The sequence below is a fragment of the Chelonoidis abingdonii genome, chromosome 2 (genome assembly GCF_003597395.2).
Source record: "Chelonoidis abingdonii isolate Lonesome George chromosome 2, CheloAbing_2.0, whole genome shotgun sequence".
In the NCBI taxonomy this organism is placed as follows: domain Eukaryota; kingdom Metazoa; phylum Chordata; order Testudines; family Testudinidae; genus Chelonoidis; species Chelonoidis abingdonii.
Window position 1 is genome coordinate 142,041,839 of NC_133770.1, and position 144,179 is coordinate 142,186,017.

General features: G+C 42.0%; 1 protein-coding gene across 1 annotated transcript; it reads left to right on the forward strand.

Moving 5' to 3' along the window:
- Nucleotides 1-45,071: 45,071 nt before the first annotated feature.
- Nucleotides 45,072-114,597, forward strand: BASP1 (brain abundant membrane attached signal protein 1). The gene is made up of 2 exons (XM_032789755.2): nucleotides 45,072-45,273; nucleotides 112,973-114,597. Exon 2 carries the CDS (start codon nucleotides 112,983-112,985, stop codon nucleotides 113,718-113,720), a length of 738 nt encoding a protein of 245 aa, XP_032645646.1. The 5' UTR covers nucleotides 45,072-45,273; nucleotides 112,973-112,982; the 3' UTR covers nucleotides 113,721-114,597.
- The last annotated feature ends 29,582 nt before the right edge of the window (nucleotides 114,598-144,179 follow it).

Here is a 144,179-nt window from a genome sequence, read left to right on the forward strand (position 1 = left end):
TGCTATCCAGACTGGGAAACTTGAGAAGTGTGCTGCTTGCTCGGAGATAGAATTCAGGATGTGTAGGAGTGTCTGCCGAAACAGACCAAGCCTCGGACCACTACCCCTTCCAACTTCTCCACGTGAACACCAATGATACTGCCAAGAATGCCCTTGAGCAGGTCACTGCAGACTATGTGGCTCTGGGAAGAAGGATACAGGAGTTTGAAGCGCAAGTCATGTTCTTATTCATCCTCCATTTTGAAGGAAAAGGCCCAGGTAGGGACCATCGAATTGTGGAGGTAAATGTGTGGTTATGCAGGAGGTATCAGAGAGAGGGCTTTGGATTCTTTGACTATAGGACGTTGTTCCAAGAAGAAGGATTGCTAGGAAGATATGGAATCCACCTAACAAAGAGAGGGAAGAGCATCTTCGCAGATAGGTTTGCTAACCTAGTGAGGAGGGCTTTAAACTACGTTTGACAGGAGATGGAGACCTAAGCCCTGAGGTAAGTGGGGAAGTGGGATACCGAGAGGAAACACAAGGAGGAGGGTGCAACAGGGGAGGCCTCCTGATTCATACTGAGAAAGCAGGGCAATTGGCTCGTTATCTTAGATGCCTGTACACAAACGCAAGAAGCCCGGGAAACAAGCAGGAAGAATTGGAAGTCCTGGCACAGTCAAGGAACTATGATGTGATTTGGAATAACAGAGACTTGGTAGGATAACTCACCGTGACTGCACGTGAAGAAGTGGGTTTTTTACCCATGAAAGCTTATGCCCAAATAAATCTATTAGACTTTAAGGTGCCACCGGAATCCTCATTGTTTTTGTGGATACAGACTAACATGGCTACCCCTCTGATAACTGATAAGGATTGGAGGCGTTGGCAGATAGCCAATTGAACATAAGCACCCCATAAAATACTGTAGCTAAAAAGGACAACATGACCTTGGATATATAAAACCTCCTGCTTATGAGTGATGAGATGTAAGAGTTTGGAGGGGATATTACCCCAGCATGCATGAGTAATGAGATGCATGAGATACCGTGTCCAGTTCTTGCATCCACACTTTTAAAAGGATGTGGATAAATTGGAAAGGGTTCAGGAAAGAGTGACAAGAATTATTTGAAGTCTGGGAAAGCCACTTCTTGGCCTGCTCTGAGGGTTTTTTCTGGTTCCACCCCTATGACTTTACTTCCACCGTTAGGTTCTTTCATCATCCATAACACTTTATCTGTCTGGGAATTACTGACTCCTTCACTCCCATAGTCACATCTCTTCTAATCTCAACTGCAAATTTACCTCCATTTTAACTAGTAGTATAACTCAACCCCACCACAATCTTTCTCACACATTCTTGCATTCTTCCCTTCCTAACTCATTGTAACAGGGTCTGACCCAAAGCCAACTGAAGTCAGTGGAAAAACTTCCATTGGGCTCTATGGATTTTAGAACAGCCTTACAGTGTGCAGTTGTTCATTTATTCACATTAATAATACTTCAATTACAGCTTCTCTCTTAGAGGTGTTCTACACTACCACGGTAAATCGATCTAAGTTATGCTAATTCAGTTACATGAATAACATAGCTGAAGTCGACGCAGCTAGATCCATTTAGTGTGATGTCTACACCATGCTGTATTGACAGGAGATGCTCTCCTTCTCACTTCCTTACACTTCTCGCGGAGGTGGACACTCTCCCATCAATTTAATGTGTCTTCACCAGACATGATAAATTGACACCACTGCATTGATCACAGCAGTGCCGATTTAGCTGGTAGTGTAGACATGGCCTTATTCTGCTCCTTGTCCATATGGCCTTCATCATGCTCAATGTATGAGTTGAACCTTTTCTTTAAATAACGTTCTCTTCTTACTTTGGTGAAATTACTATTGACTGACACTAGTGCAGGGGTTCTCAAACTGCATTGCACCATGACCCCATTCTGACAACAAAAATTACTACATGACCCCTGAAAGGAGGACCAAAGCCTGAGCCCAGCTGAGGTCTGCCACCCTGGCTGGGGATGAAGTTGAAGTCTGATCCCCGTTGTCCCAGGTTTGGGGTGGGGGACAAAGCCCAAGCCCCGCTACCCCAGATGGTGGGACTTGGGCTTCAACTTTGGCCCTTAGCCTCAGCAAGTTTAAGGTAAGCTATGGCAGCTCCATTAATATGGGATTGTGACCCACTTTGGGGTCCCGACCCACAGTTTGAGAACCGCGACACTAGTATATGCGGGAAATCTGTTTCTGAAACTTAGCAGCATCTATATCCTCAGCCTCATCTAAAGAAAAATCTTGCTCTGTTTGGTTTGGGAAACATAAACTTTGACATCTTTGTAAGTGGTGCTTGTAAATTTCTTGGAATAAGATAGACTTATTATATCTAATTCTATTTAAGCATTTGATTGTGCTCCCAATGAAGTCCATAGCAACACAATGAGGCTCTTACTTAGGGTTACCAGACAGCAATTGTGAAAAAACGGGACAGGGGGTGGGGAGTAATAGGCGCCTATATAAGAAAAAGTCCCAAAAAAACGGACTGTCCCTTTAAAAATGGGACATCTGGTCACTCGACTCTTACTAAGCGTGTGGAACTTGTATGTTTTGTCAGTGGAATAGGAAATCTATAACTGAGTTTCCTTCTTTCATGAATCCTGAAAATGTGTTTTTATAAAATATTGAAAAATTCTAATTTAGATGAAGGAAACTTTAAAAATCATCAACCAGTTTTATTCAATGAGCTCTACAAAAACAAAAAAACAAACAACTCCCCCCTTCCCGCAATAAACCACAGCCTGCTGTTTAAAATGTCTCTCTCCTTTTATTTTTGTGTTATTTCAGCACAACATTTCTGGTCAGAGCATATGGGGAGTATATATTTTCCACACCTGAATAATTTAAAAATAGCTCAACAGATTTTGCTCAAAATTTCTAAAAAAGAATCACTTTTGGCTGATCATGGAAAATTGAAGCCCCAAAGGAGTTTGAGTTATAAGCAATGCAAAAAAGGGGGGATAGGATAGCAGCTGAATTTCAACATTAACTACCCATACTTACTATCATAAGATATTGTTCTTAATTATAATATTTGAACTTCCAAATAATATCCATTCAGAATATAAAAACAAATGCGAATAAGTGACATACTATCCCTAAATGTGGGTAAATGGTTGAAATTTTCAAAGACACAGATGGGCATATCCTCCAAATAGCACAGTACATTATGCTGCACTAAATTGGCGATGGAAGAGTAAACTGTAGCTGGGGAAAAAATGAAAGGAAAACCAAGCCCTTTGAGAAGCTAGATTTTACAAGATGCATCTGTAGAAAGTTTGACTATCACAAGAATTGGAACTATGGTGCTGTCCAGCTGGCTCCAGTTAACTACGACTGCTTAGCAAAGCCTGCTGGCAGTGGGAGGGGCATGGAGTCCTGTATAATACAAGCCCAGCTCAGTCCAAGGATGACAGGAGGACAGGCAGTACAGGAGAAGGATCGGATACTGAGTGAATGCTAGGAGGAAACAGCTCCAAAGAGGAGAGATAGTATTTGATTAGTGTCCAAGGAGAAACGAGGACTTAGAAAAGAAGTTACTAGATTTGGAAGACTCTGGGCTTCCCAGCATGGGGGAAAAATTTGAATGCACTTTGGGCATACAGAACATGGAGAACCTATGAGAAATGTGGGACTAAAAGTAAAGAACTGTAGACGGTGATAAAATGAAGGAGTGGAGAGGGGGCAGGGCCTGGGGCTGAGCAGGGGGTTTGGGGGTCTCCAAAAATTTTTAAAATGAAAATGGGGGTCCTTGTTGCTCAAGTTTGATAACTGCTGACTTAGGAAATATAGTGCAAAGCTTATCAGAGTCCAGGGACTAAGGGGGCAGTATTGTATTTGCCACTGAGACCAGAGAGCTTCAGAAAATCCTACTCCTCTTCATGCTGTGATCTAGGATCTCAGCTGTGCCCTGTATCCCCTGAGAATAGCCAGTGCAGGTCTGGAAAGGAGGCCATTGTGGCTGTGGGATCTGCTGCAGCTATGGTATAGCTACACTGCATTTTAAAACCCACAGCAGCAAGACTCAGAGTCTGGGTGTACAGACATGGGCTTGCACTACGGTGCTAAAACCAGCTGTGTAGAGGTTGAGCTTGGGCTCTGAAGGCTGGTGAGAGGGGTATGTTTCAGAGCCTGAGCCACAACATTTACGCTGCTGTTTTTAGCTCTGTAGCATTAGCCTGAGTCTGTAGACCTGGGCTGTGAGACTCGCTGCCCCGGGTTTAAAACACAGTGTAGGCACACAAGGCAGTTGGCTATGGCCTCAATGGGCTATCCAGCTGAGGACTGCTGGAGCACAGTTGCCCTCTGGCCATTCATTCTCCTGCACCCAACTTGTCCCTTATGCCAAGCTGTGTGTGTGGTGGGATGAGGCTGGGGGAAGGTGAAATAGGAATAACTGGTTTATCCAGCTCTGCACCAGCTGAAGAGAAGAAAGGAGCCGGATTCAACAGGAGATTCTGGCTATATGAATATTTAGCCATAAGTTCATAAGACAAAAATAACAGGAAATTTGATACAGTATTTCTACTGACATCAATATATGTTTCACAGTGATCAAAGTCTGATGTTTTTGTTTTACTCTGTTGTTTCTTTCTCTCTACTCTCAGTCTCTCAAACTGAACAACCAAATGCTCATTGTACATGATTACAAACTGGGCATTCTTGTAGGGGAAATGTCACAATAAATTGAACATACACCCAACTTGCAACTGATTAGCATTCCATATGCGAAATTATTTTCTTTTAACCCATAAAGATTTGTTTTGTGTACGTTAACATTCCTTAGTACATTACCAAGTACAAACTTCCTTTGGTTATTCTAGTGGTGGTAGTGGGGGGAGTTGGAAGAAATGCAAAAGTAAGCCAAACTCCATTGTTAGACCAGTGTAAATGCAGAATAACTCTATTGAAGTCAAGAGTAAATGTAACCTTCAGAGTAAATATTGGAATTTGGACCATCATGTTTAATAAAAAACATGACTTAAGTCCAGACTGGTTGAAGTCCAGCTGCATTCTTTATCATTTGGATCTTAAAGATCTTTTGGTTTTAAAATAATCACTCCTGACTTCCTGTGGAAAGCATTGTTTACTAAATCTATAGTGTTTTTGGATTAAGATTCTGTGAATGCCAGGCTACTTATAGGCTTTTTTCCACCAGGAGGAATTCAGGGCTCTCATGTTTCTTTGTTCAGCTACAAATAGAACATATAGATCCCACAGTAATTTATCCTATTTTTGCGTGTTGAATCTGTCACTCTCTACAGCTGACTCTCCTGTTGAGTTCTCTGGTGCCTGGGATCTGTACTGCAGAGCGAGCTCTATTGCATATTTTGGACATCCCCACCAGAATTTTTACTGCCAACAATGAGTTTCACGATGATGTGTGTGGATTAAGCAATGGAGATCCCCACTGTGTATTACCAAGAACAGAATTTTTATACTGAATTCAGTGTGGGGCTAAGAGGCAGATGGCCTGGGGTATTTCCAAAATTGCCACTGACTCACCAGGTCAGATCCTCAGCAGATATAAATCATCATAGCTCTTGACTTCAGTGGAGTTTTGCTAAGTGCTCCCATTGAGGATGTGGTCCACTGTGTGATCCTGGAAAGTCACTTATCCTCTCAGGGTTTGTCTACACTGCATCCGGGAGCAAGCCTCCTAACTTGGATAGACAGATGTGCGCTAGCAGGGCTTGAGCTAGCACGCTATTTTTAGCAGTGTGGATGTTGCGGCACTGGTAGAGACACAGACAAACCAGCCAAACTCATTCCCAGTTGCAATGTAGGGCCTGATTTTTAAAAGTATTTAGGTATCTAGGCACCTTTGAAAATGCCACTAGGAATCCACTGCATCTTTAGGGGCCTAAGTACAGTTAAAAATCTGGTCTTCTATGCCTCACTTTCCCCACCTATAAAATAGGAATAATATCCATCTCTTCATAGCACTGTGAGCTCTACAAATAAAGTGATATAGTCTTACTAACTCATCATAACTACAGTACATAACTGGCAACAAATTTCTGTTCTTGATGCTTCACTGGTAAGATTACTTTAAATGCAATTAAAATGTATTGAGCCAACAGACCTGAAACTGAGGAACTCTACTGAATGGCATAAGGTAACATTAAAGGATCATTGTGTTAGAATTTTTTGGTAGTCTATTGGAATGAGTTATGGAAGTTATAGGCCATAGTGTAGTACTAATGTTTGAGCAGAAATCACTGTTAATATCCCTGGGGATTTCTACTTTAACACTGGTGACAAGGTCTGGCCTCCCATTTGTAATAGTCCACTTAAAATCAATATTGCAAAATTGGCTGTTTCTTACGCATTTCAGAGTGCCTACAGCTTGAGATTTTTGTGGTGAAAGCATAACCTTTCAAATACATTCCTGTTTCATAAACAACTGGCAGACTTCTGTCCTTTTCAGAAGCACATGAGATTTACACATATCTATAAAAGTTGCCCTCAAAGCATTTCCTTTGGGTGAGTATGGAATGCTGACTATTCACTAAACCAGTAGTTGTCTACAGTAGCTTCTTGCCCCCCTGATCTGCTAAAGTTTTTGGCATGAACAGCTGCTTATCTCATGAATGGAATTTCCTGTTAGTATACTTGCAGCCTAACTGTTCACCGAAAGCACAGCAAATGTCAACAGATATAAATGTATTAGGCCCTAATTTCTTAAAGACAGTGGAGAAGTCGTATATGCTTCACTCTCTCTCTTTTTTTTTTAATTGTAGTTGTAGTAATGCACATGCTCTCATTTTTTTTGTCACAACCCATTCTTACGGCCTGCCTCTGATCTCGTTTACTTTGGTGACTCCATCAGTTTAAATAAAATCAGGCCCTTTGTGCCTTTGCAATGTTGTTTCCTGATATTGGATAATATACAGAACCCTTTAAGAATGAAAGCTGAAATAACCAGGTTTATTGTTACAAAAAATGATGCTGCTCTTGCCAAATGACTGAGCCAAATTCTGCATAGGTTATACTGTAGTAAACCCACAATAACACCTCTGCTTGCTTCAGGTGAGTTAATCTGAATTTGCACTGGAATAAATGGCCCATTAGCTTTTCAGTCAGGAAACTTGTCTGTGCTTGGTGCAGCCCCTCAGCTGATGGACTTGATGTAGGTGCCAATAGAATCAAGGGGTGAAGTTGATGACACCAGTTGAGGAAAAGCCCCTGAAGTGCTGTTAACTCTTGGCGGCTGTTTAATGGCACCTGGAATCATTACATAACAGTTTAAAAACAGGAAATAGAGAATATCAGATCCATATAGAAGGGAGTTGTTAGGACTTCAGTTTGATGTCCCCTTCAAAAAAAGGCTACCAGCACTGTGCTAGGACTCTGTTTCAGTAACTAAGGGTGGTCTACACTACAGCTGTAAGTTGACCTAAGTTATGCGACCTAAGTCAACGTAGCATGTCTACACCATGCTGTGTTGACAGGAGACACTCTCCTGTTGACTTGCCTTCCACCTCTCAGGGAAGTGGAGTAAAGATGTCCATGGGAGATCATTCTGCCATCAATTTAGCTTGTCTTCACCAGACCAGCTAAATCGACACCACTGCATTGATCACAGCAGTGCTGATCTAGCTGTAAGTATAGACCTGGCCTAAGTCAGAGTGTAGAGTGCCACTTTCTGAATCACTGACATTATATTCAGCAGCACCTGACTTTTTCTTGGTAGTGTTGAATGGAAGGACTTTCCTCTCCTGACAATGCTTAGCTTACTAGATGGAGAACAAACACACAACTGATGTTAGTCACATTGCTTAATGCACTGCTGGAAGATGCTCAGACACTACAGTGATGAATGTAGTATAAAAATCTTTATAGGACAGTATAGATCTGTCAAGGCCATGCACAGCCCATGGCAATATGGGTGTAGGCTGTGGATACCTTTGACATATTCCAGTTATACGTCCCTCAAATCTCCTACATTAAATATCAGTAGCAAAAAATGAGAACTGTTTAGAAATACAATATTAATGATAAGCTTTGCAGTGATATTTGGGAATGATCACTCAGCACTAGCTTTGACATGTTTATAATTTAAAAATATCTCTCTCAAGCAGAAGAGATAGTGATGTATGTGGATTCCTTTATACCCAGTTTTCTGTCTGGCAGTGCTGCTGAGAGAGTCCAACAGTCAGTATTTCCCAGTTGGAAGCCTTGTATTCTCTTTTCTGTCCTTTCAGTGGATAGAGCATAAGTGTTGGCACTAGCCTTTCCTGTACCCTGGAGGACAAGTGACAGTTGTCTTTCCTTGTCCCCGATATTATTGCGTGAGCATGTCATCTCAGAAACCTGCAAAATATGTATCCCCCACTATGACTATACATCTCTCTAAGGCTAAGAATAGACTGGCATACTCACGCTAGCTTTAATCTAGCTTGTTATGCTAAATTTAGTATTGAAGATACGGTGATATGGACTTCAGTGCAGGCTTGCAATGTGAGTGCATACTTAGGGTCTGCCTGTACAGTGCACGCTAAAACTTGTGTTATCATGGTGGATGAAATCTCTCAAGTCTCAATGTGGTCTCCTCCCCTTCTGGAGAGGACACTCCTAACCTAACACCACATTGTGACAACGCCAGAGGGTAAGCCAGAATCATTGGCCCCTGCTGAGAAAGATGTGGGAAATGTTCCACAAAGAACTACAAGTTCTGCTAATGCTGGGAATCATCAAGGAGTCCCACAGTGAATGGAGGAGTCTGATTGTGCTGGTACCAAAAGTCTTCCCTACCCCCTTTGGACTATACCAGTTTGTGACTATGTCATTTGGCCTCCTTGGAATGGTAGCCACCTTTCAGTGCCTGATTGACAGTGTTGCGATTCTACAACCAGTCCGCAGCTGCCTATATTGATGACAGTCATCTGTAGCTACAGCTGGAAAGCCCACTTAAAGTATGTCACAACGGTCTTTCTGGCCCTCGAGAAGGCAGGGCTTAAAGCAAACCCAGGCAACTACCACCTAGGACAGAGGGTGGTGACATATCTTGGATACACTGTGGGATGGGGACGGCTTCACCTGCTGGTGGACGAAGTCCAGGCTCTGACAGATTGACAGATATCATCAACCAAAAAGCAGGTGCGATACTTCCTAGGTTTTACCATCTATTACAGGTGGTTTGTACCTGACCTCATCACAATAGCTGCCCCCTTTACTTATCTGGTGAAAGGCACTAGCCTCAAGAAGGTGCAGTGGACTAAGCCTTCAGGATCTTGTAAGACTGGCTAATCCAGAGGCCACCCCAGCTTTACAAAGCAATTCATTCTGCAAATGGATGTATCAAAAGTGGTCCTTGGGGCTGTGCTGTCGCAAGAAGTTAAGGGCAAAGAACAGCAGATCCTATACATAGCTGTTCCCTTGAGATGCGAACTACTTGATGATCAAAAAAAAAGCCCTGGCAGTGAAATGGGCCTTAGAGGCACTTGGATATTATCTCCTTAGGGAACTCCTTCCTACTCATCACAGATCACACACCCCTGTGGTGGCTAAACTCCATGAAAGACACCAACACCTGGTTCATGATATGGTACCTTTCCCTGGAACCCTATGACTTTCAGGTACTCCATCGCCCATGAGGTGCTCACAAAAATGCCAATTTTTTTTCTGAGGATGGAGGAAGGTGGCAGGAGGAAGATCCGCCCCTGGCTCTTAGCTTGAGGGGGAGGGTGTATAAGTCCCAAACCAGTAAACTAAGGTTTAGCAAGCATCTCTGGGCCCAGAAGTCCCCACCCAGCTACACCTTCTGGGCATGCTCACAATGGAGGTGGAGCTCAGTCCAGCTCAGTCAGGGCAAGCAGAGCAAGGGAGCAGTCTTATGCTTGTGGCTCCTTTAGAGAGGCTGTAGGAGCTCCACCCTACCTGGACCAATCCCCAGTGTAGAGCTGCCAAAGGCCTTGTGGAGACCACAGGTTAAGGAGAAGAGTCTCCAGATCAGTGAGAATTGATGTGAGTCCATAAGCTGATCCTTGTTGTGACTTTGGAGGGTGCTGCGAACACAACAGGAAATGATTGAGGGAAAAGGCATGGTGGTGTCTGCCCCCCCAGGCCACACATCTGACCATGGCCTGAGTTGGAACCCGGTGGACGTGAGGAGGGGCAGATTTCCTTACTGCTGGCCATAGAGACTTGCTGCTGGGCAATACTGCTGGGCTCGGACATGAAACTTCCCCAGGCTTATTAACAGGAGTGTCATGTAAGAGGGTAGGATAATTACCTCCTGTGTACTTGGACTGGTGAGGCTTCAGATGGAGTACTGAGTCCAATTCTTGGCACCACGCTTTAAGAAAGATGGATATAAATTGTTCAGGAAGGACAGGCAGGGCAGAAAAGGTGGGGGAGTTGCATTGTAGTAAGAGAGCACTATGACTGCTCAGAGCTCCGATATGAAACTGCAGAAAAATCTGAGTCTCTCTGGATTAAGTTTAGAAGTGCGAGCAACAAGGGTGATGTCGTGGTGGGAGTCTGCTATAGACCACCAGACCAGGGGGATGAGGTGGACAAGGCTTTCTTCCAGCAACTAATAGAAGTTACTAGATCAAAGTTCTCATGGGGGACTTCAATCACCCTGATATCTGCTGGGAGAGCAATACAGCGGTGCTCAGACCATCCAGGAAGTTTTTTAAAAGTGTAGGGGACAATTTCCTCGCACAAGTGCTGGAAGAACCAACTAGGGGTAGAGCTCTTCTTGACCTGCTGCTCACAAACTGGGAAGAATTAGTAGGGGAAGCAAAAGTGGATGGGAACCTGGGAGGCAGTGACCATGAGATGGCTGAGTTCAGGATCCTGACACAAGGAAGAAAGGAGAGCAGCAAAATAGAACCCTGGACTTCAGAAAAGCAGACTTTGACTCCCTCAGAGAACTGATGGGCAAGATCCCCTGGGAGAATAACATGAGGGGGAAAAGAGTCCGGGAGAGATGGCTGTATTTTAAAGAATCCTGATTGAGGTTGCAGGAACAAATCTTCCCCATGTGTAGAAAGAATAGTAAACATGACAGGTGATCAGCTTGGCTTACCATTGAAATCCTTCCTGACCTTAAACACAAAAAAGAAGCTTACAAGTAGTGGAAGATTGGACAAATGACCAGGGAGGAGTATAAAAATATTGTTTGGGCATGCAGGAGTAAAATCATGAAGGCCAAATCACACTTGGAGTTGCAGCTAGCAAGAGATGTTAAGAGTAACAAGAAGGGTTTCTTCAGGTATGTTAGCAAAAAGAAGAAAGTCAAGGAAAGTGTGGGCACCTTACTGAATGAGGGAGGCAACCTAGTGACAGAGGATGTGGAAAAAGCTAATGTACTCAATGCTTTTCTTTGCCTCTGTCTTCATGAACAAGGTCAGCTTTCAGACTACTGCACTGGGCAGCACTGCATGGGGAGGAGGTGACCAGCCCTCCGTGGAGAAAGAGGTGGTATGGGACTATTTAGAAAAGCTGGACAAGCAGAAGTCCATGGGGCTGGATGTGCTGCATCTGACGGTGCTAAAGGATGGCGTGAACTGCACTCTCAGCAATTTTGCAGATGACACTAAACTGGGAGCAGTGGTAGATATGTTGGAGGGTAGGGATAGGATACAGAGAGACCTAGACAAATTAGAGAATTTGGCCAGAAGAAATCTGATGAGGTTCAACAAGGACAAGTGCAGAGTCCTGCACTTAGGACAGAAGAATCCCATGCACTGCTACAGACTAGGGATCAAGCAGCAAAAAAATAAAATAAAATAAAATAAAATAAAAAAAACCCCATGATTGGTGGCACTTCAGCAGCAGCTCTACCGCCGCCGCTTCATTCCTCGGCGGCAATTCGGTGGCAGGTCCTTTCCTCCGAGAGGGACTGAGGGACTGACCACCAAATTGCCACCGAAGAGCCGGACGTGCCACCCCTTTCCATTGGCCGTCCCAAGCACCTGCTTGCTGCTCTGGTGCCTGGAGACAGCCCTGCTAGGGACCAAGTGGCTAGGCAGCAGTTCTGCAGGAAAGGACCTGGGGTTACAGTGGACGAGAAGCTGGACATGAATCAACAGTGTGCCCTTGTTGCCAAGAAAGCTAATGGCATTTTGGGCTGTAGAAGTAGGGGCATTGCCAGGAGATCAAGGAACGTAATCATCCCTTCCTATTTTGGCATTGGTGAGGCCTCATCTGGAGTACTGTGTCTAGTTTTGGGCCCCACACTACAGAAAGATATGGAAAAATTGGAAAGAGTCCAGCAGAGGCAACAAAATGATTAGGGGCTGGAGCACATGACTTATGAGGAGGGCTGAGGGAACTGGATTGTTTAGTCTGCAGAAGAGAAGAATGAGGTGGATTTGATAGCTGCTTTCACAATCTGAAAGGCGGTTCAAAGAAGATGGATCTAGGCTGTTCTCAGTGGTAGCAGATGACAGAACAAGGAGTAATGGTCTCAAGTTGCAGTGGGGGGTTTAGGTTGGATATTAGGAAAACTTGTTCACTAGGAGGGTGCTTAAGTACTGGAATGGATTACCTAGGGAGGTGGTGGAATCTCCTTCCTTAGAGGTTTTAAGGTCAGGCTTGATGAAGGCCTGGCTGGATGATTTAGTTGGGATTGGTCCTGCTTTGAGCGAGAGGTTGGACTAAATGACTCCTGAGGTCCTTCCAACCTTCATATTCTTGATTCTATGAAAGAAAAGAGGAGAGCAACGAGGTGATAAAAGGTTTAGAAAACCTTAATAATGAGGAAAGTTAAAAAAAAAGGGCATGTTTAGTGTTGAGAAAAGATGACTGCTGTGGGTACCTGATAACACACTTCACATATGTTAAGGGGTGTGTAAGAGGACGGTGATCAGTTGGTCTCCATATCTACTGATGGGTAGGACAGAAATAATAGCCTTAATCTGTAGCAAGGGAGATTTAGGTTAGATATCAGGTAAAGCTTTCTAACATAAGGATAGTTAAGCTCTGGAACTGGCTTCCAAGGAATACTATGAATACCCATTATTGGTGGTTTTTAAGAACAGGTTGAACAAACACCTGTCAGGGATGGTCCTGCCTCAAAACAAGGGGCTGGACTTGATAACTTCTCAAGGTCCCTTCCAGCTCTACATTGCTATGATTATATGATTTTATGAAAGGGAAAGGAGTAGCTGTCTCCCAGAAATGAAGGAAGATTTTTATTTTAAAGAAGAGGAAAAGAGAGGGAGAGACAAAGTAAGGAATGCAAACCAAACAGAAAGGAGGAAAACCAGATCTAGAGGCTGGATAAGACGAAGTGTGTGACGTTGCACTCTATATGATTTTATCAAAATATGCTACTGTAACTGGAATATGCTTTGTACAAAAGGTCTCTGGTAAGGTATCATTATAAAGCTTATATCTACGGAGTGTGATCATCCTATTTGTATAAATGTACCACTCTTGTACTGAAACTAGAGATATGAATATAACTCTGAGGGCCTGTTGTAATTATGCAAGTGTGGGCCATTAACGTGGTTTGGAATCTTGATGACTCCATTAACGAGGACAATTGACTGCAGATGGCTCTGACTTACTGTAAGTCTCCCTGTATACTTGTGTGCTGGCAGGAGCGGGCCGAGGGTTTTTGGCACCTAAGCTCGCTGATCCCGCGGCTCCGGTGAACTCCGCAGGCGTTCCTGCGGACGGTCGCGCTGGTCCCCCAGCTCCGGTGACCTGCCGCAGGCATGCCTGCGGATGCTCCACCGGAGCCGCTGGACCAGTGGACCGTCTGCAGGCACGCCTGTGGGAGGTCCACCGGAGCAGTCTGCCGCCCTTCCAAATCCTGGTGTCCTAGGCGACCGCCTAGGTTGCCTAAGTGGAAGTGCCGGCCCTGTGTGCTGGCAAGGGGTAATGAAGTCTTACAGTGACATGTGATCATGTCACCTGAATTGAAATCCATCTTTAACCTAGTGCTTCTCCATTGAGAAACGGCGTGGAGGTGGGAACCCAGAGGGACAAAGGATTTCCACCTTATGCAAAAGATATATAAATGGGTGGAACAGAGAAAAGAGGCAGCCGTCATGAGGAATCCCCTAGCTACCACCTGAGCTGGAACAAGGGCTGTACCAGGGGAAAGGACTGTGCCCAGACTAGAAAGGCGTCCAGTCTGTGAAAGAAACTTATTGAAACATCTCTCAGGATGAGATTTTATTTGTACTCAATTGTATTACTGTATTAGGTTTAGATTTGCTTGTTTTATTTTATTTTGCTTGGTAATTCACTTTGTTCTGTCTGTTACTACTTGCAACCACTTATATCCAACTTTCTGTATTTAATAAAATCACTTTTTACTTATTAATTAACTCAGAGTATGTGTTAATACCTGGGCAGGCAAACAACTGTGCATATCTCTCTATCAGTGTTAAAGAGGGCAAACAATTTTTGAGTTTACCCTGTATAAGCTTTATACAGGGTAAAACGGATTTATTTGGGTTTAGACCCCATTGGGATTTGGGCATCTGAGTGTTAAAGGCAAGAACGCTTCTGTAAGCTGCTTTCAGGTAAGCCTACAGCTGTTAGGGGAAGTGATTCAGACCTGGGTCTGGGTTTGCAGAAGGCCAGCGAGTCTGGTTCAAACCAGGCAGGGCACTGAAGTCCTAAGCCTATGGGGCAGGAAGGCAGGGGCAGAAGCATTCTTGACACATCAGGTGGCAGCTCCCAAGGGGTGGTTCTGTGATCCAACCCATCATAAGGTGGACAGAAGGGAATAAAGAACTATACATGTAAAATGAAAAAGCAAAGAAAGATGCTGGCAGCTTTTTAGGTTAGCATCATTTATTTGTATATCTTTTCCCTGGCAGGCATCCCGTGGGTCTGTACATTTTGGGGAAAAGGAATCCAAAATATCATTGGTATGGAGATTTGAATCTTACGGGGAAGCATGAACCAGTGGTTAGGGCATTAGCAAAGGACCTTGGAGACCTGGAATCACTGCTCTGCTACAGACTTCCTATGAGACCTTGAGAAAGACTCTTAAGTGACAAAGTCACTTTTGAAATGGAACCTAAGTCACGTAGGTCTTGTCTGCACTAGAAGGGTTTTGCTGGTACATTTATAACAATTTAGCTATACAACAAAACCCTGTAGCACGGATGAAGTTATAATGGTATACAAGTGTTTATATTGATTTGGCTTATGCTGGCTTGGGGAACCAGCATAAGGTATACCACTGTAACTACTTTTATACTAATGTAAATGCAGCCAATCTAGAGGGTTTTGCATGTATAGCTATGCTGGTAAAAATGATCACACCCTGAACAGACTTACATTTTACTGGAATAGTTAAGTGTAGACCAGGCTTTAGTCTCTCTCTCTGTGATCCTCAGTTCCCCATATGTTCAATGGGATAATAGTACTTCCCTACTCAAAAGGGATGTTGTGATGCACCCAGATACTACAGTAATGGGGGCCACATAAGCACCTTAGAGAGACTCATTCTGCTTTATAATAATTGTCGGAAATATAGCTATACAAACCTATGCTGCTGCAGGTGTGTGGCATTATAGGAGGGTGCCTCAAAATAGCTGGGGTTGATGTTGATTTGATTAGCAAGTGGCACTGCTGCCCTTCCTTTCTCCCCCAGTTGCAATAATTCTGACATACACCAGTTAGAAAAAATAATGCCCTGGATTTTTTTCTCTCTATTAATGTGACCAGAGGGAGGGGAAATGCCATTTAAAATGCCAGAGTTTATATGGCTGTGAGAGTGGGTGGAAAGCTAATTATATTCTAACAAGTAACTAGGTCCTGAATGCAGATTCCAGATACCCCTCTAGTACAATATGAGCCTCCCTCCAACCTATAGCTAAAAATCGACAAGCAGGTGCACTTTTTCTTGCATGTGTAGTGCACACCTCTAACTGGCTGATATAATGCTTATGGTTAGACTATGAAAGATTCCTAAACTTTAGTTGTGTCCTGAAAAGGAAAAATAGTTTGGCTTGTGCCTTCTTTGCTTCTTTATGATGGATAAAGAAGTGTGCAAGGTTTTTTCATTTTGTTTCATTTGTTTTGTATACAGGGGTGAGAGCAAAAGTGGGGAGGGGCTTAGAAAGGAAGTGTGTGTGTGTGCCTGTCTGTCTGTCTCTGTGTGTGTATGTAAGAGACAGAAATGATAGAATTTGAGGTCTTACATACCCTGAAAACTCTAGAGAATTAATCAATTGTTTATCGCTAGAGACTGACAGTTGAGCAGTTGAGAGGGAAAAGACTTTTAGTCAATATTTTTTTTTAACATCTACTTAACTCCAGTGCCCAAGTAACAGTGTGGAATAAAAATGGGCTTTGTTAAAATTTCAGCACCTTTTCTGTTAAGGTGTAAGCACTCACAATACACATCTCCTAAGGCTCTCAAGAGCACCTCCAGTAAAATAAAGGCTGACTGTATTTGTCTTTCTTGATATTTCTAAGGTGATAAAAATATTATGATTATTACTTATTTGTATTACTGTACCTCCTAGGGACCCAAAGATAAAACTATTTGTTTTGGGAAAACCTCTCTGCTTTTAACCATCATAAAAAAAAATCCAGACCCAACTTCTTAAACTCATTTGCAGATTGTCTTTAAAAGAACCTTGTGGGTCTGGATAGTTGAAAGGGGTGCTGGAGCAATTTTTATAAAGGTGGTGCTGAGAGCCATTGAACCAAACTGTAAACCCTGTAAATGGTTGAAACCACTTCAAGCCTGGAGGTGCTGCAGCACCCCCTGCACTCCTAGTTTCAGCATCTTTGCCCTCTAGTCTTCGGCATACAGTGACTGAGTGTTAAATACACGTAGTTGGCTGTGTAATGGCCTGAGGGAAATGAGTTGCCAGTCTCAGTCCAGTTCCTGGACAGTAGCCTACATCACCAATGGCAGTGTCAGCAGAAAGGCCAAAGATCAAATGGACAGTGGATACTAAAATTCTCTCACCTCTAGAAGTAATTCCTTTAAATTAAGGCCTCAAATACCCTTAAAAAATTAGATTGACCTAACTATGCTGCTCATGGGTTTGAACAATTTTGTGCCCTGAATGCTGTAGTTAGGTCGACCTAAACCCTGGTGTAGACACAGCTAGGTCATTGAAGAATTCACCTGTTGACCTAGCTACCATGTCTTGGAGAGGTAGATTAACTATAGCAACTGAAAAACCCTTTCCATCAATGTAGGAAACATCTACACTACCATGTAGCACTGTAGCTGTGCTACTGTGACAGCTGTAGTGTAGACTTGGCCTAAGGTCAAGGTACTTGACAGGGCAGTGTGGGGAAGTTTGTACTGCTGCCCCTGCTGTACTTGTTCTATGCTTAGATAGGGGATTTAACTTCCCAAGGCAGAAAAGGCCACTGCTGTCACAAGCATTAACGCCTCTCACCCCCAACCTGTAAATCCTATGTTGCCTCCTTCTTACAAACATGCTGCTTTTTACTCATGTACAAATAAAAGAAACACACAAAGCTGCACAAACTAGCACAAGCAGAGGAAGAAAATGAAATCCATGTGTCAGTAGATTGTACTGGGCTAGTCAATATTCCAACATGGTTTGCATTACAGTTTAGTGAAGATTAGACCCTCAAACCACAGAAACACCAGGGCTGAATTGCTCGATGATGAATCCACTGTGGCTATCCAGAATGACTTGGCATTTCTCAGCATTAACCATGTCTCACCTCTAGTGGCAGGGCATAGTGTTCACACACTGGAAACTTATACAGAGCATGTTGGAGCATTAAAGATTGTCCCCCATCCCTTACTACTGGAGGACTCTATGCAAAGGATGGGATCTAGTCGTGCTTCCCCAGGAGCAGACCAGGGACCAGACTGAGACTTGGAGTCACATTCTGATTCCTGGTTTCTCCCTTACTCCAAGGACAAAGTGACCTGTGCTAGCCCTATAGCTAATGAAGATTATTTCCCCCATCTGTACTAATTTGGCTGTGTTGAAGGTACAGCCAAGACTCCTCCCAGTACTCACCCATGTCCACCTGCTCCCTAGTCAATTTCACAGGATGGGGAGTAACAACCTGATGGAAACTCATGTCCCTGACTCACCATATGCTTCTATTGGTGATACAGGGAGCCCTATCATAAGCATAATTCCCAAATCTGGACCTTAGCGTCCAACAATCTGGGTGCCTGCATGAACCCTCTAAGCTAATTTACCAGCTTAGATCTGATCTCGCTGCCACCAGCCAAAAATTCCAGGGTTTTGGCTCCCTCTGGTCTCCCCAAAAGGAGACTCTGAGTCTCACAACAAAGGGAAATAACCCACTTCCCTTCCTGCTCTGTACTTTCTCCCAGATTTTCCCACCCTGAGTATACTAGGAGATTTCCCTGCTTCAATCCCTTGAAACACAAAACTGAGAGAACAATTTACCTTCCCCCTCCTTCTTTTCCCCCTCCCAGTCTTCCCCTAAGAGAGACAGTAATTCTGGCACAGAGATTCCTATCCCCTTGCCATAACTAGAAAAACAAAAGTCAACAAGTTTTAAAAAAAGAAAGCTTTATATAAAAAGAAAGAAAAAGACAAAAAAATTAATCTCTGTATCAAAATGACAATACAGGGCTATTGCTTAAAAGAAAAATATGAATAAACAGCCTTATTCAAAAAGCTATCCAATTTAAAACATTCCAGCAAACTACACATGTAAATACAAAAAAAACAATAGAAGCTTACTTTTTTTCTACCTTTGCACTCACAACTTTGAAACTGAAGATTAGAAGCTTGAAGATAGAAAAAGCCCCCTCTCATAGCTGAGAGCCAGACAAAAGACACAGACCCAAACATTCCCTCCCCTGAGCTTTGAAAAATCCGGTTTTTTGATTGGTCCTCTGGTCAGGTGTTTGGTTCCCTTTGTTAACCCTTTACAGGTGAAAGAAACATTAACCCTTAGCTATCTATTTATGACAAGCCCTTAGGCCCAGATCTCCAAAGGTATTTAGGTAGCTAAATTCCATTGAATTCAATAGAATTTAGCAGTCAAAATACCTTTGAGGATCTGGGCTTTTATGACCTCTTACTTTTCTGTGTGGTTGTGTAGTGAGGGTCATGCTCTTGCCTATTGTTTATTTAGTTCTGCTAGTGCCCACTGTGACATTGCACTCCATATGCTCTATGGAAATATGCTTATGAATATGACATAACTGGAATATGCTTTATGCTAAATACCCCTTGTATGGTGTCATTAGAAAGCTTGTAATCTACTAAGTGTGTTCTTCCTATTTGTTTGCGTGTATTATTTCTCTATCTGGAATTGGGAGAATAAGATATAAACTTGTATCACTGATATAAACATATTAAGTGGAGGCCATTAAGGGTGCTCCAGAAACAAACAGTTGTAAATGGACTTAGTTACTTCAAAGCCTTCCTGTGTATGTGGGGGCCAGCCCATGGAGAATGGTGACTAGGGAATCTTACAATGACATGTGACCATGTCACCTGATAATGGAATCCATCTTAAATCTGGTACTTTTCCTTTTAGAACAAGGGGTGAGGACCCAGAGAGACAAAAAATTCCTGCCTTATGCCAAAGCTATAAAAGAGGGTGGAGCAGGACAAAAGAGGCTGCCAGTCATAATAAAACCCCTGCTTACTACCTGAGATGTCTGCTGGAACTAACAAGGACTGTACCAGGGGAAAGGATTGGACCCAGACTAAGAAGGAGTCTAGTCTGTAAAAGAAGCTTATTGGAACATCTCTGAGGGCGAGATATTACCTGTAATAAGTTTCTTAATGTATTAGGCTTAGACTTGCATATTTTTACTTTACTTTGTTGGTGACTTACTTTGTTCTGTCTTATTACTTTAAACCACTTAAATCCTACTTTTTATACTTAATAAAATCACTTTTGTTTATTAATAAACCCAGAGTAAGTGATTAATATCTGGAGGAGCAAACAGCTGTGCATATCTCTCTATCAGCATTATAGAGAGCGGACAATTTAGGAATTTACCCTGTATAAGTTTTATTCAGAGTAAAATGGATTTATTTGGGGTTTGGATACCATTGGGAACTGGGTTCCTGGGTGCTGGAGAGGTTACCTGATGAGGTGTTTTTGGTTAAAGTCTACAGCTTTGGAGGCGTGGCCCAGACCTTGAGTCTGTGTTGCAGCAGGCTGGTGTGTCTGGCTCAACAAGACAGGAGTTCTGGAGTCCCAAGCTGTCAGGGAAAATGGGCTCAGAAGTAATTTCAGCACATCAGGTGACAGTCCCAAGGGGATCCCTGTGACCAAACCCATCACACCCACAGTGAGCCAAGTGCTGTATACGCATAAATGAATCCCCCGCCCCAAAGAGCTCACACTCTAGGAAGACAGCAGAGACAAAGGTGGAAAGTTGGGAAAGGGAACCAAAACAACAAAGTGGCCAGGTGGTGACTGGAGACATTTGTGTCTGTATTATTAATTGCAGACCTGGCCTCTCTGTAACCCAAGAATCTCTGGAAAGGAATCTCTTAAGCTTTTATTTATTAAACACTTTACGTTTCAGCAGATGTAGAGCCATTCTGGGTTATGTAATGCCAACTGGAAGGGAGCGTAGAGGGATTAAAGAAATATCCTGAGTCTGGTGTGTTCATTCTAGTTCACCAAATAATATCATATTAGGTATTAAATAAGTCTTTGTCATGCTGGTTATTGATAGAAGTGTGAAATGTTTGTACAGCCACTATTTAAAGAGTTATGTATATATACTAAAATATGTTCTTAGAATCTGTGTCTGGAGGGTTGGTCACCAGCAATGGTGAAAAACAGGTTTTCTATCAGACAAAGAGATGTTTATTCACCTGCTTGTTTGAATAAATTGAGTATTGTCTCATTCACAGTGGGTCTCCTATCACCAGTCTGAATTGAATGCAAATGAAAAATTGTGCGAACTTTAGAAAATCTTACAGGAAGAGAAAAACAGTAGGAGAGAGAAGGGAGAGAACCTTATCTTGAGGTGCACTCTAAAGGTTTCCTTGAGTATATCTGCGGGAAGGGGGAGAAGAGAGGACACCTGGGCATTCCCTGCCTCGGAGGTAAATGGATAGCAGACTTGCTTCATGAACGTGTGATCTCAGCCAGGCTTGGCTGAAAATGCTGAGACCTTTGGGTGAGAGAAGCTGCTTCAGCAGGAGAATAACTTGTTAGTTAAGTTTAGTCTCTAGAAAGCATGTTATGATTTTGTTTTATATGAAACCATTTGTTTCTAATATTCTCACTCACTATGACTTGAATCTCTGTTCTTTGATAATAGATAAACTTATTCTTATTTTCACTATAAATATATCTAAATGTTGTGTGTTCAGCAGGGCTGAGTTGTAGGTGTAACTAGTAAGCTGCAGTGTACTGTTCCTTCAGGAGCCTAGTAGTTCTGTGAGGGTTCAGCGGATAAGGGGGGGACACTACAGTGAATGCTCAGAGGACTCAGGGGTTGGTGTGTACCTATCACTACATGTACAGAGAAAGCGAGGCCTGCAGAGACCTAGAAGCAAGTGCTTGTGTTGCCAGAGGCTGGTGTTTTCAGGGAGCTGATCCACAACAGACACAAACAAGGCTGCTTCAGGCTAAAGGCGAGTGGCAGTGAAGTGCCTCACAACCCTGGGTACTCTCCCAGTATAATGCTGAAACACAATATAAACACATATGTATTACCAGTTTTGGGGATAAGAGCTTTGCTAACATAAAGGGAGTGAAGGAGAAAAATGATAAGGGAGGGAAGGGTAGACAATAGGAAGGAAGAGTGAGGGTGAAGGCAAAGGCCAAAGGAATCTTGTAAGCTTTTATTTATTAAACACTTTATGTTTCAGCAGATGTAGAGCCATTCTGGGTTATGTAGTTCTTCCCCCTTCTTTCACTTTAATTTGGAAAGTTTAATTAAAAATATTAGTATTGTGTAATAGCTGTTTGAGGGTACTTCCTGTTAACTCAGGAATAACCATATACTGTACTAACAAATTCCTTTGCTTTTAACTTTCAAATTGTTAACATAAACAGCTCAGCTTTAGGCTTTGAAGTTCATTCTGTGCAAAATACCATTATTATCTAATATAGACAAAGCATCTTTGAATTATAACTGTATTAACCTCATTTTACAGCTGGCTAAAGCAAGGCACAGACAATGACTTAATTGAGATTGTAGAACAAGTAGGGCTGGTTGAAAATTTGGATAGTATTGTCACAAACTGTCATGATGGTGACACTTTATCGTCCAAATCTGAAACTTGGGAAAATGTTCACCTGCTCTAACAGTGAGTCAGCATATAGAACAGGAGAACCCTAGACCCCTGAGCCTAAGCTCTTGCTCTCCCCAGCTGATGCCAGCTCCTCTGTGTGTAGCTCTCTGAAGAAGCAGAGAAGGGCTCACAATTAGCAATTTTAATACAGGCGTTGAGTGAACAGTCCAGTGACATTGAAACCTCGTCTCTACAGAATGTTGTTATTCACACTTTCTGTTCAAACAGAATGCTCCTTGAATGGGCTTTGCATCAGGCCTGAAAGATAAATGAGAAATCTTCCAGCGACTTCGGTGGATTTTGGATTAGGCCCTAATTTCTTAGTCCTGTATCCATAGTTTCATTGCCAGCATCTCTCCCTTAAACCAAATAAATGGAAACCTTTGCTGCCATTTTTCAAAATCAAGCTTGGATGGTCTTGGCAATCAAATGACCTTGCCTGAGGGACCTAGTGGTGTTGGCAGCTTGTGTCTGCCATGAAGGCTGTTACCTGTCTCTCCCTATAAGTCTATCCATGTCACTGGGCAAGCAAACATGTGCCTTTGTGATGCACAGGCATGCAGGTCAGCAAGTTCTAATCGCTCAAGCAGTAGATACTTAGTGGTCTCTTCACTGTAGCTGAGTGCATCATCTGTTTCTCTATCTCCACAGACACCACTGGCTTCTCTCTGATTTCCTTTCTGAAGTTTTGTAGTATAGCTCAGGATAGTCATTTCTAGTGTGTATATAATACAAACATCTAATACTGAAAACAGCATTGATCCTGCCATATGTTTTAGGCCTTCCCTATATGTTCATTCATTTGTGGCAACCACACAAGTCACCTAATATAGGCAAAAGGTATAGCAATTAGATCCTCACTCAGTCAGAGATAGACAGCTGGTAGTACACATCTTCAAGATTCTTTAAAGCTCAAGTTCTTTCTCCCTCCATGGTCACTAAACTTAGCACATAAACAGAGATGAAAATAAACATCTCAAATAAAATGGGGTAACATTCCAAAGCATGGCTCAGGAGACAGACAGCATGTCTCCCTATAACATAGACAAGAGTCCTGTGGCTAAATCCTTGGTGCACCGCTGTGGGAATGTATCCTACTTAATGGGAGATAGCAAATTAACTTGCATGCAACCACACCTTAATGACCAATGTCCCTGTTGAAACTCAAGTCTCTCATTTTGAAGGTCAGTAGAAGACAGTTATCTTCCGTGACCATTGTGCTATATACTCTTCAGAATCTTCTGCCAACATTTTCATTTAACAGAAGAGTCTCACAACTGTTGACTGTTAATTTGCCAAACGAGAATTCCATTGCCACATGGAAGCAATCTATCTTACAGAATAATGTATTTTCTGGACACAGTCTAATGGTTATAGCTGAGGACTGACAGTCAGCATTCTCTGCTTTGCCAGCTTCTATGTGACTTTGGGTGAATCACTTATGCCCAAATTTTAAAAATCTCTCCTTCAGTTTTAAATGCCTTCACTTTTGGGTGTTTAGCTTAATTTGATTGCTAGGGTTCAATTCCCAGCTGTGTCATGCTTATGCTTTAATCCATGGCCATCTGGGGTTTGAACAAGACCCTGATGGATGATAGACGAGCCACAGAGCTGTTCTAATTTATGCTGGTTAGACCTTTTCTTTAGGGACCATTCCACTGGGCAGAGGTCAGCAAAACACATCATACTCTAATTCCAGCCCTTCTGGCCTTTTTCAAACCCTCTTCCCTGTCCTCATGCTACCTCCAAAGCACCCTAAGTCAAGGGGTGGTGTAAGGAGAAGGTGATGTAAAGTGGCCATATTAGGGGAATTTTAGGGCAGTTTTAATGGTCCAAAATGACCATTTTGAGAACTGAGATTCAGGGCTGTAGGGCTTGGTTCTTCAGCACCTTGTACCTTATTTAGTCACTCACATCTGTGCAAAATGCAGTCAAATCAGAATTCTGCACTCACTTCAGTGGTAGTATTTTACATTAGCTTTACACTCAGTTTGCACAAGTAGAAATAATCATACCAGGTGCAAACGGAGAGAATCACACTCCTGAGTGTGGGGGAGAGGGGTCTTATTCCCAAATCCTTTCTGATTGCAAAGCACCTCTGGGGTGAAATCATGGCCCTATTGAGGTCAATGGGAGTTTTGCTTGGTGTCAATGGGGCCAGGTTTTCACCTTAGATATCTAAAGGTAGACACTGAAAAATGGAGGCACCCAAATTAGAGGTCATTTTTTGAAAAACTGATCTGAGTAGCATGTAAATTATATTTGGTAGATTTTATTATTAATACAGAACAGAACAGTCATGCCATCCACAAGGTAGCTATACAGGAAGGTCTTGATCCATCTGTCTTTGAAGTCAGTGGATCAAGCCATTGGATCAAGCTCTATGTGCAAAATCTACATTAAGAAAACAACATCAATGTTAACAAGATTTTGGACTATGGTTAAAATCTCATTAATGTTACTGGCATTTGTATTACATTGAGGGTACAGGTGTTCTAGCTGTGGGGGCTTTACTTTCTAGATAGGCAGGATGGTCCAAGTGGTTAAGGTCCTTGCCTAAGACTTTAATGAACAAGGGTTCAAGTCCATTCTCTATCACATGGTTCCTGTGTGACTTTGGACAAGTCATTTAGGCTCACATCTTCAAAGGTATTTACTCTCCTAACTTTGACTGAAATAAATTGAATTTAGGATCCTAAATATCTTTGAGCCTCTAGGCCCGAGTCTGCCTGCCTGAGTTCCCCATGTGTAAAAGGGGGATAATAGAATTTACCTACCTTACAGAAGTGTTATGAGGATAAATACATTAGAGATTGTGAGGTGCTCAGATGATGGGAGCCATATAAATACTTAAAGTAGATTTCATCCAATAAATCAATATGGAGCTGTGCCATTGAAATTCTTGGGACTGTTGCCATTGACGTTAGTGGGCACAGGATCAGGTCATGTATAATGTGGGGTTAGGATAAGGATTATGATCAATATCAGGATGTGATAATTCTTGAACTCTTAGCTGGAAGGAACTTTGTTGCCAAAGTGCCAAAGGCTGAAGCCCTTAATTCAGTTCTTCCTCAGGCAAAGGGTCCAAAAAAGACAAAACTAAGTGAAAATGGAATTAGGGCGTCAGCAGCTAGCCTCAATATTGGCAATGGAGAAGCTGCCACCACAAGAGCCAATTAACTGACAGGTGTTCAAAATGTGTGGACATATAGTTGTCTTTTTTCCAAATATGCAAAAGGAAGTTCCCTTCCTGTTCAGAAATGAAGAAAAATGTGGTCTTCTCTAAATGTGCTAAATAAATATAATGCAACTTTTATGAATTTTGCAAGTCCAAAAGGATTTGGTTAGTCATTTTTTCCCTGTTGCTGTTTGTTTTACCATGTACTATGGACTAAATAACTACATAGAAGCATAATATATTCAGAAATACCATAACACTTTGGGATCTAGATGTCAGTCACCACAATGTTCAAGGGTGTTTGGATCCAATTATTTTGTTCATACCACTGTGGAGCTAGGGACTCACTCCATTATTCGGATCAGAATTTGGCTTTGTATTCAGCACTGTTCCAATATGGTGGTTTGGTTCAGGTCCATCATCCGATTAGGTGTTATGGATTGTTTCTGCATGCGATGAATCAGTCATTTTTGTATACCTGAACGTAACCCAACCTACGCAGTTTTAGGATTTTTATTTACCCTCCCCACTACTCCTTAATAAGCTATTGAAAATAAAAACAAAACCAGACTCAAAATATATTGACCCTTAAAAAATGTGTAATCATATGTACATGCCTAGGGCATGAAAAATCTAGTCCCCTGAACACAGATTGCACTTTCAGATATAACAACATTGCTAGTAAACTGTAATAATTACCCTATAATAAACTCTGGAAAACAGAGACCCTATTCATAATTAATTTCATTTCAGGGGAGCTTATTTTTTTAGCAATTTTTGAGTTTTATGTGGAGGTCCATATAGCGAAGTGAAACTCACTGGTGCGGCACCTCTTGCTGGTGTCTTGGGAACTAGCTCCCCAGCACTTGGAGCACCTCCCGGTGGCCACTGTCTCGCCTGCTGCTGGCCCCTATGTCCCTCCCAGACCTTGGTGCCCTTTACCTCGGGGTTCTGTCCCAGCAGTACACCACCACGCTCTGGGTCTTCCCTCCCAGGGGAACTCCCAACCCTCTCGCCCACCTTGCTTCAGTGGCTACTGCCAGTCGTCATCAAGCTCCCCACTCACTGGGGCAAACTACAGTCTGTCATGGTCACTCATCATTGGCCCCAGTAACCCCAGACTGCACCTCTGTAGCCCCAGTACCTTCTTTAGGTCTTGCACAAGGCCTGCAGCCTGGGGAGTTGCCAGGATGGAGTTCCTCAGCTCCTCTTGCCTTTCCCCAGCACTGCTCTATCTCTGGTACCCTGCCCCCAGGCATCTAGGTCCTCCTCTGTCCACTGCTAGAGAGACTCCCACAGTGCCTCGCTCACAGCCCTTTTATAGGGCTGGCGTCTCCTAATTGGATGTGGCCCCAGCTGTGGCTGCCTTCCCAATCAGCCTTTTTTTATTGGCTCTCAGCCCCAGCCCTCACCAAGGGCTGGCTTTTAACCCTTCTGAGCCGGAGCAGAGTGACAGCCCTGCTACACCCCGCCCCCAAGATCATGACCTCTCGGGGTAGGGAGGTCTCCTAGCCTGGACCAGTTGCCCATGCACCTCCAGAGCCACTCGTTTCTTTTCTGACTCCTCCAGCTGTTTACGCAAGCGAGTCTCCTCCTGAAGGATGGCCACATACTTTTAGCAAGGTCCATGGTGCTTACTTCGGCCTCGTGGCGGGCCTGCTCTGCAGCCTCCAGCTGCGCATGGAGGCCAGAGTCCCCCAGGCCCTCCTCCTTCAGAGTCTGTGTTCCTACTGCGACCTACTCCACAATAGCCTGGGTCCCGGCCTCCTGCTGGGCCCAGTCTGTCCCAATCTCTTTGTCTGCCATCCCCTGTGGGTGGCTCTCGGGCAGATCTACTGCTATCTCTGCAGCAGTTACCTGGCTGGTCCTTGAGCTCTTTGGGTCCTCAGGCCCCTCCACCTGAGTTCACCCTCTTCCAAGGAGGCAGTTCCTCTCTATGTGGCCCCGTTTGTGGCAGCCAAAGCAGGCTCCCCATCCCTTTGCTGCCCTGGTCCCAGACTTCTTCCGTTAGTCCTCTGGGACAGCCCTCCCTGGGCTGCCCTGGGGTGTGCTCCTTGAGGCAGGGCACTCCCTCCATAGGTGCCCCCACTGCTCACAGGCCCAACACCTTCTTTGTCTCCTGACATCCCTTGCCAGGTGGCCTCTCGTAGGGGCTTGTCCCTTTTCCCTTTCTGGGTGAGGCTTCCTGTCCTCATCCCAGTAGGGACAATCCACCCTTACCTGTCCCTGCCTCCCACAGGTCTAACAAGCCCTGAACTCTGCCGCAGGCCTTCTGGCCCTGGTGCTCAGCTTCTCACGCCATTCTCCACAGTTCCTCCAAAACTCCTGTCTGAGGAGTTTTACCAGGTCCCTCTTTTCCCTTGCCAGCTGCCCCAACTGTTCCTGTAGGGCCCACTGTGCCTCACAATGCCTCTGCTGAGTCTCCCTGAGCTGTTGCACAAGTCTCTCAAGCCTCTCAGGCTGTCGGACTGCCCCTTTCCTCAGGAGACCAGACCCTGGAGCGCAGCCTGGAACGACGCAGGAACTCTCTGCAAAGAACACCTCCGTATACCTGGGATCCATCATCCCCTTTCTCCTCTGCCCAGAGGTCCAAAACACCTTTCAAGACCTCTCATTCGAAGGGTCTAGCCTCTTCTCGCACCAAACGGATGCCAGGTTACATAACCTTAAAAACTCCCAGGCAACCCTTAAGTCATTGGAGATGCACACCCTGGCGACGCAGAGGAAACCCTTCAAGCCCCAGCTGCTGCAACAAATGCAATACCAACGTCACCCTAGGCAGGAGCCATACCAAGGAGAGGCAGAGACAATAGGCATAGGCGGAACAACACGCCTAGCCAAGGCCAGGGCCGGGGCCAGCCACGACCCGGCAACAAACAAGGGTTTTGAAAGTGCGCTCGAGGACAGCGCACTGAACCAGTTACCAGATCCTTCCCTATGATTCCTGAACCACTTGTCCCGGTTCTGCTGTGCGTGGTCCCATATAACATCAGACCGTTGGGTTCTACACACAGTGAAAGTGGGATACATGCTTCAGTTCTCGTTCTCCCCTTCCTCCCACCCCCCTTCCCCGTCCCTCTTCAGGGAACCCTCTCACGAGCAACTCCTGATGTAGGAGGTTCAGGCACTTCTTGAGGCGAGGGCTGTGGAAGAGGTCTCTCGGGACCTAAGGGGAAAGGGGTTTTAAGCCTGTTATTTCCTTATCCCCAAAGCAAAGGGGGGTCTCAACAAATTCTTAGTCAAAGTCCGCTTCTGCATGGTCTCCCTTGGCTATATTATCCCGTCCCTGGATCCAGGGGATTGGTACGCTGCCCTTGATATGAAAGATGCGTACTTTCACGTCGCCATTCATCCCGCTCACCGGCGGTTCCTGCGATTCATCATAAACCAGCACCATTACCAGTTTACGGTCCTACCCGTCGGCCTGGCGACTGCTCCACGTGTGTTCACGAAATGCATGTCAGTCGTGGCAGCTTTTCTTCTCAAAAGTAAAATGCGGGTATACCCATATGTAACGAGTTGGGACTCACCGCCCGGCACCTCCTGCTGGTCACTCCTGGGAATTAGCTCATTTCCAGTGGAGCGCCCCCTCCTGGTGGTGTCCCGTCTGTTATTCTGCCCTCTGTCGGCGTCTCTGGACCCGCGTTGCTCCCTGCTCGGCAGCGTCCTCTTCGAGGCCACTGCCCTCCGGCAGTGCCCCTCAGTCCATCTGCATCCCCTTCCGGGGATCGATCGTCAGCAGTCTCACATTCCAGCCTTTATAAGCAACCACCCGCCCTCCAATTCTAATCCCTCTTGGCAGGGATCTGGCGTGGTCTCTACGGCTTGTGGCTGGATGTACTGCCAGGAGGCGGGGGGGGGGAAGGACCCAGGGACCCTCTGGCGTTAGCCTTGCTGTCCTCCTCCTTGTCCTCCTCCATCTGTTTCCCTGGGCCGCTTCCCCTATGGCCCCTTGCACCTGCTAGGCCCTTTCTTTCAAGGCCTGCAGCCTGGCGGCTAAGGGCTAGAGCCTTCTAGCCTCCTTGAGCCTGCCCAGCACTGCGCTGTCCACGGTGCTAGTCTCCCCCATGGAGACTGACCTTCTCCCTTCAAAGGCCTGGGACAGACTGACTGCTCCTGCTCTGGGCAGTCTTTATATACTCCTGAGCCTGGCCCTGATTGGCTGTCTACAATCTGGGCCCTGATTCGCTCTCTATAAGCCCTCTTTTAATTGGCTCCTGGGCTGCGCAGACTCCCTGGCCTGCCCCAGCCCACTCTCCCAAGGAGTGGGGCAATCCGCCCCACTACACCATACTTAGACTGGCTACTCACTGGTTGGTCCAAGGAGGAGGTCCGCTCCCACATGACGATGGCACTGGATGTATTCCTCTGATTAGGAGACCTAGCCTATGTGCACAAGTCCTCCCTGATACCCGCACAGAGGCTGGAGATCATTGGGGCAGTCCTGGACTCGGTACAGGCGCGAGCGAGCCTCACAGAATCCAGATTTCTGGCCATCCACCGTGCCATAGACTCAATGCTGAGTTTCCCCACAACCACGGCTAGATGCTGCCTGCAGCTTTTAGGACATATGGCGGCGTGCACTCATGTGGTCAAACACACTCGTTTGCGTCTCAGGACTTTGCAATTGTGGCTAGTCCAGTTGTATCGCCCCGGCACAGACCCCTTGGACTTTGTAGTGACAATCTCTGCCCAGGTATTGGACTCCCTGCGCTGGTGGCTCAATCAGCAGGTAATTTGCAAAGGGATCCCCTCCGCTGCACTGCAGCCCACTCTGACACTGGTAACAGACATGTTGGGGAGCACACTTGGGGGACCTACAGACGCAGGGTTTGTGGTCCAGGGACAAAATGTTGCTCCACATCAATGTAAAGGAGCTCAGGGTGGTTTGCCTAGCCTGCCAGACCTTTCACACTACTTTAGAAGGGCACAGTGTGAAAGTTCTGACAGACAACACCACCGCCATGTTCTATATAAACAAGCAGGGCAGAGCCTGTTCCTCTCCCCTCTGCTGAGAGACCCTTCTCCTATGTGACTTTTGTAAAGCCCGCTCAGTGCACCTTGTAGCGTCATACCTTCCGGGGGAATGAAATGAGCTGGCGGACCGCCTCAGCAGGTTGTGCCAAATGCACGAATGGATGATGAGATCAGATATCCAGCATTCAATCTTACAGAAGTGGGGATTTCCCCAAATGACCTCTTTGCGACCAAGGACAACAGTCAATGCCTGCAGTTTTGTTCTTCCAAAACCACAGTCCGGCTCGATCGCAGATGGCTTTGCGATCCCTTGGAGTGGGAGTCTGAAATATGCCTTTCCACCGCTTCTGCTCATCCACAGAGTCCTCCTCAAGGTTTGCAGGGACAAAGCGGCGATGATTCTCATCACACTGGCTTGGCCCCACCAACACTGGTTTATGACTTTGCTGGAACTGTCAGTGGCTGCCCTGATTGCCCTGCCCCTGCACCGAGATCTCATCATGAAGGACCGCGGGTGCCTTCTCCACCCGAACGTGGTATCGCTACATCTAATGGTGTGGAAACTCTGTGGTTGAACGCTATGGAGAGTCAGTGCTCCCTTCAGGTGCAACAAATTCTCCTCGGTAGTAGGAAGCCTTCCACTAGGGCAACATACCTTGCTAAGTGGAAGAGGTTCCCCTGCTGGTGTGAACCAAAGCACATACAGCCGCTACAGGCCTCTGTTCCAGTCATACTCGCTCCCTCCTCAATTAGAGTGCATCTGGCTGCAATTTCAGCATTCCATCCAGGGGAGTCTGGGCATTCGGTGTTTTCCAACCCCATGGTAGCCCGGTTCCTCAAGGGACTGGAGAGGGTGTTTCCTTATTCTTGTCCACCGGTCCCTCCCTGGAACCTTAACCTGGTCCTGACCAAACCCATGGGACCCCCTTTCGAGCCCCTAGCCTCTTGCTCTTTCACTCCCCTCTCCTGGAAGGTGGCCATTACATCCGCAAGGAGGGTGTCAGAACTGAGGGCCCTCACTTTGGAGCCCCCTTATACAGTTTTTTATAAGGACAAGGTGCAACTTAGGCCACCCCCTAAATTCCTCCCTAAAATAATTTTGCAATTTCATATGGAACAGGACATTTGTTTGCCAGTGTTCTTTCCAAAACCATACACAGACCTGAGTCACCGTAGCCTGCATACTCTACATGTCCGTAGGGCCCTGGCGTTCTATCTGGAGCGAACTAGACCTTTCCGCAAGTCGACACAGTTGTTCATTGCCATTGCGGAGAGAGTGAAAGGGCTTCCGGTCTTGGTGCAATGGATTTCTTCGTGGATTGCATCCGTGTGTGCTATGAGCTCGCCAAGGTGCCAGCCCCGGCGATCATGGCCCACTCGACTAGGGCTCAAGCATCCTTGACAGCTTTCCTGGCCCAAGTTCTGCTCCAGGAGATCTGTAGAGCAGCCACCTGGTCATCAGTGCACACATTCACAACCCACTATGCAGTCCATCAACAGGCCAGAGAGGACGCGGCGGTCGGCAGGGCTGTGCTTCAATCAATTGTTCCATGACTCCTACCCACCTACTATGGTAAGCCTGTGAGTCACCTAATGTGTAATGGACGTGAACAATCACTCGAAGAAGAAAAAACGGTTACCTACCTTTTCGTAACTATTGTTCTTTGAGATGTGTTGTTCACATCTATTACACTTCCCACCCTCCTTCCCCTCTGTCGGAGTCACCGACATGAAGGAACTGAGGGACGGTTGGGTCTGCAGGGGTATATATGCACCAGCATGAGGCGCCGCTTTGGTGGGAGCTCCTCTGCTGGCCCGACGGGAGCCACTAAGGGAAAAAGTTTCCAATGTTTGTGCACGCGGTGTGAGCACACTTAAGGTGTAATGGAGGTGAACAACACAGTTACAAAACAAAGAACAACAGTTACAAAAAGGTAGGTAACCATTTTTTACCACTGGTGGGGAAAGGCACTGGGTCATCAACCCGCACCAGCCCCTGCTCAGCTGGGGCCATCTCCTACCTGCATCTTGTGGGTGGGCAGGCAGAAGGCTTCATATCAGGCTGCATCTCCTGTCTCAGCCCTGGAGCAGAGGGAACCCAGCTGGAGGGAGGAGAAAAGGAGGTGGAGAGGATCCAGTGAGGAGGAAGGAGGGGGAGAGGAGCAAGTGATGGCGAAAGGGGGAGGAGTGAGTGGGGGCAGGGCCTAAAGGAATAGGTGGAACAGGGGGTGGGGCCTGGGGGAAGAGGTGGAGCAGGGGAGGTCCAGTTTTCAGAAAGTAAAGTTGGGAACCCTAACTATGGACCTAAATCTAGAGAGGTCACATCACTGAACATGGCAGCTGCCTGAATGGCACAAAGCCAATCTCTCTGGCAGAGCAGTCCACGGGAGCACGGAAGGAGGGGTTGGGAAGAAAGGGGATGGGCCTGTGCACACTATGCAGTAGTAACCACAGGGTGTCCACTATGGCAGACTGGGGCTGAGGATTGCCTTCTTCAGCGCCAAGTGCATGTGTTTTCTAAGCAGTTCACACATTCAGGTTGTGTGCTTTTTTTTCAGAATTTGGGATTTAGCCATATTGGAACAAGGATACTTGTATATGTAAACATTCTGGTTCCAGGAATGGAGCAGGCAAATAGGGCCAGGACCTGCAGACTTTTCTGATGTTATATTAATAAAAATCACATTCTTCTTCCTCCGACCTGTCAATCAATCATCAAGTATTTGTGCAATAAAGTGGAGAGATTTATGATGGAATTACTTAGATGTCAGATACTGCTCATGGGTGTGATATAAGAACCTAAATAGAATGGAATTTAGTGTATATATATACATATTGGAATAGTGCCCAATACGTGCTCAGCACTTACAAACATATAGAAAGGCAAAGGCCCACATCTTCAAAGGTATTGAAGCTCCTAACTTCAATTGAAGCTAGGAGCCCAAATACCCTTGAGGATCTGGGCAAAAGAACTTTTCACAGGAATTTCCAGGCAACAATCTTATAAGATCACATTGTGCTATGAGCTGTGTTGTTGTTATGCTAAGGCTGAGTCCCAGTGCCTTAGAAACAAGCCCCAGTAATGACTAAAAAACACAAAAGGTTTCAAATACAAAACTTGAAAAAATACCTCCCCCATACTTTAAGCTTTATGGGCCCCCACTCATCAGCGCCCTGAACGTGGGGTAGTTAGATATACTTGTGCAAAGTAGGTGTGCATGCAACCAGATTAGAATAGGGTTTTACTCCCAGTCTGCACAGATTATGCACTGGTGTAAATGACTGCATGAAGTGTAGGTCAACAGTGAATTGGACTTTTAATGCATTTTAAAATCTTCTTCATAAAATGGAGTGGCAGACTACTAGCAGTGGTGCATTGACCTTTGGAATCCCAACAGCAGTGCAGTGTTGATCATCATATGGAAAAGGACAAATGGTCATCATTACTTACGGAAATCTCTGCATGAGTGAAAATGGTACAAGAATTGACTGCCTTTGCTTCCTTGAAGCAAGAAGTAAAGGCTTCTGTCTGAAGCATGTGATGAACTGAAAGCACCCCCTTGTGGCCAATTCTTGGAAATACCTGTGCAAGTTGCTCAGAATGAAGGGAGGCAGATGGTGCCGTCAGAGTTGACAGATGCACAGTTTTGGCTTGCAATGGTGATCGGCCACTTCTTTTTTAGTTTTTATTTCTGATCACCCATAATCTAAATGGAAGGGAAGAAAGATTTTTTTCTCTTGCATGCTACCCTCTTTCCAACATCTGGAGGAGGGGCAACTGGACATTTGTTCATCTCTTCGTTCTTGCTGACCTCTGCCAACCATTTCTGCCCTTTCCCCAGAGGGTGAAACTGAGGAGGAAAAGGGAAGAAACCTTCACTGTTTGCAAGCTTCTGCCACTAATTGCCAGTACTGATCAAAGACCTGAGGAAACATTCACTGGAGAGGAGAGAAGGAAAAAAATGACTGGAGAGACAGGAAATAGGCAGACTGGGATGTGGAGGAGACCTCAGGGGACTTCAGTGGGGATGAAGATGGGCAATAAGGGGTCTCCTGAGAAACTGGCATGCGCTGCAATTCGAGGGAGGTGAGAGGAGAGGAAGGGCTCTGCCCAGAAGAGTTTACAGCCTAAGTATAAAATCAGAAACTTAAAGTGGCTACACTGAGAAGGGGGAGCAGAAGGTAACAAGGAGTTGGGTTTGTTCTCCAAAGGAGGAGCTAAAGATATAAAGGGGATGATGAATCCTGGAGGGAAGAGTTGAGGGGTTTGGGGTAAGTATGGGACTGCTGGACTTGGGTAGTGACCATGGTGTATAGGTTGGGGGAATGGGAGTGAGAAAGGACTGGCAAGGAGGTTTGGGGGATTCCATTGTGGCTGGGTTGGTGGGGGTTGGCTGGGGAGGACAGCTGCAAATTGGGTAGGATGTTTTGCAGAGGAAGGGGTCTTAGGCAGCAGGACAAATAGTGGAATTATAGGAAAGGATTTAGGAGAGGCCAGTGAGCTGCTGTGCAACAGATGGGCAGCAGAGGCAGAGCTCTCTTTTCCATTACAGGGCCTGCTGTCCCCCCTCACCCAGACATCTGTACCTCATAGCACTGCTGTTCATCTGTTTCAGGTAAGCTTGCTCATCAATGGTTCCTCAGCATGCAAGCTCCAGGAGGTGTATGCTGCAGACTGAGGCTGTAATCACTCCCACTTATGGTTAGGTAACAGTTGTATTTTCTTGGCATCTTCTTAAAGCTCCCAGGGGGCATTAAGCTGCCACCAGTGGCTTTTCAATGCAACTGAAGGCAAACCATGTAGCCTAAGGCTTCCTAATACTTCTGCTGACCCCTGCCTGTCCCTGCACACTTCCATTACTCGCAAGTAGAGTGTATGTGTAAACTTTGTGGAATCTTTGCAGATTAGGCTGTAGCAAAGAAAGTGTGTGGGGGCTATGAGCAAAGAAATCCCTGCGGTCCCAGCCCACGCCCAGCTGTGCTGATTATCAGAGGGTAGACTGTAGCAGGGTTACTGAGGGAAAAGTGGCATACCAAGTGTGGGTTTGTGTTTGGTTTGGCCAGGTGTCCTCAATTTGCATATCGTTCTATAAAGAAGATGGAGTGCTAATTGGTAAAGCACCTGCCTGGCATGCTTTCAGTTGTGCCCTCTAGCTAATTAGCTGAAAAAAGTCACTCTCTCAGGTGTGCTAAAGGAAAACAAGTAAAAAATATCCTGCAAAACCAGTAAAAAGGCAATTTTTGGCTCTGCCAGGCCTCTCCTTTGTCTTGCTTCCCTCCCTCCGTATACTCAGCACACGTTGGTTTTGAATTGTCCAGGTATGTTAGCTTCCATTTCACTCACTCTCCTTGCCCATTTTCCCCAAGATTATTCAACTGTGATTATTCAACCTATGAGATACCAGCTTTCCCTCCAACCAGTCGTGTTTTCTTCTATTACGAATAGGGCCCTATCCAGAGCTGGACTCTGAAGGTAGTGCAGCCACAGAGCTTCCTGCAGCTGGGGGAGGTACCCAGAGGTGGGTCTGATCTTCCCCCGAAGAGTGGCCATGCAGTGGAAGCTGAAGTCCCATCCTTCCCCAGCCCCAGAGACTAGCAGCTGGAGCCTGGTGAATGGTAGGAGCCCCCAGCTGGGGTGCCCCCAGCTGTGCTCCACTAATAGCTAGATTTCATGGGAGAGGTCTGATTTCATGGTCTGTGATTTGTTTTTCACAGCTGTGAATTTGGTAGGGCTCTAGTTTTGAAGTACAGGAAGGAGGAACAGATCCCTAAAGTTATTTGGTCTCCCCCCCCACCCGTGCTCCCTTTGCGCGACAGGCGTACTGATGTAGGACTATACTAGAATCCCTACTTCATTGTTACATTGTGTCACTCTCAGCATTATCTGCTGATTGTCTGAGTGCATCACACAAAATTAGCACTGTTCTTTGTCAGCAACTCTTGAGACACCTGATACATTCACTACCCCAACACATTGCTTTCATAGTATTTATCCAAACAGGATCCAGTGAGGTATCTAATAAAAGCTTATATCAGACTGTTCCTCAGAATCGTTGTGAGATGTATGCACAGATGATATTTAAGGAGTGATATGTAGGTACTGATAGATTTAGAAACTGTGTCCCAAGTAGAGCTGACAAACAAACAAAAGCTGAAGATAAGATGTATATCTCTGCCTGGTTGTAAGTCAATACAATGGAAGTTCCATCTGCATGTGGCTCCAACAAGGCGCTGTGGGGTAGTCTACATTGGCAATGTTAAAGTGCTGTTAATGTGGCTTGTGTAGTCATGGCTCTAAAATAACCACCTGCACGAGGGGTGTAGCTAGCAGTCCTGGGAGCACGGCTCTGAGCACTGGTGTGCTATCTACATTGAGGCTTTTCAGTGCTGAAGCTTGCAGGGTTCAGGGGGGTGTTTTTTCACACCTCTGAGCGAGAAAGTTGCAGTGCTGTAAAGTGCCGGTGTAGACAAGCCCCACAGGGAAACCAACAGGGAAGAGTTCGCCAAAGAACAAACAACAGGTTAGCACTTCAAAGATTTACTGACTGGGAGACAAGTAAGACATTTGTCATCCATTCATGGGGGAAACCCTTTGAAGGGTGTGAGGTGTTCAGTTCATGGAAGTTTGGATCCTGATTTTTGACTGGAAATCAACAGCTTTGTTGAGGACTGAATCCTTGGCAGAAAATCTCTGTTATTAATTAGGAAACATAATCATTAATAAGTGTAAAGCTAGGATTGCATTATATGTTTTGTTTTATATTTGTAGCCATTTCTGTTTCCACTTATTATCCTTACTCACTGTCTCTTAAAATTAAACCTTTGATAATAAACTTATGAGTATTCCATTAGAAATATATTTCAGTACTGTAATGTTATAAAAGACCTGATCCTGAGTAGTGCCAGTCATGTATTGTACACAGTCCCTCTGGAGACAGCTTACATGGTAATTTCTGTGAGCGGGTGATGGTCTGGATACGATAAGAGGACACTTTCAGAGGGGTTCAAGGAATGGGGGGCTCCATTGTTAACCTGCAAGGCAAGGTAAGGGCTGGCAGAGCTCTGTGGAGATTGTTTGGATGATTGACAGACTGCTAGCCTCAGGGAGCTAAGTGCAAACAAGTCCCCCTCTTGCTGAGACAGAGATAAAAAGGTCTCTCACAATTTGGGGCACCCCAAGACAGCATCTCACACACTCCTTGTGGGATTCTGAATTCAGATTGAAGAAAGGAACATCACTGACTTTCTGTGAGCCTAAACAGAGCTGCCAAACGCTAAGCTCAGGGCACCCTCTAGAGGCCTGTGCTGATAAACTTACAAATGTTTAACAATAGTGGGTTGATTAAAAATTAAAAGCCTGTGTTGGATGATTTATGTAATAAATCCAATAAAACTTGGTTACCTGAGTTGTACTGGGAGAACCAGTAGCATAATAGGGAGCCATAGAACAGGGGGATATCCTGGCAATTCCTTAGAAAAGGGAGGTATGGACAATCACGATTTTACTGTAGTTTCAGAGTATTAAATCATCTGTCTTTCAACTACAGCGATATCCTGAACTGCACACTTAAACATACTCTGTGAATAGAGCAACCTTGCAGTAAGAAGCAAGGGATTTAAGAGAAATTGACATACACTTTCAGTTTAAGCTCCTCTGAGAATGTCATTCTTATGTGGGGTACGCACTGTAGTTGTAGCAGTGTCAGTCCCAGGATATTAGAGACAAGGTGGGGGAGGTAATATCTTTAGATTGGATCAACTTCTGTTGAACTCCATGTGGCTTGAAAGCTTGTCTCTCTCTCACCAGCAGAAGTCTGTCCAATAAAAGATATTACCTCACCCACCTTATCATTCTTATTTGGAGCATTCATGGTCTCTGCTCTCTTCTGGATCACTCTGATATTGAACAACTCCCTCCTATATATTCTGCTTGATTTTGCCTTACTTAAGATTCTCACAATAGCAGTGGCAGGAGTCAAAGGAATGGCTAGAGTTTTAACTCCCTTGGAACAATAACATGCGTTTCTTAGGAGCTCTAGTTCCTATGATGCATACTGATTTTGTCTTTCAAAAGAAAATGGCATGTGTAGATAATAGCACACACTGACATTTATAAAATCCTCAGGAAACACAACCATTTGTTAAAATTCTGAAGTTCATAAAGAGTGCATTCTTATGAACTGTAGTATTTCTTCAAGCCTGGGAAAAATACCTAGCTTACTTTATCAGTGGGCTCTAGGACTGTAACAATGGCTACTGCTAGGCATCTGTCTTCTCTTTAAACGGTGTGATTTGGTAAATAATAAAGGCTATTGAATTATACTTGTTGGATGGCATATCATGTTTCACAATGCACCTGTTGTTTATTAATGAGAATGTTTTTGCAAGCGTATGAGAACCTGAAACCAAAATTGATTACGGACTGGCTACTCACTGGATTTAATTTTCCCAGGTGAAAAGTAAAGAACATCATTTTGTGAAACACAGGCCAAATGCATGTTTTGTGACTCCTTTAATGCATCTGACAAAGTGAGTATTCACCCATGAAAGCTTATGCTCCAATACATCTGTTAGTCTTAAAGGTGCCACAGGACACTCTGTTGCTTTTAATAACCTAGTCTCTCTTCTAAGTTAGGTAACTTGTTTTTTTTTTTAACTGAACAGTGCCCTCCTAAAGCATACAATTTATGAACCTAGTGATGGATGTAGGTTTCACATGGTGCAGAGGTGAAAGGGAAGTCATGATGACTCTTCCCAGGAAAGGCTGGATCGCAACAAAACCACGTTTCTCCCATCCTTTTAAAAAAACGGTAACTTTTCTCTGTTGTCAGTGCCATTAGTCGTTTCCTCTTTATGTGCTCTTTAAACCAGCTTGCTAAGTAAAATACACTGGGGAGAAGAAGAGAGAAATAAATATTTGAATACTAACAACTCTGGAGAAACTACTTCTATGTAACATATCAATTAAAGTATTCTACCCCCCAAATGGCATCCATTTGATTTGGAAAATGGAACTCCTTGCCAATAACTCACAACACAATTTTGACACCATATCAAGTAAGAGAGTTTAAATTTGATACCTTTCATAACTGATGAGAAATTTTCTTAAAAAAACTTTTTTCCTTAAATCCTTGGGGCCAAATCCCTCTCTAATGACCCAGGGATTGAAGAGGAAATTACACAAATTGTAACACAAGAGTCTGGAGTTCTAGTTCAAAATTCAGTACAGTATTTTGCTTTTTCTCCATATACCTAGTATCTCAGGCTGTTTATTAATAACTGTAAGGGCATTAATCACCCTGCTGATGTTGAGAGGTCCATGAGTCTGACATGACTTTGGCCACTTTAACACATTTTAGAGTAGGGTGACCAGATAGCAAGTGTGAAAAATCAGGATGGGGGTGGAGGGTAATAGGCACTTATATAAGACAAAGCCCTGAACATTGAGACTGTTCCTATAAAATCAGGATGTATGGTCACCTTATTTTAGAGTAAAACCACTCAACCCTCTTGGGGCTGCCAACTGATGTGCCAAGACTACTTCTGCCTCTGCTTTCCCTGCCAGTTTGGGATTCCAGAGCCCTGCCTTGTTGTGCCAGACATGCTTGCCGGCCACAAACACAGATCCAGGTCTGAAGCACTTCACACAAAGTGCAAGCTTAAGTGAAAGCAGCTTAAGAAGTGTTCCTGTCTAACACTCAGATGCCCAACTCCCAATGGGGTCCAAACTCCAGATAAATCCGTTTATACTGTATAAAGCTTATAGGGTAAACTCATAAATTGTTTGCTGTCTATAACACTAATAGAGAGATATGCACAGCTGTTCTCTCCCCGCCCCAGGTATTAATACATACTTTGGGTTAAATAATAAGTAAAAAGTGATTTTATTAAATGCAGAAAGTTAAGTGGTTCCAAATAGTAACCAACAGAACAAAGTGAATTACTAAGCAAAATAAAATAGAACATGCAATCTATGCCTAATATAGCAAGAAAACTGAATACCGATAAAACCTCACGCTCAGAAGTGTTCCAGTAAGCTTTCTTTTACAGACTAGTCTCCTTCTAGTCTGGGTCCAGCAATCACTCACACCCCCTGTGGTTACTGTCATTTGTTACAGTTTCTTTCAGGTATCCTTGGGGGTGGAGAGGCTATCTCTTGAGCCAGCTGAAAACAAAATGGAAGGGTCTCCCATGGGCTTAAATAAACTTTCTCTTGTGGGTGCAGACCTCCTCCTCTCTCCTATGCAAAGTCCAGCTCCAAGATGGAGTTTTGGAGTCACATGGGCAAGTCACATGTCCATGCACAACTGAGTTTTTAGAGGCAGCAGCCATTGCACACATGCTATCTTGAATGTCCCCAGGAATACTTCTCATGTGATTGGAGCCTTCCAAGATCCACTGTTCGTTAAGTGTTTCTTGATTGGGCACTTAATTTGCACATTCCTTTCTCAAGAAGCTGCCCAAATGCCTTACTAAGGCTATTTAAAATCAAACAAGTACACAGCCAATATTCATAACTTTGAATACAACAGTGACACATGCATACAAATAGGATGAATATATTCAGTAGATCCTAATCTTTACATAGATATGTTACATGGCATATGTAGCATAAAACATATTCCAGTTGTGTCATAGATACATTCATAAGCATATTTCCATAAAGCCTTATGGGGTGCACCGTCACACAGAGTGCATAGGCTTGTTAATGCATTTGCCTATGATACACTAAAAAGATTTTGGTGTGTAGGGCCATTGTGTGTGTGATACAGTACTTACAATATAAATATCAGCTGCATACATATCTGCACTAGCACACCAGTAATCTTCCTATAATAAGTAACTTCATTTCTGACTTCCATTTTCTCCTCTGTTCAGTATGCCTTTAGGAGGAATATTTTTGAAATACTTTGCACATTTACCTCATAACTGCATTTTCCTTTGGTATATCTGGTCGAATCCTGTTAACCTTACAAATCATGAGTAGATTCAGGACCATACACATGAATAAGCATGCATGTAAGAACTAGTGGCGCTCTGATTTGGTGAAGGCAGGAATCCCACCTACCAACCTTCAAATCACAGCCTGTTCAGAAGTTATGTACTCCTGTGGACATGGTATTTGTCCTACTGAAAAATAACTTGGAGAAATGAACACACACAGTGTAATGTCTGTGGGCTTGATTCTCCTCTTTCTTCTTGTGCAATCATTTATGCCTGTGCAAAGCCAATGTAAATTGCTACCACCATTCTAAGTGGACTACTCTGATTTGGCACTTTGCACAAGTATAACTGATGACACAAAATGGAGGGCAAAGGGGAATTGAACCCTATGTTTTGCCCATATATATAGATGAGTGTAAATGATGTGCAAGGATTGTAGCAAGGCACCGCAATTCTTCCTCAGTCTCCCCGCTTTATTTTTTCTGATCTCCATGTGAATAAGCATATCTGATCAAAGGTCTGTTATGAAACCCTGAGGGCCTAATCTCTTTCAGAAGAGGCTGTTTGAGTATTTTTAGTTCTGTAATTTTCACACTAAAACTAAGCAGTTCACTTTTGTTTCCCTGTCGATCTAATATACACTCCCTCCCGACCCCACTTCAAGATCAGATTTCTGCACACAGAATATCCTAAGCAGGTGTAGCAGCAGGGTAACTGTCTGATGCAAGCTTGTTTAATGTCACTCTCCACAGGGCAATAATGGTGAAACTGGTCAGGCTCAAGTCAGTTGCACTCTGTTTCAGGTGCCACAAGTGAACACGTAGGTGTGTGAGCACGAGCAGCAGTGGCTCTATACACCTAAAAGTGGACACCTTAAAATGTTTGAGAGTGAAGAAAAGCAACATTGGGCCCTGCAATCAGGCACCAAATTCAACTGTACTGTCTCACCCTCTTTCTTGACAAACTCTGCTGGGCCTTAGGAGAATATTAGTCTGCTTAGTCAACACAGCTGTTCCTGCAGTGTCATTGTACCAAACTCCAACCTAACTTATATTGGAACTGCTGCTTTAACTTGGTGGAAAATCCCTTCTAATTATTAAACATAACCCTAAATTTCAGCTCTGGTCACCAATTAACCAACCTCCTTTAACCAAACAGACTGGTTTCAAGGCTCTGCAGTCAATGAAATTAATGCAGTAAGGTGTCAAAAAGCCATTTTACATTACAGTATTTTGCCATTTCACCGTACCTAAATTGCAAATGATTGTGTGTGTGTGTGTGTGAGGTGTGTGTGAGAGAGAATATACTGTGATGTCTTCATACTGTCTGAAAAAGATTTAAAGGTTAGTAAGAAATCTTAACTGTACACATTGGAAGCTGTGTCAAAAGACATTTTTACAAGTATTGAATTATTCTTGGTTCACAGGCTTAAAGATATTAAGGGTGGCATTAGTTAAACACTGATTTATGGTAAGACTTTGAATATGGAGATTTGTTATGCTAATAAAACCATTTAATCAGTGCCTACGAAGAGAGCAGGATTTTTGATCTTGATAAGAACAGCTACTAGGAAACCACAAGCTGTATTCTTGTGAATGTGCAGCTCTTAATCCCGATGCAGACTCTCTCTCTAGTTTCTATGGTAACGTGTGGATCTATATTCCAATCGCGTTCTCTGGGGCTTGCTGTCCCCAGCATGAAAGTGAGCCAGCAACACCTTACGTGTGGGTTTCTTGACGCTTTCCATTTTTGGAAATGTATGGGCCTGGCATCAACTACTGCATACTGAAAGAGGCAGATTAGCTAGATTGAAAGGACAAATTTGAAAGCGGAAATGTGCATGTCGCACACAGACTGTTGTATTTAAATGTCTACAAAACCCTGGCTCGTCGTTACTCCTGAAATACAGACGATGTATTATGCATAATACTCGAGTGCTATCACTTTAGCGAGATCTTTGGCTTGTGCTCACTAACTCTCCCCGTCTAGTGTATTTCTATAATTCTTTGTATTACGAAGTGTCCATATCAGGAAAATGGGAACTGCATTACTTTGCTAGCTGTGCGCGCCTCGCTAAACAGTATGATCTGTTGATTTGTGTACGAGGTGTTTGGAGTGGGGCTGTATATACATAGAAGTAGAACCTTCTCACAGACGTCTTCCATTCAACTTGACAGTAAACTAATCGGAAGTTCCTAATAGCCACAGCTTGTACCCTGTGGTACCCAGAAACAATTCATTTTACTGCGTTATAAAACAAGTCCCGCTGTATTAGAGTTCACTAGAAGTAGGTCTCCTTGCATATAAAATCATACCCCTGCAGCAAACCTGCTAGTATAGTCTGGTGTACTCAGCTATTTATTCTCTTTGCCTCCACGTCTGATATATTAGAAGCTAGTATTTTGGTTTGCTGCCTTTTAAAGTACTGGCATACCTGTCAATTCCACTTCGTGACTATGAAGCAATCAGTCCCCCAGAGGAGATGCCACAGCCACTATTTTAAAATTCTGTTCAGTGAAACGGGTCCAGCTTTACGATGTCCGATTCTTCTTCCCTTTCACTAGATCGCAAGATATATTAATCAACGCTGTAGCTAATCCTATCCCGTTACTTGTGTTTACAAACTGTCCTGACCTCTTTTAAGGCGCAGAGGGCGTCAAAGTGCTGCAAATCAAAATATCAGGCGAATAGGGGTTTTTTTGGGTAGCAATTTCGTTGACATGTAGACCCTTAATCAAATAAACAGCTGAGTTAATTGCAAATAAAGTTGTTCCCCTAAACTCTGTGTTTGGGGAAACACCAAGATCCAGAACGCGTGTGGCATTCATTTTTCTGTGGGGTAAGGGGTACGATGCGAGTGCAGGATTGCCCTACGGTCTATGCAAGCTCTGAACATGACAAGAACTGCGGTGAGGTCAGACCTTACAGAAACTTGCGATCTCCAGGCTAGTTCGTCAACTGCGGGAGCGATCGAGTAAAATCCCCTCCGTTCTCTTGAGAAACGAGCGGCCTTCGCGGGTTTTAAAGGGCAGACCTGGTCCTGAGCTTGTTAACTGAATGCACGGCTGGTTAGAGCTTTCCTCATCTCCCCGTTATGCCCCTCGCACCGGGCTTCTCTAATCTCCTCCAGAAAAGGTGACCCTTGAGGCAGGCAGCCCAGCTTGCAGCTGAACGGACCCATCGCGGCTCCAACACCACAATGCAACCTTCTGCTAAGGTTTGCCGAGCTCCGCCTAACTTTAGGAGGCCGCTGATCTGCGTGTACTCCTGTGAGCTGCTGGCCGGTCTGCCGCACGAGTGCAGGGTGGAAGGCTCTTTTGCTGATGTCTCCAGACGCAAATCCTGTGTTGGAAGTGGCGTGGGAGCTGCTGCTGGTAAGGAACAGCTTCGCCTCGCAAAGGGCACCCGCCTGCCTCTCTCTGGAGAGAGAGACGGGCTGTCAGAGATCTCTTTGGGCAGGAGGAACGGTTCCTCGGATCCAAACAACCCACCGCCAGGATCCTTTCTGAGATCCTATAATTTTACACGAAAAAGAGGGTTATGCACCTTCCCAACAAACCCTCCTCTAGCGTGCAAGCCTATATTTAAAACCTTGGATCAGAGCGCCCCCTACGCGTGAGCGTGGGCAAGCACCTCGCCTGCCTACGAGCTTCTTAAATAAATAAATGAGTGAGGCTTTTGAACTGCCCACAGACTGTCACAGAGAGAGAGGGGGGTGGGGTGGGGTGGGGTGGGGGAGAGAGAGAGAGAGAGAACTGCAGAGGCAGCAGCAGTAGCAGCGGCGGCGGCATTGCTCCAACAAGCACTAGTCACTCCAGTCCCAGCAAGCGAGCAGGGGAGAGACACACACCAACTCAGTCCAAGCCAAGCGGGCGCTAGGCTACCTAGGACTCTCCCTGTGACACCAGAGCACACAAACACACAAAGGGGGAGAGAGGAAAATATAAAAAAGGTAAGAAGCAGAGTCTCACTTATGCCATTTCCGTGGCAGACACCACGAGCTTTGCATTTGATTCTTTTCTGTCTAGATCTGTCTCAAATGTGGGGAAAGGATTAATTTTTTTTAAACAGTTCTAGTGGAGAAAGAATAGCAGATTGGGAGGTGCTTTAACACCCGTCTCTCACCAGGCACGCTGTGAAGGGTTATATTCCTCGAAAGGGAGAGAACGTATGAATTCATGTGCGGCTCAAGAATGGATTAAAATCCAGTCCTTACATTTAAATGCCTGTTACCACGCTTTGGGGAGTGTGTGTGTGTGTGTGAGGGTGGGGGGAACAGTGTGTTTGTAATACTGCGTAATTTTTAGTGGTTTGAATTTTCTCAGGAAGGTTGCTTTAAACAACACACCTCCAAACCTACACAGGAAATGAAGCACATAGAGAAGAAAATGCATCCATGTTAAGAACATGGAGGGGAGGGAGGGAAGAGGCACCATAGCGAGATAACATATAGCTGATACAAGGGAAATGCGCTAGATTTGGAAGGATAGTTTTCTATTTTACCTGTGGGGCATTTTGGCTTTTGGAATAGGATGAGATAGGGAATGTGTTTTGATTAAAATATAAATCTTGACGCAAACCCTCACTAACTGGGAGCCAGATCCGTTTAAATGGAAGCTCAGCCAGTTAACCTATTGTGGCTTTTCACAATGTGATTGTTCTTGATTAGGCAATAAAAAAGCTTGCTTTTTGCTTTAACAATCACGGGTGTGTTGAAAATGACAGCATACGCGGCAACAATTTTAATCCCCAGACTTGTCAGTGCTTTATGCAAATTTTTGGAGGTTTAGCAGCGTTAGTTCTGTCTGGGCAGCAGCTAACAAACCAGACGTCCCACCAGAAAAAAAAAAAAAGAAAAAAAGACCATCTCCTCTTCTAATGCAGCCTGTATTTCAGTAAATGTGCATGACTCCTAAACGCATTTTTCCCATGGATATGCATCGAATGCTTTCTCTCTACTCCAACAGATCTTTTTTTCTCAGTCAAAGCTACATGTCCATGTAAATTTTTTTGCCTTATTTTCTCCCTTCATCAGCCCCTTATGCAGGGAAGGATAACCTCACCACACACACAATATCTATTTACAATGAGGGACTCTCTTGCAACTAACTTCCAGGTGTCTTTATTGTGTTTTTTAGTGACTAATACCAACACACACACATACACACAATCCGTCTGCCACATCTGGTGGGTGTGAATAAGCCCCATGGTATTGGTTCTCTTCGCTAACAGAGCAATACTGCAGTGAAAATGAATGAGACTGTACTGTAATTACCTATTCCTTTGTCTTTGCCTGACGCATGCGCTGGAGAGCAGGGTGTGGAGAGAGGGACAAGTCAGAAAGATCTCTCCATCATGAATCAAACTCATATCAGAGTCAATGGAACAAAGGCATCCAGAGATGTTGCAATATACACATGGAAGCCAGGATGTTTGTAGATTTTAATCTCCAGCACATTCCTCTCCCACGAGCTCAAATAATGTTTTAAAGAGCATACTATTTTGCTAGGATCTTAATTTTTTTTAGTGGAGAATTTAAAGAGTGAAAACATTACACACCCCTCCTATTCCATGTAATTTTTTTATCCCGATAACTACGCCATTGTTACACGAAGGAGAATTTTACTGGTTTGTTTTTTAATGGTACTACACCTGTGTTTTGGGCCGGGGCAACCTTCTTGCCTCCCAAATTTTGATCAAGAAAAAGGAACCATGAAAAATGAGGTTAGAGGTTTTGCAGAATTCGCTATCATTGCAATGTAAATCTTCTAGGAAAATGGCCTTTCAAGGTCTGTGCTGCAAATGGGGTAACCATGTTCGGCTGGCATGTCTCTCTATGTTCAGTTTCTTGTGGGAATTGCTGTCTGGCCAGCTCGCAGACAAAGGGGTATTATATAGCAACACTAATGAGGCAGATCCATTTGTGAGTCCTCGTGGCTGAAGACGATTAAGTGGGTTTAATTTATTTACTGCAGTTAAAATCCACGTTAACGATCTTGTTTTAAAAAAAGGGGGTGACATGCTGTGGGGGAGGGGGACACTTGCTGTGACAGATCCTACCGAGACTCCATCAAGAGGGAGACTCTCGTGGTTTTTAAGGCAGACTTCTAAAGCACGTCCCTCTTTTTTAGTGAGGTTTCCATGAGACATTTTCTCTCATTCAGATTGTCGCATCTTGACAGCTGATTTGGTATGTCTCTTTCCACTCTCCTCAGAACGCACCCTTGTCAAGGATTATGATGCAGGCTATGATTGTTTCCTGGTGGGAAACTCTTGAAGGTGGTGCAGATCTTGTTGGCTTTGTAAATTACGACTGTTTAGACTATGTGTTTACAGCTACAGAGCGAGTGGATCTGTATGATTAGCTTCTGCCAAAACGTGTTCTTTGTAGGCGATCTCCTCCTCCCCAAGCCGCAGTCATTCACCAGACCGATCTTGGCTGTGGATTTTATTACCTCTCCTCAAACCTCACTTCTAAGCACTGGCTGGAAATCTCACATTCCCAGGCCTTTTGTCCCCAGTGGATGATTACTTCGTACTCTTTATTATTGTCATTAAGGGCACTTGGGGGCTGGAGGAGGGGAGAGCAGACGCACTGTCCATTATCAGAGCCTTTGAATTTGACCGGAGCCTGTGTACGCCTTGGCGTACAGACGCATGCCAGACACAGTACCTGCAGGGCTGACCAGCCTTCAGACACGCAGACGATTTTTAGGCACAACTGCTTCCCCCCTCCCACCTCCTCCAACAAAAGCCTCACAGGAGAAGCAGCAGGAGGCTGGGGGCGTGGGTGGGGGGAGCTGCCAGTGAGGCTGCCGCGTCAGCTGCAGAGATGGAGTTTCCAATAGAAGTACCTCTATCAGTTGGTTCTGGTGCTTAATATAGAGTGGGAGAAGGAGGGAGGGAAATACAACAATAATGAATTAATACAACTGGCTTTAAAAGGAGGTGGGAGTAGGGAGGGAAAAAAGGAACAAAGGTTCTTGCATTTGCTGTGGCTCTATTGTTTCTTACAGGACAGGAACTTCCTATCAAGGAGATGCTTGACTTTATGGTCTTCCTCCCTGCTGGATTAGTGAATGAGCAGTCTGTGTATGTAGGGGTTTCAATTTCAGAGGGAGAATGTTAGCTACATTCCATGGTCTGGGGGAAAAAAAGAACCCAAAAAACCCATGCAGAGACAGGAAAAACATGGTGGTTCTTTCTCTTGGTGTGCCTTAATATATAAAACAGCTGATTGTGTAATTCAGGGAATTTGTTAGTACATAGCTGCTGGAACTGCACGCCACACAGCATTTTTGTATCTAACTGAACCGCTGAGAATATCATAATTGTATCCCATTAAAATAAAATCTAGCTTAAAATGTGACACTATTCAGTATTGGTTTTTGTGTGCAGTAATTTTTCTGCCTTTGCTTGTTTTTCTGTGGATTTAAACGTGTTTTGTTTAAACAGTGTGCCAGCAAGATAAGTTAAGAGAGATGTTATCCCTGTTAACTATTTCTGAAATGAAGATTTCAGTTTTTATCCTCCCACACACCTTGAAAATGTAACCCTGAAATTACATAAGGAGCATGATGTTATGAATTTTGAACCTTCCTAAATCTCCATGAAAATATTTGTGTATAATCACTTTTAAACATGAAGCCACTGGAATAAACTGTACTATCTAACTAATGCTTCATGTATTTGTCCTGTATTCCATTTGTGGATTTTCCCCAAATACAACTAGTCCTGAAAACCTGCAACAGAGTGTTCTGCATGCTAAACAACTTTTAGTCTGAAAAATACCGTTATGTGACTGTAAAAGAGCCATTTTTTTATTGGACACTTCTTTACTGAAAACACCAGTATTACAAAAACCTTTCCTGCAGAACTTCCCTATCTCAACTTATCTTTATCTCTTTAGCAAGATTACTTCTGGCTTAGTGACTAAATCAGCTGATGAGACAGTTATCAACTATTTATGCGGTTAAGACTAGCATACACTAATCAAACTTGCATTTCATAGGCCCAATGTAGATATGTAGGATATCTTTTGATCAGTGTAGTTTCATTGCTCTTTGGATGCTGAATCTTTTGACTTACCTAGAATATTTGTTCTTGTATCCAGTGTTATTACAGATGTATGAATTTATAGGTGTTAATACATATGAATTAGTAAATTAAATAACGTGAGAGAAGTAACATCTAAAAATGAGCTGCAGCACCAAATGACTTAGATTCTTTAATGTGCTGGAGACTACTCTGGTAACTGATGCAACGATCTTGGCTTTACTGGTCTTATCAGACAAAATTCCTTGGGATGTGCATAATGCTAGTTGCTCAGGTTTATTAGAAATCAGAAATGTCGGTGTTCATATTACATAATTAATCAGGAAAGCTATATTTTGAAGAAGAGTTAAGACAGGCTCCTAAATCCATACTCATTCTTGGGCATCCATTTGGCCTTGGGGAGCTGGATCTTGGTTTAGGTTTCCAGATACTACTGTAATTTCTTCTATACTTCCTAAATCTAAAGGCTAGATCTTAATTTCTCAAGCAGGAAAATGGGCAGTACTAATTGTTCCAATACAAAGAAGTGATATCTACTTAGCTTTGTCAAAATTATTCTCTCTCCCCTTCCTTGCACAAAGAAGAGAGAGAGGAGGGCCATAAAGGACCAAGACAGTTCCAAAGTGTAGATATGATGGAATAGTTTCTTCCTTGATCAGAATTTGAGAAACAGAATACTAAGGAAGAGACTCTGACAAGGAATAAGCCAAGAAATCAGTGTGAATAGGAGTGAGCCAACAACCAGAGAAGTCAAAGAAGTAATTGGTGAAAGCATTAAAGCCCTGAGAATAGAAACCATATGCAACATAATGGAAGCTTAATGAATTAGGAAATACTTTCAAGACAAAATATTTAAAAAGTTTCTTATGGAGAATGAAAAGAACTTAAGATTCATGTCTAGCCTACAGCATTTTAGCATCCTGCTAATCATAACTTTCTTGCTCAAAATAGTGATGCCAATTAAGCATCTTTTTTCAAAATGGAGAAATTTGGATAGTACAAACATGTACATGTTGGTTTTCTGATGTAAAACTCATAACAATTTTTAAAATTGAAACTGATTATATTTGGAGAAGTGTGTCACTATGCATATATGTAAAGGGATTTGTGTAATAATTGGTGATTCGGTAGATTTTGAGAATTGCCCTCTTCCCACAGGACGTCTATACATTTTTTTTTCAGCACATCAGTAGATATAAAGAGGACTAATTTTCAACCTGTGACATAGGCAGAATTTTCCTGAGAGCAAGATGTGTAGTAATTCCTACCTCAAATATGATTTAATGGACTTTAATTCTGGGGAAAGAGTTTTAATAACAAAATCCTTCTGATTTAGATTTGCCTTCTTATCTAAGTACTGTCTTCTGATCTGTTTGGTACACTGCTCTGCAAAATGGACTTAGCTAGCTTGCATACATATATTATCCAACTTTCTTCTAGGTTGCAGACTGCTGTGTATCTTCACCGTAACTGAAAGCCATATGGTACTGTCACTTACATGCTACATTGTTTGAATTTTAAGCTGGAACCATAAGTGTCACATGATTTGTGTGAGAATATTCTGCTGATCCCGGGATTTTTCATTTTAGTTGTGTCCACCACATAGGAAGTTGGATATCCTTTTGTAACTAAGTATATGTGAATTTCTCCTCTAGATATTCAGAGAACAGCACCCATTTGGTGCTGCGTACCATGGGCTCTGGCCAAGTGAGTTTCAGTATTAATTATTTATACGTATAGTCTCAAGGGACTCAGCACTAACACCGAAACTTTTAAATGTAATAAGATAATCAGATTTTCACCTCCCCTCTTCCCTCATTCTACAGGTATCTCCTTACAGAAGAATTACTGATAATGTGTTAGAATAACAACTATAGTGACTTTACTTGCTCTGAATAGGAGGTACTTTAATGCTCCACTGAAGCATAACTCTCAACTACTGGCAAAAGTCAAGTGGCTACAATATAAATCCTGTAAAGCTTCTTTAATGAGGATTAATTTTAATGGCAAAAACATGTGCCATCAGCACCAAGTGAAAAATAGAAGTTGCCTTATGTGAAAGTAGTAAATTCAGTGACTAATATCCAGGTTACATTTAAGTAAACCCTAAAATACTCAAAGGGAACACTCTTCTGGTTGCCTAAGGACTTATACCCTCACAGAAAGTTCAAAATTGACAGTTGTAACTCTTCCTTTTGACATGCCTCTGATGAAGCGGGTATTCACCCATGAAAGCTCATGCTCCAAAACGCCTGTTAGTCTATAAGGTGCCACAGGATTCTTTGCTGCTTTTACAGATCCATATTAACACGGCTACCCCTCTGATACTTTTCCTTTTATTTAATTGATGCCTTGATGGAAAAAAGTAGAAACAGGGGCCTATGTTCTACATTATATGTTGAAATTACTGACCAGTTTAGAATCAAATTAGTAGTCAAATAGCAAGGTGCAATATGTGATCACATTCTAGACAAAGCTAAAATGGCTACAGGGGCACAGAGAGCAAACAAAACAAATCTACAGACACAATAGACTAACAATAACAGGGCTGCTACACATCTCTCCTTACTATTGGACTACTTAGTAAATATGCAGAATGCGATCATCAACTGGGAGGTAGAAATGCAGAGCATTATGAATGGGTAGCCAGCATGCCAGAGACTGAAACCAAATCACAGCACCCTAATCCATCTCGTCTATCCCAGATACCCAAGAGTGCAAGAGATGTACTTCTTCAAACTCTCAGAAATAATAACACTTCCTCAAAGCAAAGAAGAGTATAATTGTGGGAGAAAGCACAATAGTATAGAGTAAATTGCTACTGAATGGGCAATGGACATTGACCAAAGAAGAGAGGACAAAGCCCAATTCGCTATTGTTATTAAGGGGTTTACTAGGCAGATGTCTGATGTACTGAGGAATTGCCCACAAATACCTCAAACAATTTTTTTTGTTTTTGTTTTGCTGACAGGAAAATGTATGCAACTATTGGCAGATGTGTGCGTTAGTTGATTATTGCTGTGAATGACTTATTTGCTCCATGCTTGTTCTGAGGGGAGCAAAATTACACTGGATAGGGAGGAAGGAGAGAATGGGCAGAGGGGAAAGCAATCCCTCTGGGATTCTCACCTTCTCCTAATGTGACTTAGGTAAATGGGGACGACCCAGTTAATAGCGGCTCTAACAGTATGGCTCTGTGTGCAGACTGAAGCTGGGAGGGTAGCGGCATCCTACTTAGAGCAGCATCAGTTAGTTCTGTGCATGCATTCAGATCAGAGCAGGCATGGCCCATGCTACCACTGCTGGGAATATGTGCCTGGCTGGGGCATGGGCTAGAGTTTCCTGTGGATCTCTGCTTTTTTTCTCTTTTTCTTCATGTCTGCCAGCTCACTGGGACGCATTTTCTGTTTTGCTTCAAAGACTGGAAATAAAGAGCCTGTCTCTTTACACAGCTACTTAGTCTCTGCCATAATCTAAGAGTGAGGATGAAGATGGGAGCATGCTGCTGACTAATCATTTGCAGTGTTCATGCAGTAACTCTGGCCGGGGCTGTTCTTTCAGAGGTTTCTTCACTACCGATGGTGAAAGGGTGGTGATGTGGTGTAGTGCTGCCTTACGGCATTCTCTCTTTCCCTGGCACATTGCAGAAGCCCTTCTATGATTCTGCACAGAAGCTGCTTGACTAGGTTTGTGGAGAGATGTCTTGGGGCAGTAAAGAGCAGGTCACTGGTCATATTCCACGTTCTCTGTGGACTGGCTAGATTTTGATGTCAGATTTAATGCAAATGTTAATGGCATTAACACTCTGTGTTCCCTCTGTAGTTTCTACTGAGCACCTCCAGGGGGCCTAGCCAATGGGACCATGGCACTTCCAGAGCCATGTTGCCAGAATGAAGAGCGTGCAGCTGAGCAGCTTGGAGATACAAGTCATCCATGTAAATGACTTATCTCTGTGGATTTGGTATTGTCCTTCCTGTGGATATGAGAGTCTGGGAGGCCTGGTCCCCTTCTCATGCCACATTCCTACTTCCAGAAAGATTTCTTCCTTATTAAAGGGGCAATTTACAGTTTAGAGACCTCAGTAGGATCACCCACAAACAACCTGGAATCTAGCTTGTGTGAATACATTACTTTACCTGTTTAATTCATTTGTATGTAGATGGCTTCCTATAAATGCTATCTCTTGCTTCTTAGGATGCTGGAGTTGAGGAACATCATATCATCTCAGAATAGAAAGCTGGAAGATCCAATTTTAAGCCCAGTTGCCCCACTTAATTGCACTGTCCCAATGAATAATATATTTTTCAGAACTGATGTCAGTAATTGCTGGCAGGCCCAGTCAAGTACTGTAGTTCACTAGAAGGTACTCAAGAGTTCTGTTAATAGAACATTGAATAAAGTCACTAGAATAGCTCCAGAAAATGAACAGCACAGTAGCTTTTTTTCATAGGCATTTGAGTAATTATTAGGTCATAGAAAGTTCAGCTGTCAATGCTCTTCTCTAGATGAGTCACTCACTGGCAAACAGGTATATAAACAAACTATTGATAGTTACAGAAAAAGAAGTGTGGAGTTCCTCATAGCAACTCAAACTTTGCTGAACAATGTACAGTATTGACAGAGTCCTTTAAGCTCTAAGCACTTGTGGTGACAGGTCGTTTCCCGCAGTTGGTAGCTTGTCTCCAAGTGCTCAAACTTCACGGCAGAACATTTAAAGGTATTTCTTTGTGTGAACTTCTCTTTTAACAGTACTGTCACCAAGCAATATAGCCAAGCACAAACATCTCCAGGTTAACAAATCACTAGACATTTTTGTAAGGTCTCTCTTGTATAGCTGCTATAAGAGCATTGGGGAGTTAGACTTGGCCCAAATGTTCCCCTCTTGTTTTGAGCCAATATGTGGAAGCAGCTCAAAAGTTGTAGGGGAAGGAGTGGAGTTTATATTGCATGTTCCTCCACAGCTGTTTGGAAATAACGTTGGTTATGTGGACCAACAAGTTGAATAGCCCTCTAGTCATCCTCCCTCAAAGGGAGAAAAAAAAAATCCCCCAAACAACCTGAATCCTGTAAAAGGACAGGAACTGTAATCCAGAGGAACTCCAGTAAAGAAATACAGAGGGAATCCCTGACAGTGTCTCCATAGGCTGATAATAGAAACGTTTCCTTCAGCAGCTTCCCCAAACTTTCTGTAAAAAGCTCTCTTTGGCATGAAAGCTCAGGCTTCCTCCTAGTTAAAGGATAATGTCTTTACTGGCAAAGTGTGTGCCAGAGTAAAGACATTTTTCATGCTTCAAAAATTTTTGTTCTGTGGTGATATGCCTTGGTCTTCCCACCCACCCAACTACCATACACTTTGTGGCAGAATGGTGATGTTTTTGTATATATGAAGACCAATGAATTTTTATTTTAAAATATTCATTGGTCTTCAACAAAACCTGGGTGCCCATGACTTTTTAAAACATTTGAAAAGTCTTGGTGGTTAACCCTACTACTAATAAAGAGCTTCATGAAGTCTCTAGCAACTATAAATTCTTCAAGAATGTGTAACCGACTCTCTAAACTCCATAAAACTAAACTTTAAGGAGCTTACAGCAGACATTTTATCAACATGCTGAGCAGAGCCCAACAGCAGTTCTGAAAGAAACTGATTGCCTCTGAGTGGTAAGGTTGTAAGTCTGCAGGCTTTGCTGGCAGAGCTTACAATGCCTGCTGGTGCAGCCCATCCTATGGCTCCCTGTGCAAGGTGCTGACCACCATGGATGTTACAAGGTACTCTGATTTTATCTACAGAGTTCCTTCCCAAAGTCTATACACACTATAGTGATCACAAGAGTAGGGCGGATAACTGATTTTTTTCAGTTTGTTGGCAATTTCAAAAATATCAAAACCAATTTGTTCTGGAACAGACCAAACACAAACATATTTTGAAAATTTTTGGCAAATTGAAAAGTTGAGAAATTCATTTCGTGTTGAACAAAACATTTTGTTCAGCTCAAAATGAAACCTTTTTCAAGCTTTTTTTTTTTCACATTTTTTTTAAAAAAAACTTTAATATAAAATTAAACAAAATTTCAAAATGAAAAGTTGTTTCATACCAAAAATCAAAATGTGTTTTCTTTTGAAAATGTCAAAGTGAAAAAGTATTGGATTTTTTTTTAAAATGAACAGTTCAGTGAAACTTACATGAATTCATGAAATATTCAGTGTCACCAAATCTGCTTTTTGTCTGGCTCTGTTGACCGTTTCAGAGTCCTTTCAACTCTTGCAGAGCTGGGCCTGTGGACCTTTTCCTGTTCATGTGATGCACTTTCTACAAATTAAAGAACCACATGTGCCAAAATAGGCTCAAGTTTTATTGTCTCCCCGCAAGGGTTGGGAGGAGGAGACAGCACCCAGCGGTTGTGAGGAATGTAATAAGATGTTGTTGTTTATAGTAAACAAAATGGACAGCTTTTCTTGTATAACATTAATATACTTGTATACCCATGTGACAGGCAGCGATATGGAATTAGAGCCGTTAGTTTATGGAACCTTAATTCTGATTTCATTTCTGCTCCAAACAAGAGTTGTTAGATCATAGTAGTAAGTGTGCGTGCGTTAACTTCTAACTCAAAATTCTCTAAGTTATAATATTGTCAATTTAAATGCTTTAAACTCTATTTAAGAGCAAGCTAACACTTCTAACAAAATGTAGAAATCTCTCACCTCTTCAATCAGCATAAAGGTTTCTGCATCTCTAATCTTTTAGAAGTTGAGGACATGTTAATTGTGAGTAATCCTTACTGATTGAAGATGTTCAGGGAACAGCATTTTGATTTTTTTCCTTCCCTTTCTAAAACTGATTTTGGTTTTTAGGGTAACTGGCTCATGCCTCAATGAAAAGTTGTGCGTGGTGGCTTGCCTATATTGACACTTTCTAATTTCCAGAACAATCAGACCTCTGATTTTTGTGGTGTATTAAACAAATTGCTGAAATAGTGCAATTAAACAATATCACGATGAATGGCAATTGCTTTCTAAAGTGCCTGTGTAGCGGGAACTGACGACATATTACAATGGGTATGGGTTGTTTGGCAGGCTTGTTCAGGGTGGCTATTAAGTAAAGGGCTCTCTCCTGTTTGCCTTGTATTGCTTGCACTAAAGCAGGTAGCACACTCTATTTGGATTTGTTTTAACTGCTTGAAACTGCCATCGTGCCTGATTAGAGTACAGTATCTATAGCTGATGGGTGACATTCGCATGACTGCTATGAGAATTCATTATGAATACTGTCTAGACAAATGCTGTGCTTGGGCCAAATTAATTCATAATGGCAAACTTGTACAGTTAACATTTCCCAGCTTCTTCTGATTGAGATAAATAAACTGAAGATAAAAAGCAAAATTCTGACTTCAGTTACAATCTTGCAACCACATTGGCTTCAGTGCAATTGTTCCCAAGCATAGCACTTGGTCCAGCATACTTGGCATTGTCTGCTGTGGTAAATCAGAGAGTCAGTAGCAATGTCGAATGAATACTTGCATCGTATAGTAAACCTGATGGTTAACAATTAAAAAAGAAATACTGTAAATGCTTTGGCAAACTTTAATTAAACCAGCTTTGTGATTCTGGTCCCTGATTTAATTAGCTGGGGAGGCAGTTAAATATAATCCTGTGATTCTGGACTACTTTAACTGGCTCCCCAGCTAGTTAAATCCATTTGCAGTTCCTAAGAGACTAAGCTGTCAACGTTAAATATCAAAGTTTAGAACACTTCCTAGCTAATTTTACTGCATGGTTGCCAGAAATGCAAATGTGCCACTTTTATCTTAAATATTGTTCTGTTTCATAATAAAAAGAACAATTTGCATCTAGCACTTCTTGTAAAAGTGTTGTACAAAAGGTGGTAGGTATTTTCCCTGTTCTCTGGGTGGAGAAACTGGCAAATAATTGTATTGCCAATTATTGACTCGTATTATGGCTTCCATCATTTGAGAGGATGCACACAGCCTTAAGACTTCCTAGTGTGGACTCTGCACAGAATAGGTTAAGCTCCAAATGTGAGGTAGATTCTGTGTCCCTCCCACATTCAATTTAATCAAATTTAACTGATTAATATGAGGTGTAAGGCAGTGCGAAAGGTAGAGAGTAATTTGTGAGAGAGTTCAAGTAAATCAAAATTATCTTTAAATTTGATTTATAAACTCTCTTGGTGGGATACAGACATTCCCCTATGATGGGCAAGAGACTCTGCTTTGCTAACAGCACTTTGCACCACCAGGAAAGCACAAAGGAATCTTAAATCTGTCCAAAATGAGCAGCTGAGGATTCCTCTGTTTTTGCTATTAAATATTCAAAATGTGTTATTTAGTTGTGATGGGACACAAGCCACATGAAACAGAAGTGTTGTCCTAATGCAGGAGCACGTAAATGTGTCTGATGCAAACACAGGGGTGACTTTGGTGTTTGAGAACTTTTGAGTTATCATCTTGCTCTAATGTTCACAGAACTTCAGGCACAATTGAAGAAAGCATGGGTGAAGCAAATCAACTTTACAAATTGAATGACCATCGGTAACATTTTCAAAAGCACATAGGCCCCATTTTCAAAAATTTCTGAGGCACTTAGGCCCCTAAGTCTCATGTCAAGTCCATGTAACTTAGTGTCTAAAGTCACTTAGGTGCCATTGAAAAATTTTACACCATCACACATTGGACCTCAGAATGAAGTCTAGTATTGTATACTTGTGCAGTGTTGACTTGAGAGGGCAAGAGTAGCATACACTGTAGCCTAAACTATAGGTTGCAGAAATGTATTCTTGGGATGGTCTGTAGAGCAACAAGAGAATTAAACGATATACAAAGATTTGCAACACATGGTTGGTCAAAATTAATAGCGTCATAAGAATAGCTTTGAAGATTGAGCCTTATACAGGTTTTGGCCAAGCTTAAAGAAATCCCCTGTTTGTGTTTTTAAATTGTTTGAACAGGCTCAACGCTTGGCAAAACAAACACTGTTTTCTGTGCAGGTAAGTGGCTGAAGTGATCTTTCCAGTTGCATACCACAGGCTAACCATGCTGCAGCTGCATAGCACTACACAATTGACAAAAATTGTAAATATTTTGACCCGGAAGTAGACCTGATATTTATTTAATTTCCGTACCTGACCTTGTTTGCTTACTGGAAATTTGCAGCATGCTCTTAAACATTTACAGGATTCACATGGTGTAAGAAAGCAAAGATTCTTGTGCATTTGCCAATGTCTTAGTTTCACTGAAGGTGGGAAGTGTTCACCTATATGCGAGTTTCTAACAACAAAAATATTAAACTGTCTAGTCTCTGAGCCATGAACAAAAGAGTTATGATAGGATTACTTCCATGGATTAGGGCTACAAATTTGACTGTAAAGATTGCATTCAGATCCATATGTATTGTGATAGACCCAGGCCAGTTGGGAACAGCAGAGTAGTAGAAGGGAGATATACTGGCGACTGGATAAGCAGTTTTCTGTTCCCTGAGTGACCAGAGCAGGGGCTGCTCCAAGCTAATGAGAACACCTGATTCCAATTAACCTGTTAAGAGTTAGGTGAGGCTGTTAAGCACCTGACTCTAATTAAGGCCCCTCTGATGCTATAAAAGGGCTCACTCCAGTCAGGCCAAAGGGAGCCAGAGAAGAGGAAGTGTGTGCAAGGAACTGGGAGCAAGAGGTGTGCAAGAAGCTGAGAGTGAGTAGGCATACTGCTGGAGGACTGAGAAATACAAGTGTTATCAGACATCAGGAGGAAAGTCCAGTGGTGAGGACAAAAAAGGTGTTGGGAGGAGGCCATGGGAAAGTAGCCCAGGGAGTTGTAGCTGTCATGCAGCTGTTACAAGAGACACTCTAGACAGCTACAGTCCACAGGGCCCTGGGCTGGAACTCAGAGCAGAGGGCGGGTCCAGGTTCCCCGCAAATCTCCCAACTCCTGATCAGACACAGGAGGAATTGACCTGGACTGTGGCTTCTACCAGAGGGGAAGGTCTCTGGGCTGTTTCCTGACCCACAGGGTGAATCTGTGAGGCGAGCAAATCCACCAATAAGCACAGGACCCACCAAGGTAGAGGAGGAACTTTGTCACAGTATGTGTGTCTGGGGTGGGGAGAGGGAAATAGAAGACACTATGGGCTTGACCCTGATTTTATTTATGTCATTGTAAGTTATGACTATTTCCTTTGAAGCCAGTTGAGTTATACCAGTATAAATAAGTGCAGATAAAATCAAAATGAGGTCTCAGAGCTACAGTTGAATTTTGGATGAATAGAAAGAAACTGTCTGAAATAGTCACTGGGCATGCTCAGTACTGATATGAGTACAAAATATGTTTGTTTGTTTGTAACCACAATATACAGACACTTGCAATAAAGCTAAAGGAAAAAGAAACTTGCTTATCTTCATCCAACACACTGATTCCTGAGAATCTTTCTCTTCTCCTTCCCCCAGAATATTTATTCTACTGGATTGACTCTTTGCACAAAAGGTTCCTACATTAACTTGTAACAAGACAGTCTCTAGTAGGTTCAAATGTACTAGCTCTGTTCATGGTCCTTCATTTATTCCAGTACACTAAATGCAAAGTCAAAGAAAAACTAATACAGTAGTAGTCCAATACCAATTCCACTGAATTTAGGGTCAGAAATCTTATTGATGACACCAGAAGCAAGGTTGGCTCCTTTATTTCTAGAGGACACCTATCTGTAGCAATGCAATTGTGCCATGATGGGCAGTTAGATCAGGAAAAGCCATAACTTAGAACAAAGCTGCTGTAGGACGGGATTCTTCTGATCAGTGGCAAAAGTCTCCTGCACCATGCCCACTCAGTCACATCCTAGTATTAGAGTTGAAGGCCCATATAACGGGTATAAAGGGGCTGTAGGGCACGCATTAAACCCCTTCCCCTCAAATACCCCAGTGCGTGGGCCTGTATACTAGGAACAGAGGCGATGGTGGTGTGTATTGAAGGAAGGGGAATGTATAGCAGGGAAGTAGGGGGTGTGGGCAGGGTAATCTGCATCCCTGCAATAGACTTCTGCACAGGGGCCATTGAAGCAGGGGTGTTTGTTTAGATTAGCCTCAGGGCTGCTCTGGCTTGCGCCTGGAGCTGCCTCAACCTCCTGTGACTAGAGTGGGTGACACTGTTTGCCTGAAACTTTTTCTGCTGAAAAATGCAGATTTGGGTTGACTGAAACAGTTCACAAAGCCATGTTGACTTCTGCTATTATTATTATTATCTAAGCAAACAGAAACGTTTTGACATTTCGGGAATAAATCATTTTGCTTTTTTTAGGCTACATTCACAAGGAAACTTAAATACCACTGACATTCATAAAATAAGGGTTGTGGTGGTAGTACCCTGTAGCCCAATGATTAGTGCACCTAGCTGGGGAAACCCAGGTTTGAATCCCAACTCTGGAGCCAGGAGCTTGGGCTCAGATTTGCCACCTGAGTGCCCTAACCATCAGACTGTCGGGTATTCTGGGATCAGCTGCTCTCAGTGTCTCCTGTTGAACCTATTCCACTTTGTATAAATATTCATTGGACCTGGAACCTGTCCTGTCCTGTCCAAGCCTATTGTCTGTCTCTCTGTCTCTTTCCCTTTGGATCAATAAATATTGAAGTATTTCATGCTTCAGTAGGAGCGATGGAAAGAGATCTGTCCCAGAATACCCAATATCCCACTGATCTGGGCACTCACCTGGAAGTGAGAGGAGTTCTGAGTTCAAATCCTTTCTCCAGAGTGGAGATTCAAACCTGGATTTCCCACATCCCAAGTGAGTGCCCAACACTTGGGTGATATGGTATAGCGAGGACACCATTTTGTGAATGCCAGGAGTTCCTAAATCTCCTTGGCAGTCCAGCACATTTTTATTTAAAAGGGGGGAAATGCCAAACAAAATAATTTTCCCCAAATGCTTTGATTTGCTTAAATTCTGAAAATATTTGGTTTCAGGTTTCCCGCCTTTCACCCAACTCCACCCCATTCCACTCAACTTCCAGAACTGCCAGTAAACTGAAAAATGAGTTAGTGGCACAGTTCTAACAGCAGCCACCCATCTGTCCATTTGTTGGCCTGAACAGTGGTGCAGCAAACGAATCTGGCCTGGGATGAACTGCCTGTGTGTTTGTAAGAAGTCCAATCAGGTTTTAGTAAGTGCTACTGGAGAGCTGTAGCACAAGCAACAGGAGTGTAGGGTGAAGTGCTAAAAATGCATGTCAGAATTGAATTCAGAGTTAACATGCCCTAGAAAATTTCTGCATTTCCCCAAGAAGTATTATGTGAATGCTGAAGATTAAACTCTAGAGCTAAGCAGCACTGGTTTGTCATAGGAAATGTCTGACATGTGTAACCCAGATATATTTGACATAATTGGTGTGCCCCTACCAGAGCCTTTTCTGCCAAGAGACAGGCCAATAAAAATAAACATGAACTTTAGAATCAACCCTGAAGTTTGTACTGAAGGATTAAAATGTACTTTCACCTGCAGCAGTCTAGAGAGTCCAGCATGATGTGACTAGCCACGTTCCACAGTTCCATTTTTGTGGAGGTTTTGGGACACAAGGCCTTGAAACTTGCAACACTGCACAATCCTTAAGGGCTAATGAGGATTTGTGGAAAACCAAAAGAGCCCAGCAGTATGACAGCTCATGGGATACAATTACTATGCAGTGAATTATTTTAAAATTGAATAATTCTAGTGGGTATTTGGTGGCTTCCCTTATAGCCCCAAGTCTTCCATACTTGTTCTCTGATCCAATGGGGGATTTTTGAGGGAGGCAAATTTGTCTAAAATCTCATTAACAGTTTTGAGTGTAGTAATGATATAAAAATACTTATTTTAAATTCTAACTTATTTATTTATTTTATTTATTAACAGAGCTATAGCCAAAAAAGCTTGAGATTGGAAATTTGGCAATGACATCATCTTAAAGGCTAATGGCTTTGCTTGGATTTGTAAATCAAATTCCTATCCAGGCATATATTTCCCTCACTCCCTCTTCAAAAATACCATGAATGTTTGAAAATAGCACGCTGAACATGCTCAGAAGATGTTTTCCCAATAAAATCTGTAGGTGTATCCTTAGCTATACTATGTATGTTTAGCTAAGAACTTGATACTGCTTCATTTTAAGTAAATGGCAAAACATGAGTTGAAGTCCTGCCTCCCCCTCCCCGCCCAAAAAAGTCTGTGGCCAGAATTTCACTCCGTTTCTAGAACTTCTAGGATTTTTTTTTTGGTAGTGTAATCCCTTTTTGGACTTAAAATGTTTATTTGAAAAAAGGTAACCTTAAAAACATTAAAGAACTTTTTATCAAAAACTTCCATTTCTTTTTTTTCAAATTGATGTTTAAAAAAATTAATTTTGAAATGACCTTGTGATGTTTAGTGTGTCCTAGTTACACTGTGGAGTTTTGAAAAATATTTCACTTAAAAAAAACTTACTTTGCAAATTAAAACCAATAAATGAAAACTTTCAGTAAAAAAGTTATGTTACAAAGACTAACACAATGAAAATGATTTCAAATGTTTGAATGTTTTTAGAAAACTGTCTTGATCAGCTCAGCTATTGACTTACCAAGAGTGCACTAAGGTTTCAAAGACCAAATTTGTAAGTCAAATGATAACTTGTTTCAGAAGATGAAGTATAGAGCTTGCTTATCTGCCGTAACTCTTGCTTTCCAATAGACATTAGCTTATTCAAAGTATACTGCTTGATAAAACTAAACAAAATCAGTGAGCAATAAATACACTATCTGCGTGCTGATACAAAGACAACATAGATGAACCAAATAATGTAACATACTCCTTAGTCTACATAAATCAGATTCATTATGAAAGATTCCAAAACTTTTACTAAAGAAGGGTCTGATTTTGAAAATATTGTTAAGCATAAGGCTTAGTAGTTCTGATTCACTCTGCTTAGAAGCATTTCTAGGATTGGTCCTAGATAAATTCAGGTATTACACAGCCACCCCTAGAATAAAATGTCAGCCATTTTGGTCCAGCAATACCATGCAAATCTCTCTTAAGAAGGGAAGTGAAGAATATTAGCTAGGCAGGATATAGTTACCTAAACTGAAGTCTGGCCATGGCACTGAGGCAATACCGGAACCCTTGTGAAACGTTCTACTCTGTTATGAGGCTGATCAAGCAATTACATGCTCATCTCTTGTAATAACTCATCAGTCATGTCTACCCTACAATGACACCCAGTGCTAGATCTCTTCTACATGTGTACAGAGACTAGATTTTTAAAAAATATTACTACTGCTGTAATTTTTGAGAAACCAGTTAGGAGCAAGCCTTTGAAGTCATTAAAATCCACTATCAGTGTTTCAAAACTAATAACAGCTGCATAATACAGACTATTGAATATCTTTATTCAGTTGTTTAAACTGAATAAAAACGTACTGTACATAATCCAGCTGTGAGTGTTGCATAGACGTATAATGCAGAATACATTGAATGTGTCTTCTCTAATTGTATTTAAATACTTTGAGTTAGTGAGTTTAGCTCTCTATAAATGGCTATACATTCTATGTTCTTAAAATGAGTCTGAACTTTTAAATTACTGAATACTTAAATTTTTTATCCATATGTTGACTTGAGAAATTGCAGGAGAGGGGTCTTGTTCTATCCAGCTCATTCATTATATTAAGACTTGGACAGCGTACAGGTCTTGTATAAATGAATGACATGAGCGATTTTCAATCTCTAATATAAATGTTGACTTCTCAGGAGCCAATTCTCTAATATGACTCACACATATGCAGTACTGTTATATCATATCATATAATGGCGTTTTAGGACTAGGACTCCAAATCACTTGAGGTGCTAGTCACTAATTGATAGTACTGCCTATTCATAAAACACACTGTGCTTGGCTCCCAAAGAATAAGGGAACTTAATCATGTTAATGGTACAGTGTAATTTTATATTCAGATAACAAGTACTGTATAGGTGAGCATATTTGTTTCCATTATGTATGTCAGGGATAGTAATCTATTAATAACAATGGTCTAAGATGAAATCAAAGTTTTGCGAATAATGTTTCAGGAGATTGTGATCAGATGGAGTAATCCAGTCTACTGCTCGATTAAGGCCACGTGAATGCCCTTTAGGTCTGAGCTCAGATGGTTAGCTTGAGCTGCAACCTGTGCCACAATGTCCACACTGCTATTTTTAGTGGGTGAGCTCGAACTAAGAGTTCAAGTTTGTCTACCCAGGCTGGGACACCTTTCAGGTGTAGTGTAGATGTATCCTTAAGGGCCTGATTCAAAACCTGAAATCAGTGGAAAAACTTCTATTGACATCAGTGGGATTTTGATCAGGCCCAAAGGGCTGCTATGGCTTATCATAGTAAGAAAGTTGAGTGAGTGAAAGGAGCCTTTTGTGAGAACTGGAAGAAACAGATTCTGTATTAATTTTGTATCAGAACTCCATTTTAATAGTATCTGGTCATAACAAAAATCTAGTGTGGATGTTAACAGTCCCCTGCACTCTTCTGAAAGGACAAACCTTTTTTTCTAAATTGCAACAAAGTGAGTTTCCAGTGTGGGTCAAATGCAAATCTTGTTTATGAAAAAGCCGCTAAAGACAACTTCATTTTTAATTTCAATGAAAGAGGCTCTTTGGTGACCTTTGAACGCACGCCAATGGAATCTTCCAGCACATGCCTCAGTCAACAACAAATGATTCAGTGAGGTGCTCTAACAAGGATTGATGTGTCCACCCAATTAGAGGGATATAAAGAGCTCTCCATTGAAATTCTGAGTTCATTTAGGTTGCTCCATCATTTCCACAAACTAATGCTGAAGCACTGCTTGAAGGATATTGTTGGCATTAACAACTGACTTGTGCGTTAATTCTTCCGTATAACAAGTGTTATTCTGTCCATGCTGAAACAGCTACTTTAAAAGAAAAATCTGAATATTGGAATGAAGCCAGCCATTACTCTCAACTAAAAGACTTAAGTACAAGAGCTTCTCTAAATATAGCATCACTATAAAAACATCTGAGAAGGCTCTTAAACTATAAACACCTATTTTCAGGTGTTTATAACTTCCAGAATTTACTTTTTGGAGACCAAGTTTTTCATACCAAAATTATGTGGTTTTGGTTTCTGTGCGTGGAATGCTCTTGGTACAATGAGGTTAACTCAAGTGGTCAGATGGAGCAATGCATGGAAACTTTTTCAAGAACTTTCAGACTGTTTCCTTTTTCTTTTGGAACATTTCTTCCATTTTCCATTTTAGCCCAAAGTGTTGACTTATATTGTTTCAGAATGAGTTTCCTCAAGCCATCTTAATATAAAATGAGAAACAAAGGCCATTTTCTCCAACTATAGAGAATATTTCCATTCCTGAACAAGCACACTATGTGTCTTTTGTAGAACAATATTTAAAGCAGTCATATGAGGAACATTAGGCAGGACATTACCAAAATACAACAAACCACACAGAGATCAGGTTACATTTTGTTGTTTCAGCCAGGTACTCAGTGGTGTGACTCCTACATTAGTGCCTGAAGTCTTGTAGACGCTATTTAAGCCTTCACTGTGACAAAATGTTGCAATTAAAGATGTACTGCCTTAACTACAGTTCCAGCAAAAGAAAAGTACATCATGTGCTGTACAGGGTGCACAGAAAGTTCAGAAATACATGACATTGGCATGTGTGTAGTTCTGTTTCCCAGACTACAAATGAAACACTAACTTGTGAAGCAAATAATCTAAATCTAACAGCAAACCATTACAATATAGCACACCAAAAGAAGAGCAGCTGATTTTCTTTTTACTTGTAAACCCCTGAGGAGCCAGCATACATGTAAGAGGATGGACCTGTTGGGTTGTAATGGGTAGATGTGTGGACTTCATCTCTGTAGAGAATGATTTAACTATTTCTGAGGGGGTTTTTTATGGGCAGCTCTTAATTATGATCGTCAGTGATTTAATTCAGATACAATTATAAATGTTTCATATGCGTAGCATTTTGCAGGACCGGCTAAGATAAAGTCTTTGACTATTTAAAAAAAAAGAATAAACACATTTTTCCTAAGAGAAAATCTAGCAAGTCTCTTCTGAACCTTTTTCTCATAATGTGTATTTGCTTTACAAGGGAAGAGGAAATTAATACTCCAAAACACATCATCAGCATTTAATGAAAGGCCCTGATATCTCATTCTGTTACTTACAGATTATAGAGAAGTTGAACACTTAAGTGATAAACTCCTGAGGGTTTAAATAGACCATCACTGGAGGCTTCCTTTGTGAAGCAACATGAAAACTAAACGTGAGATAAACGGAAAGAAAGATATACTGTAATGTATAGTCCTTACCTTTTCAGACTAGTAGTTCTAAATATATCATTGTGTTGGGGTATACAACCCCACATTGGGCTGGAAAGGGTTAAAGGACAGTACTGGGCCAAGGTAACCCTACACTTCCGGCCCTGCACATTATTAACTGGGCTGAAAAAGGGAGCAACCCAGCTTAGAATGGGGAGGCTGGAGTGGAGGGTTCCTGAGAAAGGGACCAGAGAAGCCTTCTTCAGGGAACAGCACTATATGCTGAGCATAGTTGGGGTTGATCATTTGGTTTCTTTTTCTTTTACCTTGTTTGGGACCAGAAGCTGAGGGAGGAAAGCAGCAGGAGGAGGTGACCCAGGGAGAGTAACTTAGAGGCCCCTTTAGAAGCTGAACATTTAGGGCCTTGGGTCAGATCTGGTGTAGCAGGCAGGCCTTGGCTCTCCTACCACTGCCCCAACTACTGGGTGGACACCAGTCACTAGGCTACCCAGCCCTCCAAGGACCCTATTGCAATTATACAATATAAAAACAATTCACTTTACTTAAAAAAAAGGGGATGGAGAGGGGGGCTAAGAACTGACATGTTTGAAGTAAGTTAATTGAAGCCAGCAATTGTAAAGCCTGATGTAGGCTTTCTCCTGAACAAGCTTAGCCTACTCTACTTGAATTGGCCTATTCTTGGTTTTTAAGTTGAACAGAAGACCATCATGTCAATGGATTCCCAATGTGTGAAATTATTTTTTTGTAACTTTTTTGTGTGTCCATTGTTTGTGGCGTTTTGGGTCACTGACCCACTCGCAATTCAATAGTATACAACTCAGAGGTCCAAAGTGTACATATCGGTCTTGAATCATTGGCCTTAAACTTATTTGCTGTTGTCTAGTCACAATCATGGTTGTCAAGTATGCCTGCATGCCAAAGCCTTGAGTATATAAATGAACCAATGTGTGTTTAATATTGAGGATTTTTTGTTTAAGGATTTGGCACAGGAAAATGCTGAAACTAAAATTCTGAATTAATTTCAGAAACATCATATTGAAGTGGTAACTGAAATATCATCTTTAAAGAATGAATAATTCTAATAGGATCAGATTAAACATTTGGTAGGGTGGAAGAACTGAGTTGGAATTTGTGAATCTGGTGCTACTTCTTTGCTCTTAACATTCATTTAGAAAATACTTACACTTAGAGGTCTTGTCTCTTTTATCTCTATATATTACTTGTTTGCATGTGTTAATTCCTATTGCATCACACCTTCCAGACCCTGAAGATAGAGTAATGAGTGCACTGTTACCTGGTAGGCATACAATTAAATGCCTTAACAATTGCAGAGTATCCTGGAACAAGCAGCTGCTCTTTTTAGTTGGCCAGTGCCACTTTGTCAACTGGATCTTTTTGAAATTCTCCTGTGGGTCAGTTAACCCCCTCGGTTTAATTTTTTTTTCTACTTATGGTTAATTATTTTCTAAATGAATACCTCAGAGCAGGAGTTTCAAATCCTCTATAGGATTTGGATTAGTCCCATGATTGGAGTTTTAATTTGTAAATGCCTTGTTTTTAAATATTTGGAGGAAACTTCTTTCATATACATTTAATTATGTGCTAGATCTTGGGCCAGACACAATGTGTAAGCTTGAATGTATAAAATAGAACTTAACCAATTTAGTTTCAGTGAGAGAATTCAGGCCTGAATTCTCTCAGTCCTACTCTGCTGCATGCAGAAGTTTATAATTTTTATATTTCAGTTTATGCTTCTAATATAAAATTCTAACCAGTAACTAGGCTCTAGGCATCATTTAATTCCACTTTGTCAATTACAGTCTCTTTTCCCAGAGCAGCTTTTGTTCCTCCAAGAGGACATTTACTGCAGCAGATCTCTCTTTTTGCACCTTGGCTTTCATTTTCCATCGGCAGGAGCAGGGCCACTCTACCTAGAGGCAAACTTGGCTGGCACTTTCTTCTTGAGGAAGTTGGGCCAAACCTGAATGGTGCTGTGATCCCATGCACCAGGTGTGACAGACCCAAACCAGTGGGGTACAGGAGTCTGGTAGAGGGCAAATATACAGGTCACTGGACGAGTAGTTTTCTGCTCCCTGAGTGACCAGAGCAGGAGCTGCACTAGAGTAATCAGGAACCTGCTAGAACCAATTAAGGCAGACAGGCTGATTAGATCACCTGCAGCCAATCAAGGCAGGCTAATCGGGGCACCTGGGTTTAAAAAGGAGTTCGTTCCAGTCAGGCAAAGGAGAGCCAGAGGAGAGGAAGTGCGTGTGAGGAGCTGGGAGCAAGAGGCACAAGGAGCTGAGAGTGAGAGGGTGTGCTGCTGGAGGAGTAAGGAGTACAAGCATTATCAGACACCAGTAGGAAGGTCCTGTGGTGAGGCTAAAGAAAGCGTTTGGAGGAGGCCATGGGGAAGTAGCCCAGGGAGTTGTAGCTGTCATGCAGCTGTTACAAGAGGCACTATAGACAGTTGCAATCCACAGGGCCCTGGGCTGGAATCCGGAGTAGAAGGTGGGCCCGGGTTGCCCCCAAACCTCCCAACTCCTGATCCGACACAGGAGGAGTTGACCCAGACTGTGGGGAAGATCACTGAGGTGAGCAAATCTGCCAATAAGCACAGGACCCACCAAGGTAGAAGAGGAACTTTGTCACACAGGATACAGTGCCACTGTGACTCATGACAGAGGGTTGACTGGATCAAACCTGAGTGAGTGGTGGTGTGACCTGGTGCTTGGTGCTCCCACTGCTACCATAACCACAGAACCAGCAGAAGGCTTGCTTGCCTCCCCAATCCTGAAAGTCTGACATGCCCCCATGTTTGAGGAACCTCCCTTCTCGGGATAAATAGAAAGGTGGCACACTGAAGTTTTGCTTAGGCAGCCTTTGGTCAGGAATGGCTGACACCATCAGGCATGCATACTCTTGCCATTTTCCTTTTTTTTAAACCAAACCCATTGCTGCAGTTGTCATGGTCAAGCAGGGTGGATTGATGGAAATCAAAATGATTTAAATAATCAATTTTAATCATGATTTAAATCAGGAAGCCAGAAACTTTTACATGGTGAATGATGCATTTTTTATTTACTAGATAATGAACTTGGTTTTTTTTGTGATTTATGTCAAGTTCTATTTGGATGGAAATTTAAATTCAATTAATGCACAAAATCAGGATTTTAATTTTTAAAAATTAAATAAAAGTACCTTAAATGAGCTGGATACATGAGGAAAAAAGGTTATCTAAACATGTTTGCATGTTATCTGTAGTTACTGAATTGAACTGATTGTTTCTGATCACCATGTCCTTCAAAATTTTCAAACTAGTAGATCTCATCCTTTCACACCTAGGTTTTTATTCACAGATTGGAAAAGGAAAATAATCTTTCCTGCTTTTTCAGCTCTCAGTTGGTTTTTCAACTTTCATTGAACTAGGCACTACACTGAATTAATTGAATAAACTATAATGAAAAAAATATTCTCTGCACATGCAGAACAGATTGATGTCAAAAGCTGATTTAGCACTTCAACGAACTCTGTTTTCAGGTGCTTAGCCAGTGACTGCCACCAGTTCAGTGGTTTGACTTTCTTTAAAACTTGGCAGCAAACGCATATTGCTTAATATTATTTTTGGATGTAATAGATTATAATAAATTTAGGCTTTAATAAAAGTTGTCAATTTCAAATTGGTTTATTCTTAAATAAGCCTACATTTAATTTAAATAAAACAAATCTGATTTAAATAAAAAATTAAAACTTATTTTAAAAATCATGTATCTTTTATCCACCTTGTTGTCTGGCACCAATAAGTTTTTCCTCAAAAACTTTGTCTGCAGTGAGTGGTTCGATCTTTCTTCAGACTTTGGATGCTTTTGACCATTTTTTGGTAAAGAAATTTATGTTTTTTTTTCTTTAAATGCACACAAAAAACTAGGGGGAAAAGAAAAATATAGAGCTATTAGAACGAAAAGACCCCAGCTTGATCAAAGCAGTTTGGATGGCTTCCTCAATATAAAATGGATGTAAGCTGTGTTTGTATCTTTAGCTTATCACTCTTCAACTCATTGCTGCCCACATAAGAAATCTAAATCAGAGATCTCAAGCTGGCAAACTTGCAGTGCGTACATTTTTCTGAAAAGTAACATGATGTTACAGAAACATGAGTAACCTAGCTGGTTGCTGACGGGGGGACAGTTTTTTAGCAAAGGTGCTGGTGCTTCATACTGTTGCTTCCTCATCAACACAGGCTTTGACTCTGCTAACACCACTCACCTCCAGCTATTGGCTACCCATTTCCTGATTGTTTGGGAGCTGATAGTTGATTAGGTTCTGCTCAGATCCCCTCCAGCAGTGGGCAAGGGTAGGGTACACCTCAGCCAAAGCAGATGAAGGAAGAAGAGCTGGGTGGCGTTCTGTACTGGCACGGTGGGCAGCCGGACCAGATTTGAGTGATGTTATGACCCAGCACGTGGACACCTGCTCCCAGTCTTGGGTTGCACTCCATGAGTTTTCATGAGATAATCATGAGTATGTGAGACAGGATTCAAATGCATGAATCTCACAACTCAGTTGTGAGACCTAAGGTGTTTGCTGACCGCACTTAGAAGTTGTAACCCATTATAAACCATTTGTCCCTTCTGTTAGAATATGGATTAGTGACCTAACATCCCAGGCTGAATCTTTGATCGGCACACAGTTCTTACAAAACCTTTCAGTTGAGAATTATTCTCCTATTGAGTGGCAGCTGTACCAAAGTCATAAACTGTCTTATCTGCTACTTAATTACATTGACCCACATCTATTAAATTTACAGGCTTCCATTTGGAAGTTGGAGCCAGAGTATGACAATAGTAGGGCAATGGAGCCTTAGTTTTGGGGACACTTTGAAAATATATAATGACTATTCCTGGAGTGGATTTGATGTTGTGGCATGCAAAAGAAGACTGTCCTACTAGCTCATGCTAAGTCAGTTCAAGCACTAATAATTGTATTTATTATAGTAGATCAAGAATGCCAAACACAAGCCTGGCTCTAGCTACTAAGTACTTCAATCTGGACTGGATTGCCAAGCAGTTATAAATTCTTTTTCTGGCTTACAGGCTGCTGTTGCATTGACTTTGCACTGCTGGAGGCAAGGCCATCTAGCATGTGACTGAGAGAAAGCCTAAACCTTTTCCCAAACAATTAATTCTGCTGGGAATGCACAACTCAGATGGAGAGGGAGCCTTCATTAATTTATTTCAAAGACTAGAAGATACAGTTTAAAGAGTAGACTTACTACAGAATGGAAGAAACATGCTCCTAGATCTGGCCAGCTACTAACTGCAGTGGAGCAAAAGTAGCAGTTGGCTTAAATAAGATTGGTGCGTTCACACTAGTGTGTGGCAATTTGTAGTTAAGATCTCTGGAGTTTCTCTTAGTTCTGTTTGTGTCTGAGTATAACAACTGATTTTTTTGACAAGCTCTTGTTTCTGGGCTGCTCAGAACTGATGATTTATTCACTTACTTTTGGTTATCTTACCACTGTTCTCTGCTTTGGAAACCAATCTACACAGGTGGTCTTCATCTTGAGAAGAAATAACCTTGTCATTCCCTTCTCCTAGCAGCCCTAATGAAGTCCAGGGCTGAAGTATTTTTCGCTTTCACACTTCTATTGGCAGGTGCTGACAATGTGGCTCACCAATGTAGAAATAGTTTGCTGCTGCCCCTACTTTTCTCCCTTTGGTATGACAAGTGTATGGGAAGGAAGCCTGTGTTCTTTTGCAATCTTGGATTGGTTTGTTCATTTCATGAGACTCTTAGCTACCAGGTCTGTCTGTGCCAATGCCAGAGCCAACCAAAGTGGAGCCAGGCGAGGTACTGAGAATTTAACTGAATTGTTTATATGACTGATTTTTAATTATGGAAGACTAAATTTTGTGGAACTATTTGGAAAAAAAAGTATTATTTATCACTTAGCTTGTTCCCTCTCCTTGGAGATCCTCATGGGAAAAGTTGCAAATATGCTACCAGTACTGAAGCTTACTTTCTCCCAGGATCCACTAAACACAGCTCACTAGCCTCTGAATCCTCCCTTTCTACTTCCTCATGCTTTCACAATGCAGTAAATCATGAAACGTCACTTGTATACTTGTTTAGAGACCGAATTAAACTTCATGATCTTCTGAAAAATACTTGTACATTTTTTTGCTACTGGCACTAGAATCCTCATTACTTGGGCTTTGACAAATATTTCCACTTTGCTTTGGGAGTCCACTTAGAAAGGTTAGGCACTTAGGAAGTATCATCTATATGTGTGGAAAGTTGTAATGTGCACCAAATGTAGTTGATATAAAAGCATCTCATCTAGTATAGTTCAAGAGTAACATGCCACTTTAACTTGTCAAGAGTCCTTGGTGATTGTGTGTTTGAAGATGTGTAGGAGCTGTAGAAATGTGACTTTACTGGTCCATTCCTTAAACAGATATGTATGTACTTCAGTACTTGCATAGTAGTACAACATTAGGATTAATGATTACCAAACGACCTACATGAGTCTTATTCTGTTAGCCCAGCACTTTTTAAGAGAGGTCTAAAACAGGTTTTTGCAAAGTGTTAGAGCTTGTGTATTAAGGCTGTTTATGAACATAAAACTGGTTGAGTTAAATGAAATGTCCAGGATATCAACCTGTTTGGGCCTTCTACGAAATTATTTAAATCTAAAATCTAGTGGTGTCCCCAAGTTTTGAAATTTTTTTTTAACTTGCATTTATATTTTTTCCTCTCACTATGTAGTGAATATTATCAGTTTGAACTTCCTTTACCACTTTTCAATTAGCTTGTACACAGCTACATAGCAGAAACCACAAATGTACAGTAAGATTACTTCATTGGCATCCTATTGCTTGCACTGACCCAATACTACATTATCTTTCTGCACAGGCATTTGGCTGTGAATCTCACCTCTTTATGAACTATGTTCTGGGGAATGAACAAGAGGTAGCCATGTTGTAATGCTAAGAAAAACAGCAATTTAAAATGTTTTTGTCTCTAAAACATTCCTCGCTCTCAGTCTGATTATTCTGATTATCTTCTTGAAAACAGGTTGAAGGTCAGACTATGGTGCTATTGTTTGTTCATTTATTTTAACTTTGACTATCCCTTAACTCCTTGGTGCTTGAAATCACATGGCCACCTTAAAAAGCCCTTCAGAATTTCACTTATGTGCAAACTTGAAAGATAACATTCCTACCTTCCTGCATAACAGGATCCTTGTGTAAATTATAAGGTTAGGCAGACTTGGAATGGGAGACAACTGGAAGTTGTCTATTTTGTCAAAATAAGAGGGGATGAATAACAGGCATAGCCAAGGCAGGTACTCTCTCTTTTACTGAAAACACTTGTGTGTTTTAATTCAAACAAGGTCATGTTAACGTGCAAGTTCTGATTGTAGGGAAATACTGAGTTCTTGGGAATTATTACGCTTCAGGTTATAAATTATCTGAATCACAACCAATACTAATTTGCAATCTTGTCCTCATCCTCTTTGCAGGACAAAAAAACTTCACACAGACTGAACCTAGGGTATCTTCTCACGTAGAGCTGGTACATCCAGAACAACAATGTGATGCATAGTTGGGGCCTGATCCAAAGTCCATTGAAGTCAACAGGAAAACTCCTGTTGACTCTAATGTCCCCTTGGTGAGAGGGAAGATTGTACAGTCACTGCCTATGCTATACCTGTTCTGTGCAGGAACAGAAGACTTCATTCTTTGGTGATGTCAAGTGAACATCTTTTGCAAGTATTAAAAATTCATGTATGAACCTTTCATGTATCCACATAACCCAAACTTAGCAATGACAATGCAATTGTTAAACATTTGTGCCACACATGGGTTTATGAGCTTGCATAAACTGTTGTGTTAGTAATATTTCAATATATACAGTTAAGTTCTGCTATCTTCCTGGAATGTCATAAGGATACTTCTGAGAGTTCTTTTTTTTTTTTAACTGAGGATTTGTTTTTAAACACATTAAACTTTTCTTCGAATTACTACTAATTTGTGTTTACAGACTAATTTGAAATCCTACCTCAGTTCTATAATATGTAGAGATTAAGGTGTGGTTTAATCTATTTATTGTTAAGGTGAGAACTGAACACTCAAGTGATCTACTGATTTTTTTTTAAACAGTTATATTTGATTTGAGGATGTAATTTGGTTGTTCATGAAAAATAGGTTATTTGTCAATATCCTCAACAGCTGAATTTTAGGCCCTGATCCTGCAACATCTTGGGCAGGGCAGACTCCCTTTGAAGTCAATAGTATTATGGTATGGTCTGGTATTTATGTTGCAGGACTAAAGATCTTAAGAACCAGGCTAAATCTTATTGAAACTTATAGACTCCTATTGACTACAGTAGAAACTGGATTGGGGCCCTAAATCAGAATCCATTACAGTAGGTTGAACTTTACGCTGGTCAACAGCAGTAAGATTATATAGAAACTGTACTTTTGGCTAGCCAAACATCCAATTAGCTGACTCACAACATATTGAAGATCAAAAGGCTCTATACTTGAGACAGTGTATTCTGTGTTTGGTGAAATATTTGAGGCTTATTTTGCTCTCTTAGTCACTGTTGAAAATAAGTATATTTGAAGTGAGGAACACAAAATTGCCACTAAAAATTGCAAATATTCTGAGAAGCATTATCTGGGAATGATTTTGGGGAGAGAGTATGGGAAAAAGGGGGAAACATCCATGGATATAAGGAGGGTTGATTGACCCCCTGCCTCCCAAAAAAGTGGGGGGTGTATTGTGTGGTAGTTATTTCTGCTGCAGCTTGATTGACTTAGTTACCCAGCCCAGTGAGGAAAATAAAAACAGCAAATCTGTCAGGAATAGCCTTTAGCGAGAAGCACTACTGCTCATTTGGATTGGAATTGGAATGATGGGACCTGAAAAAGAACCTGGACTACCAGAAGCCACAGGCCTATAGCCTGTTGGTAATCACCTCTCCATCCATGAAACAACAGCCCTCCCTTGTAAACAAAGCATAGTCAATCTCCAGTTCATGTTGAAAGAGAAATCATAGGAATAGGCAATTTGTATACTCCATAAGGGAGTGAGTGGATATGTAAGAGGAGGGGCTGGTTTTCTATTATATTACTGTAGTTAGAAAAGGTGGGATTATTAATCCTTTAGAAAAATTTCACTTAAGCAAAATACCTAAATTTATCTTTCTCGGTAAATTGCGGGAAAATACAGTTTACTATATTGTGAATCTTTAAGTCGACACGGATGTTGGTTTTCCTTGTTGCTATGGGCACAGTGCTAATGGATGCTGCAAAAAGATCAGAAACATCAGTGTTTGATTTGAGTCCTTTTCTAGACGCCTGACACCATGTCCACTGAGAACTTGTCTCTGGCGCCTGAAGCTCTAAGACACTTTTAAGATTGTCTCACTGGTACAGACTCCTTCCCAAAACAAGTCAGTCCCTTTCCCCTGTATGCTTGGTCTTTCATCCAAATGCCAACAGAGCTCTGTCCATAATGGCTTTCTTGGTTACCATTTCTTGGCTTGGCTAAATAAAATGCAGTTATAGAACTTGCGAAACAAAACAAAAATGGAATGATCAGAAATAGCTTTACTATTACAGCTTAATATGATCTTCATGCTATCAGAAAATTTTGTCACAGAGTGACATAGACTCTCACATATTACAGTGGCAAAGACCATGTAGCTCCCTGGACAGAGTGGATTAACAAAATAAATCCTAAAAACAAATGCTTCTGTTCCTTTATTTCTTGCAGTTGCCAGTTAGCTTTTTGGAAGTGATGGAGCTGGAAGAAGAAAATACTTCCTAAATATGTAATGTTCAAACTCAATGGTAAATATATATACAAGTGCTTGAAAGTTAACTCTTTGTCTAAATATAAAGAGAAATGCCCAGTTTACTATAAAAAGTCTTGTCCGCATAAAATTTAAACTTTGACTGTTAAATATAAGTTGATGTTTAGATGGTGTCCTGCATTATACTATTGGTGTCTCAAATACACTATACTGTGCATTGCTGTCTCTCCCTCCCTCAAGAACTGTGGTAAGACAAAATGTATGTTTTATGAGACTATCCTCAAAGGAACAATCTTAAATAAACATGGTGTGTGTGGGGGAGAGAAGTAACACACTTTGATAGAGTAAAATTTAACATATCAAGAACCATGAGACAGGTGAAGTATGCAGCTGGTGTTTATGATATTATTGTTTACAAAATGAGCGGCTCAGACCTTCCCATAACAATCTATAAACAACTCACTGAAGAGAACAGGAGGACACAGGATAACCAGAGTCCATTCTTAGCATGCTCATGAATTATGGACAAAATACTCCATTAGGAAAGAGCTATGGAATGGGATTATACACTTACCTCCTGTGAAAAGAAGATCTAACTCATAATCTTCAATTTGGGTAGGAATTTTAGTAGAGATTAACCCAAAGCAAGATCACAAATATATTGACAACCTACTCTTCCTGTTTTGGTGGGGAGAATGGTTGGGTTTGAATTGCCAGAACTAAATCCAGCTGGATGATATTTGGGTGTGGGTCAGATCCATAACCAGAAACATCCTGTTTCCTGGGAAATAAATGTTTGCAGCTATCATCCATAAAGTCTGATATGCTGTTCCTTGTTTCTGAATATAGTCTACAGCAAAAAGGATTTCTTATTAAAAATCTCCAAGGATACAGGATCCCTATAATCTTGCAAGACCTCCACTAATTGTCTACAGCTGCAGAAATTAAACACTGCACCCAAAACTGCAACAATGTTGACATGGATTTTTCCTCCAAAATTACAGTGAAGGCCTTAATAAGATGAGCTGAAAATCAGCTGAGGAAGGAGGGAAGCGAGCACTCAGATGGGGCCTCAACCTATGACAGTAACACCAGCTTGTGGCCTAGTGTCTCAAGCAGTGTACATTGGCAGAGAGGGGAAGATGTTTGCATTGATACATTTCTTTTCTTTTTCTTCCAATCATACCATTGAGGATGGGGAAGTGCAGTTTGCCCATAAACTGCTGGGTTATTGTGGGGTGCCCAAAAGACTAGTGTGCTGAACAGAGCTGGTTGGAACATTTTCAATAAAATTTCATCTAAACTTACATCCCCACAAAAAACATTTATCTGTCTTGATAGCCTTCATTGGGAAGAAGTTTTTGGATCCAGGGTTCTTTGGTAATTTCTGATGGGAAAGAGAGAGACTGTCTCACACACACCCTGATGGTTGGGGCACTATACTGGGTGTGGGAAAACCAAGTCCTTTGTCTAATTTGCAGCAAAGTTTTTCATCCCAAATCCATCAGAGTAGGGACTTGAACCTGGATCAGCCTCAGCCCAAGCTAGTTCCTGAACCATCAGGCTATCAGCACGTTTTCACCAAGGTGACAGTCTGGAACCCCTCCCAGTTTCCCAAATTGAAAAGTTCATGTTTTAGTATAGGATTCTTAGAGGCCCACTGAGTACTCCCCATCAGTCAGAAAAGGTAGTTAATGGCTCAGCACGTTAGCTAACTATTGCATATGTTATCTCTTAGGAATCGAAACGCCACCATAGGAGCAAGGGGCTGTCATTACCTGTCCTGTTAAAGCCTCTCAAATAGATGGCTGTGAGTTTTCATGTACACTAGTGCTCCTCTTAGTCAGACTGCCCTTAATGAACAAACTAGAAATATCAGGCCAGATCTCAGATGGAGGAAATCGTAATCAACATTATGATACACACCAGCTGGAAATCTGGCCCATTATGTTCCTCCAGTGAAAAATCAGAGAGCACCTTCTGGGTTCTAGGTCACATTGGGTACTTGACCAAATGGTAAGGGAGGAATAGATGAGATTATCTTGGTTAAGTATTTGGAGCAGAATTCTCTTCCATCTATATACCTCCAAAGATAGTACAAAAGGCTTGCACTGATGAGCTGTTAGCAAGATTCTTCAACTCTAACTCTTACAAACAAGTTTTTCTAAAACTGTCCTTGGCAATGCATAGCAGCAGCTATACTCTAAGCCAGCTATGTTTAAACGGTGGGATTAATTTTTCTGACATATGGAATGTTGGAGGTGCAGGTGTGAGAACATAACAAAGCAGTGAAGCAGGAAATACTAATAGATGGGAAAGTATCAGAAGTTCTCTGGCTGATTCTAAAATCCTGCACACTTCTGATTTGTACATTTGTCAATAAATGTGAGCTGTACATGAAATGGAAGGATATTTTGAGCCAAAATGTGATTATGGCAAGTGTAGTGAACAAGGGAAAACTGTGGCTTTAATCAAGAATGCATATTGCATAAGGGTTGCTGGTCTACACATAGTTCTTGTACTCCTTTAAGCGTAGAAACCTATATAAAACTAACCCAGTGTAACCATCTAGTGTCAACACAGTTATGCTAGTGGAAAGGTGTAGTATAGTATAGTATTTTGGTACAGTATAGTATTTCAGTAAAGTTAATCTCAGATGCTCTTTAAAAAACAAACAAAAAAAGTTCTCGAACAATGGCTGTGTTGCCAAATTATTGGTCTAAAGTAATTAAATTTATGCCTAAGGTTATTTAATTTAAATGCTATGGATGAAATTAAGGCTGAGAATTTTAAAAATGATGTAAAGGATTTTTATACCCATTTTCCATTAACTCTGGGAGATCTGATGGCAACGGGTTATTCTAATCCCTTAGGCAGCTTTGAAAATCTAAACCCGATGGCATAATATTGTTAGTTATGCCATTGCCATTAACAGAAGGAGTGAACATGCATACTCTAGCTTCCCATGAACTCCGCTACAAACTCCGCTGCACCTAGATGTCTTTTTTGCAGGTACTTGTTCTAATGTAATTGATGCCACCCCACTGCCAATAAATGTAATTCAACAGCCAACCTTCTTAAAGAGGCAGATTAGTGTATTTATTGTTGCCAGTGCTGAAACAAATATGTTAAGACTGCAAAGTGCTTTTCCCCAACACCGGAAGTGCTACTGGTTAGTCTACAAGATAATAATGCCTTAATGTTTAAACTTGTATGTTTCTCATCCAACTATTTTGATTGTAAGCTGTCCAGGTTAGGGAACTGCTTTTCTGTGTGTTTGTGCAGCGCCTAGCACAATGAAGCCATTATTCCACCTGGCTCCATGGATGGCGGGTACTCTTCATGTACTGAACTCCCACACAATAGGGAGGTGCGCTCTGCCTTTGTGGGCTGCATATAACTTATCTGTGTGTGAGGAGGGAGATGAGCAGGCCTACTAGCTGCATTTCACTCCTACCTCCAGAAACCAATGGAGAACCCACTTAGGCTGTGTCTACGCTACACACCACTTTTGGTGGCATATAGGGTGCATGTCCAGGGCCGGATTAACTTTTTGTGGGCCCAACATGAAACATATTTGTGGGGCAAGGTGCAAGGGGGCAGGAGGGTCAGTCTCCAGAGTGAAGGGCGGGCTGGGGGCAACGAGACACAGCATGGCAGGAGCAGCCCCGCTCTGTGCAGCCCAGCAGGGGGGCACTGTTTACAAACCTGCAGTTGCCAGACGTACACTGGCCTGCCCAGCCCTGTGCTGCCAGCCCCTTCCCCTTGAGGAGGGGCCCGCAGCACACTGCCCCCCTGCCCAGTGCCCCCACCCTTATGCCCAGTGCCCCCTTGCCTAGAGACCTCCACCACAGATCTCTATGCCCAGCCCCCACCCCTCCTAGACACCTGCCCCGCTGGCCTCCCACCACAACTGCACAGCACCCTGCACAACACACCGCTTGCTCTGTGCCCCTTGCCCATAGACCTCCCCACTGCCCACCACCTTCCTCACAGTCCCACCATCACAGCTGCACAGCACCCCATGTTCCTGAGAGGATTCTGCACCAAAAAATTAAAAATTCTGTGCACAATATTTTAAAATCCTGTAAATTTTATTTGTTAATAAATAAATGTGGAGACACCAACATGGCAGTGGGTGCATGGAGGTAGGAGATTACCCCAAGACATGGACTTGGCAGTGAGGTTTCACCCAACCCTGACACAGTGCAAGGGCCAGGCCTGGCCCAGAAACATTCTGGGGCCCTATCTCCCTGTGCCAGGTGCACCAGGTGTGGCTGAGCAGGCTCAGCCCGGCAGCAGGATCCAAGTGCAGAGGGACTTAGTGTGGGGGGATCCAGCCAGATGGGGGTAAGAGAGTTCTCTATGGGGCAATATGGGTGCGGCTCAGTGGGAGATCTGGATGCACAGCAACTCATTGGGGGGGTTCCAGGTTTAGGGGCAATGAGACTCTTCAGGGGATCCAGGTGAAGGTGTTTGAGGCTCAGTGGTGGGGAGTCTAGGTGCAGGGGAGGTGGCATTCATTTGGGTGGGGGTCCAGGTGCATGTGGTTGGGGCTCAGTGGGGGTGTGTGTGTGGTGGGGCTCAGTGAGGTGGTACAGATGCAGGGGAGGTGGGGCTTGTTGGGGTGAGGGTTCGATGGGTCTGCTTAACAGGGGGGCCCCAACTTCTGCTAAGGGGATGCTGCATGCTGCAGCATCCCCAAGCCAGCTTCCCCTATCCCATGCCCCTTCCCCACTGCTCTATCTCCTCCCCAGTCTTGGGGGGTAGGGGGAAACTTCCCCCCAGCATGAGCCACTGGAGCGGAGCGGGCTGGGGTTGCTCCACTTCCTGCTGCCCAGTGAGTGCATAGCTCGGGGAGGGGTGAGCTTGTGAGGGAAGGAGTAGGGGCCGAGCAGGGGTGGGGGCGGAGCAAGGGCGGCTCATCTGGCTTGGGGATCGGGCTGGCCAGGACCCCTTCTGACTCTGGGCCTGGCACCATGGTAAACTCAGTACTGCACATATCTAAACATGTCAGTGGAAAGCAAACTGTGTCCATGCTGTGGTGTGTAGCTACGCATGTCAGTGAAAGGCTCTGGCAGAGGGAGGCAGCAGGGAAAGGCTTCAGCAGCTCTCTGCTGCCACCCCCATGCCAGGGTCTTTCCCTTCTGCTGGACCCTTTCCCTCTGGTAGGGGAAGGCTCTAGCCGCAGGGAGCTGGTGAAGCCTTTCCCTCCTGCTGGAGCCTTTTTGTGCAGGGGCGAGGCAGTAGCACTGTAACTGGGGAGATGCAGCTTGGGTGAGTAGAGAGAGACACGTAGGGCATGTACTTGGGTACATACCCACACTCTTCAGGCATGTCTTTACTCACCTAAGCTGTGCCTCACTGTCTACACTGCTACTTAAACCCTGGCAGGGAGGCTACCCGCCTACATACTCGATATGCCGCTGAAAGAAGCATGCAGTATAGATGTAGCCTAAGACAAATAAAACCTTTGGTTTTCCCTCTCATGTAGAACCTCTGGTCTCAATTTCCCACTGCCCTGTACTTTTATGTAGGGATTTATGCCAGTGCAAAGAGAATATAGAATTATATTGTTTGGTGCGGACAGAAGAGAATCAGACTTTTCATATGCTGTGAGTTACACAGAAAGCATCAGTGGTGAGGGGAGACCATTACTGGCATGGCTTAGAGCTGTGATTATTGGGGGAGGGGAGGGGGAAATGGTTGGGGATGGGGCTTTAGGAAGTCACAAGGAAACATATATCTGCAGGCCCTCTGTAGGCATGGGTGTGGCCTCTAGTGGAGATGGAGATGAGAGGAGGTCTTAGCAGAGCTCAGGGCTGAACTTCCACCTGCTCTGTGTGAGGCACAAGATGGAATGACCTGTCGAAAACTCCACAAGGAAGACCTCATTGGATTTTCCTTCCTCAGGTCCTTTCCCTATATTTTTGCCATGAGAGGGGTGATCTGGCTTGTGACAGTGTTTGATATATAAAAAGAGATGGGATATAGCCCTTCTAGGAATGTTCTCCAGAGACTAGGCTCTCTTCCCCCCCAAAACAACCAACAAACAAACACAACCCCCCAAATGAGACCAAAACCATACAAAACTCTACTGCGGCACTACTCTCAGTTTTTAAGTCACCCTCTGTTTAGCAACCAAGTGGCTTCTACAAAAATCAGTGGTGTCTGAAAGCCTTGGTGGGCTGCAAAGATGTAACTTTGACTTAATGCTTAGAAAACCACCGAACAATGAAAATGACAGTGCTTTTGGCATAAAACCCCCAGAAATATCCGTGCTAATCTAATATGACTTATCTGACATTAAATAATTACACATTGAATTCAATTTCTGTTGAGTATCTTGCAAAATAGAATTTCAGTTTCTAGAAGCATATTGATCAATGCACATTCATCCTTCACAATAGAATAGCCACAGCACCAGTATACAGTCTTAGTTTAGCCTCTGTTCAGAACTTCTTTTTAGTTTTGTAACCCAGCACCATCAATTTTTTTTTCCTTCAAGTTCAACACACATGATTTTCTTGGCAACCAATCCTCTTCTAGTGTCCAGCTGTGACCCCAAATGACTTAATATGCTTGACATCCGAAACACAATGCTGTAGGTAACAGAGCCAGAATGCTTCAATAGACAAGTGTAAAACAGAAAACTGTGGGAAAAGTAGAAAGTAGACAATATGAGTTCAATCATCTAACCAAACTATGCAAAAAATCCACTGGTTTCTTTACAAACATGAAACTCCCGCTAGGTTCTTAAGCCTGTGGGATGGGCTATTTTTCTTATGGGGGTGGAGGAAATAAACTCAGGCAAAAGTGGTTTTGGTTGTATTTTGATTTCAGAGTGTAGTTGAAACTTCAAATCTGAGTGGGAGTGGGGGTTGCTTGAGAATACAGAAACCCATATAGACCTATAATACTCTTTTAAGAACTTAAGTATCTGATAAGGATTAGTCCTGCTTAGCTTTGTGGAGACCTGCTAATAATTCGTGAAGAATGAATACATAACTCAAGCTTGAATATGTCGATGCACTAAGTTTGAGGAAATGGCTTAGTGTCCATTGTTTCAGTATGGAATAAATGTTTTACTCTGTGATTGGAAGTTCTGCCTATAAAGCGGAATAAATAGTCTTTAGGAGTGATAATACCTCACCTTTGTGAAAGGATGGGTGATGAGATATGGAACCTTGCAAACAGTGCTTAATTTGCAATGAAAGAGGTGCTGGGGCTCAAGCAATTTGGTGCTGGGGCTCAAGCAATTTTTTTGCTTTCTGAACTGACGCGGCAAATCTAGAAGTGTCGGTAATTGGTAATCCTGGCTGGTTAGGGTGTAGCTGGAAAGTACACAGCCAATAGTTCTTAGGATATTTGTGATACACCCTATTGCTCTCAGCCCATTCCTGATCAGCAGGTGTGTAGATAAAAACTGGCATGTTTCAATTTCTAAACAGAGGGGCCAAGGACTCTGCATGGGAATGCAGAATTAACTTTGTTCTACTCCTAAGGTGAGTAGCATCAGGTCAGATTTGAGGCAAAATGGCAGGATAGCTTGAGGAAGCTTGCTGCGCCATTCCCATACTGAATTTGCTCTGTAGAGAGGGAACAAAGTTTTCAGTCCAGTAGCTTTATTTCCTTCTTACAAAATTTAAATGCCCTTCAGATAATGGAAAACGTTCTTTCCTGGTAAATCTAATCTCAGCTGTGGTCTTGTATTTCCATTGATTAAAATACAAAATGTGTCTGACAAAAGCTACTCTCCATCAGCCCCTAATCCTTTTTATTAGCAGATCTACCAATCGGTCAGGCATGTTATATGAAGGAGGATCGGGCTTTGTTTCTCTAGTTCAGCCCAGTATTTATTTTCCATGAGAAAGTTCCGACTGTAAATGAAGTCAGGTTTTTAATTTTACCATCTGATGGCACTGTAGTATTCCACACACTGTGATTTATATCTCTGGAAGGTCAGATGTGATGTGGCCTCATAGTGAAGGCTTTAGTTACACGTACTTTTTAAACAATTACTCTGAATTTGTATGTCTGATAACACTTTGCAGCATATTGCTGAGATGTTTGCTGAGGCAGTGTTGTAATTCACAATGTTTGTCTGAAATATGCACCCTGGTTCTACAATGGGAAAGTAACCCTCTAGAGTTGTAAAACTTGTTTTCTTTGGCTATTAGCTTGCAGGGAGCAGATCTTGGTTTTCATCTAGGTACAGCATTTTGGTATTTGAGTCTTCTCATCAGAGCGTATCTCCAATAACTGAGGATCCTGAACAGTATCTGTGATATGACATGTTGGTATGCAATACCCTGGTGACCTTTTGGTAAATTTGTTAAATCTAGAGTTTAGTAAAGCAAAACCAAATATAGTGTCTTTGAACTGGTATTCCTAATTCACAGGCCGTAATTCAATTACCCAACCTGACACATCAAGTCTTCTGGGTCTCCTTGTGCCTCTGTTGGCCTCAGCCAGCTTCCTTATTAGGCTGATTGGAAGGGGATGTCACTGACAGAACCCAAGCCAGTAATCCACTCCGGACTCATCCTATCCTGAGAGCAGAGTCTATTGTCCTCCCATTTTCTGAACTAGGGACGCTGGCCCTCAGCCCTGTAAAGCTACTCTGTGTGGGCAGATCTCAGTGAAATCAATGGGGCTCTGCCTGTGCAGATGTCCCTCCCCTACATGCTGCTTAAAATAGTGGACACTGTCAATTCCAAAGCATCCAACCTTGAACAAAATACTGGGGGCTTATTCTAAGGTCCCAGTTAAAATTCAGTCATCTAAATTTTGAATCATCACCCTTTGAAACAGTTCCCTTAAAATGACAGAATTGCATCCTTTTGTCACCGATTACTGAAATGTATGTTTAGCATTGCTAACAACATTTACTATTTGAGTTAAGCAATGCAATTATTCTTAACAGTGTCCTTTTGTAAAGGCTGTATTTCAGCTTTGCAATATTAACTGTATAACCAGTAAGGCGGGTGGGAAGAACTGTACCGATCATGGCTAAAATTTTCAAAAGGACTTAAATCCTAAAGATTTTGGCACACAAGTCTTTGGGACTTAGACTAAATAGTGACTGAAGTGCTTTTGAAATTTCCCCACTATATAAATAAAAATGAGTACTTCAAAAAACAAATGAATCTTTCCTCTCTTCCTTCCGTGGAAGAAACCTGCTCTCTGTTGCAGCATTGTGATAACACATTGATTTATACATTAGTTACTTAGGGAAGAGGATAATACATAATACAAACATGCCATTTAGAAGTGGCAACAGTACTCTGAACAGATTTCAGAACTTTTTTTTTTCTAATCTAGACAACAGAAAGCAGTTACTTGTAGCAAAACAGATTTGCTGATTAACTAATAATTGAAGTGTAATCAGGTTGGGGAAGAAGTGGAGTTGAATGTCTGGAACAAACTGTCAAAATGGCCTACGAAGCAGCTAATTTCAAGTTCCCATAGATTCAATTGTGGTTCCTTTATGCTCCATAACTAATTAACATGACAGTAAATTTCAAATGATTAATGTATTAGAATGCTCTAAGAAAACTAAAGAGCAACAGAAAGTGCAAGTGAACAATGAAAGGCATATAGTAACAGACTCTTAAAAACTCAGAAGACTGATGGATGAGAATGAATTATGTATGCAATCTTGCAGTCATTTACAATAACTAGTTAGTTGATTACCTTATCAATGTCACAAAAGTGAAGGATGGTAAGACTCAATTGGTGTTCTCTGCTCCCAACAGAGACTTCTTAAGAATCTCTGATTCAAGACTAAAAAATTCATATCTTTCTAGAAATTATAGTCACTTGAGGGTGATGTCTTTTTAAGATCTGCTCATGTTAATTTGAAGATGAAAAATTGGTAAGCGTGTTCTTTCTTTAGGCTAGCATCAGCGACATTGGCAGCCTCTCTCACCTTCCACACTTTGAACATATCACGTACAGGGCACTTCAGCTTCCTTTTTCTCCATTTGCATCCCTTCTTTGTGGCCTTATTCAGCGGTTCTTTGTCAGGCTTGTTTCTACTGACTAGGAATGATACCAGCTACATCTGACTCTTAAATGCAGAGGTTAATTAATTCTTTAGCTTGCTTCATTTTACTTGGTGCTCATCTCAAGAGAAACAGAGGCATATGTAGTCTATACATATGGATTCTAAATAGTTGACTAGTTACTTAGCACATTATTTGAGCTTTGCAATATTCTACTGAATGACAGGTTAGTAGTGATAGTATCTCTGTGTAAAAACATTAATATATCCAATTCACTTTTTATGAAGGTTCCACGTTTTGTTCCTCTCCCCATATGCATGCAGCATTGCCAACCCTAAGCATTCAAAAATTAGTCACAGCTCCAAGAATCATGAGTAGCTTAAAAATCATGAGACTTCAACTGAAAAAAAACACTATATATTTGTTTTCTGTTTTTTTTTTAACCTTTTAAGGTTCCTGATTTCAAAGTTTTCTCTGCAACTATAAGGTCTAGAAATGAAAGCTGAGATTGTTTTGTAATGACTCCTGGAGCTGGTCTTTAAGAAAAACTCCAGATATCATGAAACTTGTGATAAAATCCTGTGGTGACATTGTGCATGTGTTTTTAATATAACCACAGAGTTTACATGGAACTGAACACCACAGTTATAATACAAGCTGATTTGCAGTCTGAACTCCATGTTCTCACTTACTCAAGAATCTCTACAAATTCTTTTTGATATGCACGACATTTTCCATGCTTGTCTCTGACTTTTTCATCCATGTTTATAAGTTTCCCTCAGTTTTTAAAAAAATCTACTCTTTTTTTAATCTTTTGCACTTACATAACACAGATGGATGTGTGACAAAGTGGGGCTGTTCTTAATGTTTCCTCTGAATACTGTATAGGTGCCTCAGTTTCTGGCTGACACTCTGTCTCCTGGCAATTAATGGCCTATGCCCTTCCCCCCTGCAAGGAGATGCTAAAGATGTGGGAGAACAAAGAGGTCAGCTGATCACTTGGCCTGGAAAAGGAACTCAGCAGAGAAGAAGGGGAGGGGCTGGAGGGGGTTTCAGTTTGGAGCTGGCTGGGGACGGGAAGTGAGGGCCAATGGGGTTGTCTGGCTTGGTGGGCCCCAGAATGGACCCGGCTGAGGGATCCTGTTCTCAGTACCTACAAGCTCTGTTTTAGACCGTGTTCCTATCATCTAATAAACCTTTGGTTTACTGGCTGGCTAAGAGTCATGTCTGACTGCGATGTGGGGGTGCATACAGGACCCTCTGGCTTCCCCAGGACCCCGCCTGGGCAGACTCGCTGTGGGAAGCGCACTGAGGGGCATATGCTGAATGCTCCAAGGTCAGACCCAGGAAGGTGAAGCCGTGTGAGCTTCTTGCCCTGAAGACAGTCTGTTCCAAGGGAGAGGAGGCTCCCAAAAGTCCTGACTGTCTTTGTGGGGAGCAGTTCAAAAGCATTGCCCAGGGACTCCGTGACAGGCTGAACCTGGAAATTTGACCTGCAAATAGTACTTATTTTTGAAGCCTATTCAAATTTTAAAAAAGAATTTGACTGTCTAGCTGGCAACTGGAAAGTAAGTTCTGAATATGCTCAATAAACACTTAGGATGGGATTTTCAAAAGCATTTTGTTGGACTAACTCTGCTCCCATTGACTTTAATGGGAGTAGAGTTAGGCCAAAGTTGTGTGATTTTGAAAATCTTATCCCTGATGTTTTTTTCTGAACAGAGTCCAAACAAGAAATGCATTTCTTGAGTTTTTTAAACTATGTAAATTTAAGTTTGCAGTAACTGTCTTTGTAGTCATACAGAAATACCCGCTACTTGTATGTAAAAAGAAATATATTTCATGTCAAAACTTCAGGCCCAATTTTCATAGAATCATAGAAGTAGGAGTGGAAGGAACCTTGAGAGGTCAATTAGTGCAGTCCCCTGCTCTCGTTGAAGGACTATGTAATGACAAGACCATTCCTGGTAGATGTTTGTCTAACCTGTTCTTAGAAACTTTAGTGATGGAGATTCAACAACGCCCTTAGGCAATATAGTTCAGTGCTTAACCACCCTGACAGTTAGGAAGTTTTTTCGTAATGTCCAACCAAAACCTCCCTTGCTGCAACTTAAGCCCCTTGCTTCTTGACCTATCCTCAGAGGTTAAGGAAAACAATTTTTCTCCTCCTCCTTGTAACAACCTTTTATGTACTTGAAAACTGTTATCATGTCTCCCCTCAGCTTTCTCTTCTCCAGACTAAACAAACCCAATTTCTTCAATCTTTCCTCATAGGTGATGTTATTTAGACCTTAAATCATTTTTGTTGCTCTCCTCTGGACTTTCTCGAATTTGTCCATATTTTTCTTGAAATGTGGTGCCCAGAACTGTACACTGTACTCCAGATGAGGCCTAATCAGTGTGGAGTAGAGCAGAAGAATTACTTCTTGTGTCATGCTTACAACACTTCTACTTTTATATAAAAGTCAAAGGGGAAGAAGAGACTTAGAGGTTCCCTAAGTTGACCCTGGGGTTAGAGCTGAATAGATCTCAGAAAGTTCATTTGAAACTTCACAGCTGCAGGCTGTGAAAGCATAGGCCTTTATAACTGGTGGCTGTTCATATTTAACTGCTTGGGAGTTGGGGTTTCCAGGCAAGATTTGCTGCTTTCCAGCTCTACCAGTACTATTCTCTAATTCAATATATATGGACTGCTCACTTACATACAGGTCAAAGCTTTTTAAAATGGATACTCAAATTGGGAGTGGAGAGAGTATGTGAAAACATACAGTAACATTCCTGCTGCTCCTTAAAGCAATTTATCCAGGTTCCCAGCGTTGAGCCAGTGCATTACAAATCAACAGAGCCAGAAGCGTACCCAGAAGCCTCCCGCAAGCCTAAGAAAGATACCAGAAAAACTCCACTAGCCATCACCTACAGTCCTCTGCTAAAACCTCTCCAATGCATCATCAGTGATCTACAACGCATCCTGGACAACAACCCCTCACTTTCACAGGCCTTGGATGGCAGGCCAGTCCTTGCCCACAGACAACCCACCAACCTTAAGCATATTCTCACCAGCAACCACACACCGTACCATAGTAACTCTAACTAAGGAACCAATCCATGCAACAAACCTCGATGCCAACTCTGCCCACATATCTACACCAGCGACACCATCACAGGACCTAACCAGATCAGCCACAACATCACCGGTTCATTCACCTGCACGTCCACCAAATGATAAATATATGCCATCATTGGTGCCAGCAACAATGCACTTCATGCCATATACATTGGACCAAAGGAACACGTCCCTACGTAAAGGATAAATGGTCACAAATCAGATATTAGGAATGGCAATATACAAAAACCTGTAGGAGAACACTTTAATCTCCCTGGGCATACAACAGCAGATTTAAAAGTAGCCATCCTGCAGCAAAAACACTTCAGGACCAGACTTCAAAGAGAAACTGCTGAGCTTCAGTTGATTTGCAAATTTGACACCGTCAGCTCAGGATTAAACAAAGACTGTGAATGGCTAGCCAACTACAAAAGCAGTTTCTCCTCCCTTTGTGTTCACACCTCAACTGCTAGAAGAGGGCCTCATCCTACCCGACTGAATTAACCTCGTTATCTCTAGACTGGTTCTTGCCTCCATATATATACCTGCCTCTGGAAATTTCCACTGCATTCATCTGACAAAGTGCGCATTCACCCACGAAAGCTTATGCTCCAATAAATCTGTTAGTCTATAAGGTGCCACAGGACTCTTTGTCGCTTTTTACAGATCCAGACTAATGCAGCTACCTCTCTGATACTTGGCATTGCAACAGAAATTTCAGTTCCTTGTTCTATAGCTACATGGTGAAGCATCTCTTCTAGCAGCCATGTGGCATATCCACAGCAATGCTACATTGATTGCTTTGGATATATAATTCACTTGCTGATCCCTCCACATGAGTTGAGATGTTGAAGGCTGTCCAAGCAATGAAAACTAACCAGTCTTCTCATCCTGATGTCATTCCAGCTGAAGTTTTCAAACACAGAGGAAATTTTCTCATTGACAAACTTTTTGAATTCTTCTCACATGCCTGGCTTCAAGAAATCATACCACGACAACTGATAGATGCCAACATTGTCACTATCTATAAGCGCAAAGGCTCAAAAAGCTATTGTGATAATTACTGCAGCATGTCCTTGCTCTCTGTGGCCAGTAGGATTCTTGCACAGATCCTCTTGAACCAGCTCCTGGCCCAAATCAGAGTTACAGGGCAACTTTTGTGCTTAGTGGAGCATTGCTAACGTAATTTAATCACTGGACAATTACAGGGAAAATGTCACAAATAGCATCAAACTTTGTAATTGTGTTTCTTGATCTAACCAAGCTTTGAACATGGTCAACTGCACTGCCCTCTGGAAATTGCTTGCTAAATTTGGGTGTCCATACCAATTTATTAACATCGCTCAGCAATTGCACAAAGGCATAGTTGGCAGTGTTAGTGTCGAATGGTGATCTAGCACATCCATTTCCAATCACGAATGGGGTGAAGTAAGGATGTGTCCTCACTCCTAGCCTTTTTGGTCTATTCTTCACTACAATGCCAGAGGAAATCTCTCCATGGCTCTTCAAATGACGTCTTTATATGCTTTTGCACTGGCAAGCTTTTTAATCTTTCTCAACTACGTGTAAATACCAAGGTGATCGAAGTGTTGATCTACACTGATGGTTTCCTGTTGGTAGCACACTCTGAAGCAGCACTGAAGATATTACTAATTGCTTTGCTGGGACAGCTTGTAACTTTTCCTTACCATCAGTTGAACAAAAATGGAGGCTTTGTACCAGCCAGCTTCTCAACAACCTTAGCAAGATCTATCAAAATGTTTGGAAGTTACCACATTCCAAGCAGTCAAACTGTTTCCTTATCTTGGCAGCATGTAAAACAATGAAATGACAATCACTTACGAAGTAGACATGTGAATTAAGAAAGCCAGCACTGCATATGGTCCCCTTTATCACCAAATCTGGAAGCAATACCAAATCTGCCTATAAACAAAAATCAAAGCATATAATGCTGTTATTTCACAACCACAGAGCAATGCTGTGAGAACATGGACCTGTTATCAATGACACATTAAAAGGTGTGATAGTTTCGATGTGTGACACCTACAACTGCTGGCATCAAATGGCGGGACCAGGAGTCCAACACGGAAATCTTGGCCAAAGCTGGTTCAGTCAGTATTGAGATTCATTTGATTTGATTTGCTCGGACATGTAATTCATATGCCCGAGACCTGCCTGTCCAAACAAATTCTATATTCCAAATTAAGTTCTGGCAACTGTAAGCATGGAGGGCAGATGAAATGCTTCAAAGATACCCTGAAACAAAAGCTGCACAAGACAAATATTTCTAATTTGATCTTTGAGCAACTGATAATTGATCATATTGCCCAGTGCCGCGCTGTAAGGGTGAGTGTCCATGACTTTGCACACAGCTGTTCTTCTCAGTTGGAAGTGCAGCGCCAGGTAAGGAAATAACATGCAGCTTAAGCAACACAACCAGGCAAATGACTGTGGTCAGTGCAGTCAATGTTGTAGTTCTCAGATTGGTCTCTGGAGCTGTGCAAAGACCCATTAGTACAAACCGTGACTGTTGTTGATGTTGTTGTCCTTGAAATCGGGGTGACTGGTGTTGCATTGCTGCATCTGTACTGTTGAGATTTTAATTACATAAATGGAGGAAAGTTTAAAACTTCTGGTTTACAAAATGATTCTGCCTTATTGCAAGTATGGAGTAGCTACAACTCAACACCTTATGCAGGAGAAAAGCTGCTATATATATAACTTTGAATTTCCTAACTTGTGTGATTTATAACATTTGTGTTGATCTGGAATTTAAAAAAGAAGGAATCTTGAAGCACTTCTGAACTTCTTCATACAACTCTGCCTGTATTCAAATGATTGTTCTGAAACAAATGCTTTTTAATAGTGTTGTGAACTTCTACAGGTATAAACATCCATACAGCATAGCACTGTTCACAACCTCTCAAACTGATTCCTGGAAACATAAGGAAAGCAGCTTACTGTGGATGTGTCATAGTTTATTCTCAAACATTCAGAACTTCATATCTGATCAAAATCACTTCAGCCTCCTTATGTCCATAGTCCTCAGTAAGGGCTAGTGGAATGTAACAACAGTTTGACTTATCCACTTGAGCTTTCTTAATTTGTGAAAACATCCCCCATTTCTAGTGTAGAACTAAAAGCTGACAGAAATGTGTGTATTTGCAGTTTTAAACTGAAATTTGCATGCGCAGGTTTGCCTGTGGGCCAAGAACAAGAACGAAAAAGCTGAACTCCAAAGGCAACTTTACAGAAGCATCTGAAAACCTTGAGCTGTGATGTGTCTCTATATTGTGACTTGCATCATTAATGCAATATTACTAGCATGGAAAGTGCTTAATTAGATTTTATCATGACTAGAGTAAATATGATTGCTAAATATGCACAGTAATAATAAATCAATGCAACTATAATATTTGGATTGTAAGTAGCACATTACATTGTTCCTAGACCCTTTCTCAGAGAACATGGTGCTTGCATCGACAGCTATGCATACTCCATACAGAGGTGTTCTCGGAAGTGGGATCAAAATGTGCAACTTTTAACTCTATGTGGTGTGGTTAGAAAACAAGGGATTTTTTTAATGAATAGAATTATGTGGGTCTTTCAGATAGGAACAGGTTTTTTTTTTGGTTTTTTTTTAAAAGTCAGTATCTCATATATAACAGTTCTCATGAGTTACCTGCCTTTGTAAAGTACTTTGAAAGCAAGTAACACTATAGGGAAACTGAGGCACACAGAGGTGAGGCGACCTGCCAAATGTTGATGCAGGTCAGTGATGGAGTTGGGAATAGAACCTAGGCTCTTGAATCCCCCTTCAGTGCTCTGTTTGGATCAGTGCTTAAAAGCAGAAAGTAATAGGGGACCCATAATGAGGACTGGGAAATCCTGTTTACTAATTTGAATTGTGGTAGCCCCTGGAGGTTACAGTAAGGGAATAGAGCCCTATTATATTGGTACTGCGTGTATATATGCACACACTGGAAAGATGGTTCCTGCCCCAAATGTGGGTGGAGGAGTGGATAGAGGAGGTGGGGAATTGAGCTGAGATAGGTTTGAACTGTGAAGAAGCCAAGGGGAGAGTAATTGGATTCTGACAACCCCCCTGAGGATGGGGGTGAAAGTAGAAATAGGGACTTACTGGTATGGGGCTAGGTTGGGGCCAGCTCTGGCCCCTGGAAGGGGCAGGGCCTTGGGCGGAAGGGCTAGGGATACAGGGGGTCAGAGCCAGCCCCGGCCCACCCTGTACTGGTAAGTGCCCTTCCCCTCCCCCGCCGGGGTAGCAGTGGCAGCTGGGGACTCAGGCAGCAGTTTAAAGGGCCCAGGGCTCAGCCACTGCTTTGGCCCCAGCCCTTTAAATAGCCCCTGGAGCCCTGGGGTAGCAGTGGAAGGACTCCGGCAGCTATTTAAAGGGCCCAGGGCAGTAGAGGCAGCAGGAGCCCCAGCCCTTCAAATAACTCCTGGAGCCCCGCTGCCGCTACTCCAGGGCTCTGGCAACAGGGCTCTGGCGGCAATTTAAAGGGCCTGGGGCTCCAGTCGCTGCTGGGAGCCCCAGGCCCTTTAAATTGCCGTCTAGGGAAGCCGGGCTGCCCCAGTACAGCGCACCGGCTCTTGCCAGTATGCCGTTCCGGGGCATACCGGCTTACTTTCACCTCTGCCTGAGGATCATCAAAGTAGAAATCCCTGTGCCCACCCAATCCCTCTAGCTCCCCATTTACATGGCTATGCACCCCAGGGCTGCTTGGTGATGATTTGAGAAGGATAAATAGGAATGTGGTATGGAGTAGAGTGGGGAGCAGGGTTGTGAGGTGGTGCATGGGGAAGAATTGGGGCTTAAGTTGCAAAGGTGGTAAGTGAAGAGGAACTCTGATATAATGAAGCAGAGGTCACAGCAGGCATCTACAGGCAAACCATAGGGCTCACGCACAGTCCTCACATACAAATCTTCTACTGCCCAATCTCATTCCTTCCCCTCCACCTGCCCATTGTCCCTCTGAGAAGTGGCAGGCGAGAATGGGAGTAGATGATGGAACTTGATGGTGACTTTGGTAGTCTTGGCTTAATGCAGTTGGATTATCCTGAATAAGGGGAATAACTCCCAATGCATCTAATTTTAGCACTTCAAAAGTAGTTTATGCCCAATAGTTATTTAGGGGTGGGGGAAGGGCAGAGAGAGATTTTTTGAGTTTGAGGATTGTGATGGTTTAGTTAGTAACCCCTCTAAAGCAATATGAGGAAACAAGACAAATTTTCCAAAAAGAAATATTTTAAAATCTTTCTGCTGAAAAAGTTAGAAGCTGTTGTCCTAGCAGGATTAAAATTGTCCTATGAAGAGTTAGTGAGCCAAATGTGGAGAGTAATGCAATCACTTAAATACAAGGGATTTTTGTCCTGCTTTAAATGCAAATTGCACAGCACTATGGAGTTACTGCCAATGCCTCCATGATTAGAAACACCCTTCTTAGAATCTCTAAGTAGTACATGGGACAAATGCAAATTATGTGTTTGGGTAAGGGGGCTTCTAAAATGGTCCTGTTTCTCATTCTTATAAATTGGCTCACTTCTTTAATTTGCACTGAAGCAGTTTGAGGCTATTAGGCATCCACATTTGGAAATATTGGCTCAGCTTTTTGTGGAAAGTGTTGATCTCAGTGCTTAAACTGGATGTAAATAGGGTGACCATGTTTTCCCAAAAGGAAAATGAGATACCCGCAGCACTCCACCTCCCCCTCTGCAGGGTCCGTCCCAGCCCTCCTTGCCTCCCACCCACAGGGCTGGGCTGAGGTCCCCCCAACCTGCCCCGGCACATGGGCTGCCTGAGGCCACTCTTCCCCTCCCCCCGTCACATATGGGGCTGGCCCAAGCCCTTCCTGCCTCCTGCTCATGTGGGACTAGCCTGAGATTCCCCTCCCCACTCGCACCTGGGGACAGCCCAAGCTCACCCGTCCACCTGCACCTCTCTTCCCCCTCATGATCCTGGTCCAAGCCCCCCCACTGCCTGCCTGTGCACAGGGCTGGTCCTCCAAGCCCCTTCCCACCCTGCTGCCCACCCATGTGCAGTGAAAATGCTGCTCGCAGCCTGATTCCCCTGCCAGAAGGCTAGAGGAGCCCCTCTGCCCAGAGGAGAAGGGATCCTCCTGTTGGGCTTAGCAGGGACCCCCTTTCCAGAGGGCTGCCCCAGGCGCTGGGCAGGAGGCATATGAGGTGTGTGGAGGGTGGGGAGCACACCATGCCCCGGCTACTCACCTGTGCAAGGTGGGAACTGGTGGGGATGTAGTGGGGGTGCTGCCCAGAGTGGAGGGGGGGGACAGGAGGAGCAGTGGGAGTGTGTGTGGGGCAGTGCTCTTGCTGTCCATCCCTGCTGCTGCTGTCACTGGAGGAGGCGGCAAGGAAAACTCTGGTGTGGGCATGTGCTGGGGGAACCAAAGGGGGAGGGCAGGGCTGCATGCTGCCCACCGCTGCTGGCTCGGTACCACGATCCCTTCACAGTATCTCCCTGCCCGTCAGCCCGGCCCCAACTGTTTCTGCGCCCCTGCAGGCAGCAACTGAATTTTGGATGTCCAGTCACTGTTTCTGACCAGACACTGTCAGGTGCCCTTTTCGACTGCACTTTTCACTTGAAAAGGACACCAGACAACCCTACACACACCTATACCCCTCTCTCACACATGGGGGGCTGGGGGGTGACTGGCCGATTGAACCCTCCCTGACTGGTGCCCTCCTCTCTCCTAGCCCCACCGGGTCCCCGGGATAGGCCCACCTCTCCCAGTACCTGGTGTTGCATCTTCCCCGCCAGAGTCTGCCACCTGCTCCCATTGACCAGCTGCTGCAGCTCGCAGCACATAGCCAGCATTGGCGGGAAACAGGATGGGGGTTGGGGGCTGTGCTAACGGATCAGCTGGGGGAGCCCCCCAGCCCCACATGCTGCAGCATCCTGCCACCAGCCTTGCACATCCACCCCCATCGTTGACCCCCTGCCCTCCCCCGCACTCACCACTGGTTGGGACACCTGGGGGGGGCTTAAATACAGGACTGTCTCATTAAAAACAGGATGTCTGGTCACCCTAGATAAGTGCAGTGAATAGACTGGTTGTTTGTAGGTGTTATTCCTGTAGTGCTGTGTACTCTTTTTACTGGTGGCAGGCTTTTTTTCATCACAGGAAGCATACTTTTTTGCCCCAAAACAGCTCACCAGAACTAATTTTCTCTCTTTTTCATCCCTCTACTGCTAAATGAATCAGAAGGATGGAGGAACAGGAGTCACCGTTTACTATCACTTCCCTAATCCCCATACTACCTATAATAGAGTAGGCCTGAGGAGTTGTGTCAATACCCACACGTACAATTGATCAGGAGAGATATTTTGGTGGATCTATGCTGCTGGTTCTCTTGCTGCCTTGAGTGGGAGGCAGGATAAAGGGTGAAGCGGTACACTGCTCAGCGCAATAATTTCTGCTTTGCCATTCAGAGCCAATTCTAAATGAGCTTAGGGTAATGCATATGGAATCTTCTCTAAAATGAATATCTAAAATGAATAATAGGGGAGAATTTGCAGTTAGGTGCTTAACTCCCATTGAAAGTTGGTGGTATTTGGGTACTTTCCTTCCTTTTGTTCCTTTAGAATACTGGAGGAGATTTTCAAAGTGACACTGGTAACTATGGTAGTTCAGATAGAAAATGTAGGTTTTGTAAAATTTTTCAAAACTCAGTATGAATCAAAATCTAAAAAGTAGAAACAGGATTGTTTTTTCTGTGGTGCTGGAAATACACAAACATGTATGAGAACCAGAAATGAAATGCACGAAATAGACTAGCATAATACGTATAATTGACCCTGCTAAAGTGACGTGAAAAATGGAAACAGCTCAAATGACTGCCATGAAACATAAATGTAAAACTTTTTTTTCAAAGATCTTAATAACCTAAGATGTTAAGATTTCTGACTTGCATCTTCCTCAGTAACTTTGGCCTTGTCTTACAAAACTTAATTAGAACGCAACTGTGTAGAGTTGAGGTAGCTAATGTGATGCTGACCCTTGATGATGTCATCACAAAGCTGAGTGGTATTTAGCATCATGTAAACCATTTATGATTCAGTTCAGATCCCAGTAGGGCTTAATTGCAAGTACATGCAGAACATGCCTTGCCTTGTGTACACCTAATTCATCGCTGTATTATTGCATAAAATTTTGTACTGAAGACAGACCTAAAAGGCTAAGGATTTTATTCCAAAGATGAAATGTAAGCTTCTTCAGAGTCTGTATAGCATATAAGTCCCACTGTATGGTTAAATTACCACTTAATGGTGCATAGGCTTTGTGCTATCCCTCTGCAGAGGTGTAAATTTGAACATGGATGCACATGACACACTCAACAGTATTAGAAGCACACAACAGTACATATGTGTATGTGTAAATAGCATGATATATAGTCTTATTCTGAAGATTTAAATATATCCTGCCTTCCTAAGAAACCATTATTTAAGGACAAAGATTAGCTTCCATGAGCTATCGATTAGCTTAATGGTCTCTGAGGACTAAGGCAGAGCATATTCCAATAATTAAACTAATTATTTAGGATACTTGTTAATAATCCCATATTAACTGGAAGAGGGACATGGCTTAATTCTGTGATCCACATCTGTTTTAATTATGTAAGACTCCTCCATTTTGTGTTCAGGGGTGAAGAGCATTCACATGAGGGTAGATGTCTAAGAACCGTCCTTCTTTTCCCGTGTCTCTTTCCCTCCTTCTCTGTGGTACAACTATGATGTCAGTATGCTGGAGTCAGGAGTGCTGATTTGTAATATAATTGGAGTCAAATTCTGCCTGTGGATATACATGTGGCTCCCACTGGCTGCAATGGGAGTGCCATGTGTTAGAATATAGATATTCAGGCCTGCCTGTAAAGGCCTATACTTTAAGAACTCAGGTGTATTTTTATCACTTAGCTAGTTACAGAGGTATAAAAACAAAGAATCAAAATCACAGTTCGCCTGTATATGAACCTTCTCTCACTAGGATAGTCTGAGGCCTTGTTTTTAGGCTAAGGCCTTTGGCTAAGAAGCAGGGGCAGTCAGCTGGGAAGCATATGGTCACATCCTTACATCCCAAACAAGTCAAATTGAAATAAGGTGGCATTGGGCTGTTAGGAAGACGATCCTTTCTTGATAGTGCCCATCATCACCAGATAAAGAAACAGAACTTAAAATGGTTAAAAAAAACTTAGTTTAATAGCATCCTGTCTGGCAAGAAATTACTTATCAATGGTTGTGGTTGTGAAACCCTCATCTCTGTATGTTTTATCTTTATGGCCCTCACTTTTCTATTGTTAATCTGTCTGATTCTCTAATTGTTTCTGTCTGCTGTATAATTAATTTTGCTAGGTGTAAGTTAATTAGGGTAGTGGGATATAATTGGTTAGAGAATTATGTTACAATATGTTAGGATTGGTTAGTTAAATTTCAGTAAAATGATTGGTTAAGGAATAGCTGAGACTATTACTATATAAACTGGAGTCAAACAGAAAGTGGGAAGAAGGGAAACTGGAATCATGTTTGCTAAGGGGGCAGGGAACGGGGAACAGGGACACAGGCAAGGGTCTGCAGTGTCAGAGCTGGGAAGGGGAACACTGGGGAATAGACTCTATTAGCATATAGAGATAAGCCCAACTGGTGTGAAGGGCTTTGAAATATGCTTACTTGGAAACTAACCCCAATAAACATCGCATTGTCTGCGCTTCGAGCTTCTGGCCTTATGCTGCTTGCTGTCTGCTTGACAAGAAACAGGGAAGCGGGAGGGTTGAGGGAAAGTCCTCTAAAACGATGCACAAGTGAGAAGAAAAAATATAATTTGAGGAGTCTTGGGAGCTACTGCAAGTATTCACTACCTCTTTGTAATCCTAGTCTCAGTTACTGGCTCCATCTCCTTATCGTATGCTCACACATGACATTTTCAGGCAACCAGCACTGTATGAGAGCAGACTGTAGTCAGAAAGGAAGAGTCTCTATAAGAACTTAATAATTACTTTGAAAATCTAAAATTATATTCCACAACTAATTTTTCCACTTGAAATCTGAGAAAAAAAAATGAAATGGTTACTTTACAGTATTGTGCCAAAGTTTATATTCCAAGAACTCTACCTAAGCTGATACAGAAAATAGAATGGCTTAGCTCAGGGGTCGGCAACCTCTCGCACGTAGCTCGCCAGGGTAAGCACCCTGGTGGGCTGGGCCAGTTTGTTTACCTGCCGCATTGGCAGGTTCGGCCAACCGCGGCTCTCACTGGCTGCAGTTCACCATCCCAGGCCAATGGGGCTGTGGGAAGCAGCACAGGCCGAGGGATGTGCTGGCCGTGGCTTCTCGCCACCCCCATTGGCCTGGGACGGCGAACCGCAGCCAGTGAGAGCCGCAATCAGCTGAACCTGCCAATGCGGCAGGTAAAAAAACTGGCCGAGCCTGCTTACCCTGGCAAGCCACGTGCCAGAGGTTGCCGACCCCTGGTCTAGCTAGTAAATACATAAAGTTACATACAGTTGTAAGTGAGAAACATTAAAAGGATATAATAACAAATTACTTAGATCCCAAAACATACATTCTTTTGAGGGAACGGTTGTTAACATAACTTTCTAAAAAAGCTTGTGTATTGTATTTGTGGGCTGAGTTAAGACTGCACATCGGTTGCTCAGGATGAGGGTAGGGAAATGTGGGCAGTGTTTGCTAGAAGTGATGCCCTCATTTTCCAGCACACAGAGGCACCAGAGTGCTCTGAGGAGTCCCTCAAGAACTGAGGTCTTCACCACATCTCTGCTCTTCCCCGGTGCTGCATCCCGCAACTTCCTGTTCAGCTCTGGCTCCTGCCTGGACCCAAGCCTTATACTGTATTTTCAAATTTTGGGTGCCCAAATTTCAGACATCCAAAAGATAAGATTGGCAAGTACATATTAGAGATGTGTCAATAATTGTGGGTGCAGGACACAATATGAATAGAATACTTGTGAAGATGGAATTGTCCTGAAGCATTGCAGCTCTTGTTATCTTAAATATTTCTTTAGCTAGACATTTGGATTGTATATTAAGTATTAGAGAGGTGGTTTGGCCATAAATGGAAGCTGGCCTGGAACTCTGTCTGGTTTCCAGAGGAACTTTGTTGAAATATATCTCTGTGGAACATTTTGATTTTGACAAATCAGCAAATAGACCAAAAAACTGTTTCACCAGAATTTTTCTTACCAGATCTATTTTTCACGACTAATTGGGAAAATTCTTTGGCTCAGACCCATATTGGGAGCTGTGGGTGTTCAGCACCTCTGAAAACCAGGCTGTTTCTATTTAGAAATCCAAATACAGATTTAGGTGCCTAATATTAAGCATCATGGTTTGAAAGCTTTGGCTAATGTTGTGAAATTATTAAACAATATTTCTTGGGGAGAAATGCACACTAAACAAACCAATATGGCAGCTTGTAATTAGTATGCAAAAGGAACGTGCCAATTTCTGGCTGTTGTTTTAGTTCATTGTTAAAGACCTGACACACAAAATTGCTTTCAGAAAGGTTTTCTTATAAAATCTATTTCTATTAAAATCCTCTGAAAAGAAGGAGTTTGTCAAAACCCTTGCTTACAATTGTGAACAATGGTGTGATTAAGATCTCTGGTCTGGGGCAGACTGACTTTTTGGCCATACATTTTTGCAATGTTTAATTTGGTGCAAAGGGCCCTTTTATTGGAAGCTGACAAAAGAAAATGATCCCGTAACCTGAAACATCCAGTACTGTAGCCAACATCTTGCATAGCTGATGGCAAGCTGGACCTCCATTGTGTAAAAAGTTTCCTAAATTCTGCAGCACTTGTATGTAGCAAACTGAAAATTCTGTGGCTGCTTGTTTTAAATTAAAAAGGGAAGTTTTGACTGAATTAAACATGAAGATGAATAATTCCGCCCGTGCACAGTATTTGTTAAAATAATGTCTTATGCTGTTCCTTCACTTTACAGTTTTCCATGTGCCAAATCTTTTGTGTGGACAACGCATAACTGCCTTGTGGAAATTATGGGGGAGGAAATTGGAGTCTTTGGCAGTTGTGCAGGGGACAGTTGGTGCATTTTTGGCACATGGAGAGTCACTGGAGGCATTAGTTGTTTCTGTTTAAAATCCACGGTAGTGCAATAGTTAAAAATGGTGACATTTAAAGATGACTTCTCTGTTGTAGAAAATGCAGTGAGGTTAATGCAGCAGTTCACACCTAGCAGAGCTGTTGTTTCAGGGTGCCTGTTTGCTCAGGAAGGCACATTTGCTTTACACTGTGTTCACGTATTCAAGGTTTTCTTTGCAACCATAAGGCTAGAAACATAACCTTTTTTTGAAGACCACTGTGTATTATGCTGACCAATATAGTTTCATTGCTTCTTTTACCCCCCTGTAATCCTTCTGTTCTTGTTTTATACTTGGATTGTAAACTCTTTGAGGCAGGGATTGTTTTTTATTGTTTGTGTAAAATCTACCACAATCTGGACCTGGTCCAAAAATAAATAGTAATGAATGATGGGTTACATTCTGGAGTACAATTCTACAACAAGTTGTGGATTCTGCAACAAATGATGCGATCAGAGAAAACAGGGCCCAGGCTGTACAGTACCAGACCAATATGACTTGAATACAAGGTGACAAATAATATGAAATCACAAAATCAAACACCTTGAGCTTTTGGTTTCCTCTGATAGAATCAAACATACTTGCTTGTTTCTATGGCTTCTCTTAAGCCCAAAATAGTTTGAGTGTCTGAAGCCACTCAAAAATAGTTTGAGTGACTTCAGTGACCATACTGGCTACAATATTCAGCTATTCCATTGAAAGGGCTCCTGAAACGTGAACGGTGTTGGGAAAACTAAACGACCTTGCAGCATTAGGCCAACAAGCCATGTTACATGGAGCAGAACAACCTATTAGCAAGGCTTGAAGAATGTTGCTATTTGAGCCAAGGCTACCATAATCTGAAATCCATATGTATATTTAACTAATTTAATTTCACTTCAACACTTAATATTGAAGTAACACACTTGATCAGTATATCTTGAAATATTTCAGTCACTTAATTGATCAATTATACTTTATTTGAGTACTTTCTAGCTGGCTGGCTTTCTCCAGACGTGGCGATGACCATGACTCATTCGAGCAGATTACATATGATTTCAGTTTGGTGCTAATTGGATTGGTGGTTTTGGCAAGTCTAGTGTTTTTAATAAATCTGCTGGCCCTGAGACAGAGTTTCATCTCTGTTCTTTGAATAATAGATTCCTCACCTATTTTTCATTACTGTATCAACAAGTATCTGAGATCAAGCATTTCAAATAAATCTGGACAATATCTCATGTATTTTTTTCCTTTTTGACCTGTTCCCACAATACTGATAGTTTTGCCGTGTGTGGGAGGGGTTTATTTTGGTTTCTAGCTATAATTGTCCATTCCCAGGAGGGCTGGTTATTCAGTACCTTGTGGATATTGTTATATGAAGAGATGTTGTATTTGGTCTAATAGAACTTGGCAAATCCTTGAAACTCTGGATTTGACAGTTGGGGTCTATTATCAATTACAGGACTTCTGATATTCCATTTCTTACATATTGTGATTTTTAGATGGATCGTTGTCACTCTGCTTTTGTCTGGTAGTAATAACATCTCCATGGATTTAGAATATCTCTTAACAGAATCTTTTTGGCCATATCCAAATAAATCCTCACTCAGCCTTTTCCATAATCTACAAGGGATGACATGACCCTGCACTGGCTCTTCTGTTGGTATTTTTCAGAAGAAATTAAATGTATCACAGTGTGTTGGTATGGGGGGGAACAGTAAATTACCTTCAATAATTAATCGGAGCTGTATTTTTAAAAATTGTGGAGGAGACACACTCCACTTCTACAAGGAGAGAAGTAAGAGTGAAATTTATCCATCTGAGAGCTAAACACCTAGTCTTGAGATACTACCTGCTGGTAGTGCCATGTTGGCTTGCCCATGGAAAAAAAAGTCAGCTTCAAAAAGGAACAAAGGATGGCCTATATCTGCTTAATATGGCATGTGGGAAATTAGGTGACCACTGCTTTTGTATTTTAAGGGATATCTCCCCTTACCATAGAGTTCCTTACCAGACCTGGAAATTCATGACGTTTTTGAAACACTGCCCATGAAGAAGAAAGGAGAAAGTACCAGCGGCAGGAGTGTATGCAGCCTGAGGAAGCCCAATATAAGAAACAGGCTGATGCTTTACTTAATGATGGCCAAAGTCAAGAATCTCTCATTTTATTATCCTATTTCCCACTGCAATAAACAAATGCAATAAACAAATGCAAATGCAATTGCTAGATTTTGATGACTTAAATTGAACAATTTGGGGCATCTGGAGACTGCTGGCCACCTTCTGTTCTGTTACAGACATGTAATTAACTCCACTGATGTTGATGGATTTATTTCATATATACATCAGTGTAGTAAGAGCATAATTTGGTCATATACCTCCAGACTTTGACAACTAAAATTTCTCAAAGCTACTTAATTTCTTTGTCTTAAGAAGCCTGAACTTGAGCTAGGGCAACCTTAATCATCTTCATCACGTTAAGCCGTTAGATCAGGGTTAACATAAGAGTGATTGAGCATAAATGTGAATGGGTGGGGAGCCATGGGCTTTTGGCTAAGAATCAGGACTGGGAATCTGACTCTGACAGACTTCTGTTGCCTTTGGCAGGCAAACTATGGCCTGCGGGATTGTCCTGCCTGGCCCTTGGGCTCTCAGCCGGGGAGGCTAGCCCCCAGCCCCTCCGCTGCTGTCCCTCCTCCCCCACAGCCTCAGCTTTCTGTGCTGCCAGTGCTCTGGGTGGTGACACTGTGAGCTCCTGCCGGGCAGTGCAGCTGCGAGAGCTGCCGGCCTTCCCTGGTGCTCTAGACTGTGCGGCGGTGTGGCTGGCTCCGGCCGGGGGGCACAGCTGCTAGTCCTGGTGCTCTGAGCGGCATGGTAACAGGGTGAGGAGCAGGGGGGTGGGGGTTGGATAAGGGGCTGGGGATCCCAAGGGGCTGTCAGGGGATGGGGGGCAGGGTGTGGGTTGGAATAGGAACATGGGAGTCCCGGAGGGCTGTCAGGGGGCAGGGGTGTGGATAGGATCAGGGAACAGGGATCAGGGGTGGTGTTGGATCGGGGGTTGGGTTGGGGTGGGGGAGTCCCAGGAGGGGTGGTCCAGAGGCCAAGGAGCAGGGGGGGTTGGATAGGTCGGCGGTTCTGAGGGGGGCGGGAAGTGGGAGGGGGAGGGAGTGGGGGCCAGACTGTTTGGGGAGGCACAGCTTTCCCTACCCGGCCCTCCATTCAGTTTCAGAACCCCGATGTGGCCCTCAGGCCAAAAAGTTTGCCCGTCCCTAGACTAGTCACTTCATCTCCCTGTACTGGTGGTGGTGGGAATTGCAGAAAGACTCATTGGTACTTTAACCTAGGTTTTGTTGTATACCTTGTGAAAAAGCAAGTTAGTAATTTTTTTTTTTCTATTGCAATAGAAGTAGAGCATCAGGATCCCAATTTTCAGATTTTCAAAAGTGTGAGTGGGAGCTGTTGGGTGCTGAGGTACTTGTGAAAATCTGGCCCAAAATCTATATGTAACTCTACTTCTTGACTAAATGCTTTAAACACTAGAACTAAGTTCTTAATATGCACACTTTTTTATGTTAAACATCTATGGCTTTTTCTAAAAACATGAGTATAGCCAGTCTTTGAATTACCGAGCTCCATCAGTGTTTGATTACTTACAGTTTGTTGCAATGCCTTTATTAAATGGCAGTTGGCTGGGTAACCTGCAGGAAGGGTACCTATCTATTTATTTTACAATGTTGAAATTCTGCTTTGAATTGTAGATTTTGTTGTACAATACTTGAAGATGGGAATGAGATGGGAAGTAGCTGATGCTGAGGTAGCTTGGCAGCTGATTTTTGTAGTTCGTATGACTGAAACTGACCTGTTACTTCCTCCAAATAATCTGTTGAAGATTAGTTTAATTCTTCTATGGTATGCCAAATGTGCTAGTTTAGGCCTCGGTTCCTTAAGCACATGCTTAATTTCCATGGACTTCAATGGGATTTAAGTAGGTTCTTAAGTGCTTTCCTGAAGTGGGATTTGGGGCTTAATTTTTGGCAGTGCTGAGCACCTCACACTCCCACTGAAGTTGAGTGGGAACTTTGGGTGCGTAGTTTCTTCTCAGAAGCAGACTCTTAGTTATGGGGTCATAGCCTTTTCAGCCTGTAGTCTTTCTAGCCTTCCATCTATCCTGGAAATGTACAGTTCTCTCTGTTAAGGCTGTTGGTAATGGTCAGTCCTAATCTGGTCACTCATTAAATGATCTGACCCTTTGCTGCAATGTGAAGGCTTTTACTGAATGATGCTTTATATAAAATATGTATGTGTATACAGGAAGTCATAACTTTATAGATGAAACCCTGAAACAGATGGTTATATAAAGAGAGAGGTCTATTGACTTTTTTTCAGAAGGATGCAATTTCATTATAGAGGTACAATTTAATTATGACTCTTAAAAATTGCTCAGTCAGATTTTTATACTGTACTTTTTTCCAGGGTCATTATATTGGCCTATTTAAAGACCAGTTGAATTTTTTAAACATTCTACTCTGTGAATACATTACTGTAATCCATGATCTTAGATTTAACATTTTGTGACGCTGTCATCCTAGGTATCCAGCTAATCATGTATATTCCATCTTGGGGGAGTGTTTGACAGTACACAGAGGGGAGGTGGAAGGATAGTTGCTAATTTACTGATATAAAAATGATTTTTTTAAAAATAAACAGTGAAGGATACTCAATTCTGGTGCTACTTTCTGGGAGCGATAGAAAACTTCAGGGTGATGAGGTCCCAGATTTTTAAAAATCTGGCTCAAGAAGCTTTTAGAAGGAGTTGAAGAAAGCCTATATATATACTCTGATCTTCTTTTAGAACATCTTCATTCCAATATCTGCAGACAGGTTATTTTTTCTTAATGTTTCCTCTACCTTTGGATGAACATTACAGTGAAAAAATTCTGAATGGATTGAAATGCTTTTTATCTCCAATGCAACTTGTAAGTCTTTTATTTCACTCTACTTGGCTGAACTACTGCTTTGGAACTTCAGAAAATTATTGCTGTTCACTACTCATACAGAAACAGCCTATATACTACTTTGCTTTTCCTGTTTCTCTCCAGCAATGGAAGAGCACAGACCTCAAAATTCAAGGGACCTCTTCACAACAATATAAACTGGCCCTCTCTTTGAGAGTGTTTGATTACACAAATTAAATTTCACCACATTCAGCTGGTAACAGCTAGAGAGAGTTCCAAAACCAAACTTTGGATTTTGTGTACCCCTCGAAGTTTGGGGAATGTTTTGATCCAAACATGTATTTTGAGGCTTGAGACCAATATCTTTCACCTGTAGCTCAAGCAGTTATGATATTAACCACTGTAGATTTGTAAACTCTTCAAGGACCATCTTCCCAGATACATAGACAGTGGTTAGCATATTGTGGATGCTACCGCAATACAAGTACACTATAATAAATTTACTTGCATTGAATATAGCTCTCCATATTTTCTCATTCTTCTGAAATTGAAAAATTAAACAAAACCAAATGGGCTACACAGTTGGCACACTGGAAAGTGCAGGGCAAAGGCCTCTACATGTACATGTGCATCAGCTTTCTCCCACTTTTCATTTGGGGTGGCTTTGATCCTTGAGTCAACATGATCTAATAGATTATTCTTTAGAATAGATTGTTCTTCTTTCCAGAATGTCATGTGGCACATTTTTCAGCGTAGTCAGTTGGGCCTAGATTTTTGAACCTGGTTGCCTAAATTTAGGCACTCAAACCCTCATTAGGAATTGCAGTAAGTGGCTAGACTTTTAGCAATGCTGAGCACTCACAGCTCCCACTTAGGTCAATGGAAGCTATGAATGTGTCTCTGAACATACACCATTTTCTTTACCTAAACATGAAAACAATACCAATACAAAGGGCTGCCTTTTGCTCCTGGCTCTGATAATGAGACCATCTAAAACCAGCATTATTTCCATAAATTAGTCTTTTCTCCTCCTTTTCTCTCTTATACCAGAAGGGACTCTGTGTGGTGGTCAAAAATAAAGCAAACCTTGGGATGTTGTCAGTAAATTTAAGATTTTAGATGTTGTCATTAAATTTAAGGGTATATTTAAGGAATATTTTTTGCCTTTGGTTTGAATTGACCCAAATGTGGATATTAAAGCTAGTATTTGACCCTTCAATAGTACAATACTGTATGGGAATGATCTCAAGAGGAAGCCTTGTATATACATTAGACACATGGTTACATGGCACCAGACATCATGGGCTCTGCTGTAGTCTTTTACCAACAGACCAGTCTTGAATTCTGCTTGCTAAGTTTCTTCCTCTCTGGTTCCTGCTGTAAATGTTTTTTTAATATTCTGTTCAGTTATGTGCAGCAGGAGCCTTTTGTGTCTGATGTACCACAGGATTCTTTACACTATACTGAGAGCCTTCTTTGAAGCATGGCTAGAACTGGTGGTAAGGGTTCTGGGGATAATAGCACCCACTTCAGACAATGGTAACAGAAATAAGGACCCACTTCTGGAGGAGGAAATCAGAGATAGAAAGCAAGAGGGGACTTGGTGCATTGAGAGAAAGAGTAATTGAGCGGAAGGTAGGATGGGTTGGGGAGAAGAACATCAAATCCCATCTTTACCTACAGCACAAATACACCTCCATGGTAGCACTGATGGTTCCTATGTCCTCATTTTGTGTTATAGCCTGATAAGCCAGGAAAGGAAAAGCAACAGTCTCTTTGGTTATAAAATGAATAGAAACAAGACAACTGGAAAACTTACTGAGAGGATGAGTGATCTTCATGCAGCACTTTCAATTAAGTAAATGACTGTTACTGCATGACTGGTAGCAACACCTCCTAGCTTAGGAAACAGCTGTCTAATAAACTGGCCTACAAATTCCAGAGTGATCTGTCTTTTTTTTAAAAAACGCTTATCTGCTTTGGTTAGCTTATTTTCAAGGCTGGAAAGTAGCAGTCCATTTTATACTCTAAGCATCTATAAATAGATCTGAAAATAGTTTATACATCATTCCCCCCCATTTCTGTCCTAATGCATAATACCGACTGGCTGCAGGTAAATCTGGGGCATAGGAACCACACAGAAAATACATCAGAACAAATAAAATCTATTTCATAGGTTCTTGAGCATGCATTTCTCTTTTAAGCATGTATTTCTGCTTTTTGAAGGAACTCTACGCTAGAGCATTTTGTGACTAGCAGTATTTAGAGCACAATAATTTGTATTAAAAAAGTAAGGTTGGCAAATTGCAATACATGTTATAGTAAAATCTGGAAAAATACAGAAGGTGCAGAAAATGAAATTAGGCTCATGGTATTTGGGCACTAGTACTGGAAAACAAATAGAGGCTTAGTTAGGGATTGGAAATCTGGAAGTGCACACAGCTCTGGTATAAATCTCTGTTCCTGCTGAATTGCAAAAACTCTCTGAAGCTCACCAGTTGTACGAGCATGTAAACCGCCTTTTGTTTCTATAAGAAGTGCTGGAGCTGAAATCGATGGACTAGACTAATAAGTAGTGAGAATTGGGGAGGCCATGATGTTATCAGACAGCAAACAAAGTCCTTGGCCTTTTTAAAAAAAAATTTTTTTTAAATAACTACAATGTTTAATTTCCTTCAACAAAAGTAGTCCTTTGAATCCTCAAGTATTGTTCACCTAGGATTAGAATCCTTTTACAGTGGTTCACCTTTCAATCTCTTTGGGAATAGCATATTACTTCTCAGCATAATGCTCTTAAGATACATTACCGTTGTGGGACTCCACATTTCCCCATTACTCACATAAATAGTTTCCTTGTGATTACTCTCCTGTTTGAGGCTTGAGACCTGAAAGGTCACTGTCGATCATAATTTCCAATTTCAACTGAACGTATACAGGGGAGCCACTGTTAGACTCTGCATGTGCCTTGTTGATACAACAGCAGGAAATCTACCTCTCTGAAGAAAGGTCCCTTGTCCAGGCTGCTGAAAACGAATGGTCCTCCATCGAGATCAGTGGTAATATGCTAATCTAAAGAAATGAGGACTGAAATGGCACATCAGTGCTATTTGTCAAGTAATGTGCTAATTAATGGGGTTTGCATTTCAAAATCTGATAGGAAATGGGTAGAACATCACTAGATGGTGCTTTGGAGGACACGGTCAGAATTCAAAATGATCTATACAAATTGGAGAAATGGTCTGAGGTAAACAGCATGAAGTTTAACAAAGACAAATGCGAAGTACTCCACTTAGGAAGGAAAAATCAGTTTCACACATACAGAATGGGAAGAGACTGTCTAGGAAGGAGTACGGCAGAAAGGGATCTAGGGGTTATAGTGGACCACAAGCTAAATATGAGTCAACAGTGTGATGCTGTTGCAAAAAAAGCAAACGTGATTCTGGGATGCATTAACAGGTGTGTTGTGAGCAAGACACGAGAAGTCATTCTTCCGCTCTACTCTGCGCTGGTTAGGCCTCAACTGGAGTATTGTGTCCAGTTCTGGGCACCGCATTTCAAGAAAGATGTGGAGAAATTGGAGAGGGTCCAGAGAAGAGCAACAAGAATGATTAAAGGTCTTGAGAACATGACCTATGAAGGAAGGCTGAAAGAATTGGGTTTATTTAGTTTGGAAAAGAGAAGACTGAGAGGGGACATGATAGCAGTTTTCAGGTATCTAAAAGGGTGTCATCAGGAGGAGGGAGAAAACTTGTTCACTTTAGCCTCTAATGATAGAACAAGAAGCAATGGGCTTAAACTGCAGCAAGGGAGATTTAGGTTGGACATTAGGAAAAAGTTCCTAACTGTCAGGGTAGTTAAACACTGGAATAAATTGCCTAGGGAGGTTGTGGAATCTCCATCTCTGGAGATATTTAAGAGTAGGTTAGATAAATGTCTATCAGGGATGGTCTAGACAGTATTTGGTCCTGCTATGAGGTCAGGGGACTGGACTCAATGACCTCTCGAGGTCCCTTCCAGTCCTAGAGTCTATGAATCTATGAATAACTTGAGTGTATGATGAGTATCTTGGTCACCATGCAGAAGGATGGAATGGATTAAGAGTATAGGTGGTGCAAATTAAGTTAGATTTTTGTAAGAGGAATTTCAGGAAGACCAAGATGTTAAAGGGACATAATCAACTGGAAAGCTAGTCACTTTTGAAAAATGGCTTAAGAGTAATTCCTGATCTTATATCTGCCCCTGATTTTCCCTAATAATTGTGAATGTAAAAATACAAAAAAATTCATATATTTTTTTTCTCCTCTATAGCTGTGTGAAAGAACCACCCAAACAAGGGAAACTTAGTAATTTGACTCTACAGAGGAAGCTCTGAAATGTAACATGTATTTGACAGTACATTTCGTTGTCTTCTAAATATAAAACTGAAAGAGAGAATTTCCCCGCTGTAATCTTTCATTTATGATGATCTCCAGGTTGCAACAGTAGTACTACTGGTAACAATAGTGAGTAAATATTTTTCAGACAGAGAGGAGATTTTCAAGTTGGGACCCATTAATAATGACATCACCTTTCAATCTCTCCTTTGTTTTAACCAGACCAAATTTGTGTTTTAATGTACAGTTCAGGATTAAAGATCTTGTTAGCTAAGACTTGAGTCTTTTCTCCTTACCAAGAAGATATAAATCCTCACAACAAACACAGATGTAGACACCTATTGACAGAAGCCAAGATTTTCAGAAATGACGAGTGATGCTGGGTGCCTTCATTTTTGCATGTCCAGCTTGAGGCATATTTTAAAGGGACCTGATTGAGGGCAGGGACTTGGGGGTTCTGAAAGCTGGATCTCTTTAAGGTGACTCAGGTTGGGGATCCAATCACTAGTACATTTAAAAATTTTGGTGAGAGGCTGTAAGAAAGAGATATAATCTATTTAACCTGTTTAAAATGTTATATTACATTATGTACTACATATAACCCTGCATGTAAAAATTCCCCACATTCGGTTTGTCTCTGTTATCAGAGAAGCGGTAATAGCCTTGCTGTATTTGAGGTTGTCAGCGTTGCTGTTTCTTAACTCAACCTGCTGTGCCAAAGTATTGCAGCTCATAAGGTTCCTTATGTGACAGAATTAAAACAGTGGGAAATTCTTACATACCATATGTGCTGCCGTATGAAGGAACAACAGGATAAGTTGCACAATAAGCCAGCTCAGTCCTTATTCCAAAGTCCTTCCTGGTTCTTGATTCCATTCTAATTTTGAATGTGGTGGGCATGTCTACTTAATCAAACTTGAATTTGTGTGCACATTTTTGTCCTCTGTGCATCCACACCCACTGGGCAAGCTGCCTTCTTAGTGGGAATTGAACTATGTAAGTCATGGGACATTGTTGTGAAGTATATGCAGTCTTTTATGTTGGGTAAAACATAAATCCGTTCAGTGTCACTGTTAATTGGCTCAGCACTTTCATTCTAAAACAGTTTGAATCAGTTTATAGGTTGGCTGTAAAAAAAAAAAAAATCTTTCTAGGCTAAAACTTGGCCTGTGGTCTCAGCTCTGGATCAAAATATAAATAGCTGAGTTATTAACATTTGAAATCTGGCTACTGAACATGCACTACTTGTTTGTGTTTTTTGTTACACGAAGCAGCCTCAGTATGGATCAGTGCTGTCAAGTTGCTTGTATGTGATGGATTTATTTCAATCACTGAGAAGCAGTGACTACTGTTATTCTAGTAAATCCATAACAAGTTTTGTTAGAGACTGAGTAATAGTGGATTTTTGTGCTAGCCAGAGATGGATATAGCAGCTGGGCTTTATAAGGATTCAGATTTAGTATTTGTCTAACTTGAATGGTACTCCTGAGCTCTTCTTCTTTTATTCCCCTTGAAAACCTTTCCGAGACACAAGAGGATAGAGTTGTATGCTTCCTCTTCCTCCCTTTTCAGTTCCTCCTGACAGAAATTGGAAAGTGGAGGGGTAAATAGCACTAGCAGCTGATTCTTCTTGACTTCATGGGGTGATGATTTAAGGATCCGGTGGCCCAAGTATTGCAGGACCTCTAGGGCAGGGCAGGTAGTGCCCTGATAGGTGTTTGGCATGCTAGTGGATCACTGTGTTCAGTAGCTAATCAGTGATCAAGTTACTGCACGCTCTGCTGGAATAGTCAGCACCCAAACTTTCCAGCTGCTGGTGTGAGAAGTAGTAAGGAATTTAGTTTTGAGGAGGTTTTTGTTAACCATCTTTTTTCTTTTTTTGCAGAACTCCAAACATGGGAGGCAAACTTAGCAAGAAGAAGAAGGGGTACAATGTGAATGATGAAAAAGCTAAAGAGAAGGACAAGAAGGCTGAGGGAGCAGCTACTGAGGAAGAGGAGACTCCAAAACAGAATGAGGATGCCCAGCAAACCACAGAGACCGCAGAAGTGAAGGAGAACAACAAGGAGGAGAAGGGTGATAAAGAGTCCCAAGTTGCTGCCAATAAGACAGAAGACAAAGAAGGGGAAAAAGAAAAAGCCGTGAGCCAGGAAGAAGTCCAGAAATCTGAACCAGAGAAGCCAGAGGCCATTGTTGACGCAAAAGTGGAGCCACAGAAGAACAATGAACAACTGGCACCTAAGCAAGAGGAACAGACTTCAGCCTCTGCTCCTGCTGCCAGTAGTGAAGCACCTAAAACTTCTGAGCCCAGCAATGATGCAAAAGTTTCCCAGCCTTCAGAAGTCACAGCTACTAGTAAAGCAGATGACAAGAGCAAAGAGGAAGGGGAAGCCAAAAAGACTGAGGCTCCCACAACAGCTGCAGCGCAAGATACTAAAAGTGATGTGGCCCCAGCTTCAGACTCAAAACCTAGCAGCAGCGAGGCTGCACCTTCTTCCAAGGAGACCCCGGCAGCAACAGAAGCACCTAGTTCTACTCCCAAGGCTTCAGCGCCTGCAGCCCCACCAGAGGAAGCGAAATCTTCTGAAGTTCCAGCGACTAATTCGGATCAAATCATAGCAGTGCAAGATTAAATTGGACAGCCTGTTGAAATTAACCACTTAAAACAACCTGTGTCTTTTTTTTTTTTTAATTTTTTCAGCTATACTAACTTGTTTCAGATCTGAAATAACAATATGTATTGCCCAGGGGGAAAAAAAAGGATGTCCCATCAAGTTGGGAGGGAGCAAGGGAGGGGGGAAGAATCCAAATAGTATTTTTGTGGGGAAATATCTAATATACTTTCTGCCAGGATTTAAAAATAATAATGAAAAATATGGATGTCTGAAAGTACAGCACATCTTTTGTATCTGAACTGCTGTAAATGCACTCCACCAATGTATCAAAATATTTTTTTCGTTTTGTAATGGGGTTTGGGAGTGATGCTTTTGATTCTGCCCGCTAGGCTTGTGCCAAGGCAATCAGATCTTCATGAAAGCAGTATTTTCTGTGGGTGCTTTTTTTTTTTATTTACAGCCTTTCTTATTTTGATATATTTTTTATGCAGTGGATGAATGCCAACTTTCAGACAAAACCCACTTAGCTGTCCACATTTTTCTCAATGCCAATCCTCCAATTCTTCTTCCTCTCCAAATATTTTTGGGAGTAAACAGCATTCTCATCCTACTTAGCCTACCTAGATTTCTCATGACGAGTTAATGCATGTCTGTGGTTGGGTGCACCTGTAGTTCTGTTTATTGGTCAGTGGAAATGAAAAAGTCTGCGTTCATTGCAGTTCCAGTTTCTCTTCCATTCTGTGTCACAGACACCAATATACCACTCATTGGAAAACAAATGAAAAATAAAATGTACAATGGATGCATTGAAATTATATGTAATTGTATAAATGGTGCAACAGTAATAAAAGTTAAATAATTTAAAAAAAATAAAGGTGTAAAGATTGATAGTTTATTTAGACTAATTCTTCATATTAACCCCTGACAGCCTGGCATCCACAATCCACATCTTCAGAGGAAAAGGATGATTATTTGAGGGCAAATCAAAATCACTGTGGTCAGGATTCAGCTATCCACATTCACAATGAGTTCCAGTATAAAGTGCTACTCAGCATCAGTAAGGATATTTGAATCTGACTCTAGAGATATTTTGCGATAATCTCTCACATGTGGCACAGAGCTCCATGAGAGTTTAGAGATAGTGAGTGAACAGGAAATACTTTATACCCTATGCATAAGCAGAATATAAGATCTGTCATATGCCAATGCCATTTTTAATAAAAAATAAATGCTTTTGAATATCCTCACTTGCTATTATACACAGCTACAGGTGTCCTGGTTGAGTTTAAGTTTTACTTGGTGCAAGATGAATAGTCCATCAGAAAAAAAATGATACAATGCATTTTTATTTTTTGCAAAAGATGCATCTTTTAAAATGATGCAATAGAGCTTAATCCTAGATTAGTTGGAGTCCCATTAAAATACTTCTTTCACTATTACATTTGGTTAACTTCTCAATGCTGATATAAAGCAGATGATCTTTAGCTCATGACTTACAGTAAGCCAAATGCTTCTTCCTTCAAATATGGCTATAGGTGTGTAAGTGAATAGAATTTATCAAATCTTTCTTTCAATAGAATTTTCCATGTCATGTCATTTTTAAAATCAGTCTGAACTGCAAGGCAAGGTATCCCTGTCTAATGCAGCTCAAGATTACCATATGCAATCTAAGTTCATAAAACAAGGTTTAGAAAGATTCCTGCTCTGGGATATTATTCAGAGGCATCATAGTCTGTCATTCACCATACTCAATCTGCTGTTCAGTGATAATGAGAGAAGTAGGGCAGTAGTAAACAAAAACAGAGTAACTTTTAGACCTACCAAATGCATGAATGGATATGTTAAACAGGCACCTGTTTTTAAAGGTAATATAGATAATACACACACAAAATCCAAATATCAGAAATCATAACTCAACATGCTTCCTTTGGGTTTATTCTTGATGGGTTTACACAGGGGAAGGAGGGGTTCATTTGTGATTAAAAGTATCTTAAAATTGCATTCAGAACATGTTGTAGGGTTTATGTATTTCATTCACATAGAGGGAACAAAGCACCATGGGCCTGACGCAAAGCCCACTGGAGTCAACAGAAGTTAGTCTTATTGACTAGTGACTTTTGATCTGGCTCCAGAGGCTTAAGCGGAACTTAAGGCCAACACAAGACCAATGCATCCTTGTGCACATTGGCGAATTTCACTCCTAGTGTGTCAAGATCAGATTTGCTTTTTCATGTACCAAAACTTCAAACAACTCTTATTGATTACTTTTTAAAAATTCAAAGTAAATGTGTCTTCTACTGAATGACTGTACCTAAAGAATAGCAGAATTCAGGCAGCCAGTGTGCAAGTTAGTCCACCAAGTTCTGTCAATACACCTGCCACATCCTTTCCTTGTCAATCTTTAGGGTTCCCTGCAAAGTCTATAGCACCAACATGGATACATTTTTTAAATTCTCTCCAGCACTCATCGCCATAATATCCAAGCATCTTCCAGTAGTGCATTAATCAATGTGACTACACATCTTGTCATGTAGTGTTTCTTCTGTCCTGGAGATGGAGAAGGTAAAACCAGAACCTCAAACTATTTTTTCTTACTTTGGTTGCAACTAATTCAAGATAGAAAGAGGTAATGCACTGAATCTAGCAGACAAAGGTACAAAAAGACCCAGTGGCTGAAAGCTGATGCTACCCAAATTCAGACACTAAATAAGGTGCACATTGTTCAGCAGTGAAAGTAATTAACTCCTGGAACAACTTACTGAGGGTTGTGGTAGAGTCCTCATCACTGGATATTTTTATGTCAAGATTGTCTTCTTTCCTGCCCCAAAGCTATATTTTAGTTCAAACAGGAATTAATTCAGAGAAGTCTTATCAGAAGGTCAGATCAGAATGATCACAATGGTCTATTCTGGCCTTAATCTTTGAATTCTCTTAGTTATCTCTGTTAATGTAGTATGTGAATCAACCTGGATTTATTGGGACAAAATCTGCACTCTGACCCTGCTGCCTTTGAATGGGAGAACGAATGCTGAAGGAGAATAGGTATGTAACTTATTGACTATGGTGATATTCAAATAAGCATATTCCTTCTTCAAACATGTGTCACCTCATGGTTGGTAACAGTCATACTCCAGCACTATACTTTCACCTTCTATGTAATGTATAGAAAAGCATTTTAATTTCTCCCAACTTCCTACAGACTGAACAAATACTTTAGCTTTTGATTTACCCTGGGATACAGAGCAATTAGAAGAACTCAGATGATTCCTCACATTAATGCTTCATTAGTGATGGGAGACAAATGAAGTAAACCCAAACACTCCACAGCAGTAGTCACATCGGACAGACTCAGCAACACTTTGCAGTAAATTCACCCACAAATTCAACAGACTTTGCAATATGGAGATGGCTGTTTCCTCCTTAACCTTGTAGATGACAATGGGTATGAGCTACTTTTGCAGATAGTTAATCACGAGGCATGTGCAAAGAAGGCAAATGTGCTTGTGCTTGAAAAATGGGGAGGGGTGGAGGAAAATGCAGCCACAAGTAGGTGTTTTAACTAACCTGATATGGCTGGGCACTTCTTTTGCTATTGTACATATGGTTGCAAAATTGATTCTGTCACTGCAGTCAAAACTTTTGGTGACTTGTATGTATTATACTAACACCTAGACACCCCACAGAGATCTAGGCTCCATTATGTACTCTTGCATTAGGAGACAGCCCCTGCCCCAAAGAGCACACACATTGAGCAGACATCAGGTGGGGAAAAAGGAATTGATTTTCCTCTGAGGACCTGAAGCACAGAGATTGATATGCCTGTGGTTACAGATAGGGTGACCAGATGTCCCGATTTTATAGGGGCATAATTTGGGGCTTTGTCTTATATAGGCACCTATTACCTCCCACCCTTTGTCTGATTTTTCACACTTGCTGTCTGGTCACCCTAGTTACAGATGTGTCTTCTGCAGGTAGTGTGACATTCTTCTTAGCTAAACCACTACATTACTTTGGGGATCACTCAAGGACAGATTTCATTTAAAATTAAAATCCTATATTGCAGTACGTTAGAGGCGTACCATAACATGTGTCAATGAGACCTTTGCTGTACCTAGAACCTACATAGCCTAAAAATGGGTTGTCATGTTTACAGAAGGGTTGGGAAAATGTCAAAAGATTTGGCAAAGCATCAAAATATTGAGATGGCTTAATGTTTACCAGTTGGATCTTGCTCTGCATTTTAATACGTATGGGCCAAATTCTGCTCTGTCACCCATGGGTAATTCTGAAATAACCCCCCTGAAATGTTCATACTGCAAAATTTGTCACTATAGTAAGGTCTTGGAATTGTCATCATACTCTGTACAACTGCATTTTCAATGGCTCCTGTGTTTCAAACTGGTGTGCCAATTTTTTGGCAAACAAAAGGTGTATTTCAGGATCTGTCCATTACAGAATTAACTTTGTTATAAGTTACAAGTGATAGACTCAATCTGGAAAATAAGTGAATTGCACTGGGTTCTTTTCAAAGGTGTGGGGAGGGGAGTATGTGCTATCATTCACATGAAAAAATGATAGGATTTAAAAGTGTATTTATATTTTTATACCCTGAAATCATTTTAAAATAGTTCTTCTGGACTGTCAGCAACTCTCTGTGGTGCTGCCATTTTGTAATGTAGGTTATGTTGATTATGGGGCAGGGAGGCACTTGGCAAAGTCACACTAGCATGCACAGTCTCATGCCTTTGCTACTATCATTTACTCAGAGACTTTGAGGAGATCTAGAGCCCAATCCAGTTCCCATTTAAAGTTAATATGGGACTATTTCTATTTACTTTCATGGGAGGCCTATCAGGCCCATAATGTCATGTATACACAGTTTTACCTGAAAGTTTGGTGTAAATTCAGGAATAACCCAGCATACTGCTAAGAGGTTAAAAAATGTGAACACACCAATGTTACCAAAATGTACTTACCATCTGTTACGTGTCTTGGGGACCAAAGTGAAATGAGTTGGTGATCACATTCCAGTTCCTTGCGGGTAGTAGAACCAGAGACCATCAAGGTAAACAGAACTGGTTTACAATCACAGCTAGAGCTGGTCAGGAAACAGTTTTCTCATCCCATGAGAATTTAAGATTTCAAAAATTTTCTCCATCCCAAATCTGGACAAAAAATGGACCTCTCAAAAATATTTACTAACTGAAAATTGGAACAAGTGCTGCCCACGCTGTAAATCCTATAGCATTAGAATGGTGGAGGCTCTTAATATTTAAGTGTTTTGAATACAATCCACAAAGTGGATCTCTGAAAAATGGGTTGTTTGCCTATAGTACCTCCAAGGGGAAATCTGCAGCTGAGATTGACTTCTGTCCCTGAGACCACAAAGAGTCTCAATGTAACTAGACTAGAAGGTAGGCTCATGGTCCTATATTTCAACTACATATGATAGGAGAATTCCATGATACCTGCCCTCCACTAATTAGATTTTTCCCTGCTTCTCAATTGTGTTTGGACAATTTCAGTGACCTAGGAATTGGAACCAATGAGATCTCATACACTTCATTAGTCAGATGTGGCTAAGTGAATCGAGTGGGCTGGAGAGGTCAAAGATTTTTATATTCGTGAAAATTGATACAAGATTGAAAGAGCAAACCTTTTGTTTTATGATAGCCCTGGATTCTGAAATGGAATGCTGTAAGCTAAAAGACCCTGCATAGATTTCAAAAGATATCACGTCTGTGTGCTAAACACATTGTTGTTTTAAGCTCCGCTGCCCTATCTGATTATCGTAATTTTGTCAGCTGCACCTTATTTTTATTTTTAAATAAAAGGAAGTATTACCAAGCGAGCCTTTTGTGTTTCAAAAGACAAACTACAGTAGCCCATAATCAGTATGGTGCACAGAAACAATTTCAATCCCATTAAAACTTAAATAACCTTTCATAGTATAAGAACTTCTAAAATGTATTATTTAAATATTTTATCTGACATTTAAAACATGTTCATTGTTGACTGAAGCTTCAACGGTACCGATCAATCCATAAGAAAGGCAAAATTTCAAAGATTAGTCATAGTTAAGCATTTGACACTTCACTTAGCTTCTTACTAATTAGATTCTGAGCCACATAGTCAGCTGCTGTAAATGGGCGTCATTTCAGTCAAGTCATGGGAGCTATACTGATTACACCAGCTCAGTATCTGGTCCCCTGTACTCAAGACTTGTCCTCCATTTTAGTTTAAATAGCTTAGAGTGACCAGATGTCCTGATTTTATAGGGACAGTTCTTATTTTTGGGTCTTTTTCTTCTTTAGGCTTCTATTACCCCTCACCCCCGTCCTGATTTTTCACACTTGCTGTCTGGTCACCCTAAATGAGCTATTTCACACAATTGTGCAAAAATATTCTCATGACTATCATTTTGCATTACAATACGCTGTCACAGTCACAGGATGCTAGAGAATTAAACTCTTATTCTTGGTGATAACTTTAGTTACTGATAAGTTTGGATCTGAATTGCAGTTGTTTACTGAGTACTAATTATATGAATGTGCACAAAGTCTTACAGCAGATTTCAGAGCTTATTCAAGACTTTTCATAATCTGCTTTTTATGAACATTGAAAATTGTATGTATGTATGAAATTAGTGGGAAAAATTAAGGATACAAATCCATGCACACTGAGTGAGGGGAGAAAATTCATAATATAAAGGGAAGAAAGTGATATATAAGTTTTTTATAGGCATGGGTTGTAGGATGGCTGTATTATTTGAGCAGTGAAGCTGTATCTATTACTCCAGATTTGAATTTTACCCCACTCCACCTGCTATGGTTTGTCATAGCTTACCTGTACAATACGTATTGGACCAGATCCTCAGGTGGAATTTTGATATTGTCCTCCCAAAACATCTTTAGTTCAAGTAAATGGTATAGTTATGGTTCTGTAACAAATAATGGGAGAGAAATTATCATGTATTGAAAGGAGAGAAAAGAGAAGTGTTTGGGAATTTGATTAAATTGATCATTAATGAAGCAGAGAGGCACAGTAAGAAGGTTCCGGATAGTAGAAGATGCAGGAGAAAATAGTCTTTCACCATAGTGGTAAGATTATATGGAGATAGAGAGAAGAGACCACTACATTAATGGGTGGAGGAGCTAGGGAAATAAAGGTCTGTCAGATGCTGTAACAAGTTCACGGAGAGCTTTTAAAAAAAAACATTAGGGCAATCTGGGAAATGAATGAGAAGCCAGTGAAGTAATTTGACATGGGAAGCAACATTCTGCACATGCTGCCACCTGGAGAGGACTAGGATCTGGGGAAGCCTTAGATGAATAAATTACAATAGTTAAGATGAGAAATTAAATCCTGCATTCTGATTTCAGCAAAACTGGAATTAAGGCAGTGAGTGTCATACATGGATGACTCCAAACATAGGACAAGTGATGGTAACTGAAAGGTTTGACCTGAGGAGAGAGTTCCTTTGGGAAAGACAAATAGCACATTCTATCTCTCAAATGTTTTCCGGAGAAGCTACAAATTTACTTGGTCAAGGCAAGCAGAGAACAGAAAGGGAAGAATCATGAAAGCCATCATAGGTAGTTGGGTATTAGCGCAAAAGTGATGATTTAGGTTTAAGGTAGACTTAAAGATGAAGATGCAGAATGTACTTAGAGAAAAACAGAAGGGTAAAAATTGAATCTTGTGGGATGCTACAAAGGAGGACTCCTGGTGCAGAGATGTAGCAATCTTGAGAATGAGAAATGCCTGTTACATAGGAGCAGAACTATGCTGTCTGCATAGCTCCAGTAAGGTCTAAAGGGACGCAGGGATGTACTCACACCTTCAGTCAATTGCAGCATTAGGATCCAGATTTGAAGCCTACCAACAGGTTTCCCAGTTGAGGGCTTAAATTTTCTAAAATTGGCCATTTCACATAAAATCTGAAAACTTTGCACACTGAAGCCACTTTAATTTTGCACACTGATTAAAAGAGTTGTCCTTATCTGAGATTTAATTGACAAATATCATGCCCACAGGAGAATTCATCTATTCAAATAGATCAGTGTGACACAAATGGTTACAACAACACTGCATAGGATGCAACACATGCCATTTTGACAAAAAGAAAATTTTCTGCACCATGAAATGCCAGAAATGAAATTACAATGATGTTTTTCAGGAAAATCTGTGGGGGATGAGAGGTGTCATTTTTGCATACAGTGAGCACAATGATCACTGCCAACTGATCAGATGAAATAAACAGAAGCCAGTTACCTTTGAGGATCTGGGGCTCAAATCATTTTGAAAATGAGATGTAGGCTATTAAGCCAATTAGGCAACCAAATATCTTTAAAAATTGAGCCTTGTAATATTATCAGTGGAATTGGAGTCAGAGAGCCTGTGTTTATGGGGGGACTGTTAGTGATGAGATAGCAAGATAACAGAGAAGCAACTCAAGCCACATAGACAGAACAGTCCAAGGGGTTTAATAATGTTCTGCTTGTTCAATTTAATTTGCATTCAGCTTCCTTCTTTGTGAATGATGCCTAGTGGCAGTGGGTGAGTTCTCTGCAGTGCAGCACCTGGCAACATGAGCTATGGAACTCAGTCTGAAACTTCCCCGAGGCCTGGATTTTGCAGAGACAAACTTAGAAGGAGGAGTTAGAGCTGTGTACAGACCTAGCCATGCAGGAGGATGACAGCAACAGGAAAGTAAAGCTCCTCTTTTACTTAACTGGGGAACAAGGAAGAGAGATCTGTGCTAATCTGAAACTCATCACTGCCTAAAGCCACACAGCTGTCCTAGCAGCCTTGGGGGACTATTGTTCCAAAAAATAAAAAATAAAAAGCAGACTGAAACTGTGCAGTGACACCGGTTTTTCGCTCAATACCAATCCAGAAGGGATGGTATAAAGTCATCTTTTACTGCTGAGTGCTATGTGCAATCTGGGGATTGAACAGACTCCCTAATTTGGGACAGGATAGTCTGCCATGCTTGAGATCACCACCCGCGGGAGTGGCTGCTCTGGTAAGGCAAGCTGATATTAGACAACACTTAGACATGAGGCATGCAGTGGAAGCCTCAAGAGAAAGGATGAAAGCCCTAGGAGGCCCCTCACCTTCAGAGGTACATGTAATGAGACAACAGTAAAGGAGAGCAGGTGGCCATGGTTCCATATCCATAGTAAGATGCATTTCCTGTGAGAGAGAATATGAATGGGGAAAAGAGAAGTGCCCCCACGAGGACAACATTGCAAGGAATAGGACTAGTTGAACCATTTCAGTACAGTGTGTAAGAGCAGAGGAAGGTCTTGGGAAGATTCAGTCAAACTTGTACAAGAGGGGAAGACACATCAGACATCTTGACTCTCTACAAGAGCATATCAGGTTCAGACTGTCAGGAAAGGAAAGCAACAAGGACCAATATTAACCTCCATGCATGCAACAATGTTAATAGGGAAACACCTTGTGCTATTTGAACTGGATACTGGGGCCTTCTACAGTGTGAATCCTTGGGGTTAGTTGGACTCGAACACACACATTACAAAGAGCATCCACAGTCCAATAATGTACAATGAAAGCATAATGCAGCCTGTAGGAAAACTTAACCTCATAATAGCTAACCTGAAAAACAACGGGCTGTTCCTTCGTGGGGAATACAGTCATACAAGCCAGGGATCTGATCAGGGCACATCATCAGAATTTTATAGCTACAGTGCAAGAAGCAAAAGGGGGAATCCAATGGACAAAGGAGACAATTTTAAAAGTTATGGGGATGTTTTCACAAGTGATGAGTGCCTCAAAGGAAAACTATGACTGGAAGTAGACCCCACAGTGGAACCTGTGTGCTTACTATGGAGGAAAATTCCAGTGGCACTATGTAATCCAGCACTTAGGGAGCTCAAAATTCTGCAAAGCAGGGATATCATAGCACCCATCGAGGCCAGAACAGCCTGGGTAAGCAGCATGCTGGTGGTAAAGAAGCCATCAAGCAAATTATGTATCTGCATAGACCCAAAGCCACTGAACTGGGTATTGAAAAGAAGTCACTATCCAGTCTGTGATGTGAGGAATTGTTTGTGGCACAGAAGCCTGGATAAAGAGTCCAGCACGCTGACAACCTTTGAAACTCTGTTTGGTCATTGTAGAAGGCTGTGCATGCCAATGTGCTTAAGCCTAGAACCAGAGGTGTTTCAGAGAAGATTCATCCAAGTGCTGGAAGGACTGCCTGGGGTGAAAATACTTACAAATGGTAGTCTTATCGTCAGTGGAATGGACCAGTGATGAAGAAGTTGAACGAGACCATGCCAGAAAATGACAAGCTTTTCTTCAGCGATACAGGGAGAAGAACATAAAACTCAACTCAGAAAAAGCACAGCTCAAACAGCATGAGGCACATACATTGGATGTCAGCTCACCAGCAGAGGGACTGAACACAGAGCCCAACAAGAGCAAAGCAGTCAGAGAGTGGGCAGCTCCAGTAGATGTGACAGGGTAATAGCAATTCAAAGAATGATAAATTTTCTGTCCAAGTTCTGTCCACACCTGGCTGCAGTAGTGGAACACATATGTGAGCTCAGAAGGCAGTCTGTTGAGTGGGACTGGGACGGTCCTCAAAGAAAACATTGGACATCCTGTAACAGATGATACCAATCAGGACAGTAATTGATGCTCCAGTATGATACATGAGAGAAAGGCCTGGGTGTAGCTCTTTTGCAGTGGCAGTCAATCGCTTATGCCCTGTCAGAGACTGAACAGGGGTAAGAACGAATGGAAAAACAGCTTCTGGCTATGGTGTTTGGAGTGAAGCAATTCTATCAGTACACCTCTGGCCACCCACTAATAGTTAAATCAGACCACAAACCCCAAGACTCAGCAATGGCAAGGCTCTTTCATAGTGCTCCAAAGAGGTTGCAGCACATGTTGATCAGCCTCCCACACTACTAGATATAAATTGCCCCACTTGCCCCTCCTCCTCTGGATGGCCCTGTTTGTGGATATTTATGGGGCGCTCTTCCCAAGTGTGAGGGTAAGCCTGGGAGAAAGCACAAATGTGCTCATTTGAAAATGTGAGAAATAGGTGCTGGAGGCTGGCATCTCATTACTGATTAAGGGTTGATAGATGGCGGGAGGAGAGGGGAGCTGTGGAGGGCTTGGAAAGTGAAGACAAGCAGCTTACATTTAATGCGGTAGAGATGGGAAAGCCAGCGGAGGGCTGCGAAGGGAGGAGGAACATGGTCAAAGAGATGGGCTAGGAGAATGATCTCTGTAGCAACTTTCTGAATGGGTATGAGCAGGGCAAGCTTGCATTTTGTCACAGACAGAGACAAGGCTGTTGAAGTAACTGAGATGAGAGCCTGGATGAGAGTTTTAGCTGTGTGGATGGTTTGGGAAGGCTGAATCTTAGAGATGTTGTGCAGAAGGAATAGGCAAGATTTAGACATAGCCGGGGCATGAGGACCTAGAGAGAAATCTGAGTAGAAGATGAGGCCCAGGTTATGGGCCTGAGTTACTGGCAGGACGGTGCTGTTGTCCATGGTGATTGAGAAAGGAAATTGGGAGGAGGGCTTAAGGTGGGGAAGACCAAGGGCTTCCTGCCTTCCCTGTCCTCAGTGACACTCCTCCTTAGACATTCTCCAATTTCACCCACCTAATTAGGTAACAGCAATGCTGCTCTTTCCTCTCAAACTCCCTACATATATGCCAGATTTCCCTTGCTTCAGTACTACAAAATCTATTTGCTTGCCTTTCCTTCCTTCCCCCAGTCCAGCTTCTATCAGCTCCCTCCAACTCTTTATGAGATTATTCTCTCTCCTCTATCGAAGATGAACACAGCTTTATGCATGCCAGACAGCACTTTCCTCAATTGCTCAGTGCTTATATCTGGAAAGAAGAGCGTGCTGTGACAGGTATTACAACCTCCTGCAATGTCTTGGTGGGAACCATATTGCAATCAATATTTAAAACATGAAAACCTCAAAAAAACATTATATTGAGATGTGCCAGCTGGTATGAGCTGTAGAATATTCATAGCCCTTTGGACTGATACAAGTGATGTGTATTTGTGTGCTCTTAGAATCACTAGGGGGTAATTAAGTCAAAATCCCAAGGCTGGCTTTGAAGCTTGTCCTCCTGTGGAATAAAGGGAGGGAAGGTTTACCTGTTTTCAGGAGACTAGGAGACAAAGCAAGAGTTTTGGTATAAAGGCTGAGTTTAAAGAGACTTGGCTTTAGCATACAGGGGGCCTAATCCTTGTTTAAGGTATAGAAAGATTTTGGCCTACCTGGACTGATGGTCTATTTCTGATATCCTTAAGTGTAGGAGGGGAGGGATAGCTCAATGGTTTGAGTACTGGCCTGCTAAACCCAAGGTTGTGAGTTCAATCCTTTAGGGGACTAGGATAAAAATCTGCCTGGAGATTAGTCCAACTTTGAGTAGGGGGTTGCACTAGATGATCTCTTGAGGTTCCTTCCAACTCTGATATTCTATAGGACTTCTTGATTGCTTTTATATATTTTCTCTTTACGCTTTTGTCTCTAAATACACATGCTTGCTTTGGAAGAGCTGTGTGGTAACTTATAACTATTGGCATACAGTAGTCATAGCCCTCCGAGAGAAAGCACAGAATAGGCTCTTGCCAGTAGGCACACTGCATGGCAGAGCACTGTGCAGCCTTAAAACCCTGGACAGAAGGGAATGGTATGCAGGTCCCTGCCCAAAGTCAAGAACAGCTGGAGGCCTGAGACTTAGCTGGGCATTCCTGGAGCAGAGGAGGAACACAGGTGCAGTTATCTTGTAGTGTTACACAGGTGAAGCATTCCACTCTTCTGGAGTGGTTTGCATGAGGATCCTTGCTCAAAGAAGCAGCTTGCCCTAGACAAATATTCATGCATGAAACAGTGATATTGCAACTTCTTCATTATGTGGATTATTTTAAATGGGGGCTTTTTTTTAACTTTTTCCCCCCACTCTCATTGTTAGAGCGTTAAAATGTTTCATTCTGAAAACAACTAGAAAAGGCTCTGCAGATCCCTGGTTTACCATTAGCTAAATAAAGAAAGGCTAGACTATCCTGTACACTGAGAAGTGATGTACTCTGCATGTAGTTCCATTGAATTCAGTGGGAATACTCATGGTTAAGGAACTGGCCAGTGTAACAAAGGGGATTACAACCAAGCGTTAAATAAATATCACCGTGTTCCACTACAATTGTTGAAGAGATTTGGACCATTACTCTGAAATACCAAGGTACTTTTTTTTTTTATAAAGGGGTCTGTACACCTAGAATAATGCCTTTTTAACTTGTTTTATTTTTTTCTCTAGAATGGATCCTTGTTCCTGACTCTGCCTAAATACCAGAGAACAATGTGCAAACTCAGTTTTCTCTTGTTTGCATTCAGCCAAATCACACACTGATTATTCACAGCATGACAAACATTATCCTTTGTATTAGCTGTGACGTGTTTGAAAATAATTTTTTAGATTTACAGTTGGCATTTCTAAGTCTGCTGTTGGCAATGACCATCTTGCTAGGAAAAACTAAGACAATGGGCCAGACCACCAGCTAGTATAAATCAGCAAGTGGCTATGCTGATCCATATCAGCTGAGGGGAGGGCCTGATGCCATTTTAATGAGCTTTATGTGCAGTGCAATTCACAGTTCATAGCTGTTGCAAAATGCTGCTCACCCTGTGAACTTTCAGGCTCTGCCCTGTGCAAAATGGGTGAGACTTTCTTTTAAGAAGCATATCTGCTGATCTGGCAATCGGGGCAGCAAGTTGCAATGATGAACTGTAAAAAATGACCTGGAAAATCCCTGCATGATATACAGTGCTGACTGCTGAGTAATCATACCACAGAACAGCAATTTCTTTGTGCTAGGCTGTGCACAGAGATATTAATGCTGAGTTAACACAGAGCAGGGGGAAAAACCCCACACAAATGCAATTTTTTTTTAAACCTCTGATTTTTGTGTATCTGGAGTAGAGAGGTAAGAGACTGAGCTCTAGTTAGACTTTCTCAACAATGTTTATCTCTCTCTACACTATGTGGAGTGGAAAGAAAGGGAAGGCTACACACTTTTCAGAAGTGATTCATCTGGAAGTACAACAATTAGATCTGTCTGAAACTCAGCATCTGGGGCTTTTGAGGAGTCTTGCAAACACTTTTTCACTTTAAAGCTTTGTGGGTTTGCACTGCTGCAATTTGCTTTGATGTCTTGCCTCCAACAGCCCCAAAACTTCAAAGCAACATCTGCTAAAACAGACACGTGTTTCCTTGGTTTTGTGTCCAAACCATTTGAAGCCACCATATTTTTGCATATTTCCCACCTGAAATTATAAACTGCCTCACGCTCATGTGAGCCAAGTTCATTGAAAGGTTGGAATACTTGGCCTAAGGGCCACCCTACAGGCAAAGCATATCTTGGTTTAACTAAAATCATTTAAAATTTAATTAGAATAAGCCCTCCAATTTAATAACCATTTTTAGTGAACCAAGTACAAGTTTTGTGTGTGTAGGTAAGGTCTAAGTTTCTGTTTTGTAATGAAAAATAGAACTGTGTGGGGCTTGTCTGTGTGGTTGTACATAACACTGGCACATTGATACTTAGGTGCTACACATTCCTACTAAGTTAATTCGGTATCTGAACAAGTGGGTGTCTGACCCTATCACTCTATAGATATTTTCTTTGTAAATGTGGACACATGAGTGGGTGTGTAGTATTTCAGTCCCTGTCTGTCTCTATTTAGAAGATGCACAGAAAGTGTCTAATCTTTAGTGAACACGTTTATCTTTTTTTAAATAAGAAACATGAATTATTTACGGAGTCTACAACTGGACCTGTCAGGAGGAGTTACTGAATAACTTGGATGGAGGGAAGGGTTAGCGGTGTTCCCTGAGCCATTATATCAAACCTGAGCACACAAAGAGAACAGACAGAGCTATTTTTTATTTCTGATGCTATGAACAATGGCCAATGGCTGGCAATGAGAAAACCACTGTTCCCTGTTTTTTCTCTTGAAAGTTGCAATGCTTTTACTTTTTTTGTAGGGCAAGAGTAAAATGACTCTGTAGTCCCTCAAATGCTCATAATTTACTGAATGGAAAACTCCCAAACTCCCGCTACAAGCTCACTATTTATCAGTAAGAAGGATTCTAAGCTCCCTTTAATGCTAATTGTCCTTCATTTGTGCCAACACCATATTGTCTTAATGGAGTGAAGTTGTTTAAGAGGTGCACCTGGTAACTTGCAGGGAGATCAATGCATCTGCAGACGGAATGTAAAGAATCTCGAAGTCCTAGCTTTCCTGGTGTAAATGGCAATACATATGCTTCCATTGTAAACAGCTGTCATGATGGGCCTAGTCATTTTGCACCCTGTGCCATGGTGGCAAGTGGCAACTGGGATCCCATGCTGCCATGTGACAAGTACAGCCAGCCCTGCTGTAGCTAATAACCTTCACAATGGAAGATATTGCCATTCTGTTTAATTTAATGAGGCATTTAACTCTCAAAAATGGGAGTTTGTATTTCCCACCTCTGCTTCAATTACATCTCAAACCACTGTACAAGCGGATAATGATACGTGCTATCAAGGAATGCTGGGAGGGAAGAGGAACATCTTTTTCTTCAATGCTTTTGTGGTTATTCAACATTGGGCAGTGTCTTTACAAAGATTGTTTCTTTCACAAGGGCGCTGTACTTAATAGTCATCTTTTTAATTATTAGGTTTTAAGGGCTTAAGTTTGGCTTACCCCTTAAGTAAGAACTGCCCCTTAATGAGTCAGAAAATGACCATCAGTGTTCAGCAAATTTCTATCGATACAAGAAGAAAACCTGAAGTTAGTCTACAGCAAGCAGCAACAGGTAACCTTCAAATGTATAGCCAAATAGTTTGCGTCATACTGTAATTGGCAGTCTGTTCCACTTTGTCTCTTATGTAGATGAACTGGAAGCAACGTGATTTTGAAGAGGCCCACATGTCAGACAAAATGTCCCTAATCGTTTCCATTAGTAAAATGTTCTTTATTAACTGTAACTGCTGTTCTAAAGGTGGGCAGTGTGCTGCTACACAATATTTTAAAAAAATCCTTTTTGCTTGTACTAATAGAAATACATTTCGTTTCAGGTGGTGTGATCTCTTCACCTAAACCAGTACGGCAAAGATACAGCTTGGAGTTCAATGGGAGCCAGATTGGTAATATTATTCAGTACTTTTTACAAAAGTGGTGTATTCTGGGACATTGTCACATGAATGATAAAAGGAAGGACTGGTCTAATTACATATTACAGATATCGGGAGAAATTTTATGCATGTTTTTATAAATTCCTCTAAGTTGCCTCAGATCACTGCACACTGTGAAATTCTGAAAGAGCACATAACCAGTTCTCCATATTGTCAGATCACTGAAGTGGTCAGGTCTGAGGGCTAGGAAATGTCAGAATGCCAAGAGCTGGATAGCAGGGGAAAAAAAGATTGTTCTGCCAACCCTTACCCCAGTTAATAGTAGTTTATGCAGTGTTTGCACAGCATTTGATGAGAGATCAGCCATTTTGAACCAAAGGGAAGTTCTTTGGCTGAATATTAGGTGGGGGAAGCAGAAGTTCTTCAGGAATACATTCTACTCCATCTCATCCACATACTCCCCATTCCATAGCGCACTGTTCTGAGTGTACCTTATCTTTAAAGTCCAAGAGGACTCTGGTTTTAAAACTCAGCAGTCTGGCTAAACCAATTGGTCTTGTTTGAGAGAAGAAAAAAATGGAGATTGTTATTTCTGTTCTGGCCTATGGTTTGGCATGGAAAGCATCATCCTGGAAGAGAAACTGTGATGGTGAGATGCTGCACTCGAATAGCTTTAAGATATATATTTTCTTGCATATTTAGTAGTATTTATTCTCTTGATTTCTCTCCATATGTAGGAATTTACTGTGTCTATGTATGTGTTACTGTGTCAACCTTTTTTTCTATTGTACCTACGTTGTTCCTGCACATATCTGTAAAATATAAGCCAATATTTGGAATAGAGATTAAATGATTGGGTTGAATTCAGGAATGACGTAAATGGTGGTGTGAATTACATTGGAGTAAATGAATGTCTGCTGATTTAATTTGCCTGCTGAAGACTTGGGAGGATAGGGGGTATCAGGAAAATCAATGAATAGCAGGGTCTCAGAAGGTATAAGATAAACTGAGGAAACAGAGAAGGATGCTACTTTATCTACAACTCCCTACTTTTTCTCTCTCTTCACATGTAGGCTCTCATCAATTCTTGCCACTTGTCCCTCTATAATATTTCTAAAATCCACTGTTGGGTGATTCCTAGCTCAGCCTTTGGTTCTGTACCATACCCTTCTCCCGCTCCCTGGCCTTCCTGATTGACAATTCTTTTCTAATTCAATTGAATCCTCCAAATACACCACAACTGAAATATTCCTTTCCCCGCACTAACCAGGTGTCCCTACTTGTTTGCTTTATGTTTCTGCAGCAAAGACATAATCATTTCAGACTCTTGTACCTCAGGTATTGAAAGAATGTCAGGAGGAGAGAAATTTTTTTCAGTAAAAGTAGATCTGAACAAGGGAGATATGGGAACAAATGAGGCCAATAAAGAACAAGTGAATAGCACATCTTTTTGGTGTTAGCTAGATGCCTGGTCACTAGTTAATGATGGGACAGTTGGGAAGTGGTTGTAAAGACAAAATAGATGTATTAGGCCCAAAGTCAACAAAAGAGGCATAAGTCAGAGGTTTAGAAACATGGCTCACATTTACTGAGTTCTTAGAAAAGGAATGAAAATATTTGGAAGTACAAAGTCATAATGGTAAACTGATGGAGAGGGTTGTCTCTATTGATTTCTCATTGTATGGCATTTTCCATGAAACCTTGAATACAGGGACTTGACTGCTTTCTCTGCATGAAAAAGGAGTAGTTGGGTTTTGTGAGGACAATTATAAGATTCCAGTTAAGTTGTTCTGCTTCACATTCTAGAAAGATCCACTGTACTTATTATATCATCCATTACTCTCTGAACTGTCAATATTTGTCCTATTCAGTATTATGCGGTACTTCTTTGTACAATCAATAAAGACTAAGTGGCCTAATCCTGCAACCATTAAGATCCATAGGAGTTTTGCCATTGCTTTCAACAACAGCAACATGAGGTCCTTATAAACTAGGGTCTGATTCTTCATCATGGTGGTCAGTGGAAGTGTAGCCACTGATTTTAGTGGGTGGCAGAACAATCCCTAAATCTCATAAAATAAGGAATTTTACAAGCACCATTTTTTATTTGCTAGCGAAGTCTAATTGAGCTACAGTTGTGAACAAAGTGACGGGCACTAAGGGTTAATAGAGGAGGACTGAGGGCTTAAAAGAGTTGATTGCCAAATTCCTTTGACCTTTACCTCAGGGAATAGCTGATGCTCATTTCATTGTCACAGTGAAAGGCAAAACAAATAGATAAGTGCTATGCCCACCTGGACAATGATATGTAGAAATCTGAATTAATGTGCAGAATAATCACAGTTGTCATTTGATTAATTATTACAGTCTGTCATATGCTGGGACATCAGATGATCAAGACCACATGTATTCTGCAGGACTGGAATCCATTCATCAATTTGGAATTAGGATCCAGAATCTCATCTTTCAATTTTTTAAAAAAAATTGTTTCTAGCCTGTATGGTTCTGAAGAAAATCTTAAAAATGTGAACTAATGTGCATTGTAGCAAAGGTGTTTTCTGCAAACAGCCTTCAACGATAACTCTGAGAGCTGAGAACTGCCACATTCATTTCAGTGATATGTTAACAGTGAAACCCTAAAATGGCAATTTAAATATCAGCGTAGTGTAATATTTCACTGATCATTTTAGCAGAAGTATTCAGTTACTGTGGTTTTTCTTCAATCTCAAACCACCTCCCACACCTTTTTGGATGCTAAAAGCCCCAGTTGCCCCATGCCCAACTGCCAAAACCTTTAGCTTCCTCTTGACAATTTCTCTGATGTGGTAATGCATTATTTATACAAGAAAAAAAAAAGTTGGCACATTGAAAATGTGTGGACAGTGCAAATGAAATTGAATCTTGTATCATGACATGTAATTTCATATTTAAGTAAATGAATCCTCAACTGCTGTAAATCAATGTAGCTCCACTGAGTTCAGAGGTATGCCAGTTGACATCAGCTCAGAATCTGACCTTTAATTCAACTGCTGCAGAATTACCATTAGGCTCCAGAAACAGGGGCCCTTCCTGAAGAATTTAAGTTGGCTTGCCACACTGTACACAGAGCCATGGCAATACCACTTGTATACCTACTTTGTAAGAGGTATTTGAAAACTACTAAAGTGCTTTGAAGATGTATGACACTGTACAAGTGATATTTTTACTTTATTATTAATCATCCAAATGGCCCCACCACCAATCTCTGAAGTTTGAGACTTATCAGTCCCTATTTATGAGTTTCCATTGAACACGAATATCTGATGCACCATATCTTGTTTGAACACAGGAAATTATTGTTGCCTTGAACACTGAGAAACCTGGCAAGGGTGGGATTGTATTTATACAATGGGTGTATGTTGTAAATGAGGGTGTTGAAAATTAGATTTCCATGTTTGCTGATGACAATAACTAGAAGGAACAGCAGATATTAGTTGCATAGCTTCTTCCTAGCAACCCCTTAGTAGAGCTGGTTGGAAAACAGAATTTCCATTCTGTAGAAAGTTCTGACATGTTGAAATTTGTTGTTGCTCTCAATCAGAACGAAAAATTTCCAGAGACAAGAAAATTCTGAAAAAATTTGATACGGAAACATCAATGTTTCATTTTGATACTGTCAACATATTAGAGAAGATACAATTTTAGAATGAATATTTTGATATAATGTAAAAGTAGGTGCAAAATTAATTGAAACAAGAAAGTGGAAGCAAAATGTTGACATTATTGAAAAAAAGAGCCCAAATGATTAGTTTATTTCCCCCTCCCCCATCAAAAGTTTGCCAAAATCAATACATCCCTGTGAAACATTTAGATTTTAATTCAACTCTTCTTCCATGGAAAAGAGTTCCACTGAAAGATTTTCAACCAGCGCCATCCCTTAGATAGTTGTATATTCCTTTGCTAATAGATGGCAAAGTAGATAAACAGAGAGCATGTTTTAGGGCAAGAACTAAAGGCCAAGAGAAATGCTGAGCACTCATAAAATTCATTAACTTCACTAACTGTTGCATGTACTCAGAACAGTGCTTTTCTGAAAGGGGAAGTTTTGCTGAATCAGAGTCTTAATGAGGGTCTATCTAATGGTTAACTACTACAGGACAATGATAAGAAAAATTCTTGACATAGTGGTGGAAAAATCCTTAGTTCAATTGCACAATGAGCTGAAAGCTTTAAGTGAAGGTACTGAGCTACACTGTTTAAAGGAACCATTGAAAAGAAAAACACATAATATTATTTTTCGCATGTAAATCATATTTAAATTCACTTGAACTTCTCTGTCCCCTGACATTTAAAAAAATAATTTAGGTTCTTTTTTGAGACAGTAAGAGGTGAGGAGCAAAATGTAAAAAAGTGACTATGAAAATATCAGATTTTCAACGTATTAAATCTAAATTTGTAGTGCAACAGGAATTAAAAGGTCAGTCCTCAGGTGGTGTGAATTAGCACATATCCATTTACACCAGCTGAAGATTTGACCAAAGTATCTCTGCCCTGGAAGAGAACAGAGTTGTGGCTATTTCACAGAAACATTTATACCCGAGAAAGACCCAAGAAGTTAGAGATGCCCTCTCCCGCCCCCAAGCAAAATAACTAACTATGAAAACATCAATTGGGGCAAAATTGTTGAAGGGGAAAAAGAATGAGTGCTTAAGCAAAATACAGCTCATATGGTTGTCAGTAGCAAGGTGTTCACCGAGCTAAAATAAATGAAAATGTTCCAGGAGACAAACATTTCATTTTTTAAAAAAGGGATATGTTTGAAAAAGAAAGGAAAAACAGAAACAAGGTTAACAGGAAGGAGAGATGGGACCAAACAAAATCCCAGCTCAGGGTTAGAGTTTACATTTCAAACCAATCTGGAATGGGCTGAATGTGAACATGCTGCAGTTTGGAAAGGTTTGTATTTGTATTTTTCATGCTCCATATTGGGAGTGTTCAGATCTGCTGTGTTTTGGTTCATGAAAGGGGCCTTAAAGTGGATGCAAGTTACATTTACCCTCCCTTTAGGTTGCCTTCAGACTGACAGAACTGTGTAAAGGTCCCATCGGGAACATCTACATGGGGATAAAAACTCATGGCCTGGGGCAGTTGAATCAGGCTCATGGGGCTTGGGCTCTGGGACTGAAAAATTGCTGTGTAGATATTTGGACTTGGGCTGGAGCCTGAGATCTGGGACCCTGTAAGCATGAAGGATCCCAGAGCTCAGGCTCCAGCTTGAGCCTGAATATCTACAGTGTAATTTTTAGTTCAATAGCCCAAACCCCGCAAACCTGAATCAGCTGACATGGGCCAGCTGCAGCCGTGCTGTGGGTCTTTTATCCCTGCACAGATGGTCCCTTAGTATAAATGTGAGTCAGGCTGAGCCAGAATTCATATCTGGAAATAATAATAATAAAAGGGACTGATATGGATGAGATTTTCCCTTTACTCCTAGTTTTTTTTTGCTTATTTTATGCCTTCTTCTGCCATTTGTCAAGATGGTCTTCTGGACTTTCCTAATGGCTCATGTCCTTCTGAGTTAGGCATGTCAATACGCTGACCATGTGCAATATATCCCCCTGATAAGCAAATTAAATTATTGATAATTCAAGCTGCTTTGAAAGACTCCTGCTCTCTGTTAGCACAAAGTCTGATTACTGCCAGGGCCCTATTACTGCTAATACCTGTTGGGCAAAAAAGCCAGTTCCTGATAGCAGAGGAATTTTTGTTCTTATAATTCAAGTGGTATTGACTCATTGTTCTGGTGCAAGCATGTTTGGTCTGTGACAAAATTAGTCATTTTACAGATTAAGGATTAACACAAATATACAACAGGATCTCCCAGCACCATGCTACATAATTCTGCAAGCACAGTCACCATTTTAGTGCCCTATTTATTTAGTAACAAAAGCATTTATGCAACGTTATCACAGCACCCAGAATGAGCCAGTGGCAATCCCCTAGAAGAAGCTGCCATCAGTTATTGTCATTTTCTAGAATGGCAGTTCAGCAATATAAAACCTAAGAAACAATAAACCCAGAATTAAAAAAATCCAGCCTTGGCAGGCTCTCATTTTGAGGTCAGGTGACTCATTTAAAAGGCAATCCAATTCAGTCATGAGACATTTTTTGTAGCCATATCAGCTTTCCAGCATTTGCTGCAGCGCCCAAGTGTTCATTGTGTGATTCATCAGATTTATGAATGCATTGCTCAGAATTTTAAATTACAACCCTTGGAGAGCATCATGTTCATACAGATACCCCAGTGGCAAATGGTAGGCAACTCTTAGCAGAACAAACAAGTTAAATGGAGGCTCTGTTTCTTCACTACAGGAAACTGTTCACTTAAAATACTGCTGTTTTAAAAGAATATCTTAATGTCCCAGTTGTGTGTCTTTATGTGCAGGTAGCTAACTCGTATTTCCTAGCTCTGAACACTCTTCTGTCAGGGGAAAAGTTTACCTCTGGAGCCAAATTGTGGGCCAGACCTTATAACACAAGGATTCCGAACCAGAACCCTGATACTGACTCAAGGTTCAGGAGCATTATGTAAAACTTGGCTTGGAAAGAGTTGGCTCCCTTTTGGACTCATTGCTCTGTTTTAATTGGCATTACTGAGGCTAAGGCTATTAACAGCTTCCAGTGGCAAAGATCATTTAGCAAGCCATGGCTATATTTTTCTTCCATCATGCACAGAAATTCAAGTATCATCAGTGGAAGTTCTGGCACAGATTGAAAGCAGTGATATGTGGACTTTTGTATGGAAATAAATCAGCTGTAGGTTTGCATTACTGGAAAAGGGGTGTTTAGAGATTCCCAGTGTTAGAAAGGCCTTTTTATTGTCCTTTACGCTCTGGAGAGAATCTTCTTGGCAGTCTCAAATGAGGTTCTAAGGACTGACTGGACATAGAAACTGACCAATCCTGTCATCTATAGGTAGACCTTCCAGAATATGCATGAGGCACACTGATGGAATAGTGAGAACAGGCATATCCTCCTTCTTCAGCGACAGCCTTTCTACAAGGCGAGTCTGAATATGGAGCCTAAGCTTTCCCAGCTACTACCCTCAAATATAATTAGGCATTTATAAAGGTTTGTGCTGTACACTGCATGAGGGATAGCTCAGTGGTTTGAGCATTGGCCTGCTAAACTTGGGGTTGTCAGCTCAATCCTGAGGGGAGCCATTTAAGAATCTGGGGCAAAAATATGTCTGGGGGTTGGACTAGATGATCTCCTGAGGTCCCTTCCAACCCTGATAATGTATGATTCTACATGAAAGCTAAGGTCAAGGCATTGGTCAAACCTTGATTAGGTTCATGCTTGGGTCTTGCATGAGGGCTAAGATTTGAATTTAGGTTTATGCAGTGCTAAAATCTTCCACTCTGTTCTCATGAGATTATGGCCCCTAAAGGCAAAGTTCTTGTGAGATCAATTGTTCATGTGAGATTAATTGTTCATGCAAGATCTTTGCTATTCTGGCCACAACATAATCAGATTTAAAGTTAGATGACTTTGCTTTTGGATCTGAACCAGAATCAAAGTTGTGCAGATTGATTTTAATCTAGGGTTTCAGATATGAATCCCCACAGAATTGGGTGGGGCTCTGAATTGAGACCTTGTTTGAGCTCCTCTGTCATTAGGAGCAGGGAGAACCAGGGGGTGTTGGTTTGTCTTAAGCTAAATGGTTATTTGTTTCCAAGAGAAATGGAAAGGTACGCACCAAATGAAGGATGTGATGTGCAGAACTGGTTTCTCCTTCTCTTGGAACTAATAGATTTACGCTGGAGGAGCCAGGTTGGCACCTTGGAATTGCAGATGACTGCAGAGAGACTCCATTTTGAGTAGGATGGAAGGGGCTGATTGATCAGAGCCTGAAGGGAAGGGACTAGGTGTGATAAATAGGGCCCTACCAAATTCATGGTCCATTTTGGTCGATTTCATGGTCATAGGATTTAAAAAATCATAAATTTCATGATTTCAGCTATTTAAATCTAAAATTTCACAGTGTCGTAATTGCAGGGGTTCTTACCCAAAAAGGAGTTGTGGGGGGTGGGAGTCACAAGATTATTGTAGGGGGGTGTTGTGGTACTGCTACTCTTACTTCTGTGCTGCTGTTGGAGGGTGGTGGCTGCTGGCCGGGATCCTAGCTCTGAAGGCAGAGCTGCCGCCAGCAGCAGCACAGCAAGGTCACCTGGGGGGAGGCAAGTGGGGCAATTTGCTCCAGGCCCCCATTAGAGTTTTTTTGGGCCTCTGGAGTGGGGTCCTTCACTCGCTCCGGGGACCCTGGAAAACTCTTGTGGGGCCCGGGTGCCTGAAGCTTCTTCTGCTCCAGGTCTTTGGTGGCAATTCGGCAGCGGGGGGTCCTTCCACTCTGGGACACGCTGCTGAAGTGCCCTGAAGACCCGTGGGAGGGGGTCCTTCCGCCCCAACACCTGCCACTGAAGTGCTGAGTCTTCGGTGGCAATTTGGCAGCGGGGCCCCCCCGCCGAAGACCTCATGCCCCCTGAATCCTCTGGGCGGCCCTGCAGCACAGAAGTAAGGATGGCATGGTATGGTATTGCACCCCCACCCTTACTTCTGCATTGCCGTTGGTGGGGCTCTGCCTTCAGAGCTGGGCGCCTGGTCAACAGCTGCTGTTCTGTAGCCACCCAGCTCTGAGGGCAGTGAAGAAATAGGGATGGCAATACTGTGACCCCCATAAAATAACCTTGTTACCCCCTTACAACTCCCTTTTGGGTCAGGACCCACAATTTGAGAAATGCTGGTCTCCTCCGTGAAATCTGTATAGTATAAGGTAAAAGCACACAAAAGACCAGATTTCACGGGAGGAGACCAAGATTTCATGGTTTGTGACATGTTTTTCATGGCTGCAAATTTGGTAGGGCCCTAGTTATAAAGCCTGCTTCAGCTGGGAAATCTGGCAAAGGCGGACTCCTGCTCCAGTTATGAAACATTGCTTACCTGAGAATTTAACCTAAGATTCAGTCTAATCTGGGGATTTAACTGAAGCAGAAGCTTGCTCTAGTCTACCAGGGGAAGCTTGATTTAAGGCAGATGCCTGTACTGGCCTGAAAACATTTTGCTTAGCCTGGAAAAGGCTTGCTCTAAGTCTGAGTGGTTTTTATTTTATTTTTTTATTTTTTATTTTTGCTTTACCTGGGAGCTATACTGTCATTAACTTGTATTGGCATTTTTGTAACCTGAACTATTTCAGTTCCCATGGATCTTAAAATTAAGAGGTTTTTGTTTTTTTTCTATGCTCCTAAGTCTTTTTTTGTCTCTTTTTCTCTTCATGGGACCTGTGTTGGAAAAAAATGGTTGCTTTCAAAAAAGAAGAAGATATTTTTGCAAAATTTTATTTTATTTTCCACTTTTTATTGATACCCAAATCCAATTTTTAAAACTACATTCCTCTCTTTAATTTGTTTTTCTATTTTCAGTCCGTTTTCTGTGGTAGAAGGGAGGAAGGGGGAAAAACAAACCAAAAAGTATTAAAAACTTGAACTCTCCAAAAGTGGAAATTCTTATGAAAAATGTTGAATAAATCTAAAAATCAATCCTTTGCAATCTGCCAAATGAAATGCATTTTGAAACTTTTTCATGAAAACTCCTCAGTATTTTCTTCTCAGAACCCAGCAGTCATTGATTGGTTCCTAATGATTCTGTCAGAACATATGGAGCAGTGTTCTCTCAGTAGCTTCTACCCACTCCTTTCTGTGGTCTGGCTAGCAACTCCACCTGAAAAACTAATTTAATTAGTCTGGGCTGCACCACTTTAAATCTCAACTGGTTGCTGGTGGAGGCAGGCCAAAAAACTAGCAGTATTTAATTACAGGATAATGTTTTGAGTTATGACACTTTCCAACTGAAGCATTCAATATAATTTACAAATATTGAGGTTCACATTACAGCACAACTGAGAATAGAGCTGTAGGAAAATGGAATTTTCCAACCTCATGGAAAATTTTGACTTTGCCAAAAAACGGAACGTTTTTGAGACAAGATAAAAAAGAATTTTCAGTTGTCCAAAGAAAAAAATCAGAATTGTTCTAGGAAAGCAAATACTTTGAGCGAAAAATTTAGTTTAGTCAAAAACAGTTTTCCCTTGAACAAGATTTTGATAGAAAAATTTCAGCCAGCCCTATCTGAGAGGTATTTTAAAGATGGGACAATAAGATTTAGAGATCTTAAGTGAGCTGCCTGAATTCCCACGGGAAGTCTGTGGCAGACTAAGAATAGTACCTATGTTTCCATACAGACATAGACTCCTGTTCCTCAGCCACGAGACCACCCTGCCTCTTTAAAAAGAACTGCCCTAATTATGGCTGTCCTGTGGTACTTTTTAAGAACCTGACATCAGATTCAAAATGCAGCCTCAAGTTGTGGGAGCCCTGTAGATTTGGCAGGCATAGAATTCTCCTATTAAGTTTAGAAGAGGCACTTTCTCACTTCCACCTGAGATGGCAATGGCCAGCAAGAAGCAGCAGTGGGTGGGAGAGGGCAGAGGCCATAAAAGAATTGCACTTCAGAGGAATGAGAAAATCAGCAAGCTTTGCAGCAGCACTGAAACTTTTATGAAAAATGAGGAAAAATCCCGTCAGAGTTATCCCTTCAGTGCACTATGAAATGGATAAATATAGGACTGTCAAACTAGATTAAAGAGACTTGATGATATTTACCTTACAAGGAAAAGTTTGACTTTCATAAGACCTGTAGGACCATTGATTTCATGGTGTTCTGCAAATAACACCATGGAAATACCAGAGCTATTTTCCAGAAAATTGTGTGCAGTGTAGAAATATTTTGAATTAGCCTGAAATGTGATGAGTTGTAACTAAGGGTTTAGTCAAATGTTTTTGAAAAGTTGTTTACCTTAGTGTCCTTGGCACATGTTCTGCTCTTGATTGTACTGGTATGAATCCAGAGTACAATCCCTTGAAATCAACGGAATTATTACAACAGAGCAGAATTTCGTTCATTAACTAGACTCTCTTTGAATCTGCATATAATATTAAGGGCTGAATTCAATGGAGCTATGCCAGTTTACACAAGTAGAGAATTTAAACTATATGTCAACAATCCAACTAACACCCTGCTCAATACATCTGAAAAACCCTCAGTGCAACAAATACAATAAAGCATATAAGTCATTAGTACTCAGGTTTGTGAAAAAATATAAAATAAACAGATGGTTTTACTTTAATTTACTGCTGTTACTTTACACATTCACTGTAATTTCTGGAACAGAGAGGAACTACTACAGCAGACTCTACTCTTCTAAATGGGGGTGGGATTTATAATATGTCCACTTAACCAGGGCTGGCTCCAGGTTTTCTGCCACCCCAAATGGCCAAAAAAAAAAAAGGCCAATCAGCAGCACTTCGATGGCAGCTCAGTCGCACCACTCAACTCATGGGCGGCACTTTGGCGGCGGGTCCTTCACTCCCTCTCTTCCTCTTTGGTGGCACTTCTGCAGCAGCTCAAAGAGGAAGAGAGGGACCTGCCGCCGAATTCCTGCTGAAGACCTGGACGGACTGCCCCAATAGTGGACAGAGTGCTGCACCTTTGTATTGGCTGCCTCAAGCACCTGCTTCCTTAGCTAGTGCCTGCAGCTGGCCCTGCACTTAACTGTAGGGATCCACTGAAGCCTATTCAGTGCACATATCCATAACCATCCCGCCAAAGGCAAAACTCTTAGGAGTAACAAGAAAATTATGGAGGGTCTGATTCAGCTCTAACTTACAGCAGTGTAAATTGGTAGTAGGTCCACTGGTGAATGGCTTGACATAAGTGCAAAGCCAGTGTCAGTAAAAGCAGACTCAGGCTTAGACTCTCCACTTGCCTTTATACCCACCAATGAAGTGATGTCATCTCTTATTCAACTGAAATGATCTTAAGCCTACTACTGCTACCAGTTAGTGGAGTTACTTCTTTAACTCAAGAAGTGCAGACCCATACTTTTGGTGCTAGAAATCCCAGATTCTATTCTTGGTGGTGGCAAATGAGGAGGGATTTTACATAAAGAATGAAGTGAATATCAGAAGCCTTAACAGATCAGATAGGGTTGCTAGAGGGAGTTGAGGGGGGCTGATAAGAAAGTTGCTGTAGTATTTCCTGGGCAGAGTTAGTCTTATTATGTTTTCCTAAGTGAAATGTTATAAGTAGTCAGATTGGCCTGTATTATATATATCAAGAGAACTACAAAACTAAAAAAAAGAAAAGTAAGATCTCCATTAGTGCGGGGTATGCACACTCCGTCACACAGGGGAAATATCCCCTGGCCCTCTGTGGCTCATTTACAGCCCTATTTTCCACCAGAGCAGTGTAAAGGGGCCAGGATCACGCCTCTGCCAGAGACTGAAAGGTGCAATACACAGAAAACGAGTAATGATAACAGATACAAACTACATACACCACCGTTAGGCAGGAAAAATGGATCCTTCTGTTCAGGACTGATGCACTGACATTCACATGGCTGGAGCATTTTTATATTTCTGCTCTTCAAAGGCCTGTTACTGTGCCTAATGATGCCAAAAGCTTCCACTGACTTCAGAGATGCAGAATCAAGCCTCATATAATTATTTGTTTTAAACCATGTGTAGCAGAGATTTTGATTCCCTAACATATAACATGAAAATGACAGACGTTAGAGAGAGGTTTAGAAGGAATGTGTGCTTCTGGCATTACAGTCATGTCAGATTTTAAATGGCATAACATGGAAAATTGTCATTAAAATTGGTAAACTGATAACACTGTTGTGGCAACTATTTCTAAGATTAACAGCTGGTAAATTTCAGGAAGTCACCTCCAAGCAGTGGAATAGCAAAACAACACATTTCAAACATTAAGATAAAGCTAAGGAGTCTCAGCATTGTTGCTTATGCACTGCATTTAAAAAAGACTGTTGTGGATTCTGAAAATACTATCTGTTCAAATACTCCCTTATCCAGTTGTGGTTTTACACTGTAACAACTGGTGAGAAATTAAACAATAATGAAGCTTGTGGGATGGAAAGACACATTTGAGGCTCTCTCAGTGGAGGATGCTGGAAAGTTGTGGGTCAAATTCAGCACCCCCCCACAACACATTTCCTGCATATTTATTATATAAACTACCTTAAAAGAATGTTAAGGTTGCAAAATCAAGCACTACAAAGCTAGGACCAGAATGAAGGTTGCCTGTGCAGCCATGATTCAGCCCCCTTGTGCATGTGCATTATGATACACTCTTTAATTATATGATCACATATTATTTTTTCCCTGCATCAATCTGTGCATGGGATAGGACAGTGTTTTCATGAGCAGGTTTTCACTATTTTGTTCTATGCTCGTTCCATGTTTGGCCCTAGGCCTTATTTACTGCACACTATTCAAACACGATTCTGAAGGCAGAATTATTCATCTCCTCCTGGATTTTTCCAAGGGGCTCATCACTACAGTATCTGAGTGAGTGAAATATTAATGACATGATCTTCACAACAAACCTGTATGATGAGGGGATGTTATCCCCATTTTACAACTGGAGAACTGACTTCCTGTGACAGATTAAGGTTAAAAGTGTTCTCCAGTTTTCAATGCTTAGGACTTGATTTTTCAGAGAACTTACGATTTTGTAGCACTTTATTTGTTCAGTCCACCCTCTTGTCCCAGGCCCTCTCTCTCTCCAACCTCCCCCACCTCATGGTCCTCATGTCATTCTCCTTCCTTGCCACTCTCCCAGTTCTAGCTCCGCACCCCTCTGCATTTCAGTGAATGCTTCCTCCTCCTTCACACTGCCTAGATAACAGTAGGAAGGTCACTGAGCACAGGAAAGACAGGCTCCCTCCTCTCAGTTCCCATGGCTGGCACCACAGTAGCCCTGCAAGGTACAATTGCAGGGAAAGTCATACTTAGCCCCTGTAGACTTTGGTTGGAGCATGCTCAGTGCAGATGCAATCTTCTGAGCTCTATTGAGCATGCATGAACTGAAATAGCACTGCTCTACAGCCAAAATGCTTCTGAAATAAATGTAGTCAAATTTTACTAATTCTGGGTCGCTGAGAATGAAAATGATGCTTAAAATTGTTGATTGGCTCTAGTCTAGCTGTTGGGCTCCAGACTACAGCAGTGGAATCTCCTGGCAGGTGATGTTAGGGTTTCCATGTTCCGTGACCGTCAAAAGGATCTTGTCCATGCCGTCTTATGGAGGGACTTTAGCCTGCAACAACATCGATGGTGTGATGGCAGCCCTCAACAATCGTTCACGATCCACATGAGTGGAGATTGTTCATTGAT

Excerpts from the sequence above, each read along its gene's own strand:
- BASP1 (XM_032789755.2), top strand. The coding sequence starts at position 112,983 with ATGGGAGGCAAACTTAGCAAGAAGAAGAAGGGGTACAATGTGAATGAT.